Source organism: Macaca nemestrina, chromosome 10, assembly GCF_043159975.1.
Source record: "Macaca nemestrina isolate mMacNem1 chromosome 10, mMacNem.hap1, whole genome shotgun sequence".
In the NCBI taxonomy this organism is placed as follows: Eukaryota; Metazoa; Chordata; class Mammalia; order Primates; family Cercopithecidae; genus Macaca; species Macaca nemestrina.
Window position 1 is genome coordinate 76616350 of NC_092134.1, and position 120644 is coordinate 76736993.

The 120644-nt window shown below is 45.4% G+C and overlaps 3 protein-coding genes across 14 annotated transcripts; 2 read left to right on the forward strand and 1 right to left on the reverse strand.

The window, feature by feature from the left end:
* Positions 1–11718: 11718 nt before the first annotated feature.
* LOC105474127 (hydroxysteroid 17-beta dehydrogenase 6) lies at positions 11719–51954 on the reverse strand. 5 transcript variants are annotated; one of them, XM_011728531.3, is made up of 6 exons: positions 38316–38339; positions 28665–28996; positions 18753–19011; positions 14517–14680; positions 13522–13628; positions 12252–12388 (listed from the first exon to the last, which is right to left on the reverse strand). In XM_011728531.3, exons 2-5 carry the CDS (start codon positions 28975–28977, stop codon positions 13525–13527), a joined length of 840 nt encoding a protein of 279 aa, XP_011726833.1. In that variant the 5' UTR covers positions 28978–28996; positions 38316–38339; the 3' UTR covers positions 12252–12388; positions 13522–13524. The 5 variants fall into 5 exon arrangements, with proteins under 5 accessions (XP_011726836.1, XP_011726834.1, XP_011726835.1 ...); XM_011728534.3 differs by lacking the exons at positions 13522–13628; positions 38316–38339 and adding an exon at positions 51857–51954 and having other exon boundaries at positions 11719–12388; XM_011728532.3 differs by lacking the exons at positions 13522–13628; positions 38316–38339 and adding an exon at positions 39928–40055 and having other exon boundaries at positions 11719–12388.
* A 101-nt stretch (positions 51955–52055) lies between these two features.
* LOC105474374 (DNA primase subunit 1) lies at positions 52056–76098 on the forward strand. Its single transcript, XM_071071582.1, has 13 exons — positions 52056–52281; positions 53250–53407; positions 58362–58468; positions 58538–58611; positions 59161–59297; positions 60943–61001; positions 62579–62688; positions 64470–64561; positions 64996–65137; positions 67563–67632; positions 68401–68492; positions 73182–73280; positions 75986–76098. Exons 1-13 carry the CDS (start codon positions 52179–52181, stop codon positions 76003–76005), a joined length of 1263 nt encoding a protein of 420 aa, XP_070927683.1. The 5' UTR covers positions 52056–52178; the 3' UTR covers positions 76006–76098.
* Positions 76099–82885: 6787 nt separating this feature from the next.
* On the forward strand, positions 82886–96790 carry LOC105474128 (nascent polypeptide associated complex subunit alpha). Of its 8 annotated transcripts, none has more exons than XM_011728541.3 (10): positions 82888–83760; positions 84497–84568; positions 87425–89155; positions 89288–92599; positions 94239–94324; positions 94488–94565; positions 95547–95693; positions 96068–96196; positions 96350–96472; positions 96665–96790. In XM_011728541.3, exons 2-10 carry the CDS (start codon positions 84499–84501, stop codon positions 96677–96679), a joined length of 5691 nt encoding a protein of 1896 aa, XP_011726843.2. In that variant the 5' UTR covers positions 82888–83760; positions 84497–84498; the 3' UTR covers positions 96680–96790. The 8 variants fall into 8 exon arrangements, with proteins under 8 accessions (XP_011726840.2, XP_011726843.2, XP_011726844.2 ...); XM_011728542.3 differs by having other exon boundaries at positions 83373–83760; positions 92438–92599; XM_011728538.3 differs by having other exon boundaries at positions 82886–83760; positions 87425–92599.
* Positions 96791–120644: the final 23854 nt, after the last annotated feature.

The following is a 120644-nucleotide window of genomic DNA, read 5'->3' on the forward strand; positions in this document are numbered from 1 at the left end:
ATGCACACTAATGTTCACTGCAGCACTACTGACAACAGCAAAGACATGGATCCGACCTAAATACCCGTCAATAGTGGACTGGATAAACAAAATGTGGTACATATATACCATGAAATTCTATGCAGCTGTAAAAAAGAACAAGATGATGTCCTTTGCAGGAACATGAATGAAGCTGGAGGTCATTATCCTTAGCAAACTACACAGGAACAGAAAACCAAAGACTGCATGTTCTCACGTATAAGTGGGAGCTAAATAATGAGAACACATGGGCACAAAGACAGGAACAACAGACACTGGGGCCTGCTTGAGGGACTCAAGAGGGAGCAAGAGAGAGAATCAGGAAAAATAGCTATCAGGTACTATGCTTAATACCTGGGTAACAAAATGGTCTGTACACAAAATACCCATGACATACATTTACCTGTATTAACAAACCTGCACATGTACCCCTGCCTGAATTAAAATAAAATTTAAAAATAAGCTGGGCATGGCAGCTCATGCCTGTAATCCTAGCATTTTGGGAGGCCAAGGCAGGTTAATTGCTTGAGCCCAAGAGTTTGGGATCAGCCTAGATAACATGGCGAAACCCCATCTCTACAAAAAATACAAAAAGTTGCCAGGTGTAGTGGTGTGTGCCTGTAGTTCCAACAATTTTGGGGGCTGAGGCAGGGGGATTGCCTGAACCTGGGAGGTTAAGGCTACAGTGAGCAGTGAGCTGAGACTACACCACTGCAGTCTAGTCTGGGTGACGAAATGAGACCCTGTCTCAAAAGAAAGAAAAAAGAAAAAAAGTTTAATTTTTAAAAAGTTAAAAATAAATAAATACAGCCAGGCGCGGTGGCTCAAGCCTGTAATCCCAGCACTTTGGGAGGCCGAGGCGGGTGGATCACGAGGTCAGGAGGTCGAGACTATCCTGGCTAACATGGTGAAACCCTGTCTCTACTAAAAATACAAAAAAAAAAAACTAGCTGGGCGTGGTGGCGGGCGCCTGTAGTCTCAGCTACTTGGGAGGCTGAGGCGGAAGAATGGCGTGAACCCGGGAGGCGGAGCTTGCAGTGAGCCGAGATCACGCCACTGCACTCCAGCCTGGGAGACACAGCGAGACTCCGTCTCAAAAAAATAAAAAAATAAAAAAATTAAAAAAAAATAAATAAATAAATAAATAAATACATTTTAAAAATAATCTCTCCCTCACAAAGCATCAGAAAAACAGACTTTACACTTCATATGATTTTATATTTTCTGTGTTTGTTTCATTCAGCAAATATTTACTGAATAACTACTAGGTACAAGATCTTGTAACTAGGTTAAAATTTTATTGACACATTTAATCATTTTCTTCCCAAGGACTAAGGTCTTTTGTAATGCCGATGCCCTCCAAACATTCTATACTTTACTTAGATGAGTTGCCAGGATTAAAAGGTCTTCCTGTTAATAATCAACTTAAAAAAGTTATTTAAAACAGTGTTTGGCCACAAGAAAATTCCCAGCAATATCCATTACCCACAAAATCAGCACAATCTGGTTCCACTTTGTATAATAAAATAATGTGTTGTTTTTCAATTGCCATTGACCCCAGGTTGCAAGTTATGTAAACTGAGTGTGCCTAGGTGAACCAAGAATGCAACCATGGGCAGAACCTAAGTGTGTGAACCAAGGAAAGGGGATGGAATTAAGAAGTAGACACCAGGCCAGGCACAGTAGCTCACACCTGTAATGCCAGTCCTTTGGGAGGCCGAGGTGTGAAGATTTCTTGAGGCCATGAATTTGAGACCAACCTAGGCAACATAAGCAAGACCATATCTCAACAAAAAAAGAAAAAAAACGGAAGGGGACACTTCATGGCATGATCCATGATCCAATCAGATTGAACCCTGGCATCACCCCATGGCATGATCCAATCAGATCATGCCTCGTTACCATCTTTAGACTCCAGCTTGAAAGACAAGTTTGAGCATTGCCTCCTGTCTCCTGGCCAGTCAATTTGCAATAAAGCCTTGTTTTCTCAAAAGCTGGTGCAATAGTATTGGCTTCTATGCATATCAGACAGCAAGCCATTGCTTGCTAGGTAACAATGAGAACATAGAAAAGCAGATTTAAATTACTAGTCCCTATTGAAAATATATAGTTTTTGTTTTTGAATTCAACAAATGCTTTTTGACTGTTTTACACAAGGCATAGCAGTATGTGTGTAAAGTAGTTCCTATAGAGATTACACAGACCATGACATTTTATTTTTATTATTAAATATTTGAAGAATGCAAAATATTATAAAGAATATTGATTATCACCTATACTGATGCATCTAACCCATAAGGTGATGAAATAAGCTGTACAACAAAATCCCCTGACATTAAAAAAAATAATAATAAGGCCAACGTGGTGGCTCACGCTGTAATCCCAGCACTTTGGGAGGCCAAGGCAGGAGGATCACTGGAGGTCAGGAGTTTGAGACTTTGTCTCTGTTAAAAATACAAAAATTAGCCAGGTGTGATGGCGCATGCCTATAGTCCCAGATCCTCAGGAGCCTGAGGCAGAAGGATCGCTTGAACCCAGGAGGCGGGGTTGCAGTGAGCCAAGATCACACCACTGCACTCCAGCCTGGGTGACAGAGAGAGACTCCGTCTCAAAAAAAAAAAAAAAAAAAAAAAAAAATACATTACTCACTTCAGTTGACATCTCCAATATCCCTCCTCAATCCCCAAAGGTAACTACTGTTAACAATTTGATGTTTATCAGTCTCTCATTCTCAAAAATATTTTAATACTTTTGCTATATACCTATATATCCATAAACAATATGTAGCACTTTCTGCAAGTTTTAACTTGTTTTTTGTTTTTGTTTTTTTTTGAGATGGTGTCTTGCTCTGTCACCCAGGCTAGAGTGAGTGCAGTGGCATGATCTCAGCTCACTGCAACCTCCCCGTCCCAGGTTCAAAGGATCCTCCTGCCTCAGCCTTCCAAATAGCTGGTATTACAGGCACACCAGCATGCCCAGCTAATTTTTGTATTTTTAGTAGAGATGAGGTTTCACCATGTTGGTCAGGCTGGTCTCGAACTCCTGACCACAAGTGATCCACCCGCCTAGGCCTCCAAAAGTGCTGGGATTACAGGGGTGAGCCATCACACCTAGCCAAATTTTAACATTTTAAACAATATGTCATACCACTATTCACATGTTCTGCTTCTTACTTTTTCATTCATTATGTTATTAAATTTTACTCACATTGATACATGCAAATCAACTTCATTCATGTTAACCATCATATAAAAAGGATACGTGGATGAATATGATGGATAGATAATAGATGTAAACAGACCAAAGGACCAACCATTGCATGAACATACTACAAGTTACCCATTCTCCTGTGAATGGTCATATACATTGTTTTCAATTTATTATGATTCAAATAAAGCAATGAAGATTCATGTACAAGTCTTCTTGTGTGCATGTATGATATCTACCACCTGTATCTGAGATTGGAATTATTTGGTCATAGGGCAAACATGTTTCAAGTTTAACAGATATTTTCCAAATTGCTTATGGAAGTGGTTGTACAAATTCACACTGCCCCAGAAGTGTTTAAGCTACACATTGGTTTACAGCTTTATTCATAGTATTGGCTGACTTTTTTTTTTTTTTGCCACTATGAATAATATAAAATTGTATCTCACTGTGGTTTTACTTTGCATTTACCTGACTACTAGTGAAAATTAGCATATTTTTATATTTATTGGCCATTCTTTCTGTTCCTCTGTCCACTTTTCTACGAAGATTTGTTTTGCTAATAAATGTATACAAATTCTATTTCTTTTTTCAAAATTATATGTTGTTACTGTAGTTTTTTGGGGTTTTGTTTTGTTTTTTACTTTAAGTTCCGGGATACACGCGCTGAACGTGCAGGTTTGTTACATAGGTATACATGTGCCATGCTGCTTCGCTGCACCCATCAACCCATCATCTAGGTTTTAAGCCCCACATGCATTAGGTATTTGTCCTAATGCTCTCCCTCCCCTTACCCCCGACACCCAACAGGCCCCAGTGTGTGATGTTCCCCTCCCTGTGTCTATGTGCTCTCGTTCAACTCCCACTTATGAATGAGAACATGTGGTGTTTGGCTTTCTGTTCCAGTGTTAGTTTGCTGAGGATGATGGTTTCGAGCTTCATCCATGTCCCTGCAAAGCACATGAACTCATATGGCTGCATAATATTCCATGGTATATATGTGCCACATTTTCTTTATCCAGTCTATCATTGGTGGGCATTTGGGTTGGTTCCAAGTCTTTACTATTGTAAATAGTGCTGCAATAAACATTTGTACGCATGTCTTTATAGTAGAATGATTTATAATCCTTTGGGTATATACCCAGTAATGGAATTGCAGGGTCCAGTGGTATTTCTGGTTCTAGATCCTTGAGGAATCACCACACTGACTTCCAGAATGGTTGAACTAATTTACACTGCCATCACAGTGTAAAAGCGTTCCTATTTCTCTGCATCCTCTCCAGCATCTGTTTGTTTCCAGACTTTTCAATGACCGCCATTCTAAATGGTGTGAGATGATATCTCATTGTGATTTTGATTTGCATTTCTCTAATGACCAGTGATGATGAGGTTTTGTTTATATGTTTATTGGCCGCATAAATATCTTCTTTTGAGAAGTGTTTATTGGTATCTTTCACCCACTTTTTGATTGAGTTGCTTTTTTCTTGTAAATTTGTTTAAGTTCCTTGTAGATTCTGGATATTAGACCTTTGTCAAATTGATAGTTTGCAAAAATTTTCTCCCATTCTGTAGGCTGCCTGTTCACTCTGATGATAGTTTCTTTTGCTGAGCAGAAGCTCTTTCGTTTAATTAGATACTATTTGTCAATTTTGGCTTTTGTTGCAATTGCCTTTGGTGTTTTAGTCATGAAGTCTTTACCCACGCCTATGTCCTGAACGGTATTTCCTAGGTTTTCTTCTAGGGTTTTTATGGTTTTAGGTTTTATATTTAAGTCTTTATTTATCTTGAGTTAATTTTTGTATAAGGTGTAAGCCAGGGGTCCAGTTTCAGGTTTCTGCTTATGGCTAGCCAGTTTTCCCAGCACCATTTATTAAACAGGGAATCCTTTCCCCATTGCTTGTTTTTGTCACTTTGTCAAAAATCAGATGGTTGTAGATGTGTGGTGTTATTTCTGAGGCCTCTGTTCTGTTCCATTGATCTATATATCTATTTTGGTACCAGTACCTTGCTGTTTTGGTTACTGTAGCCTTGCAGTATAGTTTGAAGTCAGGTAGTGTTATGCCTCCAGCTTTATTCTTTTTGAGAAAGAGTTTCTCTCTTGTTGCCAAGGCTGGAGTGCAATGGGGCGATCTCAGCTCACTGCAACCTCCGCCTCCCAGGTTCAAGCGATTCTCCTGCCTCACCCTCCCAAGTAGCTGGGATTACAAGCATGAGCCACCACATCTGGCTAATTTTTTGTATTTAGTAGAGACGGGGTTTTGCCATGTTGGCCAGGCTGGTCTTGAACTCCTGACTTCAGGAGTTCCCTCAGTCTCCCAAAGTGCTGGGATTACAGGTGTACACCACCACGCCCAGCCTACAATTTCTATTTCTTTTTTTTTTTTTTTTTTTTTTTTTTTTGAGACGAAGTCTCACTCTGTCACCCAGGCTGGAGTGCAGTGGCATGATTTCAACTCACTGCAAGCTCCGCCTCCCAGGTTCACGCTATTCTCCTGCCTCAACCTCCCTAGTAGCTGGGACTACAGGCGCCTGCCACCACGCCCAGCTAATTTTTTGTATTTTTAGTAGAGAAAGGGTTTCACTGTGTTAGCCAGGATGGTCTCGATCTCCTGACCTCCTGATCCACCCACCTCAGCCTCCCCAAAGTGCTGGGATTACAGGTGTGAACCACTGTGCCCAGCCCAAATTCTATTTCTTAACAGTAAAACCTTGTGGTTATGTATGGGGTAAATATATTGCCCAGTTGGTGGCTTGTCTTTTTGCTCTAAGTTAAGGGGTATTTTTATGTAGAGAAGTTCTTAATTTTGATCAAATTTAACAATCTTCCTTTGTAATTAAGTTTTGTGTACCTTGTTTCAAGAGGCTTCCCTGTCCTAAAGACATAAATATATTCTCAATTTTTTTTTAATCTTTTAAAGTTTTGTTTTTCACATTTAGGTATTTATTACATTGGGATTTGTTTTTGTGCCTGGTATGGGATAGGTATTATTCTCTGTTTTTTAAAAGTTGTCCTTTCACCACTTATTGGATCATTTCCCCACCACCTCATTTTCCTCCCACTGTCATATCAAGTTTTCATATACGTTCATTCTATTCTTTTTTTTTTTTTTTTTTTTTTTTTGAGACAGAATCTCACTCTGTCGCCCAGGCTGGAGTGCAATAACGCAATCTTGGTTTACAGGTTCAAGCAATTCTCGTGCCTCAGCCACCCTAGTAGCTGGGATTACAGGCGTGCGCCACCACATCCAGCTAATTTTTGTATTTTTCGTAGAGATGGGGTTTCACCATGTTGGCCAGGCTGGTCTCAAACTCCCGGCCTCAGGTGATCTAGCCACCTTGGCCTCCCAAAGTGTTGGGATTACAGGCATGAGCCACTGCACCCAGCCTTTCCACTCTATTGCTTACATCCATTTGTCTATCTTTACCTTGCACCTATTTGTTTATGTTACTACAGTTTTACTGTAAGTCTTAATGTTTACGGAGGCAAGTTTCCCTCAGCTTGTTCTTCAAAATTGTCTTGGCTCTGCTTGCCCGTTTGCTCTCCCAATTAAATTTGAAAATCAGATTTTAAAATTGAAAAAAAAAAAAAGCTATTGGAATTTTGATTAATTGAACTGGAATCATACTAAATTTATAAATTATTTGATATATTTTTTATGATATTAAGACTCTTTATTCATGAGTATTGTATATGTTTACATTTATTTAGGCCTTAATGTCTTCAATAAAATTTTATACTTTTCTTTTTTGTTTGACACCAAGTCTTGCTCTATCACCCAGGCTGGAATGCAATGGAGCAATCTCAGCTTACTGCAACCTCCACCTCCCGGGTTCAAGCAATTTTCCTGTCTCCACCTCCCAAGTAGCTGGGATTACAGGCATGCACCACCATGCCTGGCTAACTTTTGTATTTTTAGTAGAGACGGGGTTTCACCATGTTGGCCAGACTGGTCTCGAACTCCTGACCTCAAATGATCTGCCCTCCTCAGCCTCTTAAAGTGCTGGAATTACAGACATGAGATACCGTGCCCAGCCAATTTTATACTTTTCTACGTGAAGGTATTATACAAAGTCTGTTAGATTTATTCCTAGGTACCTTATATTTTTGTTGTTGCTATTGCAAATTATAACATTTTTAAAATTACAGTTTCTATATTATGTGTGAGATTTGCTTCGAGACATAATGATATAAATGGTTTATAACTAATTGAATAAAATAAGAATTAGTCCATTCTTTTTTGCTGGGTGCAGTGGCACAATCTCGGCTCACTGCAACATCTGCCTCCCAGGTTCAAGCGATTCTTGTGCCTCAGCCTACCAAGTAGCTGGGATCACAGGTGCACACCATGATGCAGGTTAATTTTTGTATTTTCAGTAGAGGTGGGGTTTTGCCATGTTGGCCAGGCTGGTCTTGAACTCCTGACCTCAGGTGATCCATCCCCACCTCAGCCTCTCAAAGTGCTGGGATTACAGGCGTGAGCCACCTAACCCAGCCAATTAGTCCATTCTTAAATAAAAAATAAAGGAGATAGACATGTCACCTTTTAAACATAGATGGAATGATGAAGTTAGAAATCACTATTTGCAACCATCATAGTAATAACTGATTTAGATAAGAATCATTAGTAATTCTAAAAATTATTTGTTAAAGTTTGATGAGGAACAGGACATTTATACAATCTCAAGATATCCTCACAAATTACTTATTAATTACAAAGGAAAAAATGTTAACTTTACAGTGGAGAAGCATGGCAGACTCTAATCAAGGATTCAAAATTAACACCAAGAATGAGATAAACACATCTATGCCTACTGATGTGATGCAGTGAGGGGGACACAATATCACTTCTGTGGCATTTCTGCCAAAATGCATAGCCTGGATCTAAAAATGAGGACACAGCATACAATCCAACTTGGGGGCCGGGCGCCGTGGCTCAAGCCTGTAATCCCAGCACTTTGCAAGGCCGAGGCGGGTGGATCACAAGGTCAGGAGATCGAGAGCATCCTGGCTAACTCGGTGAAACCCCGTCTCTACTAAAAATACAAAAAAATTAGCCGGGCGTGGTGGCGGGCGCCTGTAGTCTCAGCTACTCCGGAGGCTGAGGCAGGAGAATGGCTTGAACCGGGGAGGCGGAGCTTGCAGTGAGCCGAGATGGCGCCACTGCACTCCAACCTGGGCGACAGAGCGAGACTCCGTCTCAAACAAACAAACAAAAAAAAATCCAACTTGGGGTCGCTTTACAAAATAACTGGCCCATACTCTTTAAAAATGTCAGAATTGTGAAAGACAGAATTGTGAAAAAGAATTAAGCTATTCAAAATTTAGTGAGAACAGGAACATGACAATTGAATGCAAAGTAAGATCCTGTATTAGATCCTGGGGAAAAAATTTAATTGCTATATAGAACATTTTTTGAACAACTGGCAGAATGTATATAAGAACTAAAGATTAGATAATGGTATTACATCAAAGCAGGGTTACCAGATGTCTCCATTTACCTGGGACAGTATTCATTTATATTTGTTATCCCTGTGTAAATTTTTTTTAATTTTTTGTATTGATACATAATCGATGTACTTATTTTGGGGATATATGTGATAATTTGATACATTCATATAATGTGTAAAGATGAAATCAGGGTTCCATGTAAATGATTAATAGTTCCTCCTGGCCAGGCGCGGTGGCTCACACCTGTGATCCCAGCACTTTGGGAGGCTGAGGCGGATGGATCACTTGAGGTCAGGAGTTTGAGACCAGCCTGGCCAAGTGAAACCCCCTCTCTACTAAAAATACAAAAATTAGCTAGGCATGGTGGCACACACCTGTGATCCCAGATACAAAGGAGGCTGAGGCAAGGGAATCACTTGAACCCAAGAGGCGGAGGTTGCAGCGAGCCGAGATTGCGCCACTGCACTCCAGCCAGGGTAACACAGCAAGACTCTGACTCAAAAAATAAATAAATAAAAGTGCCTCCTTTTACTCTCAAAAGTAACCCATATAGGGGTCACCCATATAAGGGAATGTCTGCAGTGGGGATTTCTGATAAATCTTTTGTTCTCACGGAAGAGGACAGATGCAGACATCACCACCCTTCTCCCTCATACTATCATTGTGTTTTGTGTGAAAGTTGCCAGAATCAAAATGGAGTCACGAATGTTTAAAGAAAGAAGAGCCCTGACAAATCGAGCCAGGGAAGGCCACGAAGAGAAGGTTCTTTAGGCTTGTATGTCTCACAAAAAAAGACTCTGGAAAAATCATATCCTTGCACAGAAGCCATCTGAAACTTCCATAAAAAACACCGCAAGAACATCTGCCCCAGAACTGCCTGTCCAGCCAGGACTGACATCATCCTTGTTATTTACCTTTGTAGCCAAATATAATTATTTAAAACAATTGTGCAATCTGCCTCTTTTCTTTAAAAACCTGTGTCTTCCTTTACCTCCCTGAATATGCACATAGCTTACTATGACAGGTATATTCTCATTGCAGCACTCTATTCCCAAATAAATGTATTTTTCTTTTAGAGAGCCTCCCTTTGTTTGTTATTTAGGTTGAACTGTATGGTGTCATTTGAAATCTTAAGTGATGTCTGGATCTGCAGCAACCATCTTACAACCTTGAGGTGACAAGCTAGAAGAAAAGGCCAGAAGACGCACAGACTTTAATCCTGGCATAGATAAGTCACTGAAGCAATACCAGTGACCTCCTATCTACTAATTTACTATTAATTAACAAACTTTTTTTTTTTTTTTGAGACAGGGTCTTGCTTTGTCACCCAGGCTGGAGTGCAGTGGTACGATCTCAGCTCACTGCAAACTCCATCTCCCAGGTTCAAGCTATTTTCATGCCTCAGCTTCCAGAGTAGCTGGGCTTATGGGTGCGTACCACCATGCCTGGCTAATTTTTTTTTTTTTTTTTTTTTTTTTTTTGAGACGAAGTCTCACTCTGTCGCCCAGGCTGGAGAACTGTGGCACGATCTCGGCTCACTGCAACCTCTGCTGCCCAGGTTCAAGTGATTCTCCTGCCTCAGCCTCCTGAACAGCTGGGATTACAGGCGCCCACCACCGCGCCTAATTAATTTTTGTAGTTTTAGTAGAGACGGGGTTTCACCTTGTTGGCCACACTGTTCTCGAACTCCTGACCTCGTGATCCGCCTACCTCGGTGTCCCAAAGTGCTGGGATTACAGGCGTGAGCCACCACGCTGGGCCAATTTTTGTATTTTTAGTAGAGACAGGGTTTTGCCATGTTGGCCAAGCGGGTCTTGAACTCCTGACCACAGGTAATCCACCCCTGCCTCAGCCTCCCAAAGTGCTAGGATTTCAGGCGTGAGCCACCATGCCTGGCCTAAGAAAACAAACTCTTTCTTAAGTCATGCTACTATTTGAAGCCAGTTCTCCCACTTATGCACCAAACTCAATCCTCTCTCAACCTTCTTGCCATCATTTCAGCAATTCTCCAATCTCTCTCCTACATCATGACTTGTACTAAGTACCCAGTACAATAACTGAATAGAAGATCTACCCCATGTCCATCATTGTGAAGTTTTAGAACGCCTGCAATAAAAGATAAAGATTCCAAATAAAATAAACATTTATGTACTTATCTTCTAAATAAAGAGCCTAAAACCTTCCATAGAATAGGGACAAAAAGGAACAAAGGAACAAGAATCAGAATGGCATTAAAGTTCTTACTGGATACAACAAGAAAGTGAAGCAATGTCTTTAAAATCCTGAAAGAAAATTATTTCCAACTCTAGAAGTCCATACTCAGCCAATCTATTATAAGAACAGAGACTTTTTTTTGTTTTGTTTTGTTTTTGAGACAGATTCTCACCCTGTCGCCCACACTGGAGTGCAATGGTGTGATCTCGGCTCACTGCAACCTCCACCTCCCAGGCTCAAGCAATTCTCCTGCCTCAGCCTCCCAAGTAGCTGGGATTTCAGGTGCCCAACACTACGCCCAGCTAACTTTTGTATTTTTAGTAAGATGGGGTTTCACCATGTTGGTCAGGCTGGTCTCAAACTCCTAACCACAGGTGATCCATCCAGCTTGGCCTCCCAAAGTGCTGGGATTATAGGTGTGAGCCACCATGACTGGTCAATAGAGCATGCCTGGCCAACAAAGACCTTTTTTTTTTTTTTTTTTTTTTGAGACAGAGTCTCGCTCTGTCACCCAGCCTGGAGTGCAGTGGTGCGATCTTGGCTCACTGCAAGCTCTGCCTCCCAGGTTCATGCCATTCTCATGCCTCAGCCTTCCAAGTAGCTGGGACTACAGGCACCCGCCACCACGCCCAGCTAACTTTTTGTATTTTTAGTAGTGACAGGGTTTCGTCGTGTTAGCCAGGATGGTCTCGATCTCCTGACCTTGTGATCTGTCCTCCTTGGCCTCCCAAAGTGCTGGGATTACAGGCGTGAGCCACCATGCCTGGCCAATAATTTCTTTTTAAAAAAAGAAGAAATGTATTGGAGAAAAAAGACTGCTGACAAAAAGGGAAGAGAAAGAAAAATCAAATATTTATTAAAAGTACCATCATACAGACCCATTTCAAGTAAGGATGAACACATTAACATATTTCTTAGTAGTTTCTTCACAATAGATTATTAAAGCATAGAACAATTATTCATATTCGTAAAGAAATGACTTCAAAATAGGTTAAATTGTTTTCCATCTACTGTGTTTAATAAGGCAAGAACAAATGATTCACTCTGGAAAAATAGTCTCATCAAAAAAGGGGTGAAATAGTAAAGATTCATCACCTAAAGTGGTAAGCTTTGGATATCTGAAATATAAACATGTTAGTACTCTGATGATGACAGATAAATGAATTTAGGCAAGAAAATGCATTCTTACAAAAAGCCTGGGTTCTAAATCAGGATTACTGAGACACTAACAATTAATTTCAGATTTTTGTCTTCATTCCAAGAAGCACCAACCCAGTTTTCTTTAGACTGCCTGGGCTGGTTTGGGCCAAGATCTAGTCAAAATGTAGTCTGCAAGTGATGTAGGTAAATAAGATACAGGGATGAAGAAAAATTTAGCATCCCAGCCAGCTGAATATCGAGTTCGTGGATACACTGATGTCAGAGCATGTTCCATGCAGTCAGTGACCAGGTTCAGGTTTGTGCTACAACCCAACAGCCCTTCCTTGATGATACTGTAAACTGTAAACAAAAAAAGAAATGGTGGTCAACAATCTTATTCCCTATATTTTTATGATCATGCAGTCACAGAAGTCTAAGCACATCTAATTTCTACAAGATAGAATGATCTAGAATGTGCGTCCCAATATGATAGCCACTAGCCACATGTAGCTATTGAGCACTTAAACAATAGCTAATGCACTAGAATGAAAACTAAAGTCTGGATTTTATTTAATTTTAATTTTAAAACTCAATCATTTTTTCTTTTTTTGTTTGTTTGGTTTTTTGGGGGGGTTTTTTTGAGACAGGATCTTGCTCTGACACCCAGGTTGGAGTGCAGTGGTGCAATCTCAGCTCACTGCAACCTCTGCTTCCCAGGCTCAAGTGATCCTCCCTCCCCAGCTTCCCACATAGCTGGGACTACAGGTATGCATCCCCATGCCCAGCTAATTTTGTTTATTTTTTGTAGACACAAGGTCTCACTATGTTGCCCAGGATGGTCTTGAATTCCTGGGCTCAAGCAATCCTCCCACATCGCCCACATCGGCCTCCCAAAGTGCTGGAATTATAGGTGTGAGACTCCATGCCTGGCCTCAAAATTCAATTCTGATGGCTGGGCACAGTGGCTCATGCCTGTAATCCCAGCACTTTGGGAGGCCAAGGCGGGTGGATCATTTGAGGTCAGGAGTTTGAGACCAGCATGGTCAACATGGTGAAACCCCATGTCTACTAAAAATACAAAAATTAGCCAGGCTTGGTGGTGCATGCCTGTAGTCCCAGTTACTCAGGAGACTGAGACAGGAGAATTGCTTGAACCCGGGAGGCAGAGGTTGCAGTGAGCCAAGATTACAGCCTGGGTGACAGAGTGTGACTCTGTCTCAAAAAAAAAAAAAAAAAAAAAAAAACACACACACACACACACAACTCAATTCTGTTACTAGAGGAATTTAAAATATGTTTAGAACAACACAGATATGGGAATATACTTTTTCAACTGGAATTTTTTTAACATTCTTGAGATATAATTCATATATCATAAAATTCAGCCATTTAAAGTGTACAAATCAATAATTTTTAGTATATTCAGAGTTGTGCAATCATCATCACAATCTACATTTAGAACATTTTCATCATCCCAAAAAGAAACCCCGTACCTATTAGAAGTCATTCCCATTTTTCACTGCCACCTCCTCTTCCAGGTCTTCAGAATAATATTCGTATAGGAAATTGACCAGTCCCACTCCCACAAGGCTCCTATCACCTGAACGTGAGAAGTATAGCCTCAGGGAATGGCCCATAAGGCCCTGCAAAGACTTGTCCTCACTGACTTACCTCTTCCCACCTACATGCTTTCTCCTGTCACATTAAGACACATAGTTTGTGGACAAGCCCTTTGTTATCAAAAGGGTAAACAATGATGAAGACTGCACTTTACTTGAGCAGACATTTCACACCAGCCCTGCCATGCTACCAAGGGGCACACCCTCTCAAGCTTCCATGCCTCTAAGTATGTAATACTTCCTAGTGCTTAGGTGCCCCGGCCCACAGAGGACAGGGCAGGGAAGAGCCTGGCCCCAGGCCACCTATATGTCCCCTTCCTCAACTGTGATAGTCATCAGACCAAGCCAACCATGAGAGCACTGGGACCTTCCTGACTTCCTTCTGTTCTGGGAAGGTTTTATTTAAGGAACTTTGTTCTGAGAGGATCTGCCAATCATTGTCCACCAACCCTCTTTTCCCTTTCTCATGCAAGGGTACTGATATGGTTTGGCTTTGTGTCCCTACCCAAATCTCATCTTGAATTATAGTCCCATAATCCCCACATGTCGTGGGAGGGACCTGGTGGGAGGTACTGAATCATGGGGGTGGTTCCCTCATGCTGCTCTTACAATAGTGAGTTCTCACAAGATCTGATGGTTTTATATGGGGCTTTCCTCTGCTAGCACTCATTCCCTCTCCTGCCATCCTGTGAAGAGGTGCCTTCTGCCATGATTGTAAGTTTCCTGAGGCCTCCCCAGCCATGCAGAACTGTGAGTCAATTAAACCTCTTTTCTTTATAAATTACCCAGTGTCGGTTATTTCTTCATAGTAGCATGAGAATGGACTAATACAGGGTACCCATTATCCCTATCAAAAGAAAAAAGCTTACAGGCATCAAAATACTGCTGTCCATAGGTCTCCTTAATATGCTTGGGGGCTTCTTTCCAACTTTGCTTCATTTCCTCTAAGGACCGTGTCAGGTTTGTCATTCCCGTTCTGAAGTAGCCAGGTTCAACTATGCTGATTTTCACCCCAAAATGTTGAAGCTCACGCCTGAAATAAAACCCCACAAGTTATGATTAAAAACCACCACCATTTCAATGCTTTCAGGAAGGAAAAGCAAAATAAAAAAGATTATAAAATACCTTTACTGAATATTTTAAAGAATAAAGAAATGGAGAGGAAAAATATTTAAATATAAACATCCCCGGATCCAACAATTAGGAAATTATTACACCAACTACCATAACCATTCAACTCTAGAATCACTCATTTAATAAAGAGTTATTAAGTACCTACTGTGTGCTAGACTCTAGAGGCATGAAGGATACCAATGACAATAAATAAAATTAGCATTTATTATGACTGGCACTGTGCTAAGTGTCTCACAAACTCAGAAGATTAAGACTCAGTTCCTCACCTCAGAAAGCTCACAGTGGGTGAGTCCAATAAGTAGGCAAATAATTACAACACAACTCAAAAGAATGATAAAGGAGAGGCATTCAAGGGGCTATGAAAGTAGAGAAGAAGGTACAGATAGATTTTCTGAGGGAGTCACGGAAGTCTTCAGTGAGGAGAAAAATATTTCAGTTGAGTCTTAAAGCAGGGATCCCCAAACCTGGGGTGCAGACCGGTAAGTCCGCGGTCTTACAGCAGGAGGTGACTGGGCCACACAGCAGGAGGTGAGCAGTGGGCAAGCCAGCATTATTACCGCCTGAGCTCAGCCTCCTGTCAGATCAGCCAGATATTAGAGTCTCATAGGAGCATGAATCCTATTGTGAACCGTGCATGCGAGGGATCTAAGTTGTGCCCTCCCTATAAGAATCCTGAGGTGGAACAGTTTCATCCCAAAACCATCTCTTTCTTCCCACCACCCCCACCCAGGGCAGTGAAAAAACTGTCTTCCACGAAACAGGTCCCTGGTGCCAAAAAGGTTGGGGACTATTATCTTAAAAGACAAAAGGAAATTTCCAAGTGAGGAAAAGGGAAGAGTAACAAACCAGGCAATGCGAATTCCACATGCAAAAGCATGGGCTTGTGGAAAATGACAGTGTGTTGACTAAAAGATCACTAATGAAACAGATATGAGCATTAAAATTGCCAGTTCCAGAATATTCAAGTTAGTTTAACAAACAGTTCCAAAAATACTTATCAAGGGCCGATTATAGGCTAAGTACTGCACTAAGTACCACCTACACCGAGAGAAGTAAGACGGCATTGTGCACCACGGCAGAGGCATACTCTAGGAGCTCTAGGGACAGTGATGAGGAGTGTTCCCTAAACTACAAGTTCAGGCAACCTTGCTGGAGAAGACGAAGCTGAAGCTGATAGAAAGGAGAAACGTTTGAAATAATGGTCCATAAGGAGGCAGACCACAAAGCATTATGACCTCTAAGCAGTGGTTCTCAAAGTGTGGACCCTGGATCAATGGCATCATCAGCATCTGGTAACATTTTAGAAATGCAACGTATTGGGCCCCAGTCTAGGCTCTGGGGGTGAGACTCAATAATCTGTTTTAACAAGCCTTCCAGGTGACTCTGAGGCATGCTAGAGTTTAAGAATTACTGTTCTAAGGGAAAAGCCTCGCTTACCAAACCAAAACCTAAAACCTTCCATGTTAGAGCTTCAAAAAGAGTCTCCAGGTGCCCATATGCAACGGAGAAGAGGAAAGGGCTTTGCAGCCAGAGGTGACTCTCCTCCTCTAAATTTCACTTCTCCTTGGAGTTTTCTCACTCTGATTTCTACCACCCCTTGTCTCCATTCCCCTTTAACACTCCAATGCAAATATAGAACAAAATTTCCTTTGCTTGTTTATCCTGAGCACAACTAGGGTGAACTTGAATTTTCTAAAGGAATTACATAGTCATTGGAATGTTGGAAGGATATATCTTTGCTCTTAGTCTGGGAATGAGTCAAGGAGTCTGAGAGACCAGTCGTAGGTGGTGGTAAATCACACAGCAGCCCTGTGGCAGTACACAGAACGTTAGATAGGCAGGAAGCCAAGTGAGGTGCCTACCACATGGTAACAACTCATGTACTTTCTTGGCTATTTCTCTGTTTCCTCCCTAGGCATGTAACACTCACATTGCAACACTTACACACCAGTCATGGTACGTGGTAGGCTAAATAAGGGCCCCCAAAGAGATCAGGTCCTAATCCCTGTAAATGTTACCTTATGTGACAAAGACTTTGCAGGTGTGATTAAGTTCAGGCTGTTGAGATAGGGGGTTATCCTAGATTATCTGCGTTGGCCCTAAATGCAATCACAAAGATCCTCATAAGAGAAGCAGAAGTGGATTTGATGACTGACAAAAGAGGAAAAGGCGATGTGATCACTGAGGCAGAGACTGGAGTGATGTAGCCACAGCCAAAGAATTTCAGAACGAATGTGGCCCTGTCAACACCTCAGTTTTGACCCAGTGATACCAATTACAAACTGATGACAAAAAAAAAGTGTTGCTTTAAAACACCATATACCATAAATTACCTATGATAATTTATCACAGTGGTCATAGAAAGTCAATACATGTTGCCTTTAATATTCACAGCGCATTTCCAAGTGAAACTGCCCAAAAGTCAGCCCCTGCTAAAGAGGAGTGTGCACAGCAATATTTTGGACCATGTTACTACAGCCTCTTGTCCACAGCTGATTGGACCAGGAAGGGGACTTGATAGGAGGAGAGTCCCTTGCAAGGCTGAACAGTAGCTCTGCCTGTGATTACCAATATGACCACGAGCAAATTACCAAACCTCTGTGCCTCAGTTTCCTCAGATGGATAATAAGAATAAAAATAATGCCTTCTTCATTGGGTTGCTCTGAAAGTTAAATGATTTAATGGATGGAAAGTACTTCCAGCAGTGTCTTACCCATAACCATGCACAAAAATGTCACACAATGTGGTGTCGCCTGGCACACACAAAAAACGAACTCAGCCAATAGGATTCTCTCTCAAGAACTGTAAGGAAAATAGGCTAAGTGCAGTGGTACAGGACTGTAGTCCTAACTACTCAGCAGGCTAAGGCAGCAGGACAGCTTGAGCCCAGGAGTTCAAGGTTGTAGTAAGCTATGATCATGCCTGTGAATAGCCACTGCACTCCAGCCCATGCAATATAGTGAAATTCTGTCTCTTAAAAATAAATAAATAGGCCAGGCACAGTGGCTCACACCTGTAATCTCAGCACTTTGGGAGGCCAAGGTGGGTGGATCACATGAGGTCAGGAGTTCGAGACCATCCTAGCCAGCATGGTGAAACCCCATCTCTGCTAAAATTAAAACAATTAGCCAGGTGTAGTGGCATGTACCTGTGGTCCCAGCTACTTGGGAGGCTGAGGCACAAGAATCACTTGAACCCAGGAGTCAGAGGTTGCAGTGAGCCAAGATTGCATCACTGCACTCCAGCCTGGGCGACAGAGTGAGACTCTGTCTCAGAAAATAAATAAATACACATACACACATATATATGATACACACACATATATACTGGGGTGGGGAGGTTCTATAAAAAGAATGAAGCAGCTGGTGGAAGGACATGGAACTGAAAGAATGCATGAATAAAAGCCACGTCGGGCACAGTGTCTCATGCCTGTAATCCCAACATGTTCGGAGGCTGAGGCAGGAAGATCACTTTAGCCCAGGCGTTTGAGACTAGCCTGGGCAACATAATGAGACTCCATCCCTGCAAACTACAAAAAATTAGCTGGGCATGGTGGTGTGCACCCACAGTCCCAGCTACCAGGGAAGCTGAGGTGGGAGGATCGTTTGAGTGCGGGAGGTTGAGGCTGCAATGAACCATAATGATCACACAACTGCACTCCAGCTTGGGCAACAGAGTGAGACCCTGTCTCAAAACTAAAAAATAAATATTGAGAATTAAACTGTGACATAATGGTAGAAGATAAAGACCTGGGTCAAAACACAGTTCTGCCAAATTCTGGCTATGGTAGGTGAACTTTGGGAAAGATATGTAAATTTGAGGTTGTTGTCTATATAAAATAAACTAGTAGTAATATCTGTGTATCAAGATTTGAGGAGTGATGAAATAAGATAGGTGAAAGCAACTAGTACAATGCCTGGGACATATTTCAGTGCTCAATAGTTGTTTTTGTTTTAACTTAAGAGAGTTACCTCAGAATATCTGAAAAGGCTTCCACTCCATACTTGGAGATACAGTAGACTCCTGCAAAAAAAGCAACTCTTCCCAGAATGCTGGAGACATTGACAATCCTTCCCCGTGCTCTCCTCACCAAGGGAAGCATGCTCAAGGTCACCTGGATCACACCAATGAGGTTCACTTTGAGGATATTCATAGAGTCCTCCATGTTCAGCCACTCACATAAGGTCACTGGTTTAGTAACGCCTGCATTGTTCACCAGTCCCCAGAGTCCTAAAACAATTAAAAGTCGTATCAGAAGTTTCATTTCAGGCAAAAATACTCTATTTTGAACTTTGGTGGGGAAAGAATCACTCTTGAGGAATCATAACCACTAACCACCCCAGGAGAGTTTGCAGCCCAAATTATATAACATACAAGTTTGCTAAATATAATTTATTTTTAAGACAGAGTCTCACCCTGTCGCCAGGTTGGAGTGCAGTGGCACGATCTCAGCTCACCGCAACCTCTGCCTCCCAGGTTCAAGAGATTCTCCTGCCCTCAGCCTCCCAAGTAGCTGGGACTACAGGCACGTGCCACCACACCCAGCTAATGTTTGTATTTTTAGTAGAGATGGGGTTTCACCATGTTAGCCAGGATGGTCTCGATCTCTTGACCTCGTGATCCACCTGCCTCAGCCTCCCAAAATGCTGGGATTACAGGCGTGAGCCACTGTAGCCAGCCTGCTAAATATAATTGTTAAATAAAAGCATTGAAAATATTAATAAAAATACTATAAAATTGATCAAGCAGATTTGAGAAAGAACCAAATAAAACTTTCAGAAATAAAAGATACAACTATTGAAATTTTAAAATTTGGTAGACATTTTTAAATTTTTAAATTTGGTTTAATAGGAGATAGACATAGTGGAAGAAAGAAAATAGCAAACTGGAAGACAGTAAAGAAAATTATACAGACTATGGCACAAATATAAAGAGATGAAAAACATGAAAGAAAAAGGAAGTCAGACCAAAGTAAAAACATTTAACATATGTCTAATCAGATCCAGAAATAAGGGAGGGAAATGGAATAAAGGCAGTATTTGAAGTAATGATGGCTAAGAATTTTCCAGAAGTGATAATGAACAGATTAAAGAAGCCCTCCCTATTTAAAGTGTTTGTTTTTTGGTGTCGTAAAGAAATAGCACTTGAACATAAATTTAATTTTTTTAGTAAGGCCATTTTTTTTACTTTTTGCAGAAAGGGTATACTCGCCAGCAGTTTCGCCATGCGAGTATACGGAACATAGGAGACAGGGCCATTTATAACCCGACTTGTCTGTTTTATTGTTGTGTCTGGTTTTTATTGGCTGCAACGGGACCTCACATTTTGTATTTGTCTTAATTGGCTAGCAACTTAGAACTTCTTTTTTTTTTTTTTTTTTTGAGACGGAGTCTTGCCCAGCAGGAGTGCAGTGGCGGTATCTCCACTCACTGCAAGCTCCGCCCCCCGGGTTCGTGCCATTCTCCTGCCTCAGCCTCCCGAGTAGCTGGGACCATAGGGGCCCGCCACCACGACTAGCTAATTTTTTTTTGTATTTTTAGTATAGGCGGGGTTTCGCCATCTTCGCCAGGATAGTCTCGATCTGCTGACCTCGTGATCCGCCCTCCTCGGCCTCCCAAAGTGCTGGGATTACAGGCTTAAGCCACCACACCTGGCCTCACTTAGAACTTTTTAAAAGAGGCAAAGGCAGAGGAGAGCAAAGGAAGGAGGAAGTAATTTGTGGAATGTTGAGAAAGGTAAAAACACCTTCAAAGGCCGGGCGCGGTGGCTCACGCCTGTAATCCCAGCACTTCCGGAGGCCGAGACGGGCGGATCACGAGGTCAGGAGATCAAGACCATCCTGGCTAACACGGTGAAACCCCGTCTCTACTAAAAATACAAAAAAAAAAAAAAAAAAAAAAAAAAAAAAATAGCCGGGCATGGTGGCCGGCGCCTGTAGTTCCAGCTACTCGGGAGGCTGGGCAGGAGAATGGCGTGAACCCGAGGGGGCGGAGCTTGCAGTGAGCCGAGATCGCGCCACTGCACTCCAGCCCGGACGACAGAGGGAGACTCCGTCTCAAAAAAAAAAAACAAAAACAAAAACAAAAAAAAAACACCTTCAAATAAAGAAGAGGAACAGGCTATGACCTAATACTTGTTTGGACCAGTATAAGCACGTCAGGCAAATATTTAGGTTAAATTGTGGGAGCTAAGAACATAAAGTACATTGATTTCTTTATTACAGCTAGCAGATATTTAAGAATGTTAGTACAGGTCTTTGAATAAATTTTGGTTTTTTTAAAAGTCACTATTTATTCCTAATTAGATGGGGAGGAAAGTCTTTGAGAAGGAACCTCTACTTTACTTTTTCCACCCCCAAAAAAATAAATCCCAAGCAGTATAAACAGAGAAATCCATACCTAAACACACCAAAATAAAGATCAAAAATAATAATAATAATAAAATCAGAGAAAGAGAATATCCTTAAATAGCCAGAAAGAAAGGACAGATTATTTTCAAAGGAAAAACAATTAGGCTAACAACCGACTTATCAAGGCATGAACAACAGGCTGGGAGCAGGGGCTTACGCCTGTAATTCCAGCACTTTGGGAGGCCGAGGCGGTTGGATCACGAGGTCAGGAGATGGAAACCATCCTGGCTAACACGGTGAAACCCCGTCTCTACTAAAAATACACACACACACACACACACACACACACACACACACATACACACACACACAAAATTAGCCGGGCATGGTGGCAGGCGCCTGTAGTCCCGGGTGGAGACTGAGGCGGGAGAATGGCCTGAACCTGGGAGGCGGACCTTGCAGTGAGCCAATCGCGCCACTGCGCTCCAGCCTGGGCGACAGAGCGAGACTCCCTCTCAAAAAAAAAAGGACATGAACAACAGGAGACAGAAGACTGGAATGGTGTCCAATGTGCCAAGAGAAAGTAATTATAAACATAGACTAGCCTATCTGCAAAAATATCTTTCAAGAATAAGGGTAATCAGACATTTTAATAAATATTTTTCTTTAAAAAAAAAAAAAGATTTTGCCCCAGCACCTTCTAAATTCTAATTCTTAGGCATATATTCAGTAAGGAAGAAAGAAATTTTAGATGGAAAATTCAAGAAGGAGTAATGAGCAAAAAAAAAAAAAAAAAAGGTAAAAAGAGGATAAATCTAAACAAACATTACACATTGGAGAGCCAAAAACCAGAACTGAAATACACAGCAGCAATAGCATGTATGTCAGGAAGGATAACTGAAATGTGAGTGTTCTGAGGGCCTTGGATTACTCAGGAGAAAGGTAAAGATGTTAATTTTACATTTGGTAAACCACATATGCATTTAAAATTTCTACAGGAACTACTAGGGAAATAGAAATAGAGAATATTATAGTACTTTCAATTTAGTAGTGGAAAAAGTGGAATAAACAATCAATTCAAAAGAGGATAAAAGAAACAGGAAAAAAGAAAAAGCACAAAATAAGATGAAATAAATAAATCCAAACATAATAATTAAGGCCAGGCTCAGTGGCTCATGCCTGTAATCCCAACACTTTGGGAAGCTGAGGCATTAGGATCACTTGAGACCAGGAGTTTGAGACCAGCCTGGGCAATGCAGGGAGACCTACTCTACAAAAATATTTTATTTTAAGTTAGCTGAGTGTGGTGGTGCACACCTGCAATCCTAGCTACTCAGGAGGCTGAGGTGGGAGGATGGCTTGAGTCCAGGAATTGGACATTACAGTGAGCCGATCGTGGCACTACACTCCAACCTGGATGACAGAGTGAGACTTTGCCAATAATAATAATAATAATAAAGCAGTATAGATGAAAGAAATGTTCCACTTTAAAAATAAAAATTGTCAGATTGGATTCGTTTTTATATCAGCTATATGCTGCTTATAAGAGGCTCACATAAAATACACAGATACAGAAAGGTTGAAAGTATAAGGATTAAAAAAGAAGACTCCAAGGTAAAAAGTCTTTGTAACTGAATGGATAGTAAATTATAAACTGAGAGAAGGACTAGAAAGAAAAGTAGAATTGGTAAAGAGAGGCTGAGCGCAGTGGCTCACGCCTATAATCCCAGAACTTTGGAAGGCCGAGGCAGTCGGATCACCTGAGGTCAAGAGTTCGAGACCAGCCTGGCCCGGTCTCTACTAAAAATACAAAAATTAGACGGGCACGGTGGTGTGTGCCTGTAATCCCAGCTACCTAGGAGGCTGAGGCAGGAGAATCGCTGAGAACTGGCAAGCAGAGGCTGCAGTGAGCCAAGATCGCGCCACTGCACTCCAGCCTGGGCAACAAAGCAAGACTCTATCTCAAAAAAAAAAAAAAAAAAAAAAAAAGAATTGGTGAAGAGCTGAGAGGAAAATAAAGACTCCTTTAGGGCCGGGCGCGGTGGCTCAAGCCTGTAATCCCAGCACTTTGGGAGGCCGAGACGGGCGGATCACAAGGTCAGGAGATCGAGACCATCCTGGCTAACACGGCGAAACCCCGTCTCTACTAAAAACACAAAAAATTAGCCGGGCGAGGTGGCGGCGCCTGTGGTCCCAGCTACTCGGGAGGCTGAGGCAGGAGAATGGCGGGAACCCGGGAGGCGGAGCTTGCAGTGAGCTGAGATCTGGCCACTGCACTCCAGCCTGGGCGACAGAGCGAGACTCCGTCTCAAAAAAAAAAAAAAAAAAAAAAAAAAAAAAAAAAAAAAAAAAAGACTCCTTTAGAATTTGTGAGTTTCAGGCACTAGTAGAATTTCCAGATGGAGAAATGCGGCAGGTAGTTGGAAATTCAAGTGTGAGGAGTAAGAAACCAAGGGCACAGATAAAAAGGGTAATAGACAAAAGTATGAGTATAGAAGATTCATTCAGCATTTGTTGAGCCCTTAACATGTACCAGGCAATATGCCAGAAGTTGGAAATATAAAAATGAGTAAGAGAAGCCCATATCTTCAAGGAGCTCACAGTCTAACAGATGGGAAAACAATAATAATACAATAGAAATAAATGGGTATGCACAGCAAAGAGGCTATAATTACCCATAACTTCTGACTCTGCCTTGGGGAGTTAAGAACATCCTCAGACAAGAAGTAATGTTTTATTATTTTTTTAATTGAGACGGTATCTCACTGTGTTGCCCAGGCTGGTCTCGAACTCCTGGGCTCAAGCAATTCTCCCACCTCGGCCTCCCAAAGTGCTGGAAAGAAGTAATATTTTAAAGTACATTTTAGATTTTCAAAATTTTTTTAGCCAAATCAGTAAATTTTCAAGTTTAAAGTAAATTGTTTTTTAAAAAATTTACACTTTGGGCTGGGTGCAGTGCCTCATACCTGTAATCCCAGCACTTTGGGAGGCCGAGACAGGCGGATCACCTGAGGTCAGGAGTTCGAGACCAGTCTGACCAACATGGAGAAACCCCGTCTCTACTAAAACTACAAAATTAGCAGGGTATGGTGGTGGGCGCCTGTAATCCCAGCTACTTGGGAGGCTGAGGCAGGAGAATCACTTGAACCTGGGAGGCAGAGGTTGCAATGAGCAGAGATCACACTGTTGCATGCCAGCCTGGGCAACAAGAGCAAAACTCCATCTCCAAAAAACAAAAAAAAATTTACACTTTGGAAGTCCAAGGCGAGTGGATGGCCTGAGCCCAGGCGTTTCAGACCAACATGGAGAAACCTCATGTCTACAAAAAATACAAAAATTCGCCAGGCATGGTGGTGCACGCCTGTAGTCCCAGCTACTCTGGAGGCTAAGAGGTAGAAGGATCACTTGAGCCTGGGAGGTCAAGGCTGAAGTGAGCCGACCATGCCACTGCACTTCAGCCTGGGTGACAGAGCAGGACTCTGTCTCAAAAAATAAAGAAATAGGCCAGGCACAGTGGCTCACGCCTGTAATCCCAGCACTTTGGGAGGCCGAGGCGGGCGGATCATGAGGTCAGGAGATTGAGACCATCCTGGCTAACACGGTGAAACCCCATCTCTACTAAAAATACAAAAACAAAATTAGCCGGGCGTGGTGTTGGGCACCTGTAGTCCCAGCTACTCGGGAGGCTGAGGTGGGAGAATGGTGTGAACTGGGGAGGCGGAGCTTGCAGTGAGCCGAGATCCCGCCACCGCCCTCCAGCCTGGGTGACAGAGTGAGACTCCATCTCAAAAATAAATAAATAAACAAATAAGTAAATAACATCCTGCAACCCAAGCAAAGCAAGATTTTACTTTTTAGAGATGGGGTCTCACTGTGCTGTCTAGACTGGAGTGCAGTGGCTATTCACAAGTGCTATCATAGCCCACTTAGCCTCAAACTCCTGCTCAAGCAATGGTCCCACCTCAGCCTCTCAAGTAGCTGGAACTACAGATGTGTAGCCACTACGCCCAGCCAAAAGAAGCAATTTCATTGCTACTTTGCAACTCCTAGAGTGAGGAATTATTTAAGAGATCCAATTACCAGAATCTAGTGAATCAAAAAACCAAGGGAGAAGGAGAAGAAGGGAATCAAAGAGGAGTTGAATAATTTCTAGACAAAATAGAACTTAAAAAGAGAATTTATTAATATTGCCAAAAACTGAAAACAACCAAGATATCCTTCAATAGGTGAATGATAAACGGTGGTACATACATACAATGGAATATTATGCAGCGAGAAAAAGAAATGAGCTGTCAGGCTTGGTGTAGTGGTTCATACCTATAATTCTAGCACTTTGGGAGGCTGAGGCAAGAGGATCACTTGAGCCCAGAAGTTCAGTGCTACAGTGAGCTATGATTGCATCACTGCACTTCAACCTGGGCAACAGAGTAAGACTTCCATCTCAACAAAACAAAACAAACAAAAAAACAGAAATGAGCTATGAAACCATGAAAAGACATGGAGAACAGGTATGGTGGCTCATGCCTGTAATCCCAACACTGTGAGGCCAAGGTAGGAGGATCAGTTGAGCCCAGGAGTTCAAGACTAGCCTGGGTGACACAGTGAGACAACGTCTCTAAAAAAAATTATTTTTAATTAGCCGGGCATGGTGGTGTGTACCTGTACTCCAGCTACTTGAGAGGCTGAGGTGGGAGGATCGCTTGAACCCAGGAGAGTGAGGCTGCAGTGAGCCATGATCAGGCCACTGCACTCAGGCCTAGGCAACAGAGGGAGATCCTGTCTCAAAAAAAAAAAAAAAAAAAACCCGGCAAGACATGAAGGAATCTTAAATGCATACTGCTAAGTGAAAGAAGCCAGTCTAAGGCCGGGCGCAGTGGCTCAAGCCTGTAATCCCAGCACTTTGGAAGGCCAAGACGGGCGGATCACAAGGTCAGGAGATCGAGACCATCCTGGCTAACACGGTGAAACCCCATCTCTACTAAAAAATACAAAAAACTAGCCGGGCGAGGTGGTGGGCGCCTATAGTCCCAGCTACTCGGGAGACTGAGGCAGGAGAATGGCGTAAACCCGGGAGGCGGAGCTTGCAGTAAGCTGAGATCCGGCCACTGCACTCCAGCCTGGGCGACAGAGCGAGACTCTGTCTCAAAAAAAAAAAAAAGAAAGAAGCCAGTCTAAAAGACTACATATAGTATTATTCCAGCCAGGCGCGATGGCTCATGCCTGTAATCCTAACACTTTGGGAGGCCGAGGTGGACAGATCACCTGAGGTCAGGAGTTCAAGACAAGCCTGTCCAACATGGTGAAACCCCATCTCTACTAAAAATACAAAAATTAGCTCAGCGTGGTGGCGCGTGCCCATAGTCCCAGCTACTTGGGAGGCTGAGGCAGGAGACTCGCTTGAAGCCGGGAGGTGAAAGTTGCAGTGAGCCGAGATCATGCCATTGCAAGAGTGAAATTCTGTCTCAAAAAAAAATATGATTCCAACTCTATGACATCTGGAAATGGAAAAACTATGGAGACAGTAAAAACAGCAGTGGTTGCCAGGATGTGGGGAGCAATGAATATGTAAAGTATGGGGGACTTTTAGGGAACTGAAACTTTTCTGTGTGATACAATAATGGTGGCTACTTGTAATTACACATTTGTTCAAACCCCTAGAACTATATAATACAAAGTGAACCCTAATGAAAACTATGGACTTCAGTTAACGATAACATATCAACATTGGCTCAGTTGTAACAAATATACCACACCAGTGAAAGATGTTAATAATAGGGAAAACTGGGTGGGCACAGTGGCTCACGCCTGTAATCCCAGCACTTTGGGAGGCTAAGGCAAGAGGATCGCCTGAGGTTGGGAGTTCAAGACCAGCCTGGCTAACATGATGAAACCCCGTCTTTACTAAAAATACAAAAACTAGCCAGGCGTGGTGGTGCGTGCCTTTAGTCCCAGCTACTCGGGAGGCTGAGTCATGAGAATTGCTTGAACCTGGGAGGCAGAGGTTGCAGTGAGCCAAGATTTCGCCACTGCACTCCAGTCTTGGCAACAGAGTAAAACTCTGTCTCAAAAAAAAAGGGGAAAATTGTTGAGGGGGTATATAGGAGCTCTGTACTTTCTGTTCGATTTTCTATAAACCTAAAATTTCTCTAAGAAATAGTGTGTTGATTTTTAAATGAAATGAAATTTTAAAACATTTTTTGAAGAAGACCAAAGGTTGACTTCAAGAAATGCCTATATTTTAATATTTTAAGTAGCAGCCAAGGGAAGGTAATCAGATTCTTAAGAACGTCTTAGCCTGGGCAATATACCAAGACCGTGTTTCTACTAAAAATAAAAAAAATAAAAAAATTAGCCAGGCATGGTGGCAACTGCCTCTAATCCCAGCTAATTGAGAGGGTGAGGCAGGAAGATTGCTTGAGCCCAGGAGATCAAGGCTTCAGTGAGCTATGATATGCCACTGTACCCCAACTCCTCAAATATAAAGAATTATGTTTATAAATACTCTACTTGCAATATGAGATAATAGCTTCAAATCTATTGAGCTTGTTTTTCAAAATAAACATTGTTAAGGAAATGAAACGCCACAAAAGACCTCAACAGTCCTTCAAATGAAGGCCGGCCTTCTAAGCCCAGCTTTTGATACACACAGCCCTTCATATCCATGGATTCAATCAACTATGGATAGAAAAAACAATTTTTAATTTGCCTCTGTACTGAACATATATAGACTTTTTTCCTTGTCATTATTCCCTAAACCAGGGGTCTCCAGTGCCTGGGCCACAGACTGGTACCAGCCCACACAGCAGGAGGTGAGCAGCAGGCAAGCAAGCAAAGCTTCATCTGTATTTACAGTCACTCCCCATCATGGGCATTACTGCCTGAGCTCCGCCTCCTGTCAGATCAGTGGCAGCAGCAGATTCTCACAGGAGCACTAACCCTATTGTGAACTGCACCTGATAGGGATCTAGCCTGTGCACTCCTGATGAGAATCTAATGCCTGATGATCTGTCAGTGTCTCTTATCACCCCCAGATGGCACCGTCTAGATACAGGAAAACAAGCTCAGAGCTCCCACTGATTCTACATCATGGTGAGTTGTATAATTATTTCATTACATGTTACAATGTAATAATATAATGAAGCACACAATAAATGCAACGCACTTGAATCATCACAAAACCATCCCCACTCCCTGTCCATGGAAAAATTGTCTTCCACAAAACTGGTTCCTGGTGCCAAAAAGACTGGGGACGGCTGCCCTAAATAATACAGTATAACTACTATTTACATATCATTTACAAAGTATTTAGCATTTTATGTAACCCAGGTATGATTTAAATTATCTATAACTTAAAGGATGTGCATAGGCTATAACCAAATACTGCACTATTTTATATAAGGGATTTGAGCATCCTCGGATTTCAGTATCCACAAGCAGTCCTTGAACCAATCCCCAGTAGACACCAAGGAACAACCGTATATATAACCTTAGTATCTTCATGCCTAAATAAATGAAAGGAGAAAATATTTCATACCTCTGTCCCCAACATGCTCCTTCACCCACTGAGTAGCTGCAGCGATGCTCTCCATCTTGGTAACATCAAGGGTCACCGTCTCCAGCCTATCAGATGTCTGGCCCCTCAGCTCCTCGGCCCCCTTCTCCGTCAGACACGCAGCCAGCACTCTCAGGCCTCGTGCATCCAGCTGTCTGGCCAGCAGGTTCCCAAAGCCCGAGTCACAGCCCGTGATAAAGACATACTTGTCTTGGAGGTGGCTCACCACCTGCCTCTCCCGGTACCAGCGCAGAAGGTAGTACAGGCCCACAAAGGCCACCAGGTAGAGCCACATGGTGAGGGTGCTTCCTTCTCTTTCAATAGAAAGAAAACATTTTATTCCTTCCTTTTCTCTAACCAATATATCTATTCAATATTCGCCATGTGCCAGGTATTGCAGTAGGTGATAGGGACTCTTTATTGACTAATACTCGGTCCTACCCTCAAGGAGCCACAGTCTAGAGAGGGAAGTCAGTGAGGTAACCAAACAAATCCAATGCGGTGTGAAAGGTGCCATAACAGAAGTATACACACAGTCTACAAAGGAAGATGACCAATAGCCTAGCACAGAAGCAATGATTTTGGTACTACTTCCTACCAAATAGGATAGGTAAGTTCAAAAAGTGGATAAAGATTATGACATTCCAGGCAGTAACAATGTGTACATGAAGGGAGTTGTGAGCAGCACAGAACTTCTTGAGACCTATAAACAATTCTGCATGAATGCAGAGCAGAACATACAGGGGAAGAGACTGGAGATGAGGTAGTGAAGGGCCAAATCATGAAGGACCTTGGAAGCCACACTACAGAATCTGGATGTTATCCTGTGGACAGAGTATGCTACTAGAAGACATTAAACGGAGTATGCTACTAGAGTCTGGTGGCCAGATTAAGTTTTAGGAAGATCTGTCTCACAGTGGCAGTGGAGGATAGATGAAACAGGTGTGGTGAAGGCAGTGAGATCCACTAGGAGATCCAATAGTTTGGGTGAGTTATTGCAGCCGAAGCAATTTGTAAACCTAGACCAATCAGAAGCATTGTTGAAATGAGTGTTCACAGATGCCTATGTTTCTATATGAAATTCTGGAGCAAAGTCCACCATTTTTTGGTAATCTATACATGTTGGCTGAACTAACATAATTCATAACAACATAGATAGAGGTCAAAGATGGGTATGGGCCCACTAGCATCATAAGGCCTATACCACAACGCCTGCATGAGGTGAGTCTATGCAATTCAAACTCCTTAGTTTGACATGAATGTCCCCAGCACTCTGGCTACTTAGGCTTCTCTCTTGCATCCTAACCTTTAGCCATAACAAACAACTTTCAGTGCCCTGCAAAGCACAGGTTTTTTTTTTTTTTTTTTTTTTTTTTTGAGACAGAGTCTCGCTCTGTCTCCCAGGCTGGAGTGCAGTGGCCGGATCTCAGCTCACTGCAAGCTCCGCCTCCCGGGTTCCCGCCATTCTCCTGCCTCAGCCTCCCGAGTAGCTGGGACTACAGGCGCCCGCCACCTCGCCCGGCTAGTTTTTTTTTTTTTTTTGTATTTTTTTTAGTAGAGACGGGGTTTCACCGTGTTAGCCAGGATGGTCTCGATCTCCCGACCTCGTGATCCACCCGTCTCGGCCTCCCAAAGTGCTGGGATTACAGGCTTGAGCCACCGCGCCCGGCCAAAGCACAGGTTTTTTATGCCTCTGCACACACTTCTTTCTACTGGAAAGAAGTAGCCCTCATCTACTTGGCAAATAACACTTTCTTTTTTTTTTTTTTTTTGAAGCAGAGTTTCACTCTTTTTGCCCAGGCTGGAGTGCAATGGCGCAATCTCAGCTCACTGCAACCTCCATCTCCCGGGTTCAAGTGATTCTCCTTGCCTCAGCCTCCCAAGTAGCTGGGATTACAGGCGCATGCCACCATATTGGGCTAATTTTGTATTTTTAGTAGGGAGAGACTGTTTTACCGTGTTGGCCAGCTAGTCTCGAACTCCTGACCTCAGGTGATCCACCCACCTTGGCCTCCCAAAGTGCTGGGATCACAGGCGTGAGCCACCGCGCCCGGCCATAATGCTTATCTTTTAAGTCTCAGCCTAATCATCGTTTTCATTCAGCAAACATTAATTCAACAACTACTTGAGTCAGACACTGTGTTAGGCACTGATATACAAGAGTGAACGATACACAGTCCATTCTTCATTGAATGCACAGTCTCATTGTGAAGACTGACAACAATGCATTATAACAGAAGTAAAAACAGGAGGCTGCTGGAACACTCGGGAGAGGCTTCTAAGGCAGTCTAGAGAGGTCTGAGAAGCTTCCTAGAGAGAATAAACTATAAGTTGAGATCTACAGGTGTATTAGTCCGTTTTCACACAGCTATAAAGATACTATCCGACACTGGGTAATTTATAAAGAAAAGAGGTTTTGGCCGGGCGCGGTGGCTCAAGCCTGTAATCCCAGCACTTTGGGAGGCCGAGACCGGCGGATCACGAGGTCAGGAGATCGAGACCATCCTGGCTAACCCAGTGAAACCCCGTCTCTACTAAAAAATACAAAAAACTAGCCGGGCGAGGCGGCGGGCGCCTGTAGTCCCAGCTACTCGGGAGGCTGAGGCAGGAGAATGGCGTGAACCCGGGAGGCGGAGCTTGCAGTGAGCTGAGATCTGGCCACTGCACTCCAGCCTGGGCGACAGACCGAGACTCCGTCTCAAAAAAAAAAAAAAAAAAAAAAAGAAAAGAGGTTTAATTGATTCACAGTTCCACATGGCTGGGGAGGTCTCAGAAAAATTACAATCATGGTGGAAAGGAAGCAAACACATCCTTCACATGATGGCAGGAAAGCAAAAGCAAGCAAGAGAGGAACTACCAAACACTTACAAAACCATCAGCTCTCATGAAAACTCTCTCATATCATGAGAATAACATGGGGGAAACTACCCCCACGATCCAATCACCTCCCACCAGGTTCCTCCCTAAACACCTGGGAATTACAATTCAAGATATGATTTGGGTAGGGACACAAAGCCAAACCATATCAAAAGGATAATTTTAAAAATAACAGCTAGGCCAGGCACAGTGGCTCATGCCTGTAATCCTAGCATGTTGGGAGGCTGAGGCAGGCAGATCATCTGAGGTCAGGAGTTCAAGACCAGCCTGGTCAACATGGCGAAACCCTATCTCTACAAAAATACAACTTAGTCAGGCATGATGGTGGGTGTCTGTAATCCCAGCTACTCAGGAGGCTGAGGCAAGAGAATTGCTTGAACCCAGGAGATGGAGGGTGCACTGAGCCGAGATCATGCACTCCAGCCTGGGCAACAGAGCAAGACTCTGCCCATCTCATGCCCATCTCAAAAAAAAAAAAAAAAATAGCTAACCCTTGCTGAGCACTTGCTGTGTATCCAGCTCTGTTCTAAGATGTCACATATATTAACTTTTTGAATTCTCACAAGAACCCTACAAGACAGGTCCCATCATTGTTCCTCCGTGTCAGTTCAGATGCCAAGACAAAATTGGACATGCAAGAGATTATGGGGGAAACACCCTCAGAGAACAAAGGGGTAAAGCACAGGAATAGGTGGTAATGCAGATCTGACACCTCTGGAAGGAGAGGGGAACAGAAGGAGGACAAGGTAGGAAGAGCTTTAGACTGTAGTAGAGCCCCAGGAAAGTCTCAGCCAGGCCCATGAGCCTGAGCAAAGACTGCCACTGGAGAAGTCCCACATTGGGCTGAACTGGTCCAGCTCCAGTACTGCCATCCTGCTGGTCACTGGCTGACCAGTGCCCAAGAGGAGCGTGCCTCAGTATAAATACCACAGCAGATGGGAGAGTGCAACAACTGGAGGCTGGAAGTCAACCTCGCTCCTCACAGCAGATTCTCTTGAGTGATCTGAGCAATGCACCTCCATGGCTGCCACACTGTTTCATAGGTGAGCACTGAGAGATTACATACAGAGAGGACAAGAATGGTCCAGGCAAGAGATTTTTCCTGCCTTCATTTAACCTGCCCCATGGTCCAACAGAATTGACTATACCCTTCTTAGTGTCCCCATTGTGGCCTGGGTTTATCATGATGCCTACTGCACTTCATTGTACTGCTTTTCCCCATTTTTAGACTATAAGGCCCTTGAGAGCCCAGGTTACATATTAGTCTGCACTTGGCCCAGTGAATGGCACATAGCAGATACTTAATAAATGTTAGATAAATTAAGTTTTTCTAAATAAAAATATCCTGAGAAAAAATTGAGAGAAAAAAAGCAGGCAGAATGAGCCAGAGAAGTAGGAAAAAGAAAGCTGATGGAAGCCAAGGGAAGGGGGGCTTAATGAGGATCAGCAATGCAACCAGCAGGTCTGCTGAGTAATAGGAGGGCACTGGGGCTCTTAATGGGGAGACTCAGAGAGTGCAGGGCACAGAAGCCAATCTTCAGTGGACTGCTGCATGAATTAGAGGGCAGGAAGTGGAGCCAAGTGGAGACTCTTTCAAAAGCCTGGTCTGGGAAGGATAGGAGAGAAGGCAGTAGCGAGAGGGCAACTTAGGGTGTAGGCAAGTAAAATGGAAGGAGACAGTGAGGGGGAGAAAACAGTGGAGAGAGGCATCTATTGCTCCTCCCTCCCCCACCATCTTCTCTTTCTCTCCTTTTCCCCTCTTCCCCCATCTCTCTCCTTCCTTCTCTGAAGCCCTCTGCTTCTCTCCAATCTGAGACCTCTGTGTTCTCTAGCCAGCTGCCTCTGTTCTGCCCAACGGGCATTCCCTGGTGCACTACAGTAACAGAGAGAGCTTCATCCTGACTGTGTATTGACTAAAAGGTAATTTTCTGTTGCCAGTCAAAGATGAAAACGTATTTCCCCCGTTAGGGAGAAGCTTGGCCCTCACAGCCTCCCCGGGCATTACTATTCAGCCATCGCATGCTTAACAGCAGGAAGACCTGCAGAAGAGATACGCCTGGCGGAATCCCAAACCCTGGGCCAAACCTGAATGTGCCTCGAATATTTCAAATATCCAAATGTCCAAAGTGGCCTGCTTGCTTTTACAAACCATTCATCTGCAAAAGCTGTGCAATTACTTTACGTTTTTGCCTTTGACTCAAATTATTTATACACAGTACTTAAGCTGCTATTTCTTGATTTACCAATTTTTTACATTCTCAATTAACTTCCTGCTATGGTAAATGAGAATTCAGCTTTCTTACATCATATTGTCAGTCTCTTCCTTTCTCATACACCATGCTATCTGGTTAATTTTCTTTAATGAGTTTTGAGGTTGAGCCTAGAAAACACCTTCATGCATGTGATTAACACATGCATAGGTTAAGAACTTCCACTGTTTATTTCATGTCTGATCCCCATCTTGGGCTTCATCATTGCTTGAAGCTACTCTCCCACAAAGATCTTGAAAAGCTAGGCCAGGCACAGTGGCTCACGCCTGTAATCCCAGCACTTTGGGAGGCTGAGACAGGCGGATCACCTGAGGTCAGGAGTTCAAGACCAACCTGGGCAACATGACCAAGCCCTGTCTCTACTAAAAATACAAAAATTAGCTAGGTGTGGGGGCAGTGCCTGTAGTCCCAGCTAACTGGGAGGTGGAGGCATAAGGATCGCTTAAACCTGGGAGATGGAGGTTGCAGTGAGCCAAGATCACGCCACTGCACTCCAGCCTAAGTGACAGAGTGAGACACTGCCAAAAAAAAAAAAAAAACCTTGAAAAGCTGAAATTGCCCTCTCTGCACAGCCCCATCCTATCTTTGGGGCTCTTGCCCTCCCCCCCTCCCCTCTACCTCTTTCTTCCCGCTCTGCCTTCCTTTTCCTCAGCCTCTGTCTATTACTGCAATCCTCTCACAGTTTCATTTGCCTTCTTATTCAGCATAGGTCTCATAGCTGGCCACTTTAGGGGTGCTTCACTATCACCCCAAAGCCTTTACCATCCATGTTCTCTAGCTGCCAGCTGCCAAGTGGTGCTAGAGAAAGACCAGAAAACAAACTTTTATACAACAAATCAATGTTATCCTATTTCAACTGGCCCCCCCATACAAGGCAAACCTTGTTTGCCTCCATTTGACCTTTCCCTTATTATTTCCCAACAACACCTGCTCCAAATCTTTACTAGCCTTCAAAATTTCCCAACCTCATGTTTACCTAGCTCTCCTTCCACAGATGAGCATACACGTTGCCTCCCTGCCAAAATCCAGATCAGCTCAACCTGGACACTCTAATTCATACCCACAACATTTTGCCTGTCATCTCAGGGGTTCCAGGGCCCAGTGAGGGACCTCTGCTCTAAATGTCTCTATATTGTCCTCTATCCTCTTTCTTCTACCTTTCTTCCTCCCTAAGACCATCCTAACCTGCCACCCGTTTAATAACCATTCTCTCTCTTCCGCATATGGCCGAAACATTCAAAGGGCAAGCACAGGCCCTCTATTTTCTTGCCACCCATGAGCTCCTTGCACTTCACCTTCCATTCCCATCACTCTCTGGAAACTCTCTCACAGCTCACCAAGGACTTATTAGCAGATAATTCCCAAGGCTTCCTCTCTCTCTTCTCCTCAGACCTCACTGCAATATTTAGCACCTTCTTTTTTCTTATGATTTTATCTGATTCTTAGATTCTAACCTGACCTTCGGTGAAGAAGGAGATTGCTTTCAGATCGTGCTGTGCTCTCGTTGGATTCTGTCTGTGACTCCCTGTCACCAACAGGATAAAGTCAGAACTCTTCAGCTTGACACATAATAATAATAGTGAACAGTTTTAGAGAACTTTCCTTGCCAGGCACTGTTTGAAACCATGTGTGTGTGTGTGTGTGTGTGTGTGCGCGCGTGTGTGTGTGTATGTATATATAATATATTTACACACAATAGAGGGTATATGCAATTATTATGCCCATTTTTCACATGAGGAAACTGAAGCACAGATTAAGGCAAAAATTAAGTGACTTTTCCAAGGTGAAACAGAGTGAATAGTAGAGACACGATCAAATCCAGAGAGTTCACCTGCAGAAGCCTTGCATCTAAACACTACACTACACTGCCTTTCCCTTTCGAGACCAGCCTGGGCAACATAACTAAGCCCCATCTCTACTAAAAATACAAAAACTAGCTGACTTTTCATGCTCAGGCTGTGGCCTACATTTGCCCCTCAGCTCCTGTCTCTCACAGTCAGAAACCATGGTTTAATCCTTCTGACTACGCAATATGAAGAACACGCTTCTCCCTTCACTTCTGAGATGCTCTACTCCCGTTCTCCTACAGCAGTCACAGTGTCCCTTTCCCTTCTCCCCTCCCAGCTCCTCCTCTCCCTTCTACACCCTAAATGCAAGGACTCCTCAATGCCTCTTGATTGGCCTATCACAGAAGCTTTCTCACTAACCCCACAGTGTCACTCTCACTTCCCCTCTCATCCACATAGGGCTGTCTGGTTAATTTCCCTAAAGTGCAGCTCTGCCGATGTCACTCCCTCAATAGCATTCAACCTACTGAAAATCTAAATCTAAAACCTTAGTTGTACAAGGCCCTCCATGATTGGATCTTGACCTTTTCTCCCCCTCCTCTTTCTCACACTGCCTATGTTCCATCGAAACCAAAGAGCTTTGAAATGAAGGAAGTATGGTTTGCTGAGCCTTGGAGGACAGATGGTATTTGACATGCAGAGACTGGGAACAAGGGTATTTCAGGCAAAGGGAATAATGAGAGCAAAGACCTGGAATGAGGAAGTACAGAGCACTAATAAACAGAGATATCAACAAGACTACTCTGGATGATTCCCTGACTACCTTTCCTTTTCTTTCTTTCCAAGTAACCTCTCTGCATGAGCTTCCCCGCCCCAACCCTGATTTTGTGGATAGTACAGAATCATGAGGCTGGGCACAGTGGCTCACACTTGCAATCCCAATACTTTGGAAGGCTGAGGTAGGCGAATTCCTTGAGGAGTTCGAGACCAGCCTGAGCAACATGGTGAAATCCCATCTCTACAAAAAATACAAAAATTAGGCAGGCATGGTGGAGACTGCCTGTAGACCCAGCTACTCTGGAGGCTGACAGGAAGGGGAATCCCTTGAGCCTGGGAGGTCGAGGTTGCAGTGAGCCATGATTGCACTACTGCACTCTACCCTGGGCAACAGAGCAAGACCCTGTTTGGAAAAATCAATAGATAGATAATAAGAAAAAAAAAGGCCATCCTGGCTAACACAATGAAACCCCGTCTCTACTAAAAAATACAAAAAACTAGCCGGGCGCGGTGGCGGGCGCCTGTAGTCCCAACTACTCGGGAAGCTGAGGCAGGAGAATGGCGTGAACCCGGGAGGCGGAGCTTGCAGTGAGCTGAGATCCCGCCACTGCACTCCAGCCTGGGCGGCAGAGCGAGACTCCGTCTCAAAAAAAAAAAAAGAAAAAGAAGGCCGGGCGCGGTGGCTCAAGCCTGTAATCCCAGCACTTTGGGAGGCCGAGACGGGCGGATCACGAGGTCAGGAGATCAAGACCATCCGGGCTAACACGGTGAAACCCCGTCTCTACTAAAAATACAAAAAATTAGCCAGGCGTGGTGGCGGGCGCCTGTAGTCCCAGCTACTCGGGAGGCTGAGGCAGGAGAATGGCGTAAACCCGGGAGGCGGAGCTTGCAGTGAGCTGAGATCCGGCCACTGTACTCCAGCCTGGGTGACAGAGCGAGACTCCGTCTCAAAAAGAAAAAAAAAAAAGAAAAAGAAAAAGAAAAAAAAGGATTGTTGGGGTTTTTTTGTTGTTTTTTGTTTTGAGATGGAATCTCGCTCTGTCGCTGGAGTACAGTGGCATGATATCGGCTCACTGCAACCTCCGCCTCCCGGGTTCCAGCGATCCTCCTGCCTCAGCCTCCTAAGTAGCTGGGACTACAGCCATGCACTAACATGCCTGGCTAATTTTTATATTTTTTTAGTAGAGACAAGGTTTCACCATATTGTCCAGGCTGGTCTCGAACTCCTGACCTCGTGATCCACCTGCCTCTGCCTCCCAAAGTGCTGGGATTACAGACGTGAGTTACCGCACCTGGCCTAAAAAAATTTTTCTTAAATAGAATCATGAGGCCAGGCACAGTGGCTCATGCTTTTAATCCCAGAACTTTGGGAGGCTGAGGCAGGCAGATTACTTGAGGCCAGGAGTTCAAGACCAGCCTGGCCAACACAGCGAAACCCCAACTCTACTAAAAATATAAAAATTAGCCAGGTGCGGTGGTGGGCACCTGTATTCCCAGCTACTCAGGAGGCTGAGGCAGGAGAATAGCTTGAACCTGCAATGAGCTGAGATCACGCCACTGTAGTCTGGAAGACAGAGTGAGACTCTGTCTCAAAAGAAAAAAATTAAAAATAGAATCATGAGCATAGACTCTGAGGCCAGATGGCCTGGGTTCAAAATCAGGCTTTGACATTTACTTGTTCTGCAGCCTTGGGTAAATGAATTGGCCTCTGTTCCTGTGTGCTCATCTTCAAAATGGGAAAAAGAAATCTCAGTGATTTACTGAGAGGGTTAAATGAGTTAATGCATGTAAAGCAATACATAATTGTTAGATATTAGTATTATTTTGGGTCGTTGTTGTCTTATTATTGCCATCTGAGACCTTTCTCCCTGAAAGGAGAAAGGACCTTTCTCCTTTCTCTCTCTCTTACCACTAGACCTTACCTCTCATGGTAAGAGTCCAGGCTGCTCCACTCCCTCACAGGGTTCTCACCAGTATCGTCCTTGATCAGCTGCAGAATCAGATTTGTTATTGCCAAAATGAAAACCTGTCTCTTCCCCTGAGCTTTCGCAGAAGGAAACTGTGCCATGGGAATGTGCGTTATCTGGTGCATTACACCACCATTTTTCTATAGTATGCATAATTCCACATATTGCAACATCTTTAATCATTTCTATCAGCTCTTTACCACTATTCTGGGCTAGCTCGTGCACCTTAACTTTCTTCTGTCTCAAGCAAAGGACCTCTTTCCCTTCTTTGGTTAAAATCTTCAGACCTGGGTTTGTCTATAAACTCCAATCAGTTTAGTCACTGATCCTAAGAGCAAGTCTGTAAACAGCACATGGCTCCCTGAACTGATCCACCATGACATTCTTTTCTTCCCACCTTGGGCATACAGACTAAGTATTCTTCAAGTCAATAATTGTTTTTTCTTTTCTTTTTGATTTTTTTTTTTTTTTTTTTTTTTTTTTTTTTTTTTTTGAGGCAGGGTCTGTCTGTCGCATAGGCTGGAGTGCAGTGGTGCAATCACAGCTCACTGTAGCCTCAACCTCCTGGGCTCAGGTGATCCTCCCTTCTTTTTTCTTATGACTTTATCTGATTCTTAAATTCTAACCTGACCTTCGGTGAAGAAGGAGATTGCTTTCAGATTGTGCTATGCTCTCGTTGGATTCTGTCTGTGACTCCCTGTCACCCACAGGATAAAGTCAGAACTCTTCAGCTTGACACATAATAATAATAGTGAACAGTTACAGAGAACTTTCCTTGCCAGGCACTGTTTGAAACTGTGTGTGTGTGTGTGTGTGTGTGTGTATATATATAATATATATATACACACAATAGAGGGTATATGCAATTATTATGCCCATTTTTCACATGAGGAAACTGAAGCACAGATTAAGGCAAAAATTAAGTGACTTTTCCAAGGTGAAACAGAGTGAATAGTAGAGACATGATCAAATCCAGAGTGTTCACCTGCAGAAGCCTTGCATCTAACCACTACACTATACCGAGGTCCTAGCCTCCCAGGTGGCTAGGACCACAGGTGTGCACCACCACACCTAGCTAAGTTTTTGTATTTTTTGTAGAGACGGGGTTTCACCATGTTGACCACCATGTTGATCACCATGTTGGTCTCAAACTCTTGAGTTTAAGGGATCCTCGCTCCTCAACCTCTCAGAGTTCTGGGATCTTGGCCCAATCACAGAAGGCTCCTTTCCGCTTACCCAAAGTTTCACGAACTTACCCAACAGCTATCAGCATTAACCATGAAAGAGCTTGTTTCCCCCACTGCCAAGAATCCCATTTTCAGAGCATACCCAGGGTCCCTATTTTTAAGTATGAAATCACTCCCAACTTGTAACCAGTACTCTCCCAAACTTCATGGGAGTAAAGATCAAAAAAGCAGAGCAAGCAATCGTGACAAAATTTCTTTCAGGAATCAAAGTTGAAGGATCTTTTAAGATGATAAGAAATCATAATCAAAACGTGTCTCCAAACAGACCGTATCCCCTACACATACACACACACACACACACACACCCCACCCCTACACACCTACACACCGGACTTGCTCAGGAAGAGTCCAGTCCTGGAGACTTGGAAGGACTTCTTTGCACACCAGGCAGCAGTCGGCTTTCTCCTGCCCCAACTGCTGCCCACCCCATCCTCTGCACTGCTTTCACAACACCTCCCTCTCGTGGTAAGCGTCCAGGCTGCTCCACTCCCTCACAGGGTTCTCACCAGTGTCATCCTTGATCAGCTGCAGAATCAGATTTGTTATTGCCAAAATGAAAAGCAGAAAGAAAGAAAAGAGTTGCCCTGACCAGACAGAGAGTCTTATATGCTCCTCAGCCCACATCCTCTAATTTTTTTTTTTTTTTTTTTTTTTTTGAGACAGAGTCTCGCTCTGTCACCCAGGCTGGAGTGTAGTGGCACGATCTCAGCTCACTGTAACCTCCACCTCCTTGGATCAAGCAATTCTCCCGCCTCAGCCTCTGGAGTAGCTGGGATTATAGGTGCCTGTAGAAATTTTTGTATTTTTAGTAGAGATGGGGTTTCACCAAGTTGGCCAGGCTGGTCTCCAGCTCCTGGTCTCAAGTGATCCACCCATCTTGGCCTCCCAAAGTGCTGGGATTACAGGCATGAGCCGCTGCACCCAGCCCTCTATTTATTTACTGAGACAGGATTTCCCTCTATCACCCAGGCTGGAGTGCAGTAACACAATCTGGGCTCACTGCAGCCTCGACCTCCCAGGCTCAAGTGATCTTCCCACCTCAGCCTCCAGAGTAGCTGGGACTAAAGGCATAGGCCACCATGCCTAATTTTTGGGGTTTTTGTTTTTGTTTTCTTTTTTTTTTCTTGTAGAGATGGGGTTTCACCAGCTTGCCCAGGCTGGTCTCGAACTCCTGGGCTCAAGCAATCTGCCTACCTCAGCTTCCTAAAGTGCTAGGACTACAGGCACGTGCCACCGTGCCTGGCCCCATCCTCTAATTTAAATTGGAATACTGGAATGCAAATCCCCTGCTGGAAAGGGGTCGGAGGGCAGGTTGATTTTAGCAAAGCCCATTTCTGAAGACTGTCAACCTGAGATCAGCTGCTGCAAACTGGGGCTGGCTCAGTCACCTTTCTGAAAGAACTGCAGCTGTTTCGTAGCTTGAGCCCTGGACCTAGGGTTGTACATATATATATATTTTTTTTTTTTATAACAGCTTTATTGAGGCATAATTCACATATCATACAACTCACTCTTTTGAAGTGTACAATTCAGTGGGTTTTAGTATATTCACAGGGTTGTGCAACAATCGTCACTATCTAGTTTCAGAACACTTTTATTACCCCCAAAAGAACCCCATACTCCTTAGCAGTCATGTCCCATTCTTTCCTCCCCCACCCCACTCCTGGCAACCAGTAATCTACTTTCCATGTTTGTGGATTTGCCTATTCTGGACATTTCATATAAATGGAATCACACAATATGTGGCCTTTGTGACTGGCTTCTTTATTTTTTTTTTTTTTTTTTTTTTGAGACGGAGTCTCGCTCTGTCGCCCAGGCTGGAGTGCAGTGGCCGGATCTCAGCTCACTGCAAGCTCCGCCTCCCGGGTTCACGCCATTCTCCGGCCTCAGCCTCCCGAGTAGCTGGGACTACAGGCGCCCGCCCGCCACCTCGCCCGGCTAGTTTTTTGTATTTCTTAATAGAGACGGGGTTTCACCGTGTTAGCCAGGATGGTTTCGATCTCCTGACCTCGTGATCCGCCCGTCTCGGCCTCCCAAAGTGCTGGGATTACAGGCTTGAGCCACCGCGCCCAGCCATGACTGGCTTCTTCTGTTTAGCATAATGTTTTCAAGGTTCATCTATTTATCAGTACTTCATTTTAATGTCTGAATCATATTCCATTGTGTGGCTATTCCACATTTTGTTTATGCATTCATCAGTTGATAAACATTTGGGTTGTTTCTGCTTTTTTGTGTTATTATGAATAATGCTGAAATGAATATTTACATACAGGTTTTTTGTGTGGACGTATGCCTTCAATTCTCTTGAATATATATACCCTAAGAGTGAAGTTGCTGGGTCAAATGATAACTCTATTTTTAACATTTTGAGGAAGTCCCAAACTGTTTTCCAAAGAGGCTGCACCATTTTACAATCTCACCAGCTTCATATGAGGGTTCCAAATTCTCCACATGCTCACCAACACTATCTTTTTTTTTTTTTTTTTTTTTTTTTTGAGAGGGAGTCTCGCTCTGTCACCCAGGCTGGAGGGCAGTGACGCGATCTCAGCTCACTGCAACCTCTGCGTGCTGGATTCAAGTGATTCTCCCGCCTCAGCCTCCTGAGTAGCTGGGATTACAGGCGCATGCCACCATTCCCAGCTAATTTTTGTATTTTTAGTAGAGATGAGGTTTCGCCATGTTGACCAGGCTGGTCTCAAACTCCTGACCTCAAGTGATCCACTCACCTTGGCCTCCCAAAGTGCTGGGATTACAGGCATGAGCCACCGCACCTGGCCATATTATCTTTTTTAATATTAGCCATCCTAGTTGGTATGGATTGATAGCTTATTGTGATTTTGATTTGCATTTCCCTAATGACTAATGATGTTGAGCATCCTTTAATGTGCTTATTGGCTATTTGTTTGTCTTCTTTGGTGAAATGCCTATTCAAATCTTTTGCTCATTTTTCTTTTTTTTTTTTTTTTTTTTTTTGAGACGGAGTCTCGCTGTGTCTCCCAGGCTGGAGTGCAGTGGCGTGATCTCGGCTCACTGCAAGCTCCGCCTCCCGGGTTCATGCCATTCTCCCGCCTCAGCCTCCCGAGTAGCTGAGACTACAGGCGCCCGCCACCACGCCCGGCTAGTTTTTTGTATTTTTAGTAGAGACGGGGTTTCACCATGTTAGCCAGGATAGTCTCGATCTCCTGACCTCGTGATCCACCCGCCTCGGCCTCCCAAAGTGCTGGGATTACAGGCTTGAGCCACCGCGCCCGGCCTCATTTTTCATCTTATATTAAATGTGAGGAGTCACAACATGACCCCATAGTAAAATCGTACTTAGGGAGAATCATAGCAGTACCTCAGACTCAACACATTCAAAACTAAAATAATGATCATTCACTGTAATCTGATCCTCCTCTTTATTTTCATGTTATTCCCTATCTGCACATGTATTCAACAAATTTAGTAAGTGCCTAAAAGATGCCAGACAACTCCCTTCCATCCAGTTGCCCAAGTCTGAAACCTGGGAATCATCCTAGACCCCTTCCTCATCCCCCATGTCCAATCAGTATTAATTCTACCTCCTTAAGTCATTATGTCCATCCCATCCCTTCCGTCTCCACTTTACTGCCTTAGTTCAGGCCATGAGTATTTCTCACCTGGATTCCGGCAACAGTCTGCTAGGATTGCTCCACCTCTGGTTGCTCTCTCCCCTCCTATTTTCCCTCTACAGGGCTCCAGAGTTTATTTATAAAACACAACTCTGAGGCCAGGGGTGGTGGCTCACACCTGTAATCCCAGCACTTTGGAAGGCTGAGGTGGGAAGATCACTTGAGCCCAGGAGTTCGACACCAGCCTGGCCAACATGGCAAAACCCCGTGTCTACACAAAATACAAAAATTAGCCGGGTGTGGTGGCGTACCCCCATAATCCCAGCTATTTAGGAGGCTGAGGTGGGAGGATCACCTGAGCCTGGGAAGGTGGAGGCTGCAGTGAGCCATGATCATGCCACTGCACTCCAGCTTGGATGACAGAGTGAGACGCTATCAAATAAATAAATAAATAAAACACAACTCTGATTATGTTTCTACTGTGCTTAAAACCCTTCCATGGGCCAGAAACAGTGGCTCACGCCTGTAATCCCAGCACTTTGGGAGGCCAAGGCAGGTGAATCACTTGAGGTCAGGAGTTCGAGACCAGCCTGGCCAACATGGCAAAACCCCACCTCTACTAACAATACAAAAAAATTAGCTGGGAATGGTGGCACACACCTGTAATTCCAGCTACTCAGGAGGCTGATGCATGAGAATTGCTTGAACCCAAGAGTCATCGCAAAAAAATTAAAAAAATAAAAAAAAAAACCTTCCATGGCTTCCCATTGTCTTCAGACAAATCCAAATTCCTGTGAAGGAACAAGACGATGTTGTGCTTTAATGTGGATCTGTGAATCCTTTATTTGAAGCAGTCTACAAGAAGACAGCTAGAGCCAAAAGATGTATAGCTTTATGGCTAACAAAAGAACCTACACAATATTTATATTGGCAGATTGCTTATCTAAAGTCAGGTAGGTTAATTTATAGTTTAGGTTTTAAAAACTCAGTTTACTATACCAAATGCATCAAATAGATTAAAGAGCGATTGCAATGTCCCAGAACACGTTTTATTGGCTTTGTGATCATCACGTGCTCTGTTAGAGGGAACATTCCTGTGAGATCAATCTAAAACTCCGGCATTTAAACAAATATGACAGTACTCTCTGCTACTTTTCAATAGTTTATGATAACAAGAAACAGAGCTTATCATATTTAAACTGAGATGTGACTTTGGCCCCATTCTCCTTTTGTTTATTATGCTCCTGTGTCAATAGAACATATTTGGAACTGTCCTTATAAACCTTTTAAAATTAATCAGGAAAGAAGAGAGGGAAAGAAATGAAAATAAACCAAGCTTGCAACACATTCAGCATTAGTCATTATGTCAGCTGGCTTTCTGACCTGCTCTCTCATCGTTGTTTAGGGCATATTGTCCTAGAATCACACAGATCGGATAGTATAGTTCCCCTTAACTGCTCTATTATAGATGACAACTTGGACATTATAAAATGTTGTTTTCCATTTGAGATATCCTTTCAGGTCCTACACACCAGTGAAACTAATGACATCAGCGGATCTGAAGGACCCCATTGACATCAGCAGTTCTGAAGGATCATACGAGGAGCTGACTCACCAAAGAATGCAGTTTCCACATCCTGATGACTTTATCCCCTTGACCCCAACCGCTCAATGACCCCAATTTTCCAGCCCCTCACTCTCCACAATCCCCTTAAGAAACCCAGCCCAGAACTCCTCAGGGAGATGGACTTGAAGATCTCCTCTCATCTCCTTGCTAAGCCACCCTGCAATCATTAAACTCTTTCTCTGCTGCAAACCCTACTGTCTCAATGTATTGGTCTGTTGCTGTGCAGTGGGCATACAAAGCTGTTGGTCCTGTAACGTATTTTCTAAACTTCTCTTCTTTATTTTATTAACAAGGAAAATAACTAACATAGGATTATTTCAAGTTTTCAAGCAACTTACTTCAACAGGATTTTAACTCCCAAGGCTTCTCGTCAAATATTGATAGGATCAATAGTTTATTTTCATTTTAACCAAATAAAGTAGATGATGAATAATTTTTACTTCCACACTCCTTAACTTAGCAGGCAATGCTTTGACCATGGTTTACCTCTTAACCCTATCTCTCACTACGCCCTCCCTTGAAGTCTGGGGTCTGTCCATATGAAACTATTGGCAGCTTCCCAAAAGTGCCATTTACACTTTTGTGCCTGTGTTCCCTGTACCAATCTTTTCCATGTCTTAAGAACATGGCAAAACAAATAGACAATTGGGTTAAAAATGCACCTATAACACTTCATTACACCTTTTTTTTTTTTTTTTTTTTTTTTGAGACAGGGTCTTGCTCTATCATCCAGGCTGGAGTACAGTGGCGCAGTCACAGCTCACTGCAGCCTCGACCTCCTGGGCTCAAGCAATCCACCTCAGCCTCCCGAGTACCTGGGACTACAGGCATGAGCAACCATGCCACACTAATTATTGTATTTTTTGTAGAGATGCGGTTTTGCCATGTTGGCCAGGCTGGTGTCAAATTTCTGAGCTCAAGTGATCCACCTGAGTCAGCCTACCAAAGTGCTAGGATTACAGACATGAGTCACCACGCCCGGCTCATTCATTACACTTTTTTATTTGTGTCTGTTGCCGCTAGTATGCTATAACTTTCTCAGAGGCAGAAACCATGTCATTAATTATTTTCCCCACAGTTCATCTCAGTGCCCAACACATACGTTCATTACTATTTGTGGAATAAATGAATGAATTCATGAATGACTGAATCAACCATACCTTTACAGAACAGATCATCCTTTTAAATGCCAAAAACATCCAGAATAACAATAGGACTTAAACTATACAGGCAATCCGTGAGGCAAGTATCAAAGTCTGCAAACAACATGAGAGAAACTTGAGGCTGATAGATATCCTCCCAAAAAAAGACTTAAAAGGATGGGAGAGCCAGGTAGTGAAAGGATTGAAGGAGAAAAGGGGTTTGCACCTATGTGGATGAAAGCACAAAGGGAAACAAACTGAATGATGATACCGCCTCCCAGTGGCATTTGAGATAAAGGCCTCTATGCCAGAGCACTTTTTTGTTTGTTTGTTTGTTTGTTTGTTTGTTTGAGACGGAGTCTCACAGCCAGGCTGCAGTGTAGTGGCACCATCTCGGCTCACTGCAACCTCCGACTCCCTGGTTCAAGTGATTCTCCTGCCTCAGCCTCCCGAGGAGCTGGGACTATAGGCACGTGCCACCACACCCAGCTAATTTTTGTATTTTTAGTAGAGATGGGGTTTCACTATGTTGGCCAGGATGGTCTTGTTCTCCTGACCTCGTGATCCGTCCGCCTCAGCCTCCCAAAGTGCTGGGATTACAGCCGTGAGCCACCTCACCCGGCCCAGGGCACTTTTAAGATATAATACCTTTCGGCCGGGCGCGGTGGCTCATGCCTGTAATCCCAGCACTTTGGGAGGCTGAGGTGGGTGGATCACGAGGTCAGGAGATCGAGACCACCCTGACTAACACGGTGAAACCCCGTTTCCACTAAAAATACAAAAAATTACCCGGGCGTGGTGGTGGGCGCCTGTAGTCCCAGCTACTTCAGAGGCTGAGACAGGAGAATGGCATGAACCAGGGAAGCGGAGCTTGCAGCGAACCAGGATTGTGCCACTGCACTTCAGCCTGGGCTACAGAGTGAAACTCTGTCTCACAAAAGAAAAAAAAATGATATAATAGCTTTCTCACATTGAGTGGTTCTGAACTATTGAGTGTGTGTGCCAGACATTCCTTAGTTTATCTCATTTAACCTTCCCAATGACTCCCTGTAGAGATACAGCATATAGTTTTGGGGTTAAACGCACAAACTCTAGAGCCAATTTTTCTGATTCTCTGCTTAATGTCTCTCCCACTTACCCACTTACCAGCTGTGTGACTTAGGACAAATTTACTTAAGTTCTCTGCATATCCCCCCTCTTTAAAATAGGAAAAGGCTGGGCATGGTGGCTCATGCCTGTGATCCCAGCACTTTGGGAGACCGAGGTGGGCTGATTGCTTGAGCCCAGAAGTTCGAGACCAGCCTGGACAAGATGGTGAGATCCCATCTCTACAAAAAATAAAAATAACAATAAATTTTAAATTTAGCCCTTTTCCCTTTTCCCATTTGCCCCAAGAATACTTGCCGGCAGCACTTGTAGCTGCAGCATTTATCCAGAGATAACTTTGCTGTGAAATATCTCACTGTTATTATTATTTTCACATTGCTCTAGTATAATGTTTGGAAACAAAAGACACAGCATTCTATTTTCAGTAGTGGTATTTCCACTTAACAAAATACAGTAATTCTGGTCACTAAAACTGTCAAATCCTAGAAAATGCTGAATTCCTATGTATGATGTTAACATCATTCTTGAACAATTGTTGGCCGAAGATTTGTTTGATGAACCCGATTTTTCCAAAACAATGATTCTAATTATTCCAATGACTTTAATGTTAGTTCTGTTTAGAAATAACTCCAAGAGACCAGGCGCGGTGGCTCCTACCTGTAATCCCAGCACTTTGGGAGGCTGAGGCAGGCAGATCGCCTGAGGTCAGGAGTTCAAGACCAGCCTGGCCAACATGGTGAAACCCCATCTCTACTAAAAATACAAAAATTAGCCAGGCATGTTGGCGGGTACCTGTAATCCCAGCTACTCAGGAGGCTGAGGCAGGAGAATGGCTTGAGCCCGGGAGGCAGAGGGTGCAGTGAGCCAAGATTGCACCACTGCACTCCAGACTGGGCGACTAAGTGGGACTCTATCTCAAAAAAAAGAAAGAAGGAAGGAAGGAAGTCAGTCCAAGAACAGTTTTTATATTTTATTTTGACATTGAAAATCAGTCAGATTTGTTTCAGTCTCAAAGAGTGTGCTTATGTAAAATTAAATGAGTGCTGGCAGCGAGCTGCACTTTTTTTTTCTAAACAGGAAAAGGGTAAAAAAAAAAAAAAAAAAAAAAGGAGGGCGGGTGCACTGGCTCACACCTATAATCCCAGCACTTTGGAAGGCTGAGGTGGGCAGATCACGAGGTCAGGAGATTGAGACCATCCTGGCTAACATAGTGAAACTCCGTCTCTACTAAAAAAAACAAACAAAAAAATTAGCCAGTCGTGGTGGCGGGCGCCTGTAGTCTCAGCTACTCGGGAGGCTGAGGTAGGAGAATGGCGTGAACCCAGGAGACGGAGCTTGCAGTGAGCAGAGATCGAGTCACTGCACTCCAGCCTGGGCGACAGAGCAAGACTCTGTCTCAAAAAAAAAAAGAAAAAGAAAATAGGGATAATGTTGGCACCTATCACATAGAGTTCTCATGAGGGATAAATTCATAAAATGGTACCTGACATCATGGTAAAAGCTATATACAGGAATACCTCATTTTATTGTGCTTCACTTTATTATGCTCCATAGATATTGCATTTTTACACATTGAAGCTTTGTGGCAACCCTACATAGAGTGAGTCTATTAGTGCAATTTTTCCAATAGCATGTGTTTGCTTCATGTCTCTATGTCACATTTTGGTAATCCTTGCAATATTTCAAACTTTTTCATTATTATTGTACCTGTTACAGTGATCCGTGATCAGTGATCTTTGATGTACTATTGTAATTGTTTGGGGGTGCAACGAACTGTGCCCATATAAGAAGACAAACTTAATCAATAAATGTTGTGTGTGTTCTGACCGTTCCACCAGTCTGCTGTTCTCCTCTCTCTCCCCCTCGCCTCAGGCCTCCCTATTCCCTGAGACCCAACAATATTGAAACTAAGCCCATTAACAACCCTACAATGACCTCTAAGTACTCAAGTGAAGAAAAGAGCCCCACACCTCTTTAAATCAAAAGGTAGACATGATTAAGCTTAGTGAGAAAGCAATGTTGAAAGCTGAGACAGACCAAAACCTAGGCCCCTTACACCAAGCAGTTAGCTAAGTTGTAAATATGAAGGAAAAGTTCTCTTTTTTTGAGACAGGGTCTCAGTCTGTTGCCCAGCTTGGAGTGCAGTGTCCCAATCCTGGCTCACTGCACCCTCCGCCTCCTGGGCTCAAGTGATCCTCCCACCCCAGCCTCCCAAGTAGCTGGCACCACAGGCCTGCACCACCACACCTGACTAATTTTTGTAGTTTTTATAGAGATGAGGTCTCGCTATGTTGCCCAGGCTGGTCTCAAACTCCTGGACTCAGGCAGTCCTCCCACCTTGGCCTCCCAAAGTGTTGGCATTATAGGCGTGAGCCACTGCACTCGGCCTTAAATTTGAGACAGGGTCTTACTCTGTCACCCAGGCTGGAGTGCAATGGCACGATATTGGCTCACTGCAACCTCTGCCTGTCTGACTCAAGCGATCCTCCCATCTCAGCCTGCTGAACAGCTGAGGCCACAGATGCATGCCACCACACCCTGTTAATTTTTCTGGACTTTTTTGTTTCTTTGGTTTGGTTGGTAGAGACAGGGTTTTGCCATGTTGCCCAAGCTGGTCTTGAACTCCCTGACTCAAGCGATCCACCCACCTTGGCCTCCCAAAGAGCTGGGATTACAGGTGTGAGGTATCAGGCCTGGCCTGGAAAAGTTCCTTCCTGGAAAAGTTCCCGAAGAAAATTAAAAGTGCTACTTCAGGGAACACACAAATGATAAGAAGGTGAAACAGCCTTATTGCTGATACAGAGAAACTTTTAGTAGGCTGAATAGAAGATCAAACCAGCCATAACTTCCCTTAAGCCAAAGCCTCACCCACAGCAAGGCTACCCTCTTTAATTATATGAAAGCTGAGACAGGTGAGAAAGCTGCAGAAGTTTGAAGCCAGCAGAAGTTGGTTCATGAGGTTTAAGGAGAAAAACCATCTCCATAAGATAAAAGTGCAAGGCAAAGCTAGACGCAGTGGCTCACACCAGTAATCCCAACACTTTAGGAGGCCAAGGCAGGTGGATCACTTGAGGCCAGGAGTTTCAGACCAGCCTGCCCAACCTAGTGAAACCCTGTCTCTACTAAAAATACAAAAATTAGCTGGGCGTGGCAGCACACACCTGTAATCCTAGCCCTTTGGGAGGCTGAGGCATGAGAATTGCTTGAGCCTGGGTGACCGAGGTTGCAGTGAGCCATGATTGCACCAGTGCATTCCAACCTGGGCGACAGAGCGAGACTCCGTCTCAAAAAAATAAGTAAAATAAAATAAAACTATGGTTTTCATGTGACATGTTAATTCACGTGACTGCCCACTCTAGCCCACAATTGCCATAGGTATCATTACATAGTAAGAGTGATGGGCAGATCTTGGCCGGGCGCAGTAGCTCATGCCTGTAATCCCAGCACTTTGGGAGGCCGAAGCGGGCAGATCACGAGGTCAGGAGATCGAGACCATCCTGGCTAACACGGTGAAACCCCGTCTCTACTAAATATACAAAAAATTAGCCGGGCATGGTGGCCAGCGCCTGTAGTCCCAGCTAGTCGGGAGGCTAAGGCAGGAGAATGGCCTGTACCTGGGAGGCGGAGCTTGCAGTGAGCCGAGATGGCACCACTGCACTCCAGCCTGGGCCACAGAGGAGACTTCGACTCAAAAAAAAAAAAAAAAAAAGTGATTGGCAGATCTGCACATCAATAGCAAATGGGTTCCCTTCATTCTTGTAAAGCTCTCCATGATTCTGCAAGCCTCCTATAATTCATATTTTCTTATACCTGGGCGCTCTATTTGAGAGACTGAATATATGAACAGCAGAAACCAACCCCCTTATCTATAATAAACAGCACAGGAAGCAAGCTTGCTACAAGTCAGACTTGTAGAAAATCGAACTGCTATTTCTAATGATGATACTGGAGGCCAAACAACAACCCCTGTAGCAATGGGCCCAAATGCCTTAACTAGTATCTTACAGCTTCCTTAATTTTGTCACAGCTTCTAACATAGGTCCAACCAAAGAAAGCCAAACATCCACCCCTAAACCAATCACATTCCGCATCCTACTACTCGTTAGCCCAGGTACAGCTTCTCCATGCCAACACCCTCCAATCAAAGAACACCTTGACGGCTTCCCTTTTTCATAAAGCTTTCCTACTCCTCTGCCTGCCTTTGAGTCCCTACCAAATGCAAGTGATGATGGCTGACTCCCTTGCTATAGTAAGCTCTGAATAAATAGCCTATGCTTTTCTCATTTGGTTGATATTTGCTTATTTCCACATATTGGATCTAGTAATTCACGAAATTCCATGCAGAACTAATTTCCAAAACTTTTTTTTTTAGACACGGTCTCCCTCTGTTGCCCAGACTGGAGTGCAGCGGCACTATCACGGCTCCCAACAGCCTTGACCTCCCAGGCTCAAGCGATTGATCGCGTCCCGCCCCGCCCCGCCCCGCCCCGCCCCAGCCTCTGGGGCAGCTGGGACTACAGGCGCACGCAACTACATCTGGCTAGGGGTGTGTGTGTGTGTGTGTGTGTGTGTGTGTGTGTGTGTTTGTGTAGAGACAGATCTCACAAAGTTGTCCCGACCGGTATCGAACTCCTAGCCTCAAGCGATCCTCCTGCCTTGGCCTCCCAAAGTGCTGAGGTTACAGGCATGAGTCACCGCGCCGGCCTCCAAACGTTTTTAAAAGATACTGGTGCTATTTCTAAAACATCCAAAAAGTTCGCGTGGAACATCCTTTTTACTTCACCTTAATAACCTAAATCAGCATGCTATAGGTCTCGCATTTCCGAAGAAGATCTTCTTCCTGGAATGGACGCGGCCTTCTGCCCACAAGAGCGATGGCCCTGGTGCCCGAGCGCGTGTGCAGAGCGTCAACTGCTGCGTCTCCCGCAGTCCCCGCCCGCACCAAGTGGAAACTACAATTCCCGGCGGCCCCGGCAGACGGCGGGCCGCAACCCGGGCTGGCAGCTGGCCTCCGCCCTAGGCGCCTGCGCAGTAGCGGAGCCGCACGGCCGCGATGTTCCCGCCAATTCCTGTGGTAGTCCTGACTGTGTCGAGTTCAGCGCTCAATGGAGACGTTTGACCCCACCGAGCTGCCCGAGCTGCTTAAACTTTATTACCGGAGGCTCTTTCCCTACTCTCAGTACTATCGCTGGCTCAACTACGGCGGAGGTGATGGAGGCGAGGAATGGGGTCGGGAGCGGAGTGTGAGGAGGTTTGAGGCGGGGTGTCCTTAGAATGACAATATGAAGCGCCTTCTGTGCGCCAGGCTTTGTGCCGCGCGCCTTCATTTGCTCTCTGGAGCCCGCCCCACCACTTCCTAGGTGTAAATGGGCTGAAAGAGGATATAATAGCCAGCCTGCGGCCACACGGTAAAAAAAAAAAAACAGAGCCACCGCTCCTACCTCTGCGTGGTCAAGCTCACATTAGGTGCCCCGTTTACCTGCCGCGGTGCCCAGGGGGTTACTGGGGTGTAGCGTGAAGCTGCAGAGACATAGTTTGCATCAGGAGCGGAAGAGCCTCCTGCAGAAGAGAAATACTTTCTTCCTTGCAGCTGAATTTATTAGTGCGAATCGAGGAGGGAGGGGTGGCGTTACATATTTAAAATAGTTATGCATCTGTTTCGTCTTTTGTACCTTTTCCTAGCAAATATGGAATGGTAACTGCTTTCAAATTAGAGACTAGTTCTTGAGGATTTTGTTTTTTCTTTTACATCTACCATGGTGTTGAGCATAGGGGGCTCATTAAAAACATCTTCTCGGGCCGAGTGCCGCGGCTCACGCCTGTAATCCAGCACTTTGGAAAGCCGAGGAGGACGGATTACCTGAGGTCAGGAGTTCGAGACCAACCTGGCCAACATGGTGAAACCCGGTCTCTACAAAAATTATCTGGGCGTGGTGGCTCGCGTGCCTGTAGTCCTAGCTACAGCCTCCAGAGGCTGAGGTGGTAGGATCCCCTGAACCCGGGAGGCGGAGGTTGCAGTGAGCCTATATCGAGCCCCTGCACTCCAGTCTGGGCAATAGTGCAGGAAGCGAGATACCCTTTCCGAAAAAAAAAAAAACTTCTCATTGGCTAAAGTTATAATGTCTTGAGCCAAATACAGTAACAAATTAACTTTAAAATGTACATTTATTTTGCAGTGATAAAGAATTACTTTCAACACCGTGAATTTTCATTCACATTGAAAGATGATATTTATATTCGCTACCAATCCTTCAACAACCAGAGTGATCTGGAAAAGGAGATGCAGAAAATGAATCCATACAAGATTGATATAGGCGCAGTATATTCCCACAGAGTAAGAAATCTTTTTTTAATGTATTTTGTTGTTGTATTTTGTATACCAAGAATGGGTTGATTCCGCTTGCGTTTTGAGATTAAAGTTTTAGAGTTTATTCTAGATGAAAAGCCACTTTTTAATTGTTTGGCAAGTGATTAATCCTTTTTTGTTCTTTGACATTCTACATTACTGATGAAATCATTTGGGAGTGAATTGGTTGCATTCTTACTAGGACAAAAAAATTGAGTAACTGGCTACTAGGAAGAGGAAGTCGACAGGATTTAAGAAAGGGAAATAGGCCGGGCGCGGTGGCTCAAGCCTGTAATCCCAGCACTTTGGGAGGCCGAGATGGGCGGATCACAAGGTCAGGAGATCGAGACCATGCTGGCTAACACGGTGAAACCCCGTCTCTACTAAAAAAATACAAAAACTTAGCCGGGCGAGGTGGCGGGCGCCTGTAGTCCCAGCTACTCGGGAGGCTGAGGCAGGAGAATGGCGTGAACCCGGGAGGCGGAGCTTGCAGTGAGCTGAGATCCGGCCACTGCACTCCAGCCTGGGTGACAGAGCGAGACTCCGTCTCAAAAAAAAAAAAAAAAAAAAAAAAAGAAAGGGAAATAATTAGCCAGGCGTGGTGGTACGCGCCTGTAATCCCAGCAACTCAGGAGGCTGAGGCAGGAGAATCGCTTGAACCCGGGAAACAGAGGTCGCAGTGAGCCGAGATCGCGCCATTGCACTCCAGTCTGGGGGACAGAGCGAGACTTGGCATCAACGAAAAAAAAAAGAGGGAAATAAAAGAGAATTACATTCTCTCCCACATTGGAAGTTACTCCCTTTTTTTTTTTTTTCTTTTTTTTTTGATACTGAGCCTCGCTCTGTCACCCAAGCTGAAGTGCAGTGGCACAATCTCTGCTCACTGCAAGCTCCGCCTCCCAGGTTCACGCCATTCTCCTGCCTCAGCCTCCCGAGTAGCTGAGACTACAGGCGCCCGCCACCACACCCAGCCAATTTTTTCTATTTTTTAGTAGAGACTGGGTTTAACCGTGTTAGCCAGGATGGTCTCGATCTCCTGACCTCATGATCCACCCATCTCGGCCTGCCAAAGTACTGGGATTACAGGCGTGAGCCACCACACCCGGCCTCTTTTTTTCTTTTAATTGTTTATTTTTATTGAGGTAAAATATACATATAAAATTATTATCTTTACCACGTTTAAGTGTACAGTTCAGTCATAATAAATATTTGTATTATTTTTCCTTCATACCCCTGGAGTTATTCTTGATTCCTCTCTTTCTCACACTCCCATACCCATTCTATTAGGAAATCCCTTTGGCTCTACCATAAGTATATCTAAAATCCAGCCACTACTACCAGTGCTACCAACATTATCATCTTATCTGAATTACTGTAAAAACCTCCTAACAGTTTGCCCTTGTAGAATCTAGAGTCCATTCTCAATACGGAACCTAGAGTGATCCTTTTAAAACAACTCAGAATCTGTGATTCCTCTGCTCAAAACATTATCTGGTGGCTGCTCATTTCACTGACTAAAAGTCCTTCTCTCTCCCTTCTTCATTCCTGCCACACTGACCCTTGCTCAAGCTGTTTCCACTGCCTAAAACCCATTTCTATACTTTGTTCATCCCCTCACCTCCTTCAAATCTTTGCTCAAATAGCACCTTCTCAGTGAGGTCTACTACAGCCTGCCACTCCTTCCATCCCCTGCCACTGGTATATTCTAAGTGCCTAGAAGAGTGTCTGGCAAGAGAGAGTACACTATAAATATTTGTTGAGTGAATGAACAAACCAAAATTGCCCTTCTTCCCCTTCTCAAATATACACACTAGTGGGTGGAGGGAATACATACATAGCATAATAGCTTTTATGTGGAGTTTTTCATATGTTATATAACTTGTTTCTTGTATCAATCCTCATTCTTTTTTTTTTTTTTTTTGAGACGGAGTCTCACGCTGTTGCCCAGGCTGGAGTGCAGTGGCGCGATCTCGGCTCACTGCAAGCTCCGCCTCCCGGGTTCCCGCCATTCTCCTGCCTCAGCCTCCTGAGTAGCTGGGACTACAGGCGCCCGCCACCGCGCCCGGCTAATTTTTTGTATTTTTAGTAGAGACAGGGTTTCACTGTGGTCTCGATCTCCTGACCTTGTGATCCGCCCGCCTCGGCCTCCCAAAGTGCTGGGATTACAGGCTTGAGCCACCGCGCCCGGCCAATCCTCATTCTTTTTATAAAAGAGGAAACAGGTCCAGAGAACTTGAATAGTTTGCCCAAGCTCATACACAATTTCTAAATGATAGAGCTAGGACTTAAACCCAGGATTTCTGACTCTAAATCCCAGACCTGTCTGTCATCAAAGTAAGGGGAGAAGAGGTAATAAAAGGCAGGTGGAAAAAATACTTTGGAGTTGTTTTACTTTCCCTTTATAGGTTGAGAATAAAACTGAAAATGAACTTTTAAGAAGGGTTAGGGTGCCACTCTACTTCCTTCTCCTTAATTACTAAAGGGAGAAAATGTCTCATTTTTTTCTTGGGCCAAGACAGAAACATCTATAGACCTTTATTTACTTTTTGTGTTTTGTTTTGTGATTTTTATCAGTTATGTATGCACATGGTTTACAAAATCAGGTACTTCTATTCAGCTTTAAAAAAAATCTACTAGGCTGGGCCGGTGGTTCATGCCTGTAACTCCAGCACTTTGAGAGGCTGAGGCAGGCAGATAACTTGAGGTCAGGAGTTCAAGATCAGCCTGGCCAACATGGTGAAACCCCATCTCTACCAAAAAATACAAAACAGCCGGACTTGGTGGCACACACCTATAGTCCCAGCTACTCAGGAGGCTGAGGCAGGAGAATTGCTTGAACCCAGTAGGCAGAGGTTGCAGTAGGTCAAGATCACGCCACTGCACTCCAGCCTGGGTGACAGAGTGAGACCCTGTCTAAAAAAAATTCTGCTACCCTTCCCCCTCATTTTTGGCTACCCAGAAGCAACCACTTTCTTTTTTTTTATTTTTTTATTTTTTTTTTAATCTTTTTTTTGAGACGGAGTCTAGCTCTCTTGCCCAGGCTGAAGTGCAATGGCTCATCTCCACTCACTGCAATTTCCGCCTCTCAAGCGATTCTCCCACCTCAGCTTCCCGGGTAGCTGGGATTATAGGCGCACACCACCACACTTGTCTAATTTTTGTATTTTTCAGTGGAGATGGGGTTTTGCCATGTTGGCCAGGCTGGTCGCAAATTCCTGACCTCAAGTGACGGACCCGCCTTGGCCTCCCAAAGTGCTGGGATTACAGGCATGAGCTACCGCACCCAGACCCAGAAGTAACCACTTTCTTTTAGCTAAGTCTTTTTTTTTTTTTTTTTTTTGAGACAGAGTCTTATTCTGTCGCCTAGCCTGGAGTGCAGTGGCGCGATCTTGGCTCACTGCAACCTCCACCTCCCAGGTTCAAGCAATTCTCCTGCCTCAGCCTCCCGAGTAGCTGGGATTACAGACATGTGCCACCACACCCGGCTAATTTTTTGTATTTTTAGTAGAGATGGGGTTTCACCATGTGAGCCAGGTTAGTCTCAATCTCCGTACCTCGTGACCCGCCCGCCTCGGCCTCCCAAAGTGCTGGGATTACAGGTGTGAGCCACTGCGCCCAGCCCTGATCAGATTATTTAGAGAGGAATCTTCCAGCCTCCTGCCTGAGTTGGTAGTGGAAGAGTACAGAAGTGGGTAGAAAGGGCTGGGTCTTAACATTCCACATATAAATGTCTAATTATTCCCCTAATATCAATTCATAGTATCAGTACAACACACTCTTCAATTGTACTTGTTGTCCAAGTCCAGAGACCTTCTGTTTTATGCTCTCTGGAGAATAATTCAGGTGTCTTCTGCCAGGGAAATGAAAGAGCACTCACCTAGCTCTGCAAGCTAAGTGTACCAATCTGGGGAGCTAACTTTCTTAACTAGGCTTTGAACCAATCCTCCTTTTTTTTTTCCTTCAGTCAAGGGTGGCCTTGAAAAATCTTCCTGTTTTTCATCTCAGCTTCACCACTAAACGTACTTACTCATTCCAGCAATACCTGGTATCACCTATCCCTGAGCCTTTTGGGAGTTCTGAGGTATAAATTGGGTTGTGCCTCTTGTCTTTCCTTACCAACAGGCTAAGATTTAGTTCTTATGAATCTCCTCAGTTATCACTCCCTTTTGACTTACAGTTATAAAAACTTATGGTGGCATTACCCTCTCGGGTTCTTTTTTTTTTGAGACAGAGTCTCACTGTAGTCACCCAGGCTGGAGTGCAGTGGCGTGATCTTGGCCCACAGCAACTTCCGCCTCCTAGGTTCAACTGATTCTCCTGCCTCAGCCTCCCAAATAGCTGGGACTACAGGCGTATGCCACCATACCTGGCTAATTTTTATATCTTTGGTAGGGAGACAAAGTTTCACCATATTGGCCAGGCTGGTTTCGAACTCCTGACCTCAAGTGATCTGCCCGCCTCAGCCTCCCAAAGTGCTGGGATTACAGGCATGAGCCACCACGCCCAGCCTCTCATAGCCTCTTTATAATAAAGTCTCAATTCAAACTAATTGGGGAGATCTTTTTGAATTACTGAAAATTTTTAAATACTTGTATGTATAGTACGTACAAGTAAAGGTTCTTAAAACACCTTGCAATAGGCCATTATCTGTATACGTTCCCTTGTGAGAAATCTAAAAACAGCTTTATTATTATCCTTATTGATCAACAAACATTTATGATGGATATGTATTCATTAAACCCTGCTTTAAGTTGGAGAAAGTTAAGGTTCTCATCAATTGTGTATGTGTGAGATCCAAAATAATGAACTTTCACTGCCATAAAGTTGGCATTATATGGTCTCTTTGTTTCTCTTTGGTATCTTTTTCCATATGTGTAGAAAATAAGCAGATTTAGCAATGTGGCAGCTCTTATAGAAACTGATCAATATTTTGTATTTGTAGCCCAATCAACACAATACGGTGAAGCTGGGAGCTTTCCAGGCTCAGGAAAAAGAACTGGTATTTGACATTGACATGACAGACTATGACGATGTGAGGAGATGTTGTAGGTGAGCACTGTGTCTTGCTGTTAGGGTGGGTGATACCACTGACAATGAGTAATAATGACTCTGCTCTAGTTCTGCAGACATATGTCCTAAGTGCTGGACCCTCATGACAATGGCCATACGCATCATTGACAGAGCATTGAAGGGCAAGTATCAGCAGTTTCTGAATGGGGTCAAGTGTGAGAATTGGTTTTCCTCTGACTACTATTATTCTCTGTATTATGTGATCAAATCTCATTAATTTCTTTTTTTTTTGAGACGGAGTCTCACTTTGTCAGCCAGACGAAGTGAGATCTCGACTCACTGCAACCTCCGCCCCTTGGGTTCAAGTGATTCTCCTGTCTCAGCCCCCTGAGTAGCTGGGACTACAGGTGTGTGCCACCACGCCCAGCTAATTTTTGTATTTTTAGTAGAGGTGGCATTTCACCATGTTGGTCAGGCTGGTCTCGAACTCCTGACCTCGTGATCCGCCTGCCTTGGCCTCCCAAAGTGCTGGGATTACAGGTGTGAGCCACCACGCCCAGCCTAATAAAATAATTTTTTAAAAAAGAAAGAAATTCCTAGCAGAGAGACTAGGATGGGTAAAGAGATGAAGCAAGAACATGGGGAGCACAGGAAACAACAAGTAATTTAATATATATTAATTAAGGAGTTTATAGATTTGTTTTAAAACCTATTATTTCTCTCCTCCTCAGAGGACTTTGGGTTTAAGCATCGTCTCTGGGTATATTCTGGAAGGAGAGGTGTTCATTGTTGGGTCTGCGATGAATCAGTTAGAAAATTGTCTTCTGCAGTACGTTCTGGGATAGTTGAGTATTTGAGCCTTGTAAAGGTAAGGTCCTCTTAATTCTAATTTGCATTGCTTTAGTTTCTAGATGTTACCAAGCCTGATATGTTTACTATCAACAAAAATGAGACTATCTTTTTTTTTCTTTTTTTTTTTTTTTTGAGATGGAGTCTCACTCTGTTGCCCAAGCTGGACTGTAATGTCACAATCTTGGCTCACTGCCAGCTCCATCTCCTGGGTCCAAGCAATTCTCCCACCTCAGCCTCCAGAGTAGCTGGGACTACAGGCACCCGCCACCATGCCCAGCTAAATTTTGTATTTTTAGTAAAGACTGGGTTTCACCATGTTGGCCAGGCTGGTCTAGAACTTCTGGCCTCTGGTGATTCACCCACCTCAGCCTCCCAAAGTGCTGGGATTACAGGCATGAGCCACCGTGCTGACTTGAAACTATCTTTAATGGCATTCACATTGCATTAAAGATGATCTTACCAACAGATCATTTAAAGTCATAGTAGCTACATGTATTAAGATATTTCATTTTATTTTGCTATAAAAATCTTCCTTTGGTGGCATATATAAAATAATAGATAAGGCCGGACACAGTGGCTCATGCCTGTAATCCCAGCACTTTGGGAGGCCAAGGCGGGCGGATCATCTGAGGTCGGGAGTTGGAGACCAGGCTGACCAACATGGAGAAACCCCGACTCTACTAAAAATACAAAATTAGCCAGGCGTGGTTGTACATGCCTATAATCCCAGCTACTAGGAGGCTGAGGCAGGAGAATCGCTTGAACCTGGGAGGCAGAGGTTGCGGTGAGCCAAGATTGCACCATTGCACTCCAGCCTGGGCAACAAGAGCAAAACTCCATCTTAAAAAATAATAATAATAATAATAGATAAAATAGATTTATCGTATATAAAATAATAGAACATGTTAAAGTTTGGTTTTGATTTTGTTTTGTTGTTGTTGTTGTTGTTGTTGTTGTTTTTAAGACACGGTCTCACCCTGTCACCCAGGCTGGAGTACAGTGACGTGACCACAGCTTACTGCAGTCTTGACCTCCTGGTCTCAAGTGATCCTTCTACCTCAGCCCCCTGAGTAGCTGGGACTAAAGGATGCGCCACCATGCCCAGCTAATTTTTAAATTTTTTGCAAAAACAAGATCTCACTATATTGTCCAGGGTGTTCTTGAACTCCTAAACTCAAACTATCCTCCCACCTCTGCCTCCCAAAATGCTGAGATTACGGGTGTGAGCCACCGCATCCAGCCTACGAAATTTTTTTTTTTTTTTTTGAGACAGTCTCACTCTGTCGCCCAGGCTGGAGTGCAGTGGCGCGATCTCTGCTCACTGCAACCTCCGTGTCCCGGGTTCAAGCAATTCTTCTGTCTCAGCCTCCCAAGTAGCTGGGATTACAGGCACTTGTCACCATGCCTGGCTAATTTTTGTATTTAACCAGGCGTGGTGTCAAGTGGAGACAGGGTTTCATCATGTTGGTCAGGCTGGTCTGGACCTTCTGACCTCAGGTGATCCACCCACCTCAGCCTCCCAAAGTGCTGGGATTACAGGTGTGAGCCACTGCGCCCACCATCTTATATGCTGTCCATCATTGACTAAAATGTCATTATGCTGCACATGACTGTATTTATATTGTGTACATGAAGTTCTTTTTTAATGATTTATTTTTCAGGGTGGTCAAGATGTTAAAAAGAAAGTTCACCTAAGTGAAAAAATTCACCCTTTTATCAGGTCTGTTGGAAAAGTCTCCATACACTTTAAGGTGTCTCATTTATTGGCATGTGCCTTTAGAATTAACTTGCTATCAATTTTCACTGCTGGTTAGCGTTTTATAATAATAATAGCTATGGTTAATTGAGTGCCTATTTTATGCTGCAGTATTCCTAATAGGTGCTTTACAGATGTTCTCATTGCTCTTCACAAAAACCCCACAAGAGACTTGATGGTATCTCCATTTATAGATAAGGAAAGTGAGTTTTAGAGAGATTTTATAATAAGCTTGGCATCACACAACAAGTTAGTTGTTTTTTTTTTGTTTTTTTTTTTTTTTTTGAGACGGAGTCTCGCTGTGTCTCCCAGGCTGGAGTGCAGTGGCGTGATCTCGGCTCACGGCAAGCTCCGCCTCCCGGGTTCACGCCATTCTCCCGCCTCAGCCTCCCAAGTAGCTGAGACTACAGGCGCCCGCCACCACGCCTGGCTAGTTTTTTGTATTTTTAGTAGAGACGGGGTTTCACCATGTTAGCCAGGATAGTCTCGATCTCCTGACCTCGTGATCCACCCGCCTCGGCCTCCCAAAGTGCTGGGATTACAGGCTTGAGCCACCGCGCCCGGCCAGTTTTTTTTTTTTCTTTTTTTGAGACAGAGTCTTGCTCTGTGGCCCGGGCTGGAGTGCAGTGGCCGGATCTCAGCTCACTGCAAGCTCTGCCTCCCGGGTTTACGCCATTCTCCTGCCTCAGCCTCCCGAGTAGCTGGGACTGCAGGCGCCCGCCACCTCGCCCGACTAGTTTTTTTTGTATTTTTTAGTAGAGATGGGGTTTCAGCGTGTTAGCCAGGATGGTCTCGATCTCCTGCCCTCGTGATCCGCCCATCTCGGCCTCCCAAAGTGCTGGGATTACAGGCTTGAGCCACCACGCCCAGCCTAACAAGTCAGTTGTTAAATTTAGGATTCATGCCCTGGTCTGCCTGACTCCAAAGCCCATGCTTTTTCCAGTGAATTCACTACTTCTCTAGGATAGTGGAAAAAACCTTATATTAGGAGTAAAAATTCCTATTCTGCCATGTACTATGATCTTGATAAAATATTGCTGCCTCCATTTCCTTATCTCTATGATGGGAAGAACAACATCCACTCTACCTGTCTCGCAGTTGTATCAATGATTAAGTGAAAGAGTTAAATGTGATGCATATTTGTGAACTGCAAACATTATATGATTGTTGAGATATTAATACAAGCAATTCACAGTGGAAAGTGTAGGCTGCATCCTACATTCTACTACTGATGTATTATGGTGTCCTGGGTTGGTTACTTTCTACCCTTATTGCGTATATTAACCTTCTAAGTTGTGAGGTCTAAAAAGTAAACATTTCTTGTATACATATTCTGTGCCAGGTTCTATGCCAGGTTATTTTCCCTTAAAGTGTCTCATTTAATTATAATCCTGCAAAGTTTGGTATTCCCATTTTACCTAATTAAGTTCTAAAAATGTCATGAAAATAAGCAGTAGTCTTCCCTACAATGGCAGCAATACCTATGTGGCATATGTGTTACTAATAGTGTTGGGACTCCGTTGTTATTGTTGTTCCTACAGAAAATCTATTAACATAATAAAAAAATACTTTGAAGAATATGCCTTGGTTAATCAAGATATTCTCAAAAATAAAGAAAGCTGGGATAAGATTTTAGCCCTTGTTCCTGAAAATATCCTTTCCCGTGATCATTTCTGTGTGAGCTAGTTGTTTTGATCTGTGATATTATAAATGTTAGATATGTCTGCTTGTAAGTTCTCATATACTTATGAGTTTAATCTTTTTTATACAAAATATCTCTTGTATTTCTGGATTTTAGTATTATTGGAACACAATAAAAAATGGGGCCATGTTGCAAATCAGTTTTCTCATTTTAGAAGTTGGTCCTAGAATTAATGGCTAAAGAATGGTGAATTGGCCGGGCGCGGTGGCTCAAGCCTGTAATCCCTGCACTTTGGGAGGCCGAGACGGGCGGATCACAAGTTCAGGAGATCGAGACCATCCTGGCTAACACGGTGAAACCCCGTCTCTACTAAAATACAAAAAAAATTAGCCGGGCGAGGTGGCGGGCGCCTGTACTCCCAGCTACTCGGGAGGCTGAGGCAGGAGAATGGCGTGAACCCGGGAGGCGGGGCTTGCAGTGAGCTGAGATCCAGCCACTGCACTCCAGCCTGGGCAACAGAGCCAGACTCCGTCTCAAAAAAAAAAAAAAAAGAATGGTGAATCACGTAGTCAAAACACATGCAGACCAGGGAAAACTTTACACCATACCTTATAGTTATTTTGGCATTCTTTTTGTTATATCATCACTGTATTTTTACCGTGGAAGATTTCAGTGATACAACTGGTGTTGGTTTGTTTTTGGGTTTTTTTTTGTTTGTTTGTTTGTTGAGACAGAGTCTCACTCTGTTGCCCAGGCTGGAGTGTGCAGTGGTGCGATCTTGGCTTACTGCAACCTCTGCCTCCCAGGTTCAAACGATTCTCCTGCCTCAGCCTCCCAAGTAGCTGGGACTACAGGCGTGCGCCACCATGCCCAGCTAATTTTTGTATTTTTAGTAGAGACAGGGTCTCACCATGTCGGCCAGGCTGGTCTCAAACTCCTGACCTCAAATGATCCACCCACCTTAGCCTCCCAAAGTGTTGGGAATACAGGCATGAGCCACTGTGCCCAGCCGAATACAGCTATTGAGTTTAACATTTGTGGGGTGGGTGGGTTGTTTGTTGAGATGGAGTCTCACTCTGTCACCCAGGCTATAGTGCAGTGGCACAATCTCCGCTCACTGCAACCTTCACCTTGCGGGTTGAAGCAATTTTCCTGCCTCAGCCTCCAGAGTAGGTACGATTACAGATGTGAGCCATCATGCCCTGCTGATTTTTCTATTTTTAGTAGAGATGGGGTTTCACCACGTTCACCAGGCTGGTCTCAAACTCCTGACCTCACGTGATCCACCCACCTCAGCCTCCCAAAGTGCTGGGATTACAGGCTTGAGCCACCATGCCCGGCCAACATTTACATTTTAAGGAACATTAATAACTGCTTTCTAAGTATTTATAAGATACCCTTGTGGTTGGCCGGGCGCGGTGGCTCAAGCCTGTAATCCCAGCACTTTGGGAGGCCAAGACGGGCGGATCACGAGGTCAGGAGATCGAGACCATCCTGGCTAATACGGTGAAACCCCGTCTCTACTAAAAATACAAAAAACTAGCCGGGCGAGGTGGCGGGCGCCTGTGGTCCCAGCTACTCGGGAGGCTGAGGCAGGAGAATGGCGGGAACCCGGGAGGCGGAGCTTGCAGTGAGCTGAGGTCCGGCCACTGCACTCCAGCCCGGGCGACAGAGCGAGACTCCGTCTCAAAAAAAAAAAAAAAAAAAGATACCCTTGTGGTAATACATACTTAAAACTAAGTTGTTCATTGATGTCCCCTAAATGAGTCTGTTCCTTAATGACCCATCACTAATTCATGATGAACTTCAACAAGGCTTCCAAAAGTCTCACAATTCACTTCAGCGTTGGGAGCACTTGAAGAAAGTAGCCAGCAGATGTCAGGTATGTTCCACTGAAATCTGTATTACAGATATAATAATGCAATTCTTAATTAAATTGATTGTTTTGCCTAGTCAGTTAAAGATGGTTGAAGATCTTTTTTTTTTTTTTTTTTTTTTTTTTTTGAGAGGGAGTGTCACTCTGTCGCCCAGGCTAGAGTGCAGTGGCCGGATCTCAGCTCACTGCAAGCTCTGCCTCCACCCGCCACCTCACCCGGCTAGTTTTTTGTATTTTTTAGTAGAGACGGGGTTTCACCGTGTTAGCCAGGATGGTCTCGATCTCCTGACCTCATGATCCACCCGTCTCGGCCTCCCAAAGTGCTGGGATTACAGGTTTGAGCCACTGCGCCTGGCCTGAAGATCATTTTTTTAACTTTCTTTAAAGAAATCCTCAACAGTTCCTGCTGATCCTCATGTTGGCCTTGTATCTGCTTTTAGAATAACATCAAAAATGACAAATATGGACCCTGGCTGGAGTGGGAGATTATGCTCCAGTACTGTTTTCCACGGCTGGATATCAATGTCAGCAAAGGAATCAATCATCTACTGAAGAGCCCTTTTAGTGTTCATCCTAAAACAGGTACTACACAAGGGAACTAAGGGAAACTAAAAGAAAAATGAGTTACTATTTGCTTTAGTAAGCATGGCATTAGGTCTGAATATATATAATGTCTATGATTTAAAGGTAGAAGAATTGCTCTGTCACCTAATACCTAAATTAGTTTTTTATATTGTCAGTTAAGTAGCTACCAGATTAGTTTCTACTATGTAACTGTTTTTCAGTTGGGTTTCTGAGGCTCCATATTAGATTTGGAGAGGACCGTCAAAATCTTAGGACAACAACTCTCATTGTACAGATGAGAAAACGGTGGCCCAAGATGTAACTTATCCAAGGACATAAAAAATAAATTGTGTGTGGCCATATGTGGTGGCTTGCTCCTGTAATCCCAGCACTTGAGGAGGGCAAGGTGGGCAAATCACTTGTGCCCCAGAGTCTGACACCAGTATAGACAACATGTCTAAACCCCCTTTCTACAAAAAATACACAAAGTAGCTAGACATGGTGGTGCATGCCTATAGTTCCAGCTACTCAAGAGGCTAAGGCAGGAGGATCACTTGAGCCTGGGAAGTTAAGGCTGCAGTGAGCTGTGATGGTGCCACTGCATTCCAGTCTGGGCGACAGAGTGAGACCTTGTCTCACAAAAAAAAGAAAAAAAGAAAGAAATGCAATGAACTCTACTCCCTAGCACTGACAAAAACAAAAAATTTTTTTTTCGAGACAGAATCTCACTCTGTCACCCAGGCTGGAGTACACTGATGCAGTCTCGGCTCACTGAAGGCTCAATCTCCCAAACTCAAGCAATCCTTCTGCCTCACCCTCCTGAGTAGCTGGTACTACAGGCACATGCTACCACAGCCAGCTAATATTTTGTAGACAGGGTTTTGCCATATTGCCCAGGATGGTCTTGAACTCTTGAGGTCAAGCAATTCACCTGCCCCAGTCTCCCAAAGTGCTGAGATTACAGACATGAGCCACTGCACCCAGCCTCATGTCATTTTTGAGATATGTTAAATTCTGTATGGTATCCTAGGAGGGGTTAAAAGAGTAGAATAATTTCTATTTTATTTCCAGAATGCTTTTTAAAGGTATCTGACATGTGGGTATCTGTACTGATCTCAATTAAAAAAAACTAAGCTAATGTAAATATAATATTTCCATCTATTTTGTTCTATTTTCAGGACTTATTAAATCTGAGATTGTCCTGAACTTAAATATGGAATATTTAAATATACTTTATTTCTAAATATAGAAATAAAAGTAGGGATAAGAGCAACTGGGAAATAGCTCTTATTGAAACAGTCTTCACATTTGCTTTTTGGTGTTTTTGGTTTTTTTTTTTTCGAGACAGAGTCTCGCTCTGTCACCCAGGCTGGAATGCAGTGGCGTGATCTTGGCTCACTGCAACCTCCGCCTCCCAAGTTGAAGCAATTCTCTGTCTCTCCCTCCCAAGTAGCTGGGATTATAGGCACCCGCCATCACGCCTGGCTAATTTTTGTATTTTTAGTAGAGACGGGGTTTCACCATCTTGGCCAGGCTGGTCCTGACCTCCTGACCTCGTGATCCACCCTCCTCGGCCTCCCAAAGTGCTGGGATTACAGGTGTGAGCCGCTGCACCTGGCCAGTTGTTTTCTAAAGAGAAGTAAAAGGCATGCTGGACATGGTGGTTCACACCTGTAATCCTAGCAACTCAGGAGGCTGAGGCAAGAGGATTATTTGAGGCCAGAAGTTCAAGGCCAGCCTGGGCAACACAGTGAGACCCCAACTCAACAAAAATTGAAAAACTGGCCAGGCCAGGTGCAGTAGCTCACATCTATAATTCCAGCACTTTGGGAGACAACTGAGGTGGGAGGATCACTTGAGCCCAGGACTTCAAGCCTGCAGTGAGCTATGACCATGCTACTATACTCCAGCATAGGTGACAAAGTGAGACCTTAACTCTAAAAAAAAGTAAGGGCACAGCTAATGTGAAAGTACTTTAATTTATATTTCTAAATACGGTTCTTAACAGATAAGTTTAACCCTTTGTCTAAGCCTTAGATAAAAAATTTTAGGCTGGGCACAGTGGCTCACGCCTGTAATCCCAGCACTTTGGGAGGCCAAGGCGAGTGGATCACCTGAGGTCGGGAGTTCGAGACCAGCCTGACCAACATGGAGAAACCTCGTCTCTACTAAAAATACAAAAAATTAGCTGGGCCTGGTGGCACATGCCTATAATCCCAGCTACTAGGGAAGCTGAGGCAGAAGAATTGCTTGAACCTGGGAGGTGGAGGTTGCGGTGAGCTGAGATCGTGCCATTGCACTCCAGCCTGGGCAACAAGAGTGAAACTCTGCCTCAAAAAAAAAAAAAAAAAAAAAAAAACATTTAACGAAAAATAACTTATAGGAGACGCCTATAATGATTTATAGTCCACAATCATCAGTTTATAACTTTTGCTTCTTACAGGTCGCATATCTGTGCCTATTGATTTGCAGAAAGTGGACCAGTTTGATCCATTTACTGTTCCAACCATAAGGTATGTTTCAAATCATTGATCACTCCTTGTTTGTAATTGTTGTTCTGAATTTTAAATAAATTGGATTAGCCTCCTTCTTAGAGAATTAGTTGCATGGGAACGGTATATTTGGTTAGGGAAACCAAATAAGGTTCAAAGGTTAGATGATGATGCCCTAATAGAACAATACAAGCTTTTCACCTGCTGTTATATAAGAAAAAGATTTTAAGGTCAAATAAATTTAGGAAATTCTGACTTAAACAGATTAAAAGTATCTTTTACTACAGTATTTCACGGTCTTTCATATGATAATATGCATGAAAAACTCCAAGAAGAGATCATGCTGTTTAGAATATCCCAAATTTAAGTTGACCACATAATTTTTTTACAGTAAATTTTATGGGATTCACATGCTATTATACACTGGATAATGCTGACCAGAAACCAACATTAAACTTCTCTTGTTCGTGGCCAGGCACGGTGGCTCATGCCTATAATCCCAACACTTTGGGAGGGCAGGGTGGGCGGATCACAAGGTCAAGAGATCGAGACCATCCTGGCCAACATGGTAAAACCCTGTCTCTACTAAAAATACAAAAATTAGCTGGGCTTGGTGGCACATGCCTGTAGTCCCAGCTACTCGGGAGGCTGAGGCAGGAGAATCGCTTGAACCTGGGAGGCAGAGGTTGCAGTGAGCCAAGATTGCACCACTGCAGTCCAGCCTGGCAACAGAGCGAGACTCCATCTCAAAAAAAAAAAAAAAAAATTATCTTGTTCTGTTACTTGCAGCTTCATCTGCCGTGAATTGGATGCCATTTCCATTAATGAAGAGGAAAAAGAGGAGAATGAAGCTGAATCTGATGTCAAACATAGAACCAGAGGTAAGATAATATATTGAAGCTTCACTTTAATACAGGGTTTTTATATAGATATCCATCTGTCACTCCAATAATTAATTCTCTGATTCAGCCAGAATGGATCAGCATTTGTCCTGGAACTGCATACAATGTTTGTGTCCTTTCTTCAGCAGTTACCCAAGTGGTGTTCCTGAATCCAGTCTGATTCAACACATATTTCCTAAACAACTTCTAAATGCTAGGATCTATACTGTAAGATTAAACTATCAATAAGTATGAATAATCAGTCTCTGAGATTCACCACCTATTTATTTAACAACTATTATATATGCAGTACTTTTGCTCTTTGTTTCTGATGCATATAGGTGGGTTTTATGGTAAACATATGTCTAAACTGTTTACCGAGTTGTATATTCAAGAATTTGAAGAAGCTGGCTGGGCGCAGTGGTTCATGCCTATAATCCCAGCATTTTGGGAGGCCGAGGCAGGCGGATCACTTGAGCTCAGGAGTTCAAGACCAGCCTGGCAACATGGTGAAACCCCGTCTCTGCTAAATATACAAAAATTAACCAGGTGTAGTGGAAGGCGCCTGTAATCCCAGCTAGCCAGGAAGTTGAGGCAGAAGAATCGGTTGAACCCAGGAGGCAGAGGTTGCAGTGAGCCAAGATTGTGCCACTGCACTCCATCCTGGGCAACAGAGGGAGACTGTCTCAAAAAAAAAAAGACAAGAATTTGAAGAAGCTAAGGAATTTCTATATCTTCTTGCTAATGGAAGGCAAATCTAACACCTAAGAGATACTGCAGGCCAGGCACGGTGGCTCACACCTGTAATCCCAGCACTTTGGGAGGCCCAGGTGGGCAGATCACCTGAGGTCATGAGTTCAAGACCAGCCTGACCAACATGGAGAAACCCCGTCTATCAAAAAAATACAAAATTAGCCAGGTGTGGTGGCACATGCCTATAATCCCAGCTGCTTGGAAGGCAGAGGCAGGAGAATTGCTTGAACCCGGGAGGTGGAGGTTGTGGTGAGCCAAGATCGCGCCATTGCATTCCAGCCTGGGCAACAAGAGTGAAACTCCGTCTCAAAAAAAAAAAAAGAGAGAGAGAGAGATGCTGCATAGCAGCACTCCCCAACCTTTTTGGCATCAGGGACTGGTTTTGTGGAAGACAATTTTTGCACGGACTTCAAAGAGATGGGGAGGAGTTGGGGATGGTTCCAGGATGAAACTTTTTTACCTCAAATCATCAGGCATTAGATTCTGATAAGGAGTGCACAACCTAGATCCCTCACATGCGCAGTTCACAATAGGGTTCATGCTCCTATGAGAATTTAGTGCTTCTGCTGATCTAACATAAGGCAGAGCTCAGAGAATAATGCTTGCTAACCACTCACCTCACATCTGTAATCCCAGCACTTTGGGAGGCTGAGGCAAGAGGATCACTTGAGCCCAGGAGTTTGAGACCACCCTGGGCAACACAGAGAGACCCTGTCTCCAAAAAAAAATTAGCTAGACATGCTGGCATACACCTGTGGTCTCAGCTACTCAAGAGGCTGTTCGAGCCAGGAGGTTAAGGCTGCAGTAAGCCTTGATCACACCACTGTACTCCAGCCTGGGTGTCAGAGAGAGACCTTGTCTCAAAATAAAAATTATATGGCCGGGCACGGTGGCTCACGCCTGTAATCCCAGCACTCTGGGAAGTCAAGGTGGGTGGATCACCTGAGGTCAGGAGTTCGAGACCAGCCTGGCCAACATGGTTAAACCCCATCTCTACTAAAAATACAAAAATTAGCCAGGCATGGTGGCGCATACCTGTAATCCCAGCTATTCAGGAGGCTGAGGCACAAGAATCACTTGAGCCCGGGAGGCAGAGGTTGCAGTGAGCTGAGGTCACGCCACTGCACTCCATCCTGGGCAACAGAGTGAGACTTCGTCTCAAAAAAAAAAAGTATAATTTCTTTCTTACTCTTTTTAAAGAACTATTATGAGGATTCTTAATTCCATGCAAACATAGGATACTACTAAAATCCAAATTTTACGTGAAACTCCTTTCTTAGTCATATTTTCCCGTTGGGTATCATAGGTTATGTAATTAAATGGATGAATAAAATTGTACATTCTTCCTTTTTTTTTTTTGGAGAAAGAGTCTTACTCTATCACCCAGGCTGGAGTGCAGTGGTGCAATCTTGGCTCATTGCAACCTCTGCCTCCTGAGTTCAAGCGATTCTCCTGCCTCAGCCTCCCAAGTAGGTGGAGTTACAGGTGCCTGCCACCACGTCCAGCTAATTTTTGTATTTTTAGTAGAGATGGGGTTTCTCCATGTTGGTCAGGCTGGTCTCGAACTCACGACCTCAGGTAATCCACCTGCCTCGGCCTCCCTAAGTTTTGGGATTACAGGCATGAGCCACTGCACCCTGCCTATATTCAAATTTTTGTTATGTACATTTTTTAAACTATTTTATAAATCAAAGAATACTTAATGCAGGCCAGGCATAGTGGCTCATGCCTGTAATCCCAGCACTTTGGGAGGCTGAGGCGGGTGGGTCACCTGAGGTCAGGAGTTCCAAGACCAGCCTGGCCACATGGTGAAACCCTGTCTTTACTAAAAATACAAAAATTAGCCGGGCGTGATGGTGGGCACCTATAATCCCAGCTACTCGGGAGGCTGAGGCAGAAGAATCGCTTGAACCTGGGAGGTAGAGGTTGCAATGAGCCGCGATTGCCCCACTGCACTCCAGCCTGGGAGACAAAGCAAGACTCCATCTCAAAAAAAAACAAACAAAGCATACTCAATGTAGAAACTTCTGAATCTCCAAAAGGCATGACCCGAGCCTGAGCAACACAGTGAGACCTTGTCTCTACTAAAAATAAAAAATTAGCCAGCTGTGGTGGCACCCCCTGTGGTCCCAGCCACTTGGGAGGCTGAGGTGGAGGATCATTTAAGGCATGGGCCGGGTGCAATGGCTAACACCTGTGATCCCAGCACTTTGGGAGGCCGAAGCGGGTAAATCACGAGGTCAGGAGTTCGCGACCAGCCTGACCAACATGGTGAAACCCCGTCTCTACTAAAAATACAAAAGATTAGCTTGGCGTGGTGGCGGGCACCTGTAATCCCAATAAGCTGGGAGGCTGAGGTAGGAGAATCACTTGAACCCGGGAGGCGGAAGTTGCAGTAAGCCAAGATCGCGCCACTGCACTCCAGCCTGGGCAACAGAGTCAGACTCTATCTCCAAAAAAAAAAAATATATACATATATATATCTCTCTCTCTCACTAAAAGACTTTTATGAAAGAGAGTGTCATATATCTCAATTTTTATTACATGCAAAAATAATATTTTAGTTGGGCATGGTGGCATGTGTCTGTAATCTCAGCACTTTCAGAGGCTAAGGCTGGGAGATCACTTGAGCTCAGGAGTTCGAGACCAGCCCGGGCAACACAGTGAGACCTCGTCTCTACAGATACAAAAAACAAAAACAAAAAGGCCGGGCGTGGTGGCTCAACCCTGTAATCCCAGCACTTTGGGAGGCCGAGACGGGCAGATCACAAGGTCAGGAGATCGAGACCATCCTGGCTAACACAGTGAAACCCTGTCTCTACTAAAAATACGAAAAACTAGCCGGGCGAGGTGGCGGGCGTCTGTAGTCCCAGCTACTCGGGAGGCTGAGGCAGGAGAATGGCGTAAACCTGGGAGGCGGAGCTTGCAGTGAGCTGAGATCCGGCCACTGCACTCCAGCCTGGGCGACAGAGCGAGACCCCTCTCAAAAAAAAAAAAAAAAAAATTAGTTGGGCATGGTGGTACATGCCTGTAGTTACAGCTACTCAGGAAGCAGAGATGGGAGGATCCCTTGAACCCAGGAGGTCGAGGCTGCCGTGGGCCAAGACGGCATCCCTGAACTTCAGCCTGTGTGACAGAGTGAAATCTTATCTCAATAATAATAATTTCAACTTTTTTAATGTGACTAATATAGTATTCAAAAGTATATATGTGGCCGGGCGTGGTGGGTGCTCACGCCTGTAATCCCAGCACTTTGGGAGGCCAAGGCAGGTGGACCACAAGGTCAAGAGATCAAGACCATCCTGGCTAACATGGTGAAACCCCATCTCTACTAAAAATACAAAAAAAAAAATTAGCCGGGTGTGGTGGTGGGCGCCTGTAGTCCAGCTACTCGGGAGGCTGAGGCAGAATGGCAGGAACCCGGGAGGCGGAGCTTGCAGTGAGCCGAGGTCGCGCCACAGCACTCCAGCCTGGTGACAGAGCAAGGCTCCATCTCAAAAAAAAAGTATATATGTTTCTCTCATATTTCCATTGGGCAGCACTATTCTAGAGAATTCTTATAAGAAACTTAGTTGTGCCGAGCGCGGTGGCTCACGCCTGTAATCCCAGCACTTTGGGAGGCTGAGGCGGGCAGATCACAAGGTCAGGAGATCGAGACCACGGTGAAACCCCGTCTCTACTAAAAATACAAAAAATTAGCTGGGCGCGGTAGCGGGCGCCTGTAGTCCCAGCTACTCAGGAGGCTGAGGCAGGAGAATGGCATGAACTGGGGAGACGGAGCTTGCAGTGAGCCGAGATCGCGCCACTGCACTCCAACCTGGGGGACAGAGTGAGACTCCATCTCCAAAAAAAAAAAAAAAAGAAAAGAAACTTAGTTGCATTTTCATGTTATTGCTGCCACTATGCTAATTATAATGTACATTCTTCATAATTTAGATTATAAGAAGACCAGTCTAGCACCTTATGTAAAAGTTTTTGAACATTTTCTTGAAAACCTGGATAAATCTCGAAAAGGAGAACTTCTTAAAAAGAGTGGTAAGACTCTATACCTTTCCCTTCTATCTAGTTAGATCTTAGTAGAAAAGGGCAATTTTTGAGTTCTAGTCTTTCTTTGCCCTCCTCCCAAAATTTACTGATTTATCTTACTATCCTTAATGTTTTGGAAATTGAGGTTCCTTAATTCAATTTAACACATAGTTATTAAACACATTTTAAGTATCAGGTCTACAAGGGAGACAAAGATGAATTAATATCATGCCCCCTTGCCCTTAAGAAGTACTAACTTAGGCCGGGCGCGGTGGCTCAAGCCTGTAATCCCAGCACTTTGGGAGGCCGAGGCGGGCGGATCACAAGGTCAGGAGATCGAGACCACAGTGAAACCCCGTCTCTACTAAAAATACAAAAAAATTAGCCGGGCGCGGTGGCGGGCGCCTGTAGTCCTAGCTACTCAGGAGGCTGAGGCAGGAGAACGGCGTGAACCCAGGAGGCGGAGCTTACAGTGAGCCGAGATCGCGCCACTGCACTCCAGCCTGGGCAACAGCGTGAGACTCCGTCTCAAAAAAAAAAAAAAAAAAAAAAAAAAAAAAGAAGTACTAACTTGGCTGGGCACGGTGGCTCACGCCTGTAATCCCAGCACTTTGGGAGACCAAGGCAGTTGGATCACTTGAGGTCAGGAGTTTGAGACCAGCCTGGCCAACATGATGAAACCCTTTTCTACTAAAAATACAAAAAATTAGCTGGGCGTGGGGGTAGCCACCTGTAATCCCAGCTATTCAGGAGGTGGAGACATGAGAATCGCTTGAACCAGGGAGGCGGAGATTGCAATGAGCTGAAATTGCACCATTGCACTCCAGCATGGGCAACAGAGCGAGACTGCATCTCAAAAAAAAAAAAGAAGTACTAACTTAGTACAAAACAAAAATGTACAAAATGCTAAGAAAGAGATTTTATCTGACGGACTCTGAGATTTCATATGAAGATAGTGGTATCTGAACTCCTTTCAGTGAGCTGCTGTAAGAATTCTAATCCCTAGCCGGGTGCAGTGGCTCACACCTGTAATCCCAGCACTTTGGGATGCTGAGGCAGGTGGATCGCCTGAGGTCAGGAGTTCAAAACCAGCCTGGCCAACATAGTAAAACCCCATCTCTACTAAAAATACAAAAAATTAGCTGGGTGTGGTGGCAGGCACCTATAATCCCAGCTACTAGGGAAGCTGAGGCAGGAGAATCACTTGAACCCAGGAGGTGGAGGTTGCAGTGAGCGGAGATCATGCCATTGTACTCCAGCCTGGGCAACAAGAGCAAAACTCTTTCTCAAAAAAAAAAAAAAAATCCCTAGGCCGGACATGGCGGCTCACACCTATAATCCCAGCATTTTGGGAGACCGAAGCAGGCGGATCACTTGAGGTCAGGAATTCAAGACCAGCCTGGCCAACATGGTGAAACCCCGTCTCTACTAAAAATACAAAAATTAGCCAGGCGCGTTATTGCGTGCCTGTAATCCCAGCTACTTGGGAGGCTGAGGCAGGAGAATCGCTTGAAGCCGGGAGGTGGAGGTTGCAGTGAGCCAAGATCACACTATTGTACTCCAGCCTGGGCGACAGAGCAAGACTCCATCTCAAAAAAAAAAAAAAAGATCTAATCCCTAATGCCAATATACTATACCATCAGGTATGAGAAGGATTTCCACAAGCAGAAATTTGATGAGATAAGGGTATGGAGGTGGAAAAAGGCCAAGGGTTGTTCATTCTTGAAGGAACAGCAAGAGCAAAGGAAAGCATCCAGTCACTCTGGAAGCCATCAAGTAGTACAGCTAATCTAGTAAACGGTGTGTCCAGGAGTGATGGGCTATAAATCCAAAGAAGCAAGCTGAATGGCCTTGAATTCCAAGCTTAGGTGTTTGGGCTTCGTTTTGGGCTTAATAGGAAGCTTTTAAAGGTTCTGAGGAAGGGAATGCCATGATTTGTAGTTTTTATCCAGACAGATAAATCTGGGCAAGGCAGGGACTAGAATAGAGCCCAAGAGGCCAACTGAGCTATTGCCACTAAAACATTAGCACTGAAGATCTCCAAAAGGTGCAAATACTGGAACCATCCTTGAGACTTGCTAATGATTTAGAAGTGAAGAGATGAAAGATGGAAGGGAAAATGTTATAGAAGCCAGGGAAAAGAAAAGTGCAAGATTATCAAGTGTCAGGTACAGTAGGAAACTAATAAAATCTTGCTGCATGTAATAGCTGGAAGGAAACGCAAAGAGGATAGCAGTGCCAAATGAAGAGTACTCTGAATGGGAGACATCTGAGTATATGTATAAACCAATAGGAAAAAAACCAGCAGATTGAATATTATTCAAGAGGATACTCTAGAAAACTGTGGCAATGTTATAGCAATACAAATTATCTTGCCACTTCATTTTTTATTTCAGTATGTGATAGTTTAAGCAGTAGTGCCTAAGATAATGCTCTACTCAGTAGACACTTACATGTGTAATTATTGAATGAACGACTCTGAGCTTGGAAAGCCCGGTTGAAACTGCCATTGCAACTGGCCGTATTAAGTCCTTTGTATCCACACTGTTCCGTATTAGCTCAGCCTATAATGTGGACTTCAGCAAATGTGTAAGCAAATCTTTGTGCACGATGTGAGTTAAATAGAAGCATTAGGCAAAAAAGAATGTAAAAATAAATGGGCTTTGTTTTGTTTTCCTTTGCTGTTCTTCCATATATTATCTATTCTATTTTAGATTTACAAAAAGATTTCTGAAGACAGAGCTCCTCAAACCAATGTGGATATCTTCTGCCTTCAACAACAGATCAAATACTTCAAAAGCCATTTAATAAATACAGCAGAACTATGTATGTGTCTTAAACCTCAAAGTACATTTTCCTTTACTTGATAAATAATTTATGTTGAAAAGATTTCCTGGCCGGGCGCAGTGGCTCACACCTGTAATCCCAGCACTTTGGGAGGCTGAGGCAGGCGGATCACCTGAGGTCAGTAGTTCAAGACTAGCCTGGCCAACATGGCGAAACCCCCATCTCTACAAAAACTACAAAAATTAGTCGGGTGTGGTGGTGCATACAGTAATCCTAGCTACTCGGGAGGCCGAGGCAGGAGAATTGCTTGAACCCAGGAGGGAGAGGTTGCAGTGAGCCGAGATCGCAGCCAATGGGTGACAGGCGAGACTCCATCTCAAAAAAGAAACAAAACAAAAAAAAATAAGATTTCCTGAGACCACCAAAGGAGAGTGTCAAGGTTCCTGGAAGGAGAAATAAAAGGAGGCATAAGTGGATTGCAGATACTTTTGTAAAATTTAATATTATACAAGGATAATTCTAAGGCTTCTAATATAAATATCCAGTTCTACTATTTGCCATATATAGAGGTAAGTGAGCAGTAATAGGACTCTCAGCTCACTTGATACGTCATATATTTGGGTGAATGATTGTTTTTTTCTTAAGTTTTAGACATTTAATTATATCTAGAGGGCCAGGCACAGTGGCTCACACCAGTAATCCCAACACTTTGGGAGGCCAAGGCAGGCAGATTACTTGAAGTCAGGAGTTCAAGACCAGCTTGGCCAACATGGTGAAACCCGGTCTCCACTAAAAATACAAGAAAATTAGCCGGGTGTGGTGACAGGCACCTGTAATCCCAGCTACTAGGGAGGCTGAGGCAGGAGAATCGCTTGAACCCGGTGGAGGTTACACTGAGCCGAGATCACGCCACTGCACTCCATCCTGGGCAACGTAAATAAAAATTATAAAATAGGCCGGGCGCGGTGGCTCACGCCTGTAATCCCAGCACTTTGGGAGGCCGAGGCGGGCGGATCACGAGGTCAGGAGATCGAGACCATCCTGGCTAACACGGTGAAACCCCGTCTCTACTAAAAATACAAAAAACTAGCCGGGCGTGGTGGCAGCGCCTGTAGTCCCAGCTACTCGGGAGGCTGAGGCAGGAGAATGGCGTGAACCCGGGAGGCGGAGCTTGCAGTGAGCTGAGATCGCGCCACTGCACTCCAGCCTGGGCGACAGAGCGAGACTCCGTCTCAAAATAAAATAAAATAAATAAAAGCTATTACACTTGTGAAAACACTTGGGACTTTTTATATATCTAGGTACTTCAATTTTTAAAGTTTGATTTTGTGAGATAGGTTCTAATGTGTCAGATTTCTCTTGCCCTGTTTTACAACCAATCTAAACAAAACAGTCATTCGAGTTTATATTCTGTCTTCTGACAAACATTGAGAAGCAAGCTGTCAGGCTGGTGCTTTTAATGACAATGAAAATTTTCCCCCGGCTGGGCGCGGTGGCTCAAGCCTGTAATCCCGGCACTTTGGGAGGCCGAGACGGGCAGATCACGAGCTCAGGAGATTGAGCCCATCCCGGCTAACATGGTGAAACCCCGTTGCTACTAAAAAATACAAAAAACCAGCCGGGCGCGGCGGCGGGCGCCTATAGTCCCAGCTACTCGGGAGGCTGAGGCAGGAGAATGGCGTAAACCCGGGAGGCGGAGCTTGCAGTGAGCTGAGATCCAGCCACTGCACTCCAGGGGCGACACAGCAAGACTCCGTCTCAAAAACAAAGAGAAAAAAAAAAGAAAATTTTCCTTCCTTTGCATTTCCTTTAACATTGTTTCTGCTACAATCAAGTCTTTTTTTATCTTCTGGCTTATATGAAACAGACTCACATTGATTCCTTGACCTATATTTTAAGAAAATTCCGGGGCCGGGCGCGGTGGCTCAAGCCTGTAATCCCAGCACTTTGGGAGGCCAAGACGGGCGGATCACGAGGTCAGGAGATTGAGACCATCCTGGCTAACACGGTGAAACCCCGTTTCTACTAACAAATACAAAAAACTAGCCAGGCGAGGTGGTGGGCGCCTGTAGTCCCAGCTACTTGGGAGGCTGAGGCAGGAGAATGGCATAAACCCGGGAGGCGGAGCTTGCAGTGAGCTGAGATCCGGCCACTGCACTCCAGCCTGGGCCACACAGCAAGACTCCGTCTCAAAAAAAAAAAAAATTCCTGCCACGTGCCGTGGCTCACACATGTAATCTCAGCACTTTGGGAGGCCGAGGCAGGTAGATCACTTGAGGTCAGGAATTTCAGACCAGCCTGACCAGCATGGTGAAACTACTAAAAATACAGACCTGGTGATGCACGCCTGTAATCCCAGCTACTTGGGAGGCTGAGGCAGGAGAATCACTGGAACCTGGGAGGCAGAAGTTGCAGTGAGCCAAGATTGCACCATTGCACTCCAGCCTGGGCAATAAGAGTGAAACTCCATCTCAAAAAAAAGAAATTCCTCATTATTTGTTTGGTTTTTTGTTTGTTTGTTTGTTTTTGAGCCAGAGTCTCACTCTGTCATCCAGGCTGGAGTGCAGTCGGGCAATCCGCCTCCCTGCAACCTCCGCCTCCCGGGTTCAAGCGATTCTCCTGCCTCAGCTTCCCAAGCAGCTGGGACTACAGGCGCACACCGCCACACCCGGTTAATTTTTTGTATTTTTAGTAGAAACAGGTTTTCACCATGTTGCCCAGGCTGGTGTCGAACTCCTGAGCTCGGGCAATCCACCACCTTGGCCTCCTAGGCATGAACCACCTTGCCTGGCCCAAAAATTCCTCATTATTTGAGCTTATGGTTATTAAGTCTTATTAAGTACTTAATATGGTTATTAAGTACTATAGGTTATTAAGTCTTCAGGTTCTAGAAACAGTGGGTCGATTAAAATTCCTGAATACAAAATCACTAGAGACTCATTAGTCCAGAACTAATCAGTAAAGAACTCAGGGCCGGGTGTGGTGGCTCAAGCCTGTAATCCCAGCACTTTGGGAGGCCGAGGCGGGTGGATCACGAGGTCAGGAGATCGAGACCATCCTGGCTAACATGGTGAAACCCCGTCTCTACTAAAAATACAAAAAACTAGCCGGGCGTTGTGGCGGGCGCCTGTAGTCCCAGCTACTCGGAGGCTGAGGCGGGAGAATGGCGTGAACCCGGGAGGCGGAGCTTGCAGTGAGCCAAGATCGCGCCACTGCACTCCAGCCTGGGCGACACAGCGAGACTCCGTCTCAAAAAAAAAAAAAAAAAAAAAAGAACTCAGGACAATGGAAAGATTGGTATGCTTTTAAAAACAGACGACTTTTTTTTTTTTTTTTTTTTGAGACGGAGTCTCACTCTGCAGCCCTGGCTAGAGTGCAGTGGCACCATCTCAGCTTACTGCAAGCTCCGCCTCCCGGGTTCACGCCATTCTCCTGTCTCAGCCTCCTGAGTAGCTGGGACTACAGGCGCATGCCATCACGCCCGGCCAATTTTTTGTATTTTTAGTAGAGACGGGGTTTCACCGTGTTAGCCAGGATGGTCTCCATCTCCTGACCTCATGATCCGCCCGCCTCAGCCTCCCAAAGTGCTGGGATTACAAGCGTGAGCCACTGCGCCCGGCCTCAAAAAGAGACATTTTAAGCTTTCATTATCGTTTTATAAGTATGTCTAGCATTAAAGTGTCTTAACTCCTGGGCTCAAGGGATCCTCATGCCTCAGCTTCTAGAGTAGCTGGGACTACAGGTATGCGCCACCTTGCCAGGCTTATGTTTTATTTTGTTGTGGAGACGGGGTCTTGCCATCTTACCCAGGCTGGTCTCTAATTCCTGGGTTAAGCAGTCCACCTGCATTGGCCTCCCAAACTGTTGAGATTACAGGTGTGAGTCATGGCACCCAGCCAATGTTTAGTTCTTAAAGACAGCAAAAATATACCCAAAGACTATTGACTTCCCCTTTTCTTGATTTGCCGATTCAGTAACATATTAGAACTGTAGAAACAAAAGAGTCACAGAAACGGCTTCTATCTTCAAAATTGCCAACTTGACAAACACTAGCTGGGCATAGTGGCTCACACCTGTAATCCCAGCACTTTAGGAGGCCGAGTGAGCAGATCACTTGAGGCCAGGAGTTCAAGACCAGCCTGGGCAACATGGCAAAACCCTGTCTCTACAAAAAATACAAAAATTAACCGGGCGTGGTGGTGTGCACCTATAGTCCCAGCTACTCGGGAGACTGAGGTGGGAGAATCGTTTAAGCCCAGGAGGCGGAGGCTGCAGTGAGCCATAATCACCCCACTGTACTCCAGCCTGAGCAACAGAGCCAGACCCTACCTCAAAAAAAGGAAAAGAAAAAAATACATTCTTTCTTGGCTATTCATTACCACAGAGAGAGGAAAAAGTAAGTGGGCTTGCTGGGGAAGAAAGAAAAATTGTCAATATGTAGTTTTGTCTAAGGAGATTGGTTATTTCTGGTCCTTCTGAAGGTAAATGGACTAAAGGACTGCATTGAAAATCTTCCAGATCATGTATTTATTAGGTAGAAACTGATTATATCTACAATTTAATAGTAACAAACTTTTTAAGTTTTATATAAAGATTACATGTGATAATTTTATGCGATAAGACTGCTTCTTTTTCCTTCCAATTAGAGTGTGAGAGTGTGTGTGTATACATAGACTAATTTAATCTTCCTAATAATCCTATCAAGTAGCTACGATTTTTCCCATTTTACAGATCAGGAAACTGAGATGAATATACATATAGTTTAATTGCCTAAACTGACCTAATAGATTCAAACAAAGGAGTCTTATTTCAGAGTCTGTCTGTAATGACTCCACAATATTGCCTCTCCTATTTGAGGAGGATTTCAGAATTTCCCATTCCTGGTAAACCCTACTATCTCACTTTATTCTAATTCACCAATCCTAATCCTCATTTCACTACACTAAGGATTTCAGAAATGTTAAAGTAGCTTTCAAAGCATTTTAAATTTTCACTGCTTCCCTTAAAAGGCGGCCACACCAGGTGCCGTGGCTCACGCCTGTAATCCTAGCACTATGGGAGGCCAAGGCGGGTGGATTGCCTGAGCTCAGGAGTTAGAGACCAGCCGGGGCAACACGGTGAAACAGGAGAATTTTTGTGGCAGAATTGCCAGAACCCGGGAGGTGGAGGTTGCAGTAAGCTGAGATCACGCCACTGCACTCCAGACTGGGTGACAGAGCGAGACCCCATCTCAAAAAAAAAAAAAAAAGGCGGCCACAGTCATCTTAAAGCTATTAAATCAGGCCAGGCACAGTGGCTCACACCTGTAATCCCAGCACTTTGGGAGGCTGAGGCAGGCGGATAACTTAAGGTCAGGAGTCCGGGCGGTGTGGCGCGTACCTATAATCCCAGCTACTCCGAGGTTGAGACAAGAGAATCGCTTGAACCCGGGAGGCGGAGATTGCAGTAAACCGAGATCACACCACTGCACTCCAGCCTGGGTGACAGAGCGAGACTCTGCCTCAAAAAAAAAAATAAAATAGCGTTGACTGGTTTAGCTAATTCAGGTACAGCACATATTTGTTGAGTTCTTTTGTAGGGCTATGGAAAGAAATGGGAGCCTTTTCATTAACACAACACTGATTTTACATTCTACTTTTCAAAAATACAGTTGTACATAGCATGGTTTAAGGTGGGGTCCCAGACACCTAGAATGAATAAGTTTAAAATATCCAAGAAGTGCTGGGGGCGGTAGCTCACGCGTGTAATCCAAGCACTTTGGGAGGCCGAAGCAGGCGGATCACCTGAAGTCAGGAGCAGACCAGCCTGGCCGACATGGAGAAACCCCGTCTCTACTAAAAATACAAAAAAAATTACCCTGGCATGGTGGCGCATGCCTGTAATCCCAGGTACCCAGGAGGCTGAGGCAGGAGAATCGCTTGAACCCGGGATGGAGAGGTTGCAGTGAGCAGAGATCCCGCCTTTGCACCCCAGCCTGGGCAATAAGAGCGAGACTGTCTCAAACACAAAACAGGTCAGGCACAGTGGCTCACGCCTATAATCCCAGGACTTTGGGAGGCCGAGGCAGGCGGATTACCTGAGGTCAGGAGTTCAAGACCAGCCTGGCCGACATGGTGAAACCCTGTCACTACTAAAAATACAAAAATTAGGCCGGGCGCGGTGGCTCAAGCCTGTAATCCCAGCACTTTGGGAGGCCGAGGCGGGCGGATCACGAGGTCAGGAGATCGAGACCATCCTGGTTAACATGGTGAAACCCCGTCTCTACTAAAAAATACAAAAAACTAGCCGGGCGAGGTGGCGGACGCCTGTAGTCCCAGCTACTCGGGAGGCCGAGGCAGGAGAATGGCGTGAACCCGGGAGGCGGAGCTTGCAGTGAGCTGAGATCCGGCCACTGCACTCCAGCCTGGGTGACAGAGCGAGACTCCGTCTCAAAAAAAAAAAAAAAAAAAAAAAAAAAAAAAAAAAAAAACAAACAAAAATTAGCTGGGCATGGTGGCAAACACCTGTAATCCCAGCTACTCAGGCGGCTGAGGCGGGACAATTACTTGAGCCCAAGAGATGGAGATTGCAGTGAACTGAGATCATGCCACTGCACTCCAGCCTGGCTGACAGAGCGACTCTCTCAAAAAAAAAAAAAAAAAAAAAAAAATCCAAGAAGTGCCCAAAATAGCAAGCAAAGGAATTGTATACGTGCCTATGTTCTTTTTTCTGGAAAGGAGAATCTGCAGCTTTATAATTTCAACATTAGCCTAAACCGTCGTGAACCTAAAACAATCAAAAGGGCCAGAATCTGTTTAAAGAATTTATTCAAGGGCAGTGTGAGGGTAGACCAACCAAAAAACCAACTCCAAAGAATGGAGGTCAGCCTTCAGAAGTAGGGAAGTTAAGATTTCATTTACTTAGGCAGACAGAGAAGTTTTTAGCTGGATTACGTTATCTATACAAGGTTGGAGCATAATTACAGAATTTGGTTACAAGCAGTGTTTTTTTTTGTTTGTTTGTTTGTTTGTTTTTTGAGGTGGGGTACAGCTAACATTGTTTTACGGAGAGTTTAACACTCATGAGTTGCTGTCATATGGTGACATCGTTTGAGTCTCTCTAGTCATTGAACAGAACAAGAAAAATAAATCGAATTAAATTTATAATCTGAAGTTATATGTGACCCATCACATCTGTCAAGTTTTAAAATGGGTTTTGTTTTGTTTTTTTGGTAGGGGGAGCGTCCAGCAGCTTTTAAATGTTAATTTTCACATCATGTGTTCCAAAAATAATTGGTTAGCCTAGGTCACTTCCACCCTCCAACGCTGTGAATACAGTCTCTGTAGCATTCGCTATTTAATGTCTTATCTTCCCGAGCTATTTGAGAAATCGCTAGGTCGCCTTAATACCGCAGTCGCCACTTTGCGGACTGGAGGGCGGAGTCTGCTTCGTTCTGAGGACTGCGTGGCTCCGCGCAGAGAGCTCCTGCTAGGCCTGCGAGTCCTGTTCTGAATTCTTACCCTTATTTAGTCCTTGTCACCACCCCCACCGTGGGAACGGCCTGACGGCCACTCGTCAAAGGAAGTGGCTGCCGGCAGCTCTTGACCCGGAATCGGATCCTAGTCCCACCCCTTCTGCTCCAGGCTTCCTTCTGCAACAGGCGTGGGTCACGCTCTCGCTCGCTCTCTTTCTGCCGCCATCTTGGTTCCGCGTTCCCTGAACAGTAAGTACTTTCTGTGCCGCTACTCTCTATCCGCAGCCATCCGCCTTTCTTTCGGGCTAAGCTGCCCCGGGGACTGAGAGTTAAGGAGAGTTGGAGGCTTTACGGGGCCACAGGGTTCCTACTCGCCCCTGGGCTTCCTGACAAAATGGGGTCTGCGGTTGGTGTCCTGGCAAAAGCAGAATAGAAGGGCTGCGGGCCGGGCCCGGAATCCGAGCCTGCAGAGATGGAAGCAGTTGCAGTGTTGAGGGCAGAAGAGAAGTGCGTCTTGTTTTGGGAACTGCTTTGAGGGATCCAGAAAAGGGTCAGGGGTCACAGCCTTAGAACCTCCAACACCGTTCTCATTGTGACAAGCAAGTGTTGAACTTACAGCACCGTCTTTCCCCTCCTGGGTCCCCAAAGTCGACAAACGTAGTCCAGGAGGCCCCTGCCTAGCCAGTGTGAGTATTAGGAGTGGAGAGGGTTCACGGTAGCGTCTGAAGTCGCCTATGATCGGGAGCCAGCCCTGGATCCTCTCCCTCGGGTTGAGAATGCAACTGGGAATTGCTGGCCTTGATAGAGGCGTAAGGGTCACATATTTACCTCTTATTCCCAGGTGCTTTGGGGAAGGCTGTCCCCGAACACCCTCACGGTTTTTTTCTAACGGCCCTCCACGGAGTTTTTAAGAATACTTGTCTCTGGGTTGGGCAAGTGAATATATCCCAATCATTCAGGCCTCCTTTATATTCCCTTCCTTCAGAAATGCCCGGCGAAGCCACAGAAACCGTCCCTGCTACAGAGCAGGAGTTGCCGCAGCCCCAGGCTGAGACAGGTAGGTTCCCCTACCCCCCTTGCCATTAATTAAAATTGACCCTAAGGCCATTTGGTGGCAAAATGACCAAGAGGAAGTACACTGTGTAAGAGGATGGAGTTGCAGCTTTACCGAGGAGGATAGACCGTAAAATTACTATCCTGGAGTTACTTCTATAGGAATTTGGAGTAAAAGTAATGTTTTTAAGATTCGTGGACGTTAAAAGTTCCCTAGCTTGCTTTCTGTTATGCCTGTTGCCTCTAAAGAAGCTCTCCTGTGAAACCCCCCACCTCACATAGGAAAACTGAGCAGGGAAGGGGCTCGGTGATTCTTACCTATTGGAACTAGATGACACAGGCCAAGGAGCCCGGAGCATTTGTGAAGCTCCAGCCAGCAAGTTGCATCAAGGTTTTAGTTGGCAGAGCTTGGCATTGTGCCTTTATCACATGTCTGGATGAGATGTGTGCTGGTGGTAAGTGTGTCTTGCTGGGCCCCAGAGTCCTCCTAGGTCGTATAACTTGTTTATGGATTGGTGGTGCTGAGATATTTCTAGTGTGCTGGAATAGTTCCTGCATCATTGTGTGAAACCCAGGATTGAAATAAATCCTTTTATCCTCAACGTTGAAAGTAGTGACTGTGAAGGCTAATTTTTAAATTCCGGTTAAAACATATCTCTGTAAAAAACTTAGGAGGAGGTAGTGAAAAGTTCTTAAAATGATAGCCTTTCTGAGTCAGTTGTGCAGCGCTAAATGAAGGGACTCTTCAGGCTGTAATCTTCATTCTCACCTTTTTATGATTTTTTTTTATTTCATTTGTTATTTAAGGGCAAGTCCTTTCCCTTTTTGGAGTTACAGTAGAGTTGCTTAAGGTTGAAAGCATTAAGCTTCCCACCTGTTTGATTTTAGCAGCTGAAGGGATTAATACAGCTGCTAGGAAGAATGGGGAGTTCTGAGCTGGAGTATAAACAATATGAAATTCTTGAAGTACAAGGGGCTTAAGGAAGGGAAAAAATAAAGTACTCTTCTCTAAAGATTCTGTGATTTCAGTACAAAACGAGATTTTAGAGATTGTGTCATTGAACAACTTAATTTTACAAATATGAAGACTTGAAATTCAGATGAATGCCGGGCTCGGTGGCTCAAGCCTGTAATCCCAGCACTTTGGGAGGCCGAGACGGGCGGATCACAAGGTCAGGAGATCGAGACCATCCTGGCTAACACGGTGAAACCCCGTCTCTACTAAAAAATACAAAAAACTAGCCGGGCGAGGTGGCGGGCGCCTGTGTTCCCAGCTACTCGGGAGGCTGAGGCAGGAGAATGGCGTAAACCCGGGAGGCGGAGCTTGCAGTGAGCTGAGATGCGGCCACTGCACTCCAGCCTGGGCGACAGAGCCAGACTCAGTCTCAAAAAAAAAAAAAAAAAGAAAAATTCAGATGAATTTAGAAAAATCTGATTCAAGCTTCAAAACTAATGCATTTACTTCTAAAACAGTCCTTAATGCTATTAAATGTATTCCTGAATAGTTTGAGTTGTATAGTAGGCTTATATTAAGGAAGTACCAATGATAAATACGCAGGATTTTGTCTGTAATGACAGTCTATTAGAATGAAGTAGGAAGCTCAAGGAATTGGTTATGGTATCAAAGCAAGTATTTGGGGCCTTATTCCATTTGAGGTACAGTCAGAAGAAAATACATTCCATGTTTTTGTGATTCATTATGTTTGGTAGTGTTTTCCTGTAATCGTTAGACTTTGGCCTACCCACTCTACAGGAAAAACTGGTTGAGCCACCTTGTCTTTTCCATGGTAGCATGCCATAAGAACTTCAAAATTACTGGTTCAGTGAATTTTGAATTTGAATTTTGGTACCACGGACTTTTTTTTCCCCCCGTTTAACATTGCCTTCTAAGCATTGAGCATTTGTTGATCCAATTCTGTGTTACCTCCTGAATGCCAGAAATACTGTCTTACTGTCATGCCAAATATTGGTGTATTTTGACATAATGAAATACTTAAATTCCAAGTTAAGGAGTGGGGATCAAGTGTATTCTCGCCACTCCAATTCACTTTTTTTTTTTTTTCTTTTTTCTTTTTTCTTTTCTTTTTTTTTTTTTTTTTGAGACGGAGTTTCTCCCCATTGCCTAGGCTGGAGTGCAGTGGTGCAATCTCGGTTCACTGCAACCTCCGCCTCCTGGGTTCAAACAATTCTCCTGCCTCAGCCTCCTGAGTAGCTGGTATTACAGGTGCGTGCCACGACGCTCAGCTAATTTTTGTATTTTTGTATTCAGATTTTTCCTAGCCTAGTGGAAGCCTGAAAGTATAAAAGCCTGTTTTTTCTTACTTCAGATTCCCCATCATCATCACTGCTCACTATCTTCTTTGTTCCAGTTTTTGGTATTTTTTCCGTTAGTTCATGATATTTGGGTGGACAGAGTAGCATAGCTAGCTGTTCTTTGTGGTAATTCTGTTGGCTGTGAGAAAGACTTGGGAATACATTCCATTTTAAGAAGTAAGGGGAGAGCACAACTGGGAAAGGGTAGAAAGCATGTTGTTCCCAACCTCCCAAGTGTCTGTGCTCCCCATTTAGAGATAGGCTACTCTTAGACTGTTCTCACCCTAAAATAGTTGGTTTACTTTGATAGAACTTGGGGAAGTGTGAGAAATTAGGAGAGGAATGTCTTCTCACTTGACTGCTGAAAAATGTTTGGGGAAGGTTGTTGTTGCGTGTCACCTTTATCTAATCCTGTGTGGTCACTTAGACTGTCAGATTTTAAACTCGAGTGTGTCCTAGGAGGCATGTTGTACCAAGTTGGGCTGCATAACTCACCTTTTTTCTCCTCCCCCCCCCCCTTTCTTTATCTCCTTTTGCCTTTCTCCAGCTGTGCTACCTATGTCTTCAGCCTTGAGTGTCACTGCTGCCTTAGGCCAGCCTGGACAAACCCTCCCCCCTCCTTGCTCTCCTGCCCCACAACAGTGCCCTCTGTCAACTGCTAACCAGGCTGCCCCATTCCCTTCCCCCTCTACTATTGCCTCGACCCCTTTTGAAGTTCCTTTTACCCAGTCATCCTCTGGAACAGCCCTACCTTTGGGAACTGCCCCTGAAGCCCCAACTTTCCTACCAAACCTAATAGGGCCTCCCATCTCCCCAGCTGCCTTAGCTCTGGCCTCTCCCATGATAGCTCCAACTCTGAAAGGGACGCCTTCCTCTTCAGCTCCCTTAGCTCTGGTTGCCCTGGCTCCCCACTCAGTTCAGAAGAGTTCTGCTTTTCCACCTAACCTTCCTTCTTCACCTCCTTCAGTGGCTGTAGCTGAGTCAGGGTCAGTGATATCACTGTCAGCTCCCATTGCTCCCTCAGAACCAAAGACTAATCTTATTAAAGTTCCCTCTGAGGTAGTCCCTAATCCAAAAGGCACCCCCAGTCCTTCATGTATAGTCAATACCGTTCCTTACCACTGTGTGACTCCCGTGGCCTCTGTTCAATCTGGAATGGCCTCCCTTCCTCAGACAACACCCACAACTACCCTAGCTATCACTTCCCTTCAAGTCAAAGATACCACCATTTCCTCAGCTCTAACTTCTCCGCAAAACCCAGGAAGCCTCAGCCTAAAGGGGCCTGTTAGTCCATCTGCTGCCTTACCTCTTTCAACTCAGTCTCTTCCTGTGGTGACCTCTTCTCAAAAGACTGTGGGTCCCAACACCCCCCCAGATTTTCCCATTTATCTGGGCTCTCATCTTGCACCTTTGTATCAAAGTTCTTTTGGTTCTGTCCAACCTTTAGGTCAAACAAGTCCCAGTGCTTTGACAGACCCTACAGTGAAGACCATTTCTATAGATCATTCTTCCACTGGGGACTCTTATCCTTCTCAGAGATCTGTAATTCCTCCCCTTCCTTCCAGAAATGAGGTAGTTCCTGCTACTGTGGCTGCCTTTCCAGTGGTGGCGCCATCTGTTGACAAAGGTCCCTCTACCATCACTAGCATAACCTACAGCCCTTCTGGCTCCTTAAATGTAGCTACCTCCTCTTCATTATCTCCTATGACCTCTCTCATTCTCAAAAGCTCTCCTAATGCCACTCATCATTATCCTTTAGTGGCCCAAATGCCTGTTTCTTCTGTTGGAACCACCCCACTTGTGGTGACTAACCCCTGTACAATTGATGCAGCAGCTACTACCTTTGAGGTAGCTACTTGTGTTTCTCCTCCAATTTCATCAGGTCCCATAAGTAATATAGAACCAACTTCCCCTGCTGCCTTGGTTATGGCACCTGTGGCTCCCAAAGAGCCTTCTACTCAAGTAGCAACCACTCTGAGGACACCAGTCTCTCCTCCTCTGCCAGACCCTGAAGACCTCAAAAATCTCCCCAGTTCAGTATTGGTTAAATTTCCAACACAAAAAGACCTCCAAACTGCACCTGCCTCTCCTGACGGAGCTGCTTTCTCTCCAGCCCAAGCAGAACTCACCACCAAGAAAGACCCTACTGTGTTACCATTAGCCCAGACAGTTCGTAAAAATTCCCCTTCTTTCCAAAGTACATCCTCTTCTCCAGAGATATCTCTTTCTCCTGAAACCACCGTAGCAAAGAAAAGCCTTGAAGGCCCTCTCCCTATAGGTAAGCCAACCAGCACTGTGACCTCCCCGCTGGGTGTTAACTCCTCCTCGGCCTCTGTAATCAAGACAGATTCTTATGCAGACCCAGACTCTGCTGGTCTGCTTCTCAAAAGTTCTCTCATTACCCCAACAGTGACTGCATTTCCTTTGCAAAGTGCTGACCCTGCTGGGGTGGCTCCCACAACTGCCAAAGGTACCTCAACTTATACAGCTACAGCCAGCCCTTTTCTAGAAGGAACTGTCTCTTTAGCTCCTGAAAACCACCCAGTTAAGGAAGGTACTTCCACTTTTACTACTTTATCCTTGGTTCCTACAGCTTCAGATTGCCCTGTGGCTCCATCCCCCCAGAATACCTCTGCTCCTCTGGCTACCTTAGTGCTGGCCCCTGAAATCCCAAAGTCTGTGCCCTCACCCTCTCTTCCCGCAGCTGGGACTCCTCCAGGTACAAAAAAGGTTGATGGTATTTCTCATACTTCAGCATTGGCACCTGTTGCTTCCTCTCCCAAAGAGTGCCCAACTGAGGACTCTGGTGCTTCTGCTACTGCATCTTCCAAAGGATCTCTGACTTACCTAGCTGACTCCCCATCTCCTTTAGGGGTTAGTGTGTCTCAGACTAAAAGACCTCCAACCAAGAAGGGTTCTGCTGGCCCTGATACTCCTGTTGGAAATCTCTCGTCCCCTGTTTCTCCAGTTGAAGCTTTGTTTCTTCCAGAGAATAGTCTTTCTTTCCAAGACTCTAAAGACTCACCCGCCACGAAGCATTCTCCCACTCCTCCATCCCCCAAAGGGGCCCCTGCTCCCTCAGCTGTGACTCTGTCTCCCAAAAGAGTAACACTAACCCCCAAAGAGACCTCCACTCCTTCAGTTGTGAATCCGCCCTTCCCCAAAGAGGGTCCAGCTACCCCAGCACCCAAACAGGCTCCCGCTCCTCCCGCTCTATCCAGGACTTCTTCCTCCCTCAAAAAGGCCCCAGCTACCCCATCCCCCAAAGGGACCCCCACACCCCCAGCTGCAACTCCTCCCTCCCCCAGAGGAGGCCCAGCTACCCCATCCCCCAAAGGGGCCCCCACACCCCTAGCTGCAACTCCTCCTCCCCGCAAAGGAGGCCCAGCTACCCCATCCCCCAAAGGGACCCCCAAACCCCCAGCTGCAACTCCTCCCTCCCCCAGAGGAGGCCCAGCTACCCCATCCCCCAAAGGGGCCCCCACACCCCCTGCTGCAACTCCTCCCTCCCCCAAAGGAGGTCCAGCAGCTACCCCATCCCCCAAAGGGGCCCCCACTCCCCCAGCTGCAAACCCTCCCTCCCCAAAAGGAGGCCCAGCTACCCCATCCCCCAAAGGGGCCCCCACTCCCCCAGCTGCAAACCCTCCCTCCCCAAAAGGAGGCCCAGCTACCCCATCCCCAAAAGGAGGCCCAGCTACCCCATCCCCCAAACGGGCCCCCACTCCCCCAGCTGCAACTCCACCTTCCCCAAAAGGGGCCCCCACACCCCCAGCTGCAACTCCTTCCCCAAAAGGAGGTCCAGCTACCCCATCCTCCAAAGGGGCCCCCACACCCCCAGCTGCAACTCCTCCCTCCCCAAAAGGAGGCCCAGCTATCCCACCCCACAAAGGGGCTCCCACTCCCCTAGCTGTGACTCCTCCCTCCCCAAAAGGAGGTTCAGCTACCCCATCCCCCAGAGGTGCCCCCACTCCCCCAACAGCAACTCCTCCCTCCCCAAAAGGAAATCTAGCTGCCCCACCCCACAAAGAGGCCCCCAGTCCTTCAGTTGTAATTTCTCCCTCTCCAAAAGGAGATCCAGCTACCTCACCCCCCAAAGGGGCCCCCACTCCCCCAGCTGCAACTCCTCCCTCCCCCAAAGGGACCCCCACTCTCCCAACTACAACTCCCTCCTCTAAAGGAAGCCCAACTACCCCATCCTCCAAAGAGGACCCCACTCCCCCAGCTGCAACTCCCTCCCACAAAGGAGGTCCAGCTGTGACTCCTCCCTCCCCTAAAAGAGGACCAGCTATCCCATCTCCCAAAGGGGACCCCACTTCCCCAGCAGTGATTCCTCTCTCCCCCAAAAAGGCTCCAGCAACTCCAGTCACCAGAGAAGGCCCAGCCACCCCATCCAAAGGCGATACCACTCCCCTAGCAGTGACTCCTGTCTCCCTCAAAAAGGCCCCAGCAACTTCAGCCCCCAAAGGAGGCCCAGCTACCCCATCCTCCAAAGGGGATCCCACCCTCCCAGCAGTGACTCCTCCTTCCCCCAAGGAGCCCTCAGTCCCCAAACAAGCTCCCACTTCTTCCTCTCCCAAAAAGGCCCTGGCAACTCCAGCCCCCATGGGGGCCCCCATTCTGCCAGCTGTGATTCCTTCTTCCCCCAAAGAGGTCCCAGCTACCCCATCCTCCAGAAGGGACCCCATTGCCCAAATAGCGACTCCTCTCTCTAAAAATACCCCAGCAACTCTAGCCCCCAAAGAGGCCCTCATTCCCCCAGCTATGACTCTTCCCTCCCCCAAAAAGAGCCCAGCAATTCCAGCCCCCAAAGAAGCCCCGGCTACCCCATCCTCCAAAGAGGCCTCCAGTCCCCCAGCAGTGACTCCTTCCTCTTACAAAGGGGCCCCATCTCCCAAAGAGGCCCCTACTCCTCCAGCTGTGACTCCTCCATCCCCCAAAAAGGGCCCAGCAACTCCAGCCCCCAAAGGGACCCCCACTTCCCCACCTGTGACTCCTTCCTCCCTCAAAGACTTCCCTGCCTCCCCAGTTTCTGTCACATGTAAAATGGGGGCCACTGTTCCTCAAGCATCTAAAGGGCTTCCAGCAAAGAAAGGCCCCACAGCTCTCAAAGAAGTACTTGTTGCCCCAGGTCCAGAAAGTACGCCAGTCATCACAGCTCCCACTCGGAAAGGTCCACAGACCAAAAAGAGTTCTGCTACTTCACCTCCTATGTGTCCAGATCCCTCAGCTAACAATGGTTCTAAAGGACCCCTTTCCACAGTGGCTCCAGCCCCTCTACTCCCTGCTCAGAAATGCTCTTCAAAGACATCAAAAGGCAAAGATGCTTCTCATTCCCCAAAGGGCCCCTTGGCTCCTCCTGAGTCTAAGGCATCCACCCCTCTAACAGCAGCTGCCTCTGAGAAGGTCCTTCCTAAACCTGAATCAGCATCTGTCTCTCCACCACCCACCCCACCAGTCTCTCTGCCTCTTGCTCCCTCCCCAGTTCCCACTCTGCCTCCCAAACAGCAATTTTTGCTGTCCTCTCCTGGGCTGGTGTTGGAATCACCCTCTAAACCCCTAGCCCCTGCTGATGAGGATGAGCTGCCGCCTCTGATACCCCCGGAACCAATCTCTGGGGGAGTGCCTTTCCAGTCAGTCCTCGTCAACATGCCCACCCCCAAAGCTGCTGGAATCCCTGTCCCAACCCCCTCTGGCAAGCAGCCTGTTATGAAGAACAACAAGGGTATTTGCCTTGGTTTGCCGTGTGCATGGTGTGTCTGTTGCCCACACCCCTCTTGGGGGCTACCCACCAATACTAACCCTGTGATGCGCCGCTTTCTCCAGTGAATCTGCTTGGGTTTGGACATAGAACATAGAATGATCATTTTAAATGCAAAAGCTCTAGGAATATGAAACAAAATCTTGGTTTTCATCACTTCAGATAGATATATAGCGTATTGTGTATCATTCAGTACAATGTGGCCCGGACTACCCTGAGCCTACCATGCCATCTATTTTACCTAATTGATCTGACATTGAAAACCAAGACCTGCCAGACCTTTTAATTTGCTCTAATCCCTACCACATCACTAACTAACCTTGTCCCTGGGCCTGAGATTTGCTAAAACATTGGAGAATTGAACTATTTGTATTTCTTTTTCAATTCTTAGACTTAGTAATGACCAGGTGCCCAGGGACTTCCTTCTCATAAAAATGTAGAAACCTGTTTTTCCTAGCCTGAAAATGGTGCAGGTATATGCTTTTTTTCCTCAGTAGTCTTTACTGATGCTTGGCCTTTGAATTGAAATAAATTTATGTGAATTATGTTTGGAAAAATTAAGAGATACAGGTCAACATCATTGAGAATCTTCTAACTATATTGATTAGATTACATTGCTGGGGTGAATGGTTTGAAAATGAGGCTGAATATGTGCATGTGACTGCTTTTGACTTGCTCCAACCCCATTTAAAAGTTGAGGGAATGGCCGGGCATGGTGGCTCAGGCCTGTAATCCCAGCACTTTGGAAGGCCAAGGCGGGCGGATCACAAGGTCAGGAGATGGAGACCATCCTGGCTAACACAGTGAAACCCTGTCTCTACCAAAAATACAAAAAAAGGCCGGGCTTGGTGGCTCACGCCTGTAATCCCAGCACTCTGGGAGGCCGAGGCGGGCGGATCACAAGGTCATGAGATCAAGACCATTCTGGCTAACATGGTAAAACCCCGTCTCTACTAAAAAAAACAATACAAAAAATTAGCCGGGCGTGGTGATGGGCGCCTGTAGTCCCAGCTACTGGGGAGGCTGAGGCAGGAGAATGGCGTGAGCCTGGGAGGCAGAGCTTGCAGTGAGCCAAGATGGCGCCACTGCACTCCAGCCTGGGTGACAGAGTGAGACTCCGTCTCAAAAAAAAAAAAAAAAAAAAAAAAGTTGAGGGGAAATCCAACCTACCTATTGTGCCTCCATGGTGTGATTTTGTTTTTTTCACTTAAGTGTATCTGGGGGCACCTTCTGACAGAATTTTACAGGGATAATTGGACTGTTGGGTAAAATTTAGAGTCAGTCATAGGGGTCATTATTTGCCTGTGCCAAGAAACAAAGACCTTGAGGGAAAGAAAGCAGTTACAGTATGTTAAACTGCTCAGCTATTTCTAGTGATTACTTTTCATTTCTGGGGTTAGGGCTGGGTCTTTACTAGATGTGTACCCACTAGTTAGTGACTAAGTTAGGGGCTATCAAGCTGGCCTCACACAAGCCAGTTGGTTTACATTTAACATTCTTAGGTCTTGCATGAAGCATTGACCTGTAGTCCAGGCAGGATGTAGTGAAGTACCTTCTCTTATAATTTCTACTATAAAGCAGTAAAAGTTGTTTCTCATTTTAGGGTCTGGAACAGAATCTGACAGTGATGAATCAGTACCAGAGCTTGAAGAACAGGATTCCACCCAGGCAACCACACAACAAGCCCAGGTGGGTATTCTCTTACTAACTGGTATTGGGTCAAGGAAGCAGGGTTGATCAGGGCAACTTTTGTATTTGGAACTGTGAACCTTCATAAAGGAAAACCCACAAGGAAATTGTGCTATCCAGATCTTGGATTCTGGTTAACTAATAACCTGTTTTATCTTCTTAGCTGGCGGCAGCAGCTGAAATTGATGAAGAACCAGTCAGTAAAGCAAAACAGAGTCGGAGTGAAAAGAAGGCACGGAAGGTAAGATTTGAAAAGGATTTCAGGATCTAATGAAGCACCTTTATACAGAGTGGAACTCTTTATTTCCATAGGTTTTTGGGGAACAGGTGGTATTTTGGTTACACGAGTAAGTACTTTAGTGTTGATTTTTGAGATTTTAGTGCACCCATCACCCAAGCAGTATACACTGAACCCAATTCTTAGTAGTGGTAGAATCCTGTTTAAAGTAGCAGAAGTAGCTGGATTGGTGGCTCACACTTGTAATCCCAGCACTCTGGAAGGCCAGGGCGAGTGGATCACTTGAGGTCAAGAGTTCAAGACCAGCCTGGCCAACATGGCGAAACCCGTCTGCTAAAAATACCAAAAAAAAAAATAGCAGGGCATGGTGGTACGCTCCTGTAGTCCCAGCTACAAAGGTGGTTGAGGCACGGCAGTTGCTTGAACCTGGGAGGCGGAGGTTACATTGAGCCGAGATTGCACTCCTGCACTCCAGCCTGGGCGACAGAGCAAGACCTGTCTCCAAAAATTAAAAAATAAAGTAGCAGAAGTTACTATGGCAGAAAACCCATTCTCTTTTTTTTTTTTTGCAACGGAGTCTCACTCTATCGCCCAGGCTGGAGTGCAGTGGCCGGATCTCAGCTCACTGCAAGCTCTGCCTCCCGGGTTCACGCCATTCTCCTGCCTCAGCCTCCCAAGTAGCTGGGATTACAGGCGCCCGCCACCTCACCTGGCTAATTTTTTTTTGCATTTTTAGTAGAGACGGGATTTCACCGTGTTAGCCAGGCTGGTCTCGATCTCCTGACCTCGTGATCTGCCCGTCTCAGCCTCCCAAAGTGCTGGAATTACAGACTTGAGCCACCGCGCCCGGCCCCATTCTCTATTCTTGTATGAACTTTTCTCAGCCTGGGGAAAAGCTTTGCTTTGGATGTTGTATTATGTTCCTTGCTTCTTTAGGCTGCTTCTAAAGAGGTTGCAAACCTTATACTATTTTCTCTTCTTTAGGCTATGTCCAAACTGGGTCTTCGACAGGTTACAGGAGTTACTAGAGTCACTATCCGGAAATCTAAGAATATCCTCTTTGTCATCACAAAACCAGATGTCTACAAGAGCCCTGCTTCAGATACTTACATAGTTTTTGGGGAAGCCAAGGTGAGTAAACTTTTCTTGGGCATTGTTCTAGACCAGGGTTTCTCAACCTCAGCACTGCTGACATTTTGCCTCTGGTAGTTCTCTGTTATGGAAGGGCTATCCTGTTAATTATGGATGCTTAGCAGCATTACATCCAGTTTTGATTACCCAAAAACTCCATTGCCATATATCTCCTGGGACACATAACTACCCCCTAGTTGAGAACCACTGCTCTAAACCTAAAAACTACTCTTTCTACTGCGAGTAAGGGCAAGCAGTTTAAAGCCGTACAATAAGTTACCTGAAGTGGGTTTACAGAGAGTTGTGAAACTATATGATTTATTTTTCAAAGACTGCTGATCTACTCACATGAATCTGTATTCTCTACCCTGTAGATCGAAGATTTATCCCAGCAAGCACAACTAGCAGCTGCTGAGAAATTCAAAGTTCAAGGTGAAGCTGTCTCAAACATTCAAGAAAACACACAGACTCCAACCGTACAAGAGGAGAGTGAAGAGGAAGAGGTATACTAGGAAATCTTTCATATGTTAACTGTCGCCATATAGCAATGTGTTCGTGTTGGTGAGCTATATTAAAAACTAGATTGAGGAGACTCCAAAGAACTGCTGAAATTGTTTTTGCCTTTAATTTACTGCTTTTTCCCTCTCCTCTCTTAGGTCGATGAAACAGGTGTAGAAGTTAAGGACATAGAATTGGTCATGTCACAAGCAAATGTGTCGAGAGCAAAGGCAGTCCGAGCCCTGAAGAACAACAGTAATGATATTGTAAATGCGATTATGGTAAGTGTTCAAGCCTTTGTTCCTTGACTCCCTCTGCCCTGACCAATTACGAGTGACTTTATTTTGTCTGCTAAATATCAGCCAATTAGGGAACCTCATTCCAGAGCCTCTTCTGAGTTGCCGTAGGTTTTAGTGACCTGAGTTCTCCTGATTTGCCTATAAGAACCGCTAATTATCTTTTCTCTCTTACAGGAATTAACAATGTAACCATCTGAAAGCAACTTTTTTTGGTGTCTCAAAGGAGTAACTGCAGCTTGGTTTGAAATTTGTACTGTTTCTATCATAAATAAAGTTATGGCTTCTTGTTGGATGAACTCAGTCAATGACTGGTCTCTTCCCCGCCCCCCCCAAAACAAAAAACTTGTAAAGGTTCTAATAATTTGTTAATTACTCCTAAGGCCTCCCTCATTTGATAAGATTTAGTGCCACAGATTTCCCACTTAAAATCTCAGACTTTATACCTCTTTTAACAAGTCACTGGCCAGGCGCAGTGGCTCACACCTGTAATCCCAGCACTTTGGGAGACCAAGGAGGGGCGGATCACGAGGTCAGGAGATCGAGACCATCCTGGCTAATACAGTGAAACCCCGTCTCCACTAAAAATACAAAAAAATAAGCTGGGTGTGGTGGCAGGCACCTGTAGTCCCAGCTACTCGGGAGGCTGAGGCAGGAGAATGGCGTCAACCCGGCAGGCAGAGCTTGCAGTGAGCCGAGATCGAGATCGCGCCACTGCACTCCAGCCTGGGCGACACAGTGAGACTATGTCTCAAAAAAAAAAAAGTTACTAGGCTGTTAGGACCTTCCTAACTAGGAAATACAACCTGACTATAAAGTTTCTCATTTCTGACCAGGCAGGATGGCTCACACCTGTAATCCCAACACTGGGAGGTCAAGGCAGGTGGATCACTTTAGCCCAGGAATTTGACACCAGCCTGGGAAACATGGCAAAACCCTGCATCTACAAAAAATAGAATCACTGAGTAATCACTGAGATCACCACTGCACTCTAGCCTGGGTGACAGAGTGAGACACTGTCTCAAAAAAAATTAGTTTCTCATTTCCACTTTCCCAGATGTTAACTGTTAGCAGATCCTGATTCTTCTGTATCTAGTAATCAGCCCCTTCACTGAACTCCAATCTTTCTGAATGCACACTGGGGCTTCTGTGTCCTCTGAGGAGTTTACATTGTAACTCCTCAACATATAAGAGCTTGGTAGGGAGTTGAAGAGGAGGTAGGAGATACATGAAAAGGCTGCCTCCTGAAGGGGAAGATTTTGAGTATATTGTAAACTTTCTGCTCTTAAGCAAATTCTCTACAGACATTTTTTTTTTTTGAGACGGAGTCTCGCTCTGTCGCCCAGGCTGGAGTGCAGTGGCGCGATCTCGGCTCACTGCAAGCTCCACCTCCCGGGTTCATGCCATTCTCCTGCCTCAGCCTCCCGAGTAGCTGGGACTACAGGCGCCCACTACCGCGCCCGGCTAATTTTTTGTATTTTTAGTAGAGACGGGGTTTCACCGTGGTCTCGATCTCCTGACCTTGTGATCCGCCCGCCTCGGCCTCCCAAAGTGCTGGGATTACAGGCGTGAGCCACCGCGCCCGGCTTCTACAGACATTTTAATCTACAAAGTAGCTTCTGATTGGGATAGCCATAATTATATATTAGGACAATAAATGAAAACAAGGACTGTCCCAGGCTAACTAAAACATAACAGTTAGTTTACAGATAGCTATGTAGGAATTCCAAGAAAAATAAACTGAGTTTGAGTTGTCAGAGAATGGTTTGAAAGAAATCAAAGGGCTACAATTTAGAAATGGGAAAGTTACAAGTAAATGTAGAGGCAAGAATCCTAAAATGAATATGTGAAAATACACCTAGAAGGAAGATGTTAAAATGGGAATAAATGTGGCTAACATCTAAAACTGGGCTTTAGAACTAAAGAAGTTAAGGCATTTTTATAGAATTCAGTCTTTTGGTCTCCTTAAAAAATGAGGCCAGCCGGGTGTGGTGGCTCACACCTGTAATCCCACCACCTTGGGAGGCCGAGACGGGCGGATCACGAGGTCAGGAGATCAAGACCATCCTGGCTAAAATGGTGAAACCCCGTCTCCACTAAAAAAATACAAAAAATTAGCCGGGCGCGGTGGCGGGCGCCTGTAGTCTCAGCTACTCGGGAGGCTGAGGTAGGAGAATGGCGGGAACCCGGGAGGCGAAGCTTGCAGTGAGCTGAGATTCAGCCACTGCACTCCAGCCTGGGTGACAGAGCGAGACTCCGTCTCAAAAAAAAAAATTAGCTGGGTGTGGTGGCACATGCCTCTAATCCCAGCTACCAGGGAGGCTGTAGCAGGAGAATCGCTTGAACCTGGGAGGCGGAGGTTGCCATGAGCCGACATCGCGCCATTGCACTCCAGCCTGGGCAACAAGAGCGAAAATGTGCCTTAAGAAAAAAAAGAAAAAAAATTTTTTTAAAAAGTCACCTCAACCCATTAGGCTATCAAAAAAAAAGTGTTAGCAAGGATGTGAAGAAATGTGAAGAACTTGTGCACTGTTGGTGGGAATGTTAAATGGTGCAGCCACTATGGAATAGTATGGCAGATCCTCAAATAATTAAAAATAGAATTACCATATGTGATCCCGCAATTCCACTTCTGGTTTTAAACCCAAAAGAATTACAATCAGGGATTCAGTGTTACAACCATACTCATAGCAGCATTATTCACAATAGACAAAGGCAGCAGAAACCCAAGTGTCCATCAACAGATGAATGCTTAAATAAGATGTGGTATATAGCAACAGGAGAATATTATTTGGCTGGGCGCAGTGGCTCATCCCTGTAATCCCAGCGCTTTGGGAAGCCAGGATCGCTTGGCCAGGGAGTACAAAGGATCATTTGAGCTCAGGACTTTTGAGACTATCCTGGGCAAAATGGCGAATCCCAGCCCTTTGGGAGACTGAGGCGGGTGGATCACCTGAGGTCAGGAGTTCAAGACCAGCCTGGCCAACACGGTGAAACCCTGTCACTACTAAAAATACAAAAATGAGCCGGACATGGTTGTGGACGCCTATAATCCCGCTACTTGGGAGGCTGAGGCAGGAGAATCACTTGAACCCAGGAGGCAGAGGTTGCAGTGCACCAAGATCATGCCATTGCACTCCAGCCTGGGCAACAAGACCAAAAGTCCGTCTAAACACACACACAGACACACACACACACACAAAATTAGCCGGGCATAGTGTCCCAGCTACTAGAGAGGTGGAGGTGGGAGGATCCCTTGATCCTGGGAGGCAGAAGTTGTAGTGAGCCATGATCACACCACTACACTCCACCCTGGGTGACAAAGTGAGATTCTGTGTCAAAAAATATATATAAGACTGGGCATGGTGGCTAACACCTGTAATCCCAACATTTTGGCAGCCTGAGGCAGGCAGATCATCTGAGGTCAAGAGTTCAAGACCAGCCTGGCCAACATGGTGAAATCCTATCTCTATAAAAATAAAAAACAAAATTAGCCAGGTGGCTGAGGCATGAGAATCACTTCAACCTGGGAAGTGGAGGTTGCAGTAAGCTGACACGGCGCCACTGCACTCCAGCCTGGGTGACAGAGCCAGACTCTGTCTCAAAAAAAACAAAATTAGCCAGGTGTGGTTGCCTATGCCCCTAACCCCAGCTACTTCGAAGGCTAAGGCAGGAGAGTCCTTTGATCCCAGGAGGCTGAGGTTGCAGTGAGCCAAGATCATGCCATTGCACTCCAGCCTGGACAACAAGAGCAAAACTCCAAAACTCCATCTCCAAAAAAAAAAAGTGGGTGTGTGTGTGTGTGTGTGTATAAAATATTATTATATATATTAATATATATATTATTCAGCCTTAAAAAGGAAAGAAATTCTGTCACATGCTGAAACATAAATTGTTGACATTATGCCAAATGAAATGAGCCATCCACAAAAGGGCAAAAAGTGTATGATTCCTTTTTTTTTTTTTTTTTTTTTTGAGATGGAGTCTCCCTCTGTCACTCAGGCTGGAGTGCAATGGCGCAATCTCAGCTCACCATGCCTGGCCCCTGAATGTTTTCTTAAATGAATACTTATTAATCTTCCAGATATCACCTTTGGTCGGAACTCAAGATTTATAAATGGCCCTCACCATAACAATGCTTTCTAACTGAGCTCCTATCTACCCTGAACACCAGAGATCCTAATAGTTAGGCAGGAATATCATCGCCCCTATTCATCCTGAAGAAGTTACAGAAGGCTGGGCGCAGTGGCTCACACCTACAATCCCAGCACTTTGGAAAGCCGAGGTGGGCGGATCACCTGAGGTCAGGAGTTTGAGATCAGCCTGGCCAACACAGAGAATCCCCGTTTCTACTAAAAATATAAAAATGAGCCGGGTGTAGTGGCTCATGCCTGTAATCCCGGCTACTCAGGAGGCTGAGGCAGGAGAACCACTTGAACCCAGGAGGCCGAGGTTGGAGTGAGCCAAGATCATGCCACTGGACTCCAGCCTCGGCAACAGAGCAAGACTCTGTTTCAAAAATTAAAAAAAAATTAAAAAGGCCAGGCCCAGTGGCTCATGCCTGTAATTCCAGCACTTTGGGAGGCCAAGGTGGGTGGATCACAAAGTCAGGAGTTCAAGACCAGCCTGGCCAACATAGTGAAAGCCAGTCTCTACTAAAAATACAAAAAAAATCAGCTAGGCATGGTCAGGGGCACCTGTAATCCCAGCTACTCGGGAGGCTGAGGCAGGAGAACTGCTTCAACCCAGGAGGTGGAGGTTGCAGTGAGCAGAGATTGCACCACTGCACTCCAGCCTGGGTGACAGAGTGAGACTCCATCTCGAAAAAAAAAAAAAAAGATTAAGGGTTCTCTTATAAAAGGGATGGGGTAAATGTCAGAGGTGTTTAAACCAGGCCAGGAGCGTTGGCTCATGCTTATAATCGGTTCATGCCTGTGACACCAGCACTTTGGGAGGTCTAGGCGAGTGGATCACCTGAGGTCAAGAGTTAGAGAACAGCCTGGCCAACATGGCAAAACCCTGTCTCTACTAAAAATACAAACATTAGCCAGTTGTGGTAGTGCACGCCTGTAATCCTAGCTACTCTGGAGGCTGAAGCAGGAGAATCGCTGGAACCCAGGAGGCCTAGGTTGCAACAAGCCAAGATCACTCCACTGCACTCCAGCCTGGGAGACAGAGTGAGACTCCATCTCGAAAAACAAACAAACAAAAGAAACAGGTTGCAGTAAAGAAGCTAGCTAAATCCCACCAAAACCCAGGTGGCCACCAGAGTGACTTCTGTTTGTCCTCACTGCTACACTCGCACCAGCCTGACCAACATGGTGAAACACCTTCTCTACAAAAATACAATTAGCCGGGCATGATGGCAGGTGCCTGTAATCTCAGCTACTCAGGAGGCTGATGGGGGAGAATCTCTTGAACCCGGGAGGTGGAGGTTGCAGTGAGCTGAGATCACACCATTGCACAATAGCCTGGGCGACAGAGCAGGACCTCCATCTCAAAAAACAGACAGCCGGGCGCGGTGGCTCATGCCTGTAATCCCAGCACTTTGGGAGGCCGAGACGGGCGGATCACAAGGTCAGGAGATCGAGACCATCCTGGCTAACATGGTGAAACCCCGTCTCTACTAAAAGTACAAAAAACTAGCCGGGAGAGGTGGTGGGTACGTGTAGTCCCAGCTACTCGGGGAACCTGAGGCAGGAGAATGGCGTAAACCCAGGAGGCGGAGCTTGTAGTGAGCCGAGTTCGCGCCACTGCACTCCAGCCTGGGTGACAGAGCAAAGACTCCGTCTCAAAAAAAAAAAAAAAAAAAAAAAAAAAACAGACAAACAGGCCAGGTGTGGTGGCTCACGCCTGTAATCTCAGCACTTTGGGAGGCCGAGGCGGGCGGATCACCTGAGGTCAGGAGTTCGAGACCAGCCTGACCAACAGGGAGAAACTCTATCTCTACTAAAAATATAAAAAATAAAAATAAAAATTGGCCAGGCATGGTGGCACATGCCTGTAATCCCAGCTACTCCAAAAGCTGAGGTAGGAGAATTGCTTAAACTCTGCTTGAACCCAGGAGGCGGAGGTTGCGGTGAGCTGAGATCCCACGTTGCACTCCAGCCTGGACAACAAAAGCAAAACTCCGTCTCAAAAAAAAAAAGGTCAGGCGCGGTGGCTTATGCCTATAATCCCACCACTTTGGGAGGCTGAGGCGGGCAGATCATGAGGTCAGGAGTTTGAGACCAGCCCAGCCAATATGGTGAAAACCCACCTCTACTAAAAATACAAAAAAAAAAAAAAATTAACTGGGCTTGGTGGTGCATGTCTGTAGTCCCAGCTACTCCAGAGGCTGAGGCAGAAGAATCACTTGAACCCGGGAGGCAGAGGTTGCAGTGAGCTGAGATTGTGCCACTGAACTCCAACCTGGGCAACAAAGTGAGACTCCTCAAAAAAAAAAAAAATTAGCAGTGGCATGCTCCTGTGGTCCTGGCTACTAGGGAGGCTGAGGCAGAAGAATTGCTCGAACCGGGGAGGCAGAGGTTGCAGTGAGCTGAGATCCTGACACTACACTCCAGCCTGGGCAACAGAGCGAGACTCCATCTCAAAAAAAAAAAAAAATACTAGACTCTCAGGTAATCTCTTCAGGATTGGGTGGAACTGGTAGGAGAAAGATCTAGTTATGTTAGTACAGATTACTCACAGATGCAAATTTTCCCCCACAAAAGATGGCTTGGCGGGCCTTTATTTATGTATTTATTTAGAGAGGAAGTCTCTCTCTGTAGCCGAGGCTGGAGTACAGTGGCGCAATCTCAGCTCAATGAACCTTCGCTTCCTGGGTTCAGCGATTCTTCTGCCTCAGCCTGAGTAGCTGGGATTACAGGTGCACACCACCACACCCGGCTAATTTTTGTATTTTTAGTAGAGACAGGGTTTCACCATGTTAGTCAGGCTGGTCTCGAACTTCTGACCTTGTGATCTGCCCACCTCGGCCTCCCCAAGTGCTGGGATTACAGGCGTGAGCCACCACGCCAAGCCTTATTGATTTTTGTTTTCTCAGAGTCTCACTCTGTTGCCCAGGCTGGAGTGCACTGGCGCAATCTTGGCTTACTGCAAGCTCTGCCTCCTGGGTTCACGCCATTTTCCTGCCCCAACCTCCCAAGTTGCTGGGACTACAGGCGCCCGCCACCACGCCTGGCTAATTTTTTTTTTTTGTATTTTTAGTAGAGACAGGGTTTTACCGTGTTAGCAAGGATGGTCTCGATCTCCTGACCTCGTGATCTGCCCGCCTCGGCCTCCCAAACTTGTGGGATTACATGCGTAAGCCACTGCACCCGGCCTATTTATTTATATTTAATTTAATTACTTTTTAGAGACAGAGTCTGCCTTTGTTGCTCAGGCTGGTCTCTAAATCCTGACTTTAAGCAATACTCCTGCCTCTGCCTCCCAGTACCAGGATTACAGGCAAGAGCCACTGTGCCCACCATTTCAAAATATAGCAAAGAAACGTATTTTGAGGTAAAATATTTTTATTTCCTTTTTTATCTCTCATGTGATGTTATACTAGCATCAGGTTGGAATTTTGCTAGTCTCTTTTGTCCTTTTTTTTTTTTTTTGAGAGTCTCACTCTGTTGCCCAGGCTAAAGTGCAGTGGTTCGATTTCAGCTCGCGGCAACCTTTGTCTCCCAGGTTCAAGAGATTCTCCTGCCTCAGCCTCCTGAGTAGCTGGGATTATAGGTGTGCACTACCATGCCCAGCTGATTATTGTATTTTTAGTAGAGACAGGGTTTCACCATGTTGGCCAGGCTGGTCTCAAACCCCTGATCGGCCCGCCTGAACTAATTTTTCAGGAGTTTGGGGGTCCTCTTGGACAAATGGGGATCCATTCAGTCAGTTCGGGGGCTTAAAATGTTATTTTTTTTCTCTCTCTCTCTCTCTCTCTCTATCTCTATCTATCTATTTTTTGAGACAGAGTTTCGCCCTTGTTGCCAAGCCTGGAGTTCAATGGCCCAGTCTCAGCTCACCACAACCTCCGCTTCTTGGGTTCAAGCAATTCTCCTGTCTCAGCCTCCTGAGTAGCTGGGACTACAGGCACACGCCACCACACCTGGCTAATTTTTGTATTTTTAGTAGAGATGGGGTTTCACCATGTTGGCCAGGATGGTCTCAATCTCTTGACCTTGTGATCCACCCACCTCGGCCTCCCAAACTGCTGGGATGACAGGCATGAGCCACCGCGCCCAGCCTAAAATTTTATTTTCCACAATTCTAACACCCAGAAGTGAGATTGCTGGATTTTTGATTTCTGAATTAAGCACAAAGTTTCCTGACCTGTGTCCCAAGAGTTGCCTTTACAGTCCCACTGATTTGTTGATCTAGTTCTTAGAAATCTTCATTAAGACCAGGCATGGTGGGCCGGGCGTGGTGGCTCACGCCTGTAATCCCAGCACTTTGGGAGGCCGAGGCAGGCGGATCACAAGGTCAGGAGATCGAGACCACGGTGAAACCCTGTCTCTACTAAAAAATACAAAAAATTAGCCGGGTGCGGTGACGGGCATCTGTAGTCCCAGCTACTCAGGAGGCTGAGGCAAGAGAATGGCGTGAACCCGGGAGGCGGAGCTTGCAGTGAGCCGAGATCACGCCACTGCACTCCAGCCTGGGCGACAGAGCGAGACTCCGTCTCAAAAAAAAAAAAAAAAAAAAGACCAGGCATGGTGGCTCACACCTACAATCCCAGTACTTTGGGATGCCAAGGAGGGTGGATCACCTGAGGTCAGGGGTTCGAGACCAGCCTGCCCAACATGGTGAAACCTTGTCTGTACTAAAAATACAAACATTAGCCGGGCATGGGCGCCTGTAATCCCAACTACTTGAGAGGCTGAGGCTGGAGAATTGCTTGAACCCAAGAGGCAGAGATTGCAATGACCAGAGACCACCAATTACACTCCAGCCTGGGTGACAAGAGTGAAACTCCGTCTCAAAAAAAAAGAAAAAGAAAAAGAAATCTTCATTAAATTAGATCTTTCTCTGCCTTTTCATTTGGTATAAATCTGGCTTAGAGAAGCAGACACTGCCTACATGCATTTAATGACTGTAAGAAAGCAGCAACTCCCAAAGGACACAAATTAAGGATGAAAGTCGCTAACTGCTCTTGTATGATGGAGAGCTATGTCAGGAAGTGAAGAAATTTCCTCTTTTGTTATTTAAAAGGGAGACTAAGAGACTGTGGTTAGCAATTCATAATAGCCTGTGTCTCCAGCCCATGAGAGTCACTTGGGGCTGTCGCGGTGGCTCACGCCTGTAATAGCAGCACTTTTGGAGGCTGAGGCGGGCAGATCACTTGAGGTCAGGAGCTTGAGACCAGCCTGGCCAAGCTCTTTAGTAGAGATGAGGTGAATCCTCGTCTCTACTAAAAACATAAAAATTAGCTGAGTCTGGTGTCAGGCACCTGTGATCTCAGCTACTCTGAAGGCTGAGGCAAGAGAATCGCTTGAAGCCGGGAGGCAGAGGCTGCGGTTTCCTGAGATCATGTCATTGCACACTCACCTGGGCGACAAAGCAAAACTCCGTCTCAAAAAAAAAAAAAAAAATGGCCGGGCGCGGTGGCTCACACCTATAATCCCAGCACTTTGGGAGGCCACAAGGTCAGGAGATCGAGAGCATCCTGGCTAATGCGGTGAAACCCTGTCTCTACTAAAAATACAAAAAATTAGCCGGGGGCAGTGGTAGGCACCTGTAGTCCCAGCCTACTCTGGAGACTGAGGCAGGAGAATGGCGTGAACCTGGGAGGCGGAGCTTGCAGTGAGACAAGATGGCGCCACTGCACTCCAGCCTGGGTGACAGAGCGAGACTCGGTCTCAAAAAAAAAAAAGGGGAGGCATTTGTGACCTTGATTCACCAGGTGTGGGGGCGCACCCCTGTAATCCCAGCTACTCCAGAGGCTGAGGCAGGAGAATCACTTGAACCTGGGAGGCGGAGGCTGCAGTTAGCTGAGATCAGCCATTGAACTCCAGCCTGGGCAACAAGAGCGAAATTCCTTTTCAAAAAATAAATAAATAAATTAGCCAGGTGTGATGGCACCCGCCTGTAGTCCCAGCTGCTTGGGAGGCTGGGTGGGAGGATCACTCAAGCCCAGAGGTCAAGGCTACGGTGAGCAGAAATCGTGCCACTGCACTCCAGCCTGGGTGACAGAGTGAAACCCTATCTCAAAAAGATAAAATAAATAAGTCCAGGTGCAGTGGCTCACCTCTGTAATCCCAGCACTTTGGGAGGCCGAGGCAGGTGGATCACCTTAGGCCAGGAGTTTGAGACCAACCTGGCCAACATGATGAAACCCTGTCTCTACTAAAAACGCAAAAATAGCCAGGTGTGGTGGTGCGCACCTGTACTCTCAGCTACTTGGTAGGTTGAGGCGGAAGAATTGCTTGAATCTGTGAGGTGGAGGTTTCAGTGAGCCGGGATGGCACCACTGCACTCCATCTTGGGTGACAGAGTGAGACCCTGTCTCAAAAAATAAATAAATAACAAAAAAAGAAACAGAAGACAGCCTTTTCGGCCGGGCGCGGTGGCTCAAGCCTGTAATCCCAGCACTCTGGGAGGCTGAGACGGGCGGATCACGAGGTCAGGAGATCAAGACCATCCTGGCTAACACGGTGAAACCCCGTCTCTACTAAAAATACAAAAAAAAAAAACTAGCCGAGCGAGGTGGCGGGCGCCTGTAGTCCCAGCTACTCGGGAGGCTGAGGCAGGAGAATGGCGTAAACCCGGGAGGCGGAGCTTGCAGTGAGCTGAGATCCGGCCACTGCACTCCAGCCTGGGTGACAGTGAGACTCCGTCTCAAAAAAAAAAAAAAAGAAGACAGCCTTTTCAAGAAAAAGGAATGACTGGTCAACTATGTCAAACACTTAGGTCAGAGGCCTTTGAACAAGAGCAACTCTATCTTGAATTAGAGCAGGGTAAAATGAGGCTGAGACCTCCTGGGCTGCATTACCAGGATATCAGGCATTCTACGTCACAGGAATGTGAAGAAATTTCTTCAATTCCTACAGCCCAAGGTACAGGTCACAAAGACTTTGCTGATAAAACCAGCATGTGGTAAAGAAGCCAGCCAAAGACCACCAAAACCAAGATGGCGACGAAAAGCGACCCCTCGTCATCCTCACTGCTCATTATATGCTTATAATTCATTAGCACACCAAAAGACACTCCCACCAGCACCATGAAGGTTTACAGATGTCATGGCAAAGTCAGGAAATTATCCAATAAGTCTAAAAAGGGGAAGAGCCATCAGTTCCGGGAATTGCCATGCCTTTCCCAGAAATCTCATAAATAATCCACCCCTTGTTTAGTATATAATCAATAAATAATCATAAAAGTAGTCAACCAGTAGCCCTCGGGGCTGCTCTGGCTATGGAATAGCCATTCTTTTATTTCTTTACTTTCCTAATAAACTTGTTTTCACTTTACCATCCGGAGGTGTCTGAATTCTTTCTTACTTGAGGCCCAGGAACCCCCTCTTGGGGTCTGAATAGGGACCCCTCTGTGGTAACACTTCAAAGAGATCAAGAACAGGTCGGGCGCAGTGGCTCATGCCTATAATCCCAGCACTTTGGGAGGCCGAGGTGGGTAGATCACTTGAAGTCAGGAGTCCAAGATCAGCCTGGCCAACATGGTGAAACCTCATCTCTACTAAAAATACAACAATTGCCGGGCGCAGTGGCTCACATCTGTAATCCCAGCACTTTGGGAGGCCGAGGCGGGTGGATCACGAGGTCAGGAGATCGAGACCATCCTGGCTTACACGGTGAAACCCCGTCTCTACTAAAAATGCAAAAAACTAGCCGGGCGAGGTGGCGGGCACCTGTAGTCCCAGCTACTCGGGAGGCTGAAGCAGGAGAATGGCGTGAACCCGGGAGGCGGAGCTTGCAGTGAGCCGAGATCGTGCCACTGCACTCCAGCCTGGGTGAGAGTAAGACTCCGTCTAAAAAAAAAAAAAAAAAGTACAACAATTAGCTGAGCATGGTGGCACACACCTGTAATCCCATCTACACAGGAGGCTGAGACAGAAGAATTGCTTGAACCCAGAACCCAGGAGGCAGAGGACGCAGTAAGCCATTGCACTCCAGCCTGGGCAACAAGAGCTAAACTCTGTCTCAAAAAAAAGAACAGAGACTGAAAACAAAAGGCCTTTTTTTTTTCCTGACACAGTGTCTCTGTCACCCGAACTGGAGTACATGGTGTGATCTCAGCTCATTTTCACCTTGACCTCCTGGGCTCAAGTGATCCACCCACCTCAGCCTCCTAAGTAGCTAGGACTACACCACACATGGCTAATTGTTTTGTGTGTGTGTGTGTGTGTGTGTGTGTGTGAAATGGAGTCTCACTCTGTTGCCCAGGCTGGAGTGCAGTGATGTGATCTCAGCTCACTGCAATCTCCACCTCCCAGTTTCAAGCGATTCTGTGATCCTCAGCCTCCCAGGTAGCTGGGATTACAGACACAAGACACCACGCCCAGCTAATTTTTTTTTTTTAAACAGAGTCTCACTGTGTTGCCCAGGCTGGAGTGCTGGAGTGCAGTGACACGATCTCGGCTCACTACAACCTCTGCCTCCCAGGTTCAAGCAATTCTCCTGTCTCAGCCTTCCAAGTAGCTGGGACTACAGGGGCCCGCCACCACACCCAGATAATTTTTCTATTTTTAGTAGAGACATTCACCATGTTGGTCAGGCTGGTCTCAAACTCCTGACCTCAGGTGATCTGCCCACCTTGGCCTCCCAAAGTGCTGAGATTACAAGCGTGAGCCACTGTGCCAGGCCACATGGCTAATTTTGGGTTTGGTTTTTTTTGGGTTTTTTTTGGTAGAGACAGGTTTTCACGATGTTGCCCAGGCTGATCGTGAACTCCTGGGCTCAGGCAATCTGCCCACCCAAAATAACAGGATTATAGGCATGGGCCACTGTGCCCAGCCTGAAAAAAAGGTCCTTTGAATTTGACAATTGAGTGGCTTGCAGTGTATCCATTTTGGTAGCTTGGGGGAGTGTGAACCAATGAATGAATAGCAAAGAAGTACCTTTAGTAAGAATAGTTTGTGGAGTAATCTTAGAAATGTGGGCCGGGCGCGGTGGCTCAAGCCTGTAATCCCAGCACTTTGGGAGGCCAAGACGGGCGGATCACGAGGTCAGGAGATCGAGACCATCCTGGCTAACACAGTGAAACCCCGTCTCTACTAAAAAATACAAAAAACTAGCCGGGCGAGGTGGCGGGCGCCTGTAGTCCCAGCTACTCGGGAGGCCGAGGCAGGAGAATGGCGTGAACCCGGGAGGCGGAGCTTGCAGTGAGCTGAGATCCGGCCACTGCATCCCAGCCTGGGCGACAGAGCAAGACTCTGTCTCAAAAAAAAAAAAAAAAGAAAAAAAAAAAAAGAAATGTGGAAAAAGTTTAACAGACCACAGCATAAAAAGGAGGCCTGAGGAAAGATTTGTTTTGTCTTGCTTTTTAGAATGGAACACCTAAGCATATTTGTAGACAAAATGGAAAGATTAAGGGAATAAACTGCAAATTCATACTCCTGGAAAAGGCCGGAGACAATGACATTAAGAACACACACAGATGGCCAGGCACTGTGGCTCACACTGTAATCCCAGCATTTTGGGAGGCTGAGGTGGGCGGATCACCTGAGGTCAGGAGTTCGAGACCAGCCTGACCAACATGGCAAAACCCCGTCTCTACTAAAAATACAAAAAATTAGCCGGGCGTGGTGGCACATGCCTATAATCCCAGGCTGAGCAGAAGAATCACTTGAATGTGATAGGCAGAGGTTGCATCGAGCTGGGAACACACGCAGAAAAGATCATCCTGTGCTTGAAGGGGGACACTTTTTTTTTAAATTTATTATTATTGTTGTTTTAATTGAGACAAGGTTTGGATCTATTGCCCAGACTGAAGTGCAGTGTCATGATCTCGGCTCCCTGCAACCTCCAGAAGAAGGACACGTCTATAGAGATGGAAGCACAACAAGATTTCACAAGTTAGATACTACATGGGAGTTAGATATTAATTTCCATGTTGTAGTACCTAACAAACCTGCAAACAGAAAGCTTAAGTGATCTGAGGTCCTCTGCTGTAAAAAATATTTCTGTCATGGATCTGGCACCTAATTCATTCATTCAACAAATATATATTGAGCGGGCAGTCATGGTGGCTCAAGCCTGTAATCCCAGCACTTTGGGAGGCCAAGATGGATGGATCACTTGAACCTAGGAGTTCGAGACCAGCCTGAGCAACGTGGCAAAACCCCATCTCTACAAAATACTTTTTTAAATTAGCTGGGAGTGGTAGTGCACACCTGTAGTATCAGCTACTTGGGAGACTGAGGTGGGAGGATCACCTGAGCCTGGGAAGGTCAAGGCTGCAGTGAGCCATAATCACATCACTACACTCCAGGCTGAGCAACGGAGGCTGTGTCTCAAAACAAAATGTGTGTATGTATATATATATGTGTGTGTGTGTGTATATGTGTGTGTGTGTATGTATATTCTTTGTGTGTATACACACAGATACACACAGAGCAAGAGAGAGAGAGTGCAAGCGCCAGAATCAAGTTTAAAAGCCCTTCCCTTAGACTTACTTTCATCTCCTTCCCTCTTCCCATGCCTTCTCTCTTTCCTTTGGCTTTTATCCTCTCCTGCCTCATACCAGACCTTGTTCTCCCTGTTATCCTGTCTTCATCAACCCCTCCTCTCTTTCCACTGCCTTCTTTTCTCACCCATCAAACATGATAAAACATCCCATTCCTAAACAAGCCACAAAAAAATCCCTTTCCTCAACTACTAAATATAAACAATATTAAATCATATTTCTACTCCTCCATCTGTCCCTTTCAGTCTCAGCTAATGGTGTCAAATTTCACCCAGTCTCCCAAACTAGAAACCTCCTTCTCTGACTCCTTTTCTAACTGGTCTTCAAGGTTAGAAATACATTAAAATTCGCCAGGCGCGGTGGCTCGAGCCTGTAATCCCAGCACTTTGGGAGGCCGAGACGGGCGGATCACGAGGTCAGGAGATCGAGACCATCCTGGCTAACACGGTGAAACCCCGTCTCTACTAAAAATACAAAAAACTTAGCCGGGCGAGGTGGCAGGCGCCTATAGTCCCAGCTACTCGGGAGGCTGAGGCAGGAGAATGGCGTAAACCCGGGAGGCGGAGCTTGCGGTGAGCTGAGATCCGGCCACTGCACTCCAGCCTGGGTGACAGAGCGAGACTCCGTCTCAAAAAAAAAAAAAAAAAAAAAAAAAAAAAGAAATACATTAAAATTCTGGGTTAGCTTTATCTGTTCATTCCTACTGCCACTGCTTTAGTTCTGGGTGTAATCTCTTGCCTAAACTACCATGACTGGTTTGTCCATAGTTTTTCTCCATTACAGCTAAATTATTATTATTATTATTTTTTTTTTTTTTTTGAGACAGAGTCTCACTCTGTCACCCAGGCTGGAGTGCAGTGGCCGGATCTCAGCTCACCGCAAGCTCCACCTCCCGGGTTTAAGCCATTCTCCTGCCTCAGCCTCCCCAGTAGCTGGGACTACAGGCGCCCACCACCTCGCTCGGCTAGTTTTTTTTTTTTTGTATTTTTAGTAGAGACGGGGTTTCACCGTGTTAGCCAGGATGGTCTCGATCTCCTGACCTCGTGATCCACCCGTCTCAGCCTCCCAAAGTGCTGGGATTACAGGCTTGAGCCACCGCGCCCAGCCACAGCTAAATTATTAATATATTTAACAAACATTGTTGAGCAACTACTATGTGCCAGGGACTGAGAATAGTGAGAAAAGTATGACAGCAGTGCTCTCACTCAAGAAATGTGTCCACTAGGCCATGCACAGTAACTCATGCCTGTAATCCCAGCATCACCATATACCACATCTGGCTAATTTTTTATTTTCGTAGTGACAGGCTCTCCCTATGTTGTCCAGGTTGGTCTCAAACTCCTGGGTTCAAGCAATCCTCCCGTCTTGGCCCCCCAAGTACTGGGATTACAGGAATGAGCCACCCTGCCCACTCAGGGGTCTTATTTTCTATAATATAAACATAATATAAGGTGATGTTTGGGGTAGAACAGTGGTCCTCAATGTTTTTGGCACCAGAAATGGGTTTTGTGCAAGACAAGTTTTTCCATGGTGAGGGAATAGTTTTGGAATGAAACTGTTCCATCAAGCATTAGATTCTTGTAAGTGGCCACGCACAGTGGCTCACTCCTGTCATCCTAGCACTTTGGGAGGCTGAGGCTGGTGGATCACCTGAGGTTAGGAGTTCAACACCAGCCTGGCCAACATCACAAAACCCTGTCTCCACTAAAAATACAAAAATTTGCTGGGCACAGCAGGGCGCGGTGGCTCATGCCTGTAATCCCAGCACTTTGGGAGGCTGAGGCAGGCGTATCACAAAGTCAGGAGATCGAGACCATCCTGGCTAACACGGTGAAACCCCGTCTCTACTAAAAATACAAAAATTAGAAGGGCATGGTGGCAGGCGCCTGTAGTCCCAGCTGCTTGGGAGGCTGAGGAAGGAGAATGGCCTGAACCTGGGAGGTGGAACTTGCAGCGAGCCGAGATCACACCACTGCACTCCAGCCTGGGCGACAGACCGAAACTCCGTCTCAAAATAAATAAATAAATAGCCAGGTGCGGTGGCAAGCACCTGTAATCCCAGCTACTCAGGAGGCTGAGGCAGAAGAATCGCTAGAACCCGGGAGGCAGAGGTTGCTGTGAGCGAACATCACACCACTGCACTCCACCCGGGGTGACAGAGATCCTGTATCAAAAAAAAAATAAAGATTCTCATAAGGCGAGCGCAACCTAGATCCCTGGAATGTGCAGTTCTCAATAGGGTTCGCACTCCTATGAGGATCTAATGCCATCACTGATCTGATAAGAGGGAGAGCTCAGGCGGTAATGCTGGCTCACACAGCACTCTTCTCTTGCTGTGTGGCTCCTTTCCTAATAGGCCATGGACCAGTATCTATCCACAGCCTGGGATTGCCCCAGCCTGGAGGTTGGGGACGTAGGGGTAGAAGAACTTTTTTTTTTTTTTTTTTTGGAGACAGAGTCCTGATCTGTGTCCCAGGCTGAGAGTACAGTGGCACGATCTCAACTCACTGCAACCTGCACCTCTGGGTTCAAGCAATTCTTCTGCCTTAGCCTTCCAAGTAGCTGGAACTACAGGCGTGTATCACCACGCCCAGCTAATTTTTTTTTTTTTTTTTTTTTTTTTTTTTTTGAGATGGAGTTTTACTCCTCTATCGCCCAGGCTGGAGTGCAATGGCGCAATCTTGGCTCACTGCAACCTCTGCTGCCTGGGTCCAAGCAATTCTCCTGTCTCAGCCTCCTGAGTAGCTGGGATTCCAGGCACCTGCCACCGCGCCTGGCTAATTTTTGTATTTTTAGTAGAGACGAGTTTTTACCATCTTGCCCAGGCTGGTCTTGAACTCCTAACCTCATGATCCACCTGCCTCGGCCTCCCAAAGGGCTGGGATTATAGGCATGAGCCACCGCACCTGGCCTAATTTTTGTATTTTTAGGAAAGACGGGTTTTGCCCTGTTGGCCAGGCTGTCTCGAACTCCTGACCTCAAGTGATCCACCCACCTCAGTCTCCCAAAGTAACGGGTTTACAGGCATGAGCCACCGTGACCAGCAGGAGACAATTTATATTTTTATTTTTTATATTTTTTGTTTATTTATTTTTGAGATGGAGTCTTGCTCTGCTGCCCAGGCTAGAGTGCAGTGGTGCGATCTCGGCTCAATGCAACCTCCGCCTTCTGGGTTCAAGTGATTCTCCTGCCTCAGCCTCCCCAGTAGCTGGGACTACAGGCACGGGCCACCATGCCCAGCTAATTTCTTTTGTTGTTGTTTTTTGAGATGGAGTCTTGTTCTGTTGCCCAGGCTGGAGTGCAGTGGCGCAATCTTGGCTCATTGCAAGCTCTGCTCCCGGCCTCACACCATTCTCCTGCCTTAGCCTCCCGAGTAGCTGGGACTACAGGCACCCACCACCACGCCCAGCTAATTTTTTTTTTTTTTGTATTTTTAGTAGAGATGGGGTTTCACCGTGTTAGCCAGGATGGTCTCGATCTCCTGATCTTGCGATCTGCCCGCCTCAGCCTCCCAAAGTGCTGGGATTACAGGCATGAGCCACCGCACCTGGCATAATTTCTTGTATTTTTAGTAGAGACAAGGTTTCACCATGTTAGCCAGGATGATCTCGATCTCCTGACCTTGTGATCTGCCCACCTCAGCCTCCAAAGGCTGGAATTACAGGTGTGAGCCACTGCGCCCGGCCACCATTTTAAAAATACTTCAATGCATGTCATTTTTACAGGTAAATACCTTTTTAGCTTTTTTTGAGACAGACTCTCACTCTGTTGCCCAGGCTGGAGTGCAGTGGTGCAATCTTGGCTCACTGAAACCTCTGCCTCCCAGGTTCAAGCGGTTCTCCTGTCTCCGCCTCCCGAGTAGCTGGGACTACAGGCGCATGTCACCACGCCCGGTTAATTTTTCTATTTTTAGTACAGACAGGGTTTTACCATATTGGCCAGGCTGGTCTCAAACTCCTGACCTTGTGATCCGCCCACCTTGGTCTCCCAAAGTGCTGGGATTACAGGCATGAGCCACAGGGCCCGGTGTGTAAATAGCTTTTAAAAGACTCTTCTTTCCTGTAAAGATGTTCATGTTGATGCCGGCCCAAGACACACTGGTAGTGCAAACCAAAACTCAGAGTATGAGCTCCCTGTCTTTTCTCTGCCATTGTATTGAGTGTGGTTGACTCTGTTTCTGGCCATGTCTTCTCAAGAGACTTTAATTAAGTGATTCCTGGCCAAGAAACAAAAGCAAAATCATCCCATTCCCCATTGGATTTGGAAGAAAACTTAAAATAAAATCAGGTACTACTCCAAGAGGAGACATTAGAGGAGAAGAACTAAGGAATATAAAGAATTGCACATGAGACAGCACACATTTCTGCTGTATCAAGGTCACTATGATCTTACCACATCAAGCTGAAAATATCTGGACAGTCGGATATGTTTTCTTGGGTAATGTTTTTTCTTTGTTGATATGCTGTGCACTAGTAGGCTGGTTCAGTAATAAATATCTGAGACATTTTGTTTGAACGACAACAATAACAAAAAAAAAAAAAACCTCAGAATATAAGAAAACTCAGTCAGGCATGATGGCTCACTGCTGTAGCCCAAGCAACTCAGGAGGCTGAAGTGGGAAGATCACTTGAGCCTAGAAGATTGAGGCTGCAATGGGCCACGATCATGCCCCTGTACTTTGGCTTGGGCGACAGAGAGATATTGTATCAAAAATAACCACATAAAAAAAAAAGGACACCAGAAAACTACTCAGCACAAAATACAGTACTCTTTGTTTGTTTTTTTTTTTTTTTGAGACGGAGTCTCGCTCTGTTGCGTAGGCTGGAGTGCAGTGGCCAGATCTCGGCTCACTGCAAGCTCCGCCTCCTGGGTTCACGCCATTCTCCTGCCTCAGCCTCCCGAGAAGCTAGGACTACAGGTGCCCGCCACCTCGCCCGGCTAGTTTTCTTTTTTTGTACTTTTTAGTAGAGACGGGGTTTCACCGTGTTCGCCAGGATGGTCTTGATCTCCTGACCTTGTGATCCGCCCGTCTTGGCCTCCCAAAGTGCTGGGATTACAGGCTTGAGCCACCGCGCCCGGCCAACAGTACTCTTTGTAAAACTTTCTCCAAACCAAATGAATAGGCTATGCTTTTTTTTTTTTTTTTTTTTTTTTTTTTTGAGACAGAGTTTCACTCTTGTTGCCCAGGCTGCAGTGCAATGGCATGATCTCTGCTCACTGCATCCTCCACCTCCTGAGTTCCAGCGATTCTCCTGCCTCAGCCACCCAAGTAGCTGGGATTACAGGTGCACACTACCATGCCTGGCTAATTTTGTCTTTCTAGTAAAGACAGAGTTTCACCATGTTGGCCAGGCTGCTCTCGAACTCCTGACCTCAGGTGATCTGCCCGCCTAGGCCTCCCAAAGTGGTGGGATTACAGGCCTGAGCCACTGCCTCCGGCCCTAGTAGGCTATGCTTCAACATTGTTGAGAAGATAATAATGGCATCAGATAATTTTTTTTTTCAGAGACAGGATCTGGCTATGTTGCCCAGGCAGGTTTTTGTTTTTGTTTTTTTGTTTTGTTTTTGAGATGAAGTCTCGCTTTGTCGCCCAGGCTGGAGTGCAGTGGCACCATCTTGGCTCACTGCAACCTCTGCCTCCCAGATTCAAGCGATTCTCCTGCCCCAGCCTCCCGAGTAGCTGGGATTACAGGCACCTGCCACCGCACCCAGCTAATTTTTGTATTTTTAGTAGAGACGGAGTTTCACCATGTTGGCCAGGCTGGTCTCGAACTCCTGACTTCAGGTGATCCGCCCACCTCGGCCTCCCAAAGTGCTGGGATTATAGGCGTGAGTCACCGCGCCCGGCCAGGTTTTTGTTTTTGTTCCTGTTTTTGTTTTGTTTTGAGACAGTCTTGCTCTGTAGCCCAGGCTGGAGTGCAGTGGCACCATCTCAGCTCACTGCAAGCTCCGCCTCCTGGTTCCACACCATTCCCCTGCCTCAGCCTCCCGAGTAGCTGGGACTACAGGTGCTGCCACCACGCCCAGCTAATTTTTTGTATTTTTAGTGGAGACGGGGTTTCACCGTGTTAGCCAGGATGCACCTGACCTCGTGATCTGCCCACCTCAGCCTCCCCAAGTGCTGCAATTACAGGCGTGAGCCACCACACCCAGCCTGTTTCTGTTTTTGTTTTGAGACAGAGTCTCGCTCTGTCATCCCGGCTGGAGTACAGTGATGCATTCTTGGCTCACTGCAACCTCTGCCTCCTGGGTGCAAGCGATTCTTCTGCCTCAGCCTCACAAATAGCTGGGACTGCAGGCATGTACCACCACACCCAGCTAATTTTTGTATTTTTAGTAAATATGGGGTTTCACCATGTTGACCAGGCTGTTCTTGAACTCCTGACTTCAGATGATCTACCTGCCTCGGCCTCCCAAAGTGCGGGGATTACAGGTGTGAATCACTGTTCGCGGCCACCCAGGCAGGTTTTGAACTCCTGGCCTCAAGCCATCCTCCCACCTTCACCTCCCAAAATGTTGGGATTACAGGCATGAGCCACCATGCATGGCCTAAAACATAAGTAATTTAAAAAATGATTTTATTTGCCGGGCACAGTGGCTCACGTCTGTAATCCCAGCACTTTGGGAGGCTGAGGCAGGCAGACCACCTGAGGTCAGGAGTTCAAGACCAGCCTGGCCAACATGGTGAAACCCCGTCTCTACTAAAAAAATAAAAATAAAAAATTAGCCGGACGTGGTGGCAGTTGCCTGTAATCCCAGCTACTCGGGAGGCTGAGGCAGGAGAATTGCTTGAACCCAGGAGGTAGAGGTTCCCATGAGCTGAGATTGCGCCACTGCATTCCAGCCTGGGCGACAGAGCAAGACTCCATCTCAAAAAAAAAAAAACAGGCCGGGCGCGGTGGCTCAAGCCTGTAATCCCAGCACTTTGGGAGGCCGAGACGGGCGGATCACGAGGTCAGGAGATCGAGACCATCCTGGCTAACACGGTGAAACCCCGTCTCTACTAAAAAATACAAAAAACTAGCCAGGCGAGGTGGCGGGCGCCTGTAGTCCCAGCTACTCGGGAGTCTGAGGCAGGAGAATGGCCTAAACCCGGGAGGCGGAGCTTGCAGTGAGCTGAGATCCGGCCACTGCACCCCAGCCTGGGTGACAGAGCGAAATTCTGTCTCAAAAAAAAAAAAAAAAAAAAACCAACAACTTATTTTTTCAAAGACAGGGTCTCCCTACATTGCACAGGCTGGACTTGAACTCTTGGGCTCAAGCAATCCTCCCACCTCAGCCTCTCAAGTAGCTTGGACTACAAGTGGCTCCTAGTGATGTTTATATTAAGCTGGGTCATAATATCTCTTTTAAGGTTTATGGCCATTTTTTTTTTTTTTTTGAGACAGAATTTCGCTCTTGTTGCCCAGGCTGAAATGCAATGGCATGATCTTGGCTCACTGCAACCTCTGCCTCCCAGGTTCAAGCAATTCTTCTGCCTCAGCCTCCCAAGTAGCTGGGATTACAGGTGCCTGCCACCACGTCCAACTAATTTTTGTATTTTTAGTAGAGATGGGGTTTTGCCCTGTTGGCCAGGCTGGTCTTGAACTCCTGACCTCAGGTGATCCACCTGCCTCAGCCTCCCAAAGTGTTGGGATTACAGGCGTGAGCCACTGCACCCGGCCCAGTTTTTATTCCCTATACCCAAGAGACATTTTTACCATTCTGCACCCTTTCCCTTTGACTTCCTAATACAAAACTAACAACTTCTAAGTTGTTATCTTGTTAGAAAGCCCCCTTAATAAAATAGAACTTTTCTCACCATCGATTAACAATTTTTTTAATTGCTCAAGTCAGTCTATAAAGTTCTCTTTTGCAATTTGTGACTCTGGACATATATTTAAATTCAGTCCTTACAGGAAGATCGATTGAACCCCAGAAGTCAAGACTGCAGTGACCTGTGATACCACTACTGCACTCCAGCCTGAGTTACAGAGTGAGACTCTGTCTCAAAAATAAATAAATTCAATCCTCAGAAAAATATCAGGGAGAACATGGATGCTATAACTGACAGAATGCTTCTACATCCCTTTTACAAATTTTTTTCAATTGTCCTAGTAATTTCTTTCCTCTTAGGCAATTGTTAGATTGTTAGATTAAACTTTTTTTTTTCTTTTGAGACAGCGTCTTGCTGTGTCACCCAGGCTGGAGGTCCTGGTTACATTATGGGTCACTGCAGCCTGGACCTCCTGGGCTCAAGCAGATCCTCCCACTTCAGTCTCCAGTGTAGCTGAGACTATAGGCACAAGCCACGACACTCACCTAAGGATTCAACTTTTGAAACAGGATCTAATACTTGCCAAATATTTTCTAGTTTCTTCCAATTCAGGCTGCAGATTCTTTTGCCAAAACCTCTGGCTCATAATATGTTTGAATCTAGATTTTGCCCCTATACAAACTGAACTTCTTAGTGAATTTGAAAAAGGAATCTGGTTCAACTTGGGTTCCACTGGCTAATGGTTGAGATAACATCTAAATGCATGGATAAACCTGATTACAAATTATTTGTGATCTTTTGAGAGAGAAGCCATTTTCAGAGCTACATTAACATGAAATCCCTTGAAATATGTTTAGCAAAGACGACACAGGGAAGTAAATAAGCAATGGCAGTATGTGTGTAAATAACAGTGAATTAGGCTGGCACGGTGGCTCACACCTGTTATCCCAGCACTGTGGGAGGCTGAGGCAGGCGGATTACTTGAGACTAGGAGTTCAAGACCAGCCTGGGCAACATGGCAAAACCTTGTCTCTACTAAAAATACAAAAATTAGGCAGGTGTGGTAGCGCAGGCCTGTAATCCCAGCTATAAGGGAGGCTGAGGTGGGAGAATCACTTGAACTCAGAAGGTGGAGGTTGCCGTGAGCCAAGATCACATCACTGCATCAGCCTGGGCACCAGAGCGAGACTCCGTCTCAAAATACAAAACAAAACAAAACCCTATGAATTAGGATGCAGTGGGTTTGAATTTTTTAAAATGTATTATAAAAGGCAGTTTTTCCCGCAATACTTCTTTTGATAAGGGAAATTGCCAGTAATTTGGAGTTGCAGTCATGTAATTGCTACCTTCAGTTCCGTTCTTTCATTTTAAATTCATCTTATACCTTATCACCAAATTAATTTACAACACAAGAGAACTACTCTCCTACTTAAAAAAAAACTTCAGGCTGGGCACAGTGGCTCAAGCCTGTAATACCAGCACTTCGGGAGGCCGAGGCGGGCGGATCACAAGTCAGGAGAGAGGGACCATCCTGGCTAACACAGTGAAACCCTGTCTCTACTAAAAATTAAAAAAAAAAAAAAAAAAAAAATTAGCCGGGCATGGCGGCGGGCACCTGTAGTCCCAGTTACTCTGGAGGCTGAGGCAGAACAGCGTGAACGCAGGAGGCGGAGCTTGCAGTGAGCCGAGATCGCGCCACTGCACTCCAGCCGTGGCAACAGAGCAAGACTCAGTCTCAAAAAAACAAAAAACCACCAACCCCCCCCCCCAAAAAAAAAT

Excerpts from the sequence above, each read along its gene's own strand:
- LOC105474374 (XM_071071582.1), top strand. The coding sequence starts at position 52,179 with ATGGAGACGTTTGACCCCACCGAGCTGCCCGAGCTGCTTAAACTTTAT. Across the intron at positions 68,493-73,181 it reads TGTCAAACATAGAACCAGAG|ATTATAAGAAGACCAGTCTA; the intron begins GTAAGATAATAT and ends TTCATAATTTAG. Across the intron at positions 73,281-75,985 it reads AGAACTTCTTAAAAAGAGTG|ATTTACAAAAAGATTTCTGA; the intron begins GTAAGACTCTAT and ends ATTCTATTTTAG.
- LOC105474127 (XM_011728534.3), bottom strand. The coding sequence starts at position 28,977 with ATGTGGCTCTACCTGGTGGCCTTTGTGGGCCTGTACTACCTTCTGCGC. Across the intron at positions 19,012-28,664 it reads GGAGCATGTTGGGGACAGAG|GACTCTGGGGACTGGTGAAC; the intron begins GTATGAAATATT and ends TAATTGTTTTAG. Across the intron at positions 12,389-14,516 it reads ACAGCAGTATTTTGATGCCT|TTTACAGTATCATCAAGGAA; the intron begins GTAAGCTTTTTT and ends TTTTGTTTACAG.
- LOC105474128 (XM_011728538.3), top strand. The coding sequence starts at position 84,499 with ATGCCCGGCGAAGCCACAGAAACCGTCCCTGCTACAGAGCAGGAGTTG. Across the intron at positions 92,600-94,238 it reads TGTTATGAAGAACAACAAGG|GGTCTGGAACAGAATCTGAC; the intron begins GTATTTGCCTTG and ends TTCTCATTTTAG. Across the intron at positions 96,197-96,349 it reads AGGAGAGTGAAGAGGAAGAG|GTCGATGAAACAGGTGTAGA; the intron begins GTATACTAGGAA and ends CTCCTCTCTTAG.